Source organism: Lampetra planeri, chromosome 11, assembly GCF_965212315.1.
Source record: "Lampetra planeri chromosome 11, kcLamPlan1.2.h2, whole genome shotgun sequence".
Taxonomy (NCBI): domain Eukaryota; kingdom Metazoa; phylum Chordata; class Hyperoartia; order Petromyzontiformes; family Petromyzontidae; genus Lampetra; species Lampetra planeri.
Window position 1 is genome coordinate 7,989,295 of NC_136117.1, and position 144,179 is coordinate 8,133,473.

The following is a 144,179-nucleotide window of genomic DNA, read 5'->3' on the forward strand; positions in this document are numbered from 1 at the left end:
CGATTGTCCCCCTCCACCACCAATCCAAAAAGTCAATAATCGATTTTTTATTGTTTTCTATTTTTTGTCGTGTGACGTTAAGCCGGCTGATTGAATTTGCATGTAACATTCGAAGAAAAAAAAAACATTCGCAACATAATTCTCATGAATTTAAACACGTGGCTTCTCGCGCGTACTTTTGGACGCACCGTCAGCGTGCCAACCTTACGAATCTATCTCGATTCTCTATTTTTAATCTTGATTCTATACTGAACCTATATTTAACCGACGGCTCGTCGTGAACACCGCTTAGTGGAACCGCAACACACGACCAATCGAGGCTCTGCATATTCGCGATCGACGCTAATTCGTCTCTGGAGGAGCGTTTGATGATCGGATTTGTGGAGGCAGCCGCAGCGTCTTAGGATGCTTCTAGATTTGAAGCTTTCGTGACTGCAAGGATTCATACTGTTAGTTTTTTTCGGTAAAGTCACGTAGGTAAAAATACAATTAAAAGTTAATAAAAGTAATAATGGAAATAAAATAAAAAATCACGACGTTTCGGAGGCAACACAAGTCTCCATCATCAGGTGGGACCGTCACAGCTAAAATGACTGCATCAAGTAGTCACATCGCTAAACTTTTCGGTACTGCGACGGCTAAAATGACTGCATCAATTAGTAATTTTAGCTGTGACGGTCCCACCTGATGACGGAGACTTGTGTTGCCTCCGAAACGTCGTGATTTTTTATTTTATTTCCATTATTACTTTTATTAACTCTTACGATGCTGTTTGAGCAAGGCGAAGCACATCGCGAGGCCGCGAGTCGCGCGTGCCTGTTACGAGGGGGACGCACACACGCGCCACTCGGTTGAAATTGTGGTGGAAATGAATAAACAACGACCGCGTACAAACACCATCAAGCGCGCGCCCCCGCTCGCTCGCTCGCACGTGGCATGAAGCAAACAGCGATTCCACGTTTACCGAGAAGTTGGCGGGCCTTGAGTCACGGCGCTGGCCGCGCGCGTTTACGCATATGTTTACTCACGACAAACGGGAATTAATTGGGGGGCGATGGTGGTAAATACGACACAGATCCGCATGCCTTTTATAGCTTACGCTACTCCTACTGCATGCTTGGCGTATGTGAGAATTGTAATTTTTTTTTAAATATATAAATGCTATTGCCCGATGGTCTTCACAATGGTCAACGCGCCCAAATGCGTAATTGGCGTTCAAACGTTGTCATTAATCACTGCCACGAGCGGGCGGGAGCCTGCAACAGGGGCCCCAACCCCCGGGACCCCAGCCCGCCCGCTGAGCCAGAGGTGTTGGGGACATCGCTGCCTTGTCGTCTCGCCTCGCCGCTCTTACCACCCCCACCCCCATCTCCACGAGAGAAGGAGTCCTCTGAAGGACGCACCTATCTCTCCGTCGTTAGCGCGAAACGAACCGTTCCTGTTTCCTCGGTGCGAGCGAGCAGCCCTTTGCACGTTGCAGCACTCGAGGAGCGGATGAGACGTCGCGAGTGATTCGACGCACGGCTGCGGCCGTGGCGAGCGTCTGCGTTGAGTCGTAACCGTGGCGAGTTGTCCGCTCGTACAGGGATCTGTCATCATTAACGGCGCCATCGTTAATTACGGCGCGATAGGTGCGGGCGAGAAGGTGAAGATGCATTTGTCTTGTGTTGGTAACTTGGATAATGTACGGAGACACATTGCTTTCGGCGTACGCTTTATACACTTGGCAGGGATATTGCAAAACAAAAGGTCTGTAGCTTAGTGTGCTCCTTTTGATTAATTCACATACAGCACTTAAACATTTGTGTATATTCTTACGTGAAGCTTTCTTTACGCAGTACGAATAATGTGCAACGTTCTATACGTCAGTATGGACGTTGTGTACAGGAATATGGGTATCTTTAACAGGAAAATATATAATACGAATCGCAGCATGCTTTGCATGTCAAGATGATATCCGAATGATTTTATATACAGTAACATGAATCAGTACAATACATGGTTATGTGTGGACACCAATGGAGCAATGCAATTAGAAGGCACAATTGCTGTTAACTTAACATACAAGGCCCTCGTGCTCCTGCAGCTGAGAGGCAATTTCATTATTATATCATCCTAAACGCTCCGGTAATTGGGCAGACAACTTCAATAAACAGCTAAGAAAAGCCAAAGAGATTAGGCGGACGAGGCTGGAAATGGGGGACAAGCACAATAAGATAAACGGCATTATTCACACTGCTGTATCACAGAATAAAAGTCCAACGTTTCAAACAATGGCCCGTCAAAGAGGCTTTCTCAGAGTAAGCGGCAGTTATTTTTTGTTTGTTATTGGGCAAGCGTTGGTGGTCGAAAATAAGATTGCGATTGTTTTGTACTTGCAGATAACCGTGACGTTAATTCACAAAGACAAAGATCCCCCCCCCCCCCCCATAATAGAGGTTTTTTTTTTTGGATGAGATCGCGTAAATATATAAATGTGTCGTTAAAACCCGTCACCACCCGACACAGCCAACGATTGTTCGCGCAAGCCGACGTGTTAAACAAACATCTCCCCGCATCGCCTTTAACACGCTGTTAGGACAAGTGCTGTTAGCGAGCACCGATGGGAGGGTCGGCGTGGCACACTCGGGGATGGTTGTGGCTAACACCACATCCGGCTGCCTTTGTCTCCACAATGCCGATGTTTGCACACCGCACTCGGTACTCATTGAAGGCCGAGTCGACCTAGAGTAGGCCAATGAACCGGTTCAAATCCAAACGCTCGCCGCTGTTATCGAACTCGGCTCGTCGGGATCGTAACGCGGTGCGCCAACACTGCGCCACGTTCAATAACACACACACTGCACACGTTTTTCTCATCATCAGCTCGAAGCAGGCACGCTTTCTTCAGTCATAATCGTTTCTGATGTCTCTCTTTACTCTCATGCGTTTAAAGCGATAGCTGTGAGAGCTCCCCCCCCACTCCTTCTCTTTCTTGACGGAGTGGCCCTGGCTACTACAGACAGGGGGGGCGGGGGGGGGCGGACCTTGTGTGCGTCCTATAGGTGCTGTGGCAGGGCGTGGGTTTGGGATGATGGATGGGGGCCGCGGGTCAAAAAGCACGACCCGGGTCGGTAGGGCTCCGCATGGCCGGCCCCAGCGTGGGCGGCGATGGGGGCCGCTCCGTTTTGCTTTGCTCAGCGGATCTGTCAGCGGGGAGGGTGGCGGCAGTGGTGTTTTGCGGCGGCCAGACGTTTGGGAGTAAAGAGGATGGGGACGTGCAGGGGAGAAACGAGGAAGGAGCTCGTGCGAGGTGGGTCAGGGTGAGGGGTTAGGGGGTGGAGAAGTTGTTTCTCCATCAACGACCCAACAGAGCCGCTGTTTGAAGCTCTCCCCCCACCCCCACCCACCCACGTGACATTAGCATGTGAACATGTGTGTCTGCGAACAGATTTTCTAAGACGTACACACGTACGTTTGTATGTTACACCCCTTGGTAAAGCCACAACCCTTGTTGTCTGTTATTGAGGTATGTGACCATACTTCACCACGCTGCCGAGTGCCGGGAATCAACCTACAGTCGTCCGATGTACACGTGTTGCCCTTTGTACTTCAACTGCCAGGAGACAATCTTCTCAGGTTATTGTTGTTGTTATTCATGGGGGTTTGGTTGACCAAATCATTCTCTTAGTTCTTTCGGTAAAGTCACGTAGGTAAAAAATTAAATGAAAATTAATAAAAAAAAATAAAAACAATAAAATCACGACGTTTCGGAGGCAACACAAGCTTCCGTCTTCAGGTGAAACTGTCACAGCAAAAAATCTGTCGTTATTTTTTATTTTTTTATTTTTTTATTAATTTTAATTTCATTTTTTACCTACGTGACTTTACCGAAAGAACTAAGAGTATGAAGCCTTGCAGTCACGAAAGCTTCAAATCTAGAATTGACCAAATCATTGTTTGACCACGACGGTCAGTGTGGCTTGGTGAAAGCGGGGATCACAGACGCGGGAGCATAACAAGTACAGCATAACAATGATGCTCCACTGGTCGCATGAAGACATGTACGTGTGCAGTTTAAGGAGTGCGTGCTAATAAGCCCCAAGTCACTCATCATCTTTCCCTAACTTCTCCCCGGTGAGATGACGGAGGCGCACGTGCACTGGTTGGATTCCGCTCGTACTTTTGTGAGAGTGAGTCGCCCACAATATTTTATTTTTCCCATCAAGAATGTGCTCCGCCATTCGCAGTGAGACATTCTCGGAAGAACCGCAGAGTCCTTCAAACAAAAAACGAAGAAGAAGAGGCACAGCCATAACAAAGATTTCGTAATGTTTAGTCTATTGCCCCCACATCCCTTTAGAAGTCTGTGGCGAATATTAACTTAAATACTCAATTTAAAAAAACTCCACCCCACCCTCCAATACGCGTTATAGGCTTTCGCTAAACGAGTCGCGGCGGATAATAGCCATGTCACGGCACGTATGCCGAAGTTTAATAGAGGTTCTGGTTTGAAGGTAGGATCAGACAAGCAAAATGTGGTTTAGGTTTGCGTTAATGGCTCTCACGTGCAATCAGTTTGGTGGACTCAGGCCAGGATTCAGGATTTTTTTTTAAATATACGTGCGTGGAAAATAAACAGTACCGGAGTTCGTAAGAGTGTCGGCCATATACTCGGGTCTGCATTTTTATTTGGGGGGGGGGGGCGAGGATTGGTGTGACAGGTGCAGGGAGATGTGGGGGCCCGTGTTGGAAAGATGACAAAGCCCGTGGTACTTTGTACATTGGCGGATGTTCTGGATTGTGCTAACCCCACCCACCCCCAGTAGCCGGAGATAAGAGATGCTCTCAGCTCGTTTAATAGGAACACGCGGACTCGGCTGTAATGGCAAACATTTATAACATCGCGTAAGCCCCATTTAAATGAAAACTCCCTCGGGCAATTAAATGTATAAATAGCTCTGCCATTCTGGAGGGATAATTGGTGACATCAGGTGTCAATGATGACGCTGCTTACAGGACGTGGTGACACTATATAGCCGGGGATGGAAAATATAATTCCCGATGCATTATGCCGATGACACCAAAATGAAAGAAGATATAACAAAGGACTCTAAACGTCCGTCAATTACCGCTGCCTAAAAAACAAACATTTATTTATGTATTCCTTCTCAGGAAGTGTTATCGACGAACACGTTGAGTGCTTTGTTATTCGGGCTTTTGCAGCGCTGCCAGAGCAGTAGCACGTGCTAATTTATTTATTTTCTAAAAGCGCTGCGTTGGTGACAGCGTGCCAGATATCGCCAGATCTCGGAAGCTAAGCGGGCTTCTCGAGTGCAGATAGGGCTTGTGCGCGAAAACAAAAAAAGCAACCCGATGCGTACGACTGCTGTTGTATCGACTGATGCGGGGATTTGTTGTCAGTAGAGAGCAGTGCATAAGAAACCCCATTGTAGCACTGTGCAATGCTCCAACGTCTACGTGCCCCCTTCCTTCATCAACCCGTCCTGACGAGCGTGCTGAAGTACGTCAAATAAACTCATCAACTAGTAACAGCGTGGGGGGAGGGGGCTTATTCCAGCAGTGAATTGATCGCGGCTGTCGATGGTACGCATTGCACGCACGACTTTGGCAAAGGCGTCCCACATCATCTAAAATTACCTTCGTACACGAGGAAATTATTTCTGGATTTTCTTCAAGACTGCTTAGCGAATAATCGGGCTCCCTAAGTCCACCTCGTATGAACACGTAGGCACGGCTTACGTACCCCCCCCCTGCAAAGGTCATGTTTCATTCTAGATTTGAAGCTTTCGTGACTGCAAGGATTCATATTCTTAGGTTTTTTTGGTAAAGTCACGTAGGTAAAAAATTGAAATCACCTTACCATATTAATAAAAAGTGTGCCTTTCCGGGCCCTTCCCCCCTCAACCATTATATATACGGAGTGGTAGCTCTTGTAATCTCTCATTTACTTGATACAGCTGTCGTGGCTGTGACGGTTCTACCTGAAGACGGAAGCTTGTGTTGCCTCCGAAACGTCGTTATTTTTTTTTATTTTTTTTATTTTACTTTTATTATTTTTTATTTAAAGTTTTTACCTACGTCACTTTAACGAAAAAACCTAAGAATATGTGATGTTTCATATTGTCACCCTCATCCACTCACTGTTCTACCCTTATTCCGAATGCGCTGCGTTCAGATGGTATCCGGTTGTTCCACCGTGTGCTTTCCCGTGGCTTTTACCGTTGTTATTTGCTTGGCTATGATAGGTGCCCAGCTCAATATTAAACCAATATGTGACACACAAACTGACGCGGGCGGCTTGTCTTAATTCGGTGCGGTCACTGCAATGGTCATCTTGGTTTCGCTTGCACGTATTCAAGATCAGCCGTGGTTGAGGATGCTATGGTTATTATCAACTTTAACACTGTTTATATCCCTTTCTCAAGACACTGCTGATTGAAGCCTTCCTCCCCCCCTCCGCGTCGGGAGTGGGTTTATTTGACTACGCAGGCTGGTGGGAGAGATGAGTGGGGATCGTTGCATGGATCGCTCGCCACTGATGTTATCTTAGCCTTGACCCGGAATTGAACTCTGAGTTCCAGATCTTACAGGGACGTGCGCGCGAACCACAGCGCCACAGCTTCACCCAGCTCAATACATTGCTCTTATTTTACTTTTATTAATTTTAATTTTTACCTACGTGACTTTACCGAAAAAACCTAAGAATATGAATACATTGCTCTTACATGATTCGCTCGTTTTAGAACGTGGACATTGATCACCATCCACGCGAGCCAATGCAAGCATTGTTCACGATGAATGTGCTACCCCTTAGAGGTGCAATCGTAATTAATAATAGACCTTCATTGATAGTTAGATAAAAGCTCATTGAGTCCAGCAGTTATCTTTTTCAATGGAGAACTTGGTTTGAAAAGAGTTCAGCCGTACGGATTAAACATTACGTATACAATGATGTTAGGAATCTGTAATCAATGCACGTTTGTTTTAACAGCTCAATAAATGTCCTTTACCCAGGAGAGTCTCGCGATTTATTTCCAGAAGGGCCCTGCTGCATAGGGATGTTTATAAAGTTCAACGAATGGGAGTTTTGCCGTCAATGTGATAATTAACTTGCGAAAACCTTCGCATTCTTGCGAGCAATACTCAAAGATCGGCCCAGGTAGATTCAATCCATTGCTGTACCAGGCGTAGCTTTCGAGTGTATTCCGGCTGATGCTGTGGTAAGGATATGTTTCGTATATTAGAAATGGAGAATTGGATTGGCGCAATTTCCGAAATCGACTTTTACCATTAGCTTATTGTAATGTACGCAGGTCAATTTCAAATGTGACCTTTGCTCTGTAACATCATCATTCACCAGACGCACACCATTCAGTTCAAGAAACGTATGTCCTCTTACCTAGCATGCCTTCACTAATAAACAACACATGTTATGATACTGCATTGGCAGTGGTGCACAAGCACAACAACAAAAAACAACCTCAATATCTTTCGATTTAAAGCTTTCGTGACTGCAGGGATTCATCTTCTTGGTTCTTTCGGTAAAGTCACGTTGAATGGAAATAATAAAAAAATAAAAATAAAACATAATAAAATAATTCTCACGACGTTTCGGCCACAACGCAAGCAGCCGTCCTCAGGTGGAGAGCAGGTCTTTCGAGTAGACAGAGTCTGAATGTCGAGTAGACAGAGTCATTCAGACTCTGTCTACTCGACAGACCTGCTCTCCACCTGAGGAAGGCTGCTTGCGTTGTGGCCGAAACGTCGTGAGAATTATTTTATTATGTTTTATTTTTATTATTTTATTATTTCCATTCTACGTGACTTTACCGAAAGAACCAAGAAGATGAACCTCAAAATCCTTCAATTACACTTTTATTAAAGGAAAACATATATAGGCGACGTTTCAGGTTATGGCCCTTTTTCACAGCATACAAATAGAGTGGATACGAGTTTAAGTACGGCACTTCACACCATGGGGTCCGATAAGAATGCATCTATAAAACTGCTTGCACGTTCAGTCGCGGTGTTTGTTACACATCGCCGTGGCGTGTTGGGCCTTCGGTGCGGCCGTGCTCGGTGACCGTAAATTAAACAAAAACAAAACAAGAATAGAAGCTCACGCGCTTTGGTAATTCTGCATCGAAATCAGTTAGCGGAGGCAGCAATCGGACCGTGGCGCCAGGTGGCCTGTGAGCTTTGGCCACCGACAGGACCCTGCTACATGCCCCACCGCCCATTCAATAAATAGCTCGACCACTCGGCACGCGCGGAGGCTGCACAGACGCCGGGTTTTTTTCTATCCCCCCCTCCCGCCCCAACAACACACTCGGGGTATAATTGGAGTGGGTCGGTATGCGGGGAGACTGGGGGTGGTGCGTCGGTAAACACACGTGCAGGAGGGAGAAGGTGGGGGGGGGAGCGGGGGTCTTGCCGCTATGCGTTAGTTCACAGCTGGAAGCGCGGCTTCCACACTCGTCCAGAATAAACACGCGACAAAATGTGAGCTGTTGGTTTGCGCACCTTTACACACATGCACAAACACGGCGTTGCCCACTCGATATTTTCCGGAACGCCGCTAAGCTGGCTTGGAGCATGGATTATCGGCGTACGGCACTATCACGGGAGTGCAAGGTACACTTATCCATAACAATCCTATATTATCGTGCCCTACATCCCACTAATCCTATGGACCGGTTTAGGGCAAACTGAGTCGAGATGGATGTGGCGTGCCCAACATAATTCCTGGAGAAGCGTGCCGGACTGTTGTGGCTAAAATTAAAAACACCGTGCACAAACGTGTATATATATACACACACACACAAGGCGATCCACGAATAGATACCTCATCTATAACAATAGCGAGAAAGAAACGCAGTCTATCATAAATATTCTCCGACCAATACAAATACACTTACACGTTGTAACACTCACTGTGATACACCTTCGTCCATCATAGCTATCGATATCACAACATTCAATCGCCTACTGAGAAGAAAGTAAGATGGTAATTGAACATCAGCGGGGTTATCTATAGAGGGATTGCGCATTTGCGCTCCATACAAATAAACACACGTGGTGACGCCCTCCTGTGAATCCAGAAACTTGAAGGTCGGGATTGGTGGATCGAGTTGAGACAAGAAGACACGCCGAGGTGCCAGTATGGGGCAGTACAGCAAGTAGGTTGTCTGGCATGTCTGTTTGTGGGAAAGTGTGCATGTTTTTCGCTGGTGTGCTTTTTTTTATGCAGCCACTGACGTCTCCTCCCATACACAGAACGTAAATAATTAGGAAATTAACCAAACATTTGGGTGACAAGATGACTGTCGTACACACGTGTAGTTGATGCTCCCAGTGCTTGTGTAAAACAAGTTTTAGTCAGACAATAAATACATTGAATAAAAGTTGTACCCACTTGAGGATGTATCGATGTATGCGTGTATTCGAAGTCTGTGGCCGATGCATTAAAATGGTGATGAGTGTGAGTCATGGAATATGCTTCATCACGCTGTCCAAATGTGTTAATTTAATCTACAAACACACCGCAATATTCATAATAGCATAATAGCAAATCTCCCCAGCCAGATATCCTCATGAATAAGTATTTTGGGAGTCAGCGAGATTTAGTTTTTGGCCCTGAGTGCATAAATATTTCATGTACTGTAATGTATACTGTTCTACAAAAGGCCCATTGTCCGAAAAACATTGACTACATTTATTTTCAGCTTCCTCTGTAAGACGATGACAGTTCCAAATTCGTATTCTTCAACACCGCTGCTCACGCATTTAATTACAAGCTCTCGTGGACGAGAACTTGTGTTGATATAGGTGCTTGTGGGTTTTCGCCAACCATTATACCCCGCGAGTCGGATATCCCCCTTTGACAACGCTGCTGCGATTTGTATGTGTGCGTGCGCGCGTGTTTGTATATACGACGTCCCCCTAGGATGCATTGAGCATTGATTTACTACTCGGCACTAACTGAACGCACCACGGCTTCTCGATGTGTGTGTGTGAGAGACTGCACAGCACTGTGGGGAGCGGTGGTGCAGCGGTTAGCGCGACGAACCCGACCACCCGAGCTCGATTCCCGCTCACGGCCAACAGCGGTGGCGATTATCTGAACCGGTCCTGAGCCTCCCCTAGGTCGACTCAGCCCCAAATACGAGCGAGACAAAGGCGGTCGGGCGTGGGGTTGGCCACCCACCCCCTTGTATGCCGTGCCGGCCTTCATAGGTGCTTGCGAACAGCACTGGCCCCAACAGTCTGTTAAGGCCATAATAGAGTTTTTTTGGGTTAGATCGCGTAAATATATAAATGTGTCGTTAAAACCCGCCACCACCCGACACAGCTAACTAGTAAAACTGGTAAGGGTTGTCACGTAAACAGAACGTGACAATTCATCACTAGTACAGCACACCGATGTGTTGGAGAGCCAAGCCACAACATCTACAATCTGAGTACGACGTTTCGCCAGTAGGGTACGGCAGAGGTGGGACAAAGTCATTGTTATGCAAGTCCAAGTCGAGTCGCAAGTCATCAAATTCATGACTCGAGTCTGACTCGAGTCCAAGTCACATGACTCGAGTCCACATCTCATAGGTGGGACAAAGTCATTGTTATGCAAGTCCAAGTCGAGTCGCAAGTCATCAAATTCATGACTCGAGTCTGACTCGAGTCCAAGTCACATGACTCGAGTCCACACCTCTGGGGTACGGGTACGGCCGGGTACGGGTACGGCCGAGTACGGGTACCCGTTTGCGACCCTGGTGCGGCCGGGTACGGGTAAGGAATCAAACCCCGTTTGCGACCTCTGTTACTCGCTCGAAAAGTCCCCTTCTTGGGGCTGGGACCCACTGAGAAACAATACACGGAGACAGCTCATAAACGCGGATCACTTGCCAACGCAGCTTCTGGCACGAAGCTGAACCGTGTCTATCCACTGCTGCGTTGGAGTGTCTGTTGAGTCCCGAACTATGTGACCTGAATGTAAAAGGGAACCAATCAACAACCCACATGCCGGTAACCTGACGTGTTGACGTCAATCGCTATCTATTGGCTTTAGTGTCGCCCTCCGTGGGAGGCGAAATACTTGGTTTGCTAGTTTGTAACTGTTAATCGCGAGACTTAAAACGGTTTAGAACTTATAGGCTGCGCCTGCCTGCAGCTACGTGTCAAACGAGTCAACCTGTGGGCCGTAATTTGTGGAGTCCACGTTGTAAAATGTGTTTTTTTGGATTATTTTAGGTAAAAATGTATGCTCGACCATATTTGTGCCAATGTATGATTTTATAGAACACCATTAGGATGTCTACCTCTCACGCACGGTCGTCTAATAGGCGCCGTACTTCTTAGAGACACTCCCAGTGTTTCAAAGATCCCCCCGTATATAGCCTTAACAGACTGGTGGGCAAGTGCTGTTAGCGAGCACCGATGAAAGCCGGAACTCTACACAATGGGATGTGGGTGGCCAGCACCACGCCCGACCGCCTTTGTCTCCCCAGTATTTCTCACACACACATTAATCACACGCGCGCAACGCATTCTGCTGGAGAATTGCGACTTTAAATGTGCAAATTGCTAAGTCAATAACCATTTACGTTGACAATGTACACGGGCACATACACGGTGCATTATAACAACCCTCCCTACACCCCCCTTGTTATTGAACGACAAGGCTGTTGGTACAAGCGTTGTTAGCACAACACCCATTACGGTTTAAGCTCACGCTAACACTCGCCCAGCCGCCTTTGTCTCTCCGGTTCTATGAGATTGAGACACTTCACCGAGTACTCATTTTGTAACAGATTAATTTATGATATTTTTTTGTTAAATTATAATAATATTAATAGCAACCACCTACCGCTATTTGTCAATTCACCGCGAGATTCAAGACTTCCCACGCGCCGTGGTTGGCCATGGGGATGGTTAACCATACTTCACTCTGCTGGGCAGTGCGGGTTAGTGAATGGGCGGTGGGGGGAGCCAGACCAGTTCGGACGTGAACCGTGGCCCGGAATCGAGCTCAGGTTAATTGGTTCCTAGCGCAGATAATTACATGATATATTGACGTTGAAACCGACCGGATTTGTTCATTCAAGGCCGAATTGACCTAAGCGGCAACACATGCTGTTACTGTGTTGAGATAGCAATTGTCACTGAAGCGTGCACGTTCAGGATTTGAACCCACGGTGGCCTGGATCGTAGCGCAGTGTGCTCGTCCCCCGCTTGCACGTAGTAGCTTCTTGGGTTATGGTTGTTCCCGCGAGCTATTCCGCACGACGTTTCGCTGCGCGCGTTGGAAGTCAACGGCTCTCGGCACGTGCACGCAGCACCACAACTCCAATGCACACAGCAGGGCTGTTCGTCACACAACCGCCGACATCCCACGCTGTAGTGCCAGCCGACATAACACTCCACACGCATTGCTCATAACAATGCTCACTCCCACCAGCATCCAACGAACCGCGAGGCTCTCTACAAAAGTGTCCTTACTTTTCAAAGAGAGGGGGAGTGAGAGAGAGAGAGAGAAAACCCAAGCATTTTTTTTCTAAGAAAGCATAGCTTCCGTCCAGTTGCATGTGACGGGGCTGTGCATTGGCTGCGAGCTGGCAGGCGGCATAATATCCGAGCACTTACACGCGCGCAGCCTGTTTATAATCACAGGAAATTAAAGTGGAAAGGCGTTATTCCCTTGTCGAATAATTAGCCTCATGTAATGTTTACTACTTTTTGTCATTTCTCCCCCCCCCCGCCCGCTCGCCCCCCGCAAGTATTTTATGTTGCTGACCTTTAATAATCCCGGGAGAAGAATTTGCAATTACACTCCAGTGCTTGTTCCTAGAATTCTCGCGCGCGCGCGCACACGCACGCACAGATGGTAATTATATAACCCAGGAATGCCAATATTGAGATCAACAGGTATCGTGAATGTGCGTAGGTTTAGATGTTGTGGATATCAGACACAAACTGAATGGCATTGGGGGGGGGGGGGGGGTTCCTGTTTGATGTTCGCGATGTATGATGAAGACTAAAGTTGATCGCCTCGCTGTTAATGAAACGCATTCCTGAGCGGCTGACGAATATAAAGGGAGCCTCGGATTATTGAGCAGCCTGCGATCCGGGTGATGTTATTAAATAAGCGAGCCTATCAAGCACTCAGACACTGGCACAAGTATCGAACGCCGTCGGCTTGATAGGCTATGGATCCTTTGGTATGATCGACACAGAAAGACGCAGACCCCCCCCCTCCCCCCGTATATTCTTAACAGACGTTTTGGGCAAGTTCTGTTAGCGAGCAGCTATTAAGACCGGCACGGCACACGAGGGTTGCGTCGCCACCACCACAAAGACAAAGATCCCCCGTATAGCCTTGACAGACTGTAGGGGCAAGTGCTGTTAGCGAGTACCTATGAAGGCCAGAACGGTACACGAGGGGGTGGGTGGCCAGCACCACGCCCGACCGCATTTGTCTCCCTAGTGGCAATGTTTACACACCGTACCAGGTACTCATTTGAGGCTGAGTCGACCTAGGGGAGGCCCGGAACCGGTTTAGATAATCGTCACTGGTGTTGGCCGTGAGCGGGAATCGAACTCGGGTCGCCGGGTTCAAAGCGCAGCGCGCTAACCGCTACACTATACACAGATGTACACGTGCAATGTATTGACGTTAAAAAAAAACGTAAAGGTATCTCTCTACCCTCCACGGTGGCCCCTCTGGGGGAGCGTTCTCTCCTTTAGCTGCCATTCAGTCGCCAGCCTCGCCCACCCCTTCCCAGTGATGTGTTCTGGTCAAGCTCACTTCCATTTCATAACAGTTAAGACCGTGTCTCTGATTTGCGATTGGTCCCCTTATCAACGAGCCCATCGCCGCTTGGCTCCCGTTACACAATCGTCCACACACACACAGAAAATCCCCGTACACTTATTTGCAGATCTGCGTGTAGCATCCGAATTGCATGCCAGGGCTAACGCTCCGTTATTTCCCTTCTCCGATCACGTGCAAGGTGCTCGCACGTGTGCACTGCAGTGCAAACACAAGCAGCGAAATGAATAATGTACGCGCGCCTTATACCAGGGCTGGTGCGTGCCCCGTCCTCCACTGAACTCCGTGGGTTCCGGTTCATTTATGGCCCCAATGAGGCGCAGAAGTCGACTCGGTGACAACCGGTGTCAAGGATTACATCTTGGAAAGCTGGTTGGGGAGGGAGAGATACTGATGTGTTTCAAATTCTCCAGCCAAGACACAAAGATACGTTCCACGGTTTCACGACGTACGCTATATAAGTATATAGTGTCCTAAAATAGCATCACCATCTGCTGTGTACGATAAAAAAACACAACACATTGTCAATAGCACTGCCTTAAAAGAAGGGCCATTGGGCGACACGTCTATTATATATATTGCCTTTTAAAGGCAGTGTTTTTGACGAATGTGTTGAGTTTTGTTCCTGCTGCTGCTGTTATTTGTTCTTGTGACCCACTAACAACGCAGACGCATCATCACAACATCATGTGCTCTGTGCTATCGGCACGAGATCGTCGTCGTCGTCATCATCATCATCATCGTGTTGACGACACGGGAAAGCTGCGATACACCGCAGTTAAATTTGTCCCCTGATTTGATGTTTGTATATCCACTGTGCTCCTCCCTTCGTGTGAGTGTTTTATTTCCTCTTAGCTACAATCCTGTCTCTGGCTTTGTCCATCAATCTGCAGCCCTTTGTCAATGCGATGTTGGATGAAGGCATCCCTACCCAGCGTCGATCATGAGCGTTGTCTGAGCATACTTTCACCACGCTGATCAGCTAAGGTCTGTGACTGGGCGGGTCTGGCTCCGTCCAAATATACATTGCCACTGATGTTAACCGTGACAAGGAATCGAACTTAGGTGGCCGGGTTCATTGCGCAGTGGGCTAACCACTGCCCTTTGCCTCTGTCCATCAATCCACACCCATGTCGCTTATCGACGCGCTACGCCCGAGTACACTTTTAGTATAATTGTTCATTTATGAAAGCAAAGTTTCTGCCAGCAGGTTTTATTTTATTTTATAGATTCGATGCAAGATTCCGAGACGCAATTTTCTGAACGTAAACCGCTCGAGCAATCGTAATTTTAAGAGAGGATGACGTTGGTCTGTGGGGAATTTCGCAACGCGTTGGAAATGTTGGACTCTTTGTGATGGATCGTTGCTGAATTTTTATCATAAATCGTATCAATGTCGTATGAATAGAGGTCCTCTCCTGGCCACTGTGAGGCTGTGAGTGACACGGTCCACCAATCAACTGATCTGTTTTCCACAAGCACTGTTCAATCTCCTGTGCGCAGTGGTCGCCGGGATCGCGTTGCAGTTTTAGCATCTGCCCATATATCTTGTGCGCAAGAGAAGACGTCTTAACGATGCGATTCCAAGGGTCATTATTTTCGGATAAACCTGCCATACAGGGGCATGAATGAGTTTCCACACTGCCAACATTTCCACCACCGTCTATCTGACAGAATGCAACCAGGAAGGCACAAATCCAATTAAGGCAATATTAACTCTTTTGTAGGTGCCGCCTTAGAATAAAAGCACCGGTCTCAAGTTTGCTTTGCGTTGGACCACGGCGTGCATATACACATAATAATAAACAACAACATTGAAATGCTATTGAGAATACAATTTAAATTCAGTTTTTTTTATTGCAGCAATCCCCACCACTGATTTATGTTCACAGATGAGTAATGCCACCCACACATCAACCTACAATGGGGGGGGGGAGGCAACACGATGATGTCTTTATCAAGGCCGGGTTTCCCTGTCGCGATTGGCTGAGCGCACGGCCTCCTCCTGCGTCTTCGCCCACGGGTGTAAGCGCCGCCCTTGTCGCTTCTCTGGCAGGAATAACTGGCAGCTCGGAGCGCGTGAAGCACCTCCCCTCCCCCCCCACACTATATTCCCAACCCATCGAGCCGCGCCGCGCCTGATCAGTTGCGCTTCGGAGCAGAGCCCAACACGGCCCAAGCTGGTGCGATGGAGAATTGCTCATCCGCCGCGCTTCTCGTCTCCTGCATGTGGATGTTGCTTTGCGGCTGCTATCTCGTCGGCTGCACGGCCAAAGAAGGTGAATACAGCGCACGCACACATTGAGCAACGCGCACACACACACAGAGCAACGTGTATCTCGCAACGAACAGTTAAACTTGTTTTGTTGCGGCGGCGGCGTCAAAGCAGCGGTGCGCGCTTTGATTCGTGCGTTAAAGGCTGCGCTGGTCTCCGGTGACCCGGGGAATAAGTTCGCGTGTGAACAACAAGCGAAGAAGCCGGTGCTCGCGCTTTGCCGAGCCTGCTCGGCTCACTCATGCGCGCTCGTGGCGCTGTGACTCGAGACGCTGGTCTGGCGCCGTTTAGTTAAATCGCGGGCACGATCATCTTTGACGACCGTGCGCGAGACGGGTTAAAGTGCGCGGGCGCGTGTTCAATGTTGGTGCGTTTGACGATAGCCGTTGCACGTCGCTCTTGTTATTGTTATCATTACGCGTAAACACCCGTCGACGTACGCTGCTCCAGAGTTACACGCCGCGCATCAGCGACGGCACGGGCTACGTGGCGCGTGCTGTCGCTTGGCGGTCGCGACTATCGTGCGCCCCGCACATCCCCTCACTTGATGCAGCAAATCTGGCTGTGACGGTCCCACCTGATGACGGAGGCTTGTGTTGCCTCCGAAACGTCGTGATTTTATTGTTTATTTTTTTTTATTAATTTTTATTTCATTTTTTTAACTACGTGACTTTACCGAAAGAACTAAGAGTATGAATTCCCGCACATCGTTTCGCGTAATCGCATCCAACTTTGGCGGCGTGCGTTTCGCGAGCCTCCCGGCGAGGAGGCTATGGGGGGTGGTGTTCTCGAAGGCATCGGCGCCACTTCGTGAGATCGTTTTTACTTCTCGGGCTCAATCTGAGCCGAGCGCGTTTGAGCACCGTGAAGAAGCGCGTCCGCTCTTCCTAATGGACGTGTAGGCGCAAACAATACGACGACGTGGTCAAGCTACGCGCATTCTCGTTGACGCTCGCGAGAAGAAAGTCAACGACTAATAATCGAAATGCCATTTACCGTTGCACGCGAGATATTGTCCTCGTTTGATCTACACTCAGCATTGTCCTGGAAGAGTACTCTAAGGCTACAATGGACGTGCGCATACGATCAAATGCTTGCAGCTTTGTGCATTGTGAAGCTAAAAATACGGCTCGCCAAATGTAGAATTGGATGTTTTACAGGATTCGCGTTGGCTGTGGTAAGAGTATTCTGCAAATGTCATTTTGGCATGACTATTATTCCTCCGGATACGTGCCTACTAACATTTTTCCGCTTTGTTCTTTGTGTCGAGGGCTGAAATTATAGCGTATACATTTCTCGTGGTATTATCGCGTCAAACGGCCCATTATCTTGTACATATTACGAACAAGACCTTCAGATGTCATACGATTTTGAACCCAAAGCGCACGCGGGTGTGTGTGCGGGCGTGTGGATTTTTTTGCACCCACTTACCTGCCGCTTTCATTCGTTATTTTTTAATTCTTTTTTTGCGCAGATGTTCCTCGTTCGCTTACACATATTGTTAATCACGGCGCGCAGAACGAAAGAGGTTTCGTTCGTATTGAAAGCTTCGCGTGGTGGTTGATCCCGTGTGTTTGCAATTGTAAATGTGGTCATTTTTTTTTTATTAATGTGCACGCCACGCACTCGAGTCACGGCCCCGTAAACAACACATCTGTGCACATTCACGAACACCTCCGAATATGATGAACTGATTTTTTTTTTATTATCTGAAAACGGGTTATGGTACGTTTTTATTCGCTGGTTTTCACTGCGCGTTAAGCCACGAAAGTTGGACGTTTTATTACGTTGTTAAATAACAATGAGTGTACGCAATATAATGCACTATTCAGGAGAAAAAAAAAGCAACAACAAACTCGCAGTTACAAGACTTTTTTTCAGGAAGGCGTTAGCATTGGGATGTTTGGACAATTCCATCCCCGCCTTTTTGGTGCGTGGGACAGAACTGGAGTGCACGGGGAAAATGTCTTTCCCCGAATAAGAAATCATGATTGAGTTCAGTGGTGAATTGATCAAATTACACGATGGGTGAAGAAACCAAGACAAATCGCCATCCTTCCATGTGTTCGTGTGTTCTGCGTGCCAGCTCTCGCTGATGGTGCCTCACAATGCCCCACTCACACTCTCGCCTTCAGAACGCGCACGCCGTGAAAGTAGTCCGAGCCAGACACAACATTCACATCCACGCTTGGTGAAGCTGAATAAACTTGCCCAGCAATTGGAACATTCACCACTGGGTCAGTCTAAAAAATAGATGATGGTTGCATTATAGGCTCGTGGGAACGACAATATTGTGATGTATTATCAAAGTGCTATGCCTACTAGAGTCGTAGAAATTAACTTTATAAGTGTAATTTTATATTATGGTAACAATAATACATATTGACAATTTTCTGCCAAGTGGATATTAAATAGGCCTAACCCATTGACAATTGCTACATTAACCCCTTTGTGTGCCTTTCTAAAAACACGTGCTACTCCGAGGTCTGGCCTCCCTTGTTTATAGTAAAACGAATCTCTTTGTGTTCTCACTTGGCTACATGAAGGACAGGACGTCAGTCAATGCGTCATTACGTGGTTGTGCTTGTCAGGAGAAGCAAACCATGGATCATCTCCTGAGATGTCCTGCAGCACCACAATGCACTCCTCGAATTTTATCAATGCCAACACCACAAGCGTTGGCCTGTGCAGAATATTGGCAAAATACCATAGAGGTTGGACAGGAGATACGACGAAGAAGATTACGTGGTTTAATTTAATCAGCCATTAACATGGTTCAAGATGGCACCTCCAGAAATGTATTGTTGATTAATTGTAAATGTCACGTGTGATATTTGGTAATTTTCTGTATTTTTGTTGGTACAAAAAAGTGCACAGTATCTCACTTGTCCAAATCTCTCCACCCTCTTCTCCTCTCCCATCACCGCAACAACAAACACCGCCCCCCCCCCCTCTCAACCGCCCCCTCCACCGCTCCTGTAACAGTGGATCTGCTCAACACGATGGGCATCCAGGGCGAGATGGGCTGGCGAGCGTTTCCTCCCACAGGGGTGAGTCACTGACCCCCGCCGCACCACGGAGAGCAGTGGGCGTCACTGCGCAGCACCTGCCCGACACACGCGCACGGACACACGGACGCACGCGCACGGGACACAGACAACGATCCCCTGTGTAGCCTAAGCTGGCTGTTAGCGAACACCTATGAAGGCGCGGCCGCCTTTGTCTCCCTTGCGCTGATGTTTAGATACCGTACCGACTCAATTTAAGGCCGCGTCGACCTAGGGGAGACCCAAGGCTGGTTAATCGGATACGAAGATCCCCCTTATAGCCCTAACATTTTTTTTGGGAGCAAGTGCTGCTGCCTATGAAGGCCGAAACGGTGGGTGGCCAACACCACACCAGGCCGCCTTTGTCTCCCTACTGGCGACGTTTACACATTGCGCCGAGTACTAATTTGGGGCTGAGTCGACCGAGGGGAGGCTCAGGACCGCGTCAAATAACCGCCCCCTGTTGTTATTGGTCGTGAGCGGGAATCGAACCTGGGTCGTGGGTAGCGCGGCGCGTTCACCCACTGCGCCACCGCTCCCCCATCCACGCGCACGCGCGCGTCCGTCACGCGCGCGACACGGACGCGCGCGCGTGTCGCACGCATCGGCTACAGCGGACGAAGCCGGTGGTGACGTTCACGCAGAGCGAGCAGCCCAAACGAGGCAGATGGGCACGCCCACACCGCCAGCGTGTGGATGGTAAGACAAAGATCCCTGCTGGAGGCCTAGGGGATTGACAAGGCGAAGTGCTATTAGCGAGCTCATACTAAGCCCCCCAGTGCAGTGCACAATTGTGCCCGGCCGCCTTTGTTTTCCCATTGATACTCATTTCGGGATGAGTAGAGGCCAAGGTTAGGTTCAGATTATTAGCTGCTAATAGTGTTGTGTATTGCCAGGAATCGAACGAACGCTCATTAATGGAATTGGCTGAACAGCCCAATGCAAAACTACTGGAGGGAGACTCGAGGGGCCTTTCCTGGTTAAATAAATGGCAGTGTTATTGTCATGAATATAAACCGGGTTGCCAGGATTCTAGTGTGTGTGTGTAGCACACCACGACTCATTACGGACACCCTGTATATAGTCAGCAACATTTCATCTGATTATGGGGGAAAGATGACAGCACAGCATTTTCTAAAAAGCAATTCTGATGCACAACACACTCGAAGAGGATTTGTCCTCTCAGCCCTCATCAGTCGGCCATAGTTACAAAATAACCAATGCCTAGATTTTGATGGAAATACTCAGAGCATGTTTTTCTCTGTGTGGTATACAAACTGCCTTTGATTTAAGAATCAGAATCTTTATTGAGACTGGAGAAATCCGATGATGTACGAAGCTCCTTCTCACAGATGTACATAATTTCACAGATTGGATTTGTTAAAGCAGAAATGTCTGTTTGGGATTACTGAAAATACATGCTTTTCCTGAGTGTCTAACTGCATTCCCTGGAGGAGTGGGTTAATTAAAAAAATATCGTGCTGGAATTGACTTGAACAAATTAATTTAGCATGCAACAACGTGTGGTCTCCACTCTACAGTACTGCGTGGTTATCCTCTGAATACAGCGCTTAACCAAGTTAGCACAAAATAAGGGTATTAATTAATCAAATTTCACAATGATTTGAGATGATTGCTGGACCGAATGAGATGGATCGCGCTTTCATGGTGGGGTGGTATCAGGGTCTGGAGCCAAACTAAATGACAACAAAGCACATGCCACGAAGGGACGTCTTATTTATTCAGTCATTTAAGGCTTCTCATACAGTATATAATATCCTTGAAACACATTGCCTCTCGCTCAAGACTAACTACCCCGCAGGCATGAAGCATGCACACTGGCACATTCACAAGCAGGAGTATGTGCACAGTGCTCGGCCATCAGCCTCTCACCATTCTAGAGTGACCCTGCCCGAGTAGGAATGCTTAGCTGGTGTAGGGTAACTGGTTTTCCTTTTTGCTATTTTGAATGTTACGCGATTACGGTCGGATAAAACCACAGCTAATTAAAACATGTGCTCTGGGATTTCGTGTTATATTGGACATTGATGGTGGCTATTACGCGCGCTGTACAACACACGCTTGACGTGCATTCGTAATGCATTCCACATCCTACAATCATCTTTTGATAGCACCGATGGCATGTGATTCATATGAAGCTTATCTTAAATTACCGGTTAGTGTGCATAATGTAATCGTTTGGAAGAAAAATTACGAATTTTTTGCGAATTAATGGCCAAATGAGTGAAACCTTAGAGGACTCTCATTTACGACACCAATTTGACTCTTTAATAAGGGTAAGTGAATATTGGTGGCATGGGAATTGACACTCCTATTAAAGCCGCATTAGTAGGTCCTCTGCCTGTCACGAACACCTGCATTGGGGTGGATGCGCAATGCACATGCAATATCGCTCCTTGCTGCAGTCAATCGTGCAGGAGAGAGAACTGATAAGAGTATCTAAGAGTCATCTTGGCTGCATTCGAGATAATTTTTTGTACTCGACGATAACGCTTAAAAGCCAAGCGTAAGCTACTTAAGATCCTAAAACTTGATGCACTCTTCTGCGACTTACCTTCACAGAAGGTCGCATGCCGCTAATGCTACCTGAAACACAATTAAGGCGTTGAAGTCACACATTATTTTATGATGCAGAGTGCACATCATGAGGATTGTGGTCGCTAATCAGCACTTGCCCCAACAGTCTGTTAAAGGTTACACGGGGGGGGGGACATTTGTCTTTGTAAACTAGCGAATTGTCATTGGTGTCCATCATGTTGATTGGGAATTGCCAGTAAATTGCAAACACATCAAATTGATTTATATTCATCACTCAATACTTGTTGGCGTATTTTTATGCATACCGTACATGTAGTAAATCTGGTCAGCGAAAAGTGGGAAAAATACTTTATGTTAAAATAGTTTTTAAGCTCTTTCAAAGGACCACATTTATATATAATTCATGTCATATATTACGATGTCACACATATGGAAGGGGTGGAAATATTGAAAATGACAAGTGTCTAGACAAATTTCATATCTTAGCCACGCAACTTCTTTTTGGCATTTTAAATTGACATTTTTTTCCCCAAAGTGATTCAGGTAGTTAAAATAACTACTCCCTTGATGCAGTAATGATGCACACCCTGAAAAAAAATCGTGTGAAATAATTGCCTGCGTTTGTTTTGCTCAGTGAGATTTTATTTTTAATCCACACCGAACAACGTTGACGCCATTGTACTAAAATCATTGTGTTAAATATGTGTCATTGCATGTGGGAGGTGAGTGCCATAGGTAGCCATAGGTGTTAGGAGAGAGGGGAGTGTAGGGAGATTGAGTCATGAAAAGAAGTTGAATATATATGAATTTCCGGGGCCTGTGACTGTGCAGAATAATGGATCGGTAGCTGTAAAGTGTGCTCCGCTGTGGGACATTACAGCTGACATTTACGGGTTTCTCAGCCCACACACACAACTATCGGGTTATGTAATATACCATAAGTGTGCTCGCACAACAATATTGGCTTGTAAGGTCATTGTGCGCTTGATCTCTGAATTATTCATTTCACGTCAGAAGCTCGGAAACAACAGGGTGTGTGTGCTTCCCAAAATAAGTTAACAACGCACGGCACGGATTCACACGCACGCAGGCCGATTCTAGGGAACCTTAAAGAAAACGTGGAGGTTGCGTGTAGACCGAGTGTCTGCATTAACGTGTCTGACAATGGAAGTACCGTACCATGCGCACTTAGTTTGTATTCGATCGGTAAAGCAGGCCCTTTCCTGTCGGTTCCAAACAACTCTGGAGCAACGTTAAATTATTCACAACTGTTTCGTGCGAAGGCGTTATGCTGGCCCTCTTGCACGAATACACATTGTGATGACGTTCATTTCGATGGTCAAAGCATACGGCAAGCAAACCGACGTTGAACACACGTAATGTTTAGCAAAGCCGATTTGTGGCACACGTGTATGTGCCAAGGAACATTCAATAGTACGATCACCAGAAATCAGAGGGCAGCCTTTTCACACGAGGGAAAACATATATACTGGTGTGAGTATTGAAAAGTACCATTGTTACAGGGAACTTTACTTATTGCTTGCATTTTATAAGCCTCGAGTGGCAATCTCGATATTTTCTCAGTGTTATTCCCCAGCTATTTGCAGAGATGTGTGGTGGGGGGGGGGGGCTCTAACATGTTTTATCTATTTTGTTCATTACCATGTGGAATATTGCAGTGCAGTAGCTGTAAACATAAATAAATGTTCGGATTTGCTTGTTAACTTCAGTGTTGAAGGTTAATGTGTAACATTTGGTCCTATTGCTTTTAGCTATAAACATATTGAACTAAATAACACAATGTGTATTTGCTTAATAGCTAGCAAGCACATGCATTTGTACGTTCATGAGCTTAAGAACTAGTTGCCCAACCTATAAACATACGTATCACATTAACATATTGTGGACACATTTCTGCCAAGTAACTGACGCCATATGACCTTGCTTTGTTGTCAAAAGTCATCGCAATTTCCCCGTCTCCACCTGTCATTCCCTTACTGGCAGAAGCTCAGCTTAGATTAGAACACCATTAAAGTATCGCGTATTGGGCTGAAGAGCATTCAACCATTGCCGGTGTGCTACAGACACTGGGTGATTGAGCGAAATCACATTTGAATTCCTGTAATTTTCACATTCAGCTCTCAGTGTCATTGTCAAGACATGTGCAGCAACGGGAGTTAATTTGTTAAAGGACATTTCGCATACCAAGGGGAGCTCTGTGATAGTAAATACCGTAATAGTTAAACTATCTAATATGTGGCTCTGTTGTAAAGTTTCAGAGTAAAGCATCACTCAATCAGATGAGATGTGGATGTACTTTTTTTGCATACAAATTAATTAGTTTAGGATAAATTGAGTGATTTATACTTTGGCCATGAAACTTAAGATCGAATATTTAAGCTTCTTTACAGACCGAGGCCAAAAAGGTCAAATTATTTTCAATAATATTACTGTTCACACCTTATGCACAAACACAATTTTAGCAGACAGAATTCCAAAATGAACCATTAACACGAGTAAAAGAAGCACCCACAGCGATTTAGTGTTTGAGTCGCTGCAATAAAGCAACAAAATGTGATCACTGGGAACCACAATTTCGCAGTAGCCATCACTTCCCAACACATCCCGTGTGCAACTCAGACATGTACACAACACACGCTGCTCTGAGCCCACCGTCAAACGCGCGGTAATAGGAGGGGCATCAGTTGCTCAGCGAGACGGGGAAAAATATGGAAATTGTCCCGTGTTCATTTGCGAAACAGCCATGACGCGGCTTTCATCATCGCCTGTACTTTGCGTTTGAAGCTATTGGTGGTAAACCTTTTGTCAAATGATCGCAAATCACTTATCACTGAGAGATCTTTATGCTTAATGTTTCATTTGTGTGTGTGTTTTTAAAGAATACTTTTCATGGCGCCGCACTGCACGAGAGACCACTAGGCGGGATACATTCAATCCTGTCGTCCTTCAAAAGGGCATTCCCTTTGAGTTTTCAACGCGGCACTTTGTCGTCCTATTAAAGCAAATTGAACATTTTTATGAACATAATGGGCATTATATAACATTACATGCCAAACGCATAATATGTATTTAAAACCATCTTCATCATATCTGATATATGCACTGCTGTATCAATGCCTCATCGTGTTTCCACAGATGATATTTACATTCTACAATGTATTCCCTTGTTACATACATGATTCAGGATTATTTATATCCACATTGCTCGCCTCGGTTTAGTATGAATATACACGATAAAAATAACACACCGGGTACAGCCAATTGTCATTCCACTGCTCGATGACAGCCTCCCTCCCCCACACAGTGTGATTTGACCATACTTCACCCAGCTAGTCGATGCAGGTTAGGGAAAAGGTGTGCGGGGTACTGGGCCGGTTCAGATGTCATTCGCCGAAAAATAACGTTAGCCATGATGAGCAATTTAATTCATCCAGCAACGGATAGTTCACGATGATATACGCGATGAAATGTATTAACCGTGGTATGTAATGGAATCCGAGAACGTCCTGAGCGCGTCAAACTTTTTGAAGGTCGAACACGTCTTCTCATTGTTGTGACTGCGACTCGGATCTTTGTTTGAGTGACCTCTTTCAATGCATTTGGAATCTAATTTTCTTTTGTCAGACATGTGTTCTGCGTTAACAGTCTGCTCACTTACCTGCTAACAAATGTGCAGGAGAGATTTCCAATTAAGTCCTACCTTGGGGTTTCCTTTCAAACGCTCTGCCCCTATCGCGGCTTGACTACAATGGGCCCAACGGTATCATACGCACCATGTTAAATTAGCAATTTTAGAGCTGCTTAACTACATGTCCGCCCTTTTGTGCTCAAAATTACACGATCCAATCGTCATTCGGAAATACGTCGAGATTAAAACGGCGTAATTGGAAGCCAGGCGAACACCGAGGCAAGTCGTACGATGCGCTGACCAATTGCGGCCAGATATTAATTCAGGTTAGTATTGGTCAGTGAGGAGCGTGCAGATTAGAGAACGGTACAGAGGTTATCGTTTTCCACTGGTAAGGAGAGAAAGTGAGCTTGGGCGTAAGACGTCGTTAGAAGGGATTATGGCTGGCGTGAATAACAACAATGTGAGTTGCAGCCAAATGAGAGAATGTGTCCAAGAGGGCGTCAATGCACCCAGCACGGGCATGTGCTGGGTGCATTGTTGCATTAGAGGACGATGAGAGGCTATCATCCAGTGGATAGATGACAACTGATGTGGCTGTTGATGATGATAGACACAGTAAACTGTATACTGTTTCCGCATACAAAACTAAAAAAAGTTGGCTTCCTAGCATCAATGGTGAGTGGTGGGACAGTGGTTAGCGCCAGGCGCTATGAACCCGGCGACCCGAGTGCAAACCCTGGCCACGGCTAACATCAGTGGCAAGTGAACATGGCTGATGATAACGATGTATGTGTGTGTGTATGTACGTTGAACTTCTTTCGCACCGTACATCGTCATCCGTGCTAATCGCAGGTGCGGGGGAAGAACAAACGAAATACACAAAGCAGTTGTAAAGAAATGAATTTGAAATACAGTGATGACAATCACTCATTCTGCGCCGTTTTCCCTTTCCACTCCGCGGGCGCCTTCTCACTTCCAGTGGGAAGAGATTAGCGGCATCGGAGACCAGAATATGCCGGACCGCTTCTACCAGGTGTGCAACGTCATGAAGCAGAATCAGAACAACTGGCTGCGCACTCACTGGATCCGTCGCGACGGGGCGCAGCGCGCCTACGTGGAGCTCAAGTTCACGCTGCGCGACTGCAACAGCATCCCAGGCGTGTCGCGCACCTGCAAGGAGACGTTCAACCTGTTGGTGCGCGAGACCGACTCGGACGAGGAGCCCGAGCTCCAGGAGGGGCTCTACTCCAAGATCGACACCATCGCGGCCGACGAGAGCTTCACGCACGTCGACGTGGGCGACCGCGTGCTCAAGCTCAACACGGAGGTGCGCGAGATCGGCCTCCTTAGCCGCAAGGGCTTCTTCATGGCCTTCCAGGATGTGGGCGCGTGCGTGGCGCTCGTGTCCGTGCGTGTCTACTACAAGAAGTGCCCGGCGGTGGTGCGGGAATTCGCCTCCTTCCCCGACACGGTGACGGGCACCGACTCGTCCTCGCTTGTCGAGGTGCGCGGCTCGTGCGTGCGCAACGCGGTGGCCAGCGGCGACCCCAGGATGCACTGCAGCACGGACGGCGAGTGGCTCGTGCCCATCGGGCAGTGCGTGTGCCGCCCGGGCTACGAGGCCATCGGCAGCATCTGCAAAGGTGAGGCGTCGGTGTCACGTCGTCGCCGCTGCGGCCCCGCTCCGCGTGCCGGACGGTTCTTCATTGGGGCGCCGTGCCGATTGGCACCGCGTTGCGACTGCGGTGCCTATTGGCACAATGTGAGACAGCGATTGGCAGATTATAGGTTTAACACGTAGCAGGCTTTCGCGACCAGTATAATCCATAATAGAGGTTTTTTGGGTTAGATCGCTTAAATATATAAATGTGTCGTTAAACCCGCCACCACCCGACACAGCCAATTAGTAAGGTTTGTCACGTAAAACAGAACGTGTCACTAGTACAGCAACACCGGTGTGTTGGAGAGCAAAGCCACAACATTTACAATCTGAGTACGACGTTTCGCCAGTAATTACAACAATAATGTACGGCCGGCATTGTCAATCCATGGCTGCTGGCTGGGTGAGGGCCTCCCATCGCCTTGCGGGCTGCGACACATTTGGACATTTGTCATCGTGCTCGGCAGTGGTACCTGTGATGTTGGTGAAGGTGAGGCGGGATGCGGGGCAATTGGTTTTGTCGCACTGCCCTCTGGTGTACATGCAGGACTTCCGATCTGTCGAGCGTATGTTCAGTTCGGTGGCTGCACATTCAATTGTTTAAAAGTAAAGAAAATCAGGGGAATTCAGATGTCAACGGGCGCACAGCAATGAACGTGGAGACTTCTTTGCAGGTGAGTTTTTTTTTAATCGACTTTTACTTGAGCCCGTTTCTCACTGCCTCACCGGCTTGACAATATCGCTGCTGTCAATCTGAGGATGGTTCTTCTATCCACGTACGGTTTCACGTAAATATCAACAATATAATTACGGGCATTCAACAGTAATTAACGCATTTAAAAATATTGAACAGTATAACACTAACTTCACATCAAATAAACTCTTTGGCAAAAACTACAGCACTGGATTATTTGATGCAACAGCTAACAAACAGTACCACAATTTTTTTTCTAGCAAGGTTCCTTAAAAACTATTTTTACCGGTACTCTCATGGACTCATTAATAATGTGAATGAATACAGCAGTCACTTTTAATAAAATAAACATTTAACAAATTCGTTTCTGGTCTGATCTAATTTATTCAACTTAAATGGTTTATTATACTATTATCATATAATTGGTAAAGGATTATTATGCTTTATGCTCGTTTGCCTCCTTAAGATAATTAATTGTTTCCTTCAAAACGCTAATTACAGCATATTTCCCTGTCATATTTGCTTGTAACCATATGCAAACTTGCAAACGAATTTTTTCAAAATCATGTAAGCTACTTAAGAATGTTATTCTGAATGCTTAAATATACAGTTAAAATATGTCGTGTGCTTTTATAGACTTTCACAGCTTTAAATGCTGTATTTATTTATGTCATTAATAATGTCAAAACAGCATTTTTACCTATCACATCTACTTTTGATTCTAGTCACACTTACAAACGAATTTTGAAAATAACTTAAACTATGTAACTATGAATGTTGACATTTGCGACTTAAATCCGTATTTTTTTTTCAAGATTTACCTCAGAATGCTACAGAGTTGTGTTCAATTCTTAATCGCATAACTCTATCCGTAGAAGTTGTAACCTTACCCTGCTATTCCCTACCTTATAGCAAAGTACCTTTACACCAGAAGTAACACTTTTACTTTAGCCCATTTCTCACTTGCCTCACTGCTTGGCAACATGGCTTCTGTCAAACTGAGATTAGTTTCCCGCCAAAATCAGTGGGTGAGACATCACTGTTAACCCATACGGTTTAGCCGTATTCTTGTGCAGGGAAATTGAGTTTTCAGCTCCATAGGGCGTACAGCCGTTTCAACATTGTTTTTGTCTATTTGTTTGTGTTTCTCCCTTGTAATGGGACTTTGTAGGATGAACGTTGAGGTTTATAGGGGAACGGGGTGACCAATGAGGTCTGAATTGGTCTGTAATAAGTTGGGCACTGATAAGGCGTTGACAGATATGGTGAGAGGATAGGAGGGCGAGGCCTGAATGTTACTCCGCTTGGGAAAGCATCGAGCCTCTGATGAGCTGTCTTGGCTGGGGATGCAGTTAATAGCATCCTGATGAGTCCAAGGATTCCTCTACTTACGAACGAGTTAGGTTCCAGAGGTCTGTTCGTAAGTCGATTTGTTCGTAAGTCCAACTTTAGTCCTGTCGATTCTAAACATGCTGTACGCCATGTACACGAAGTACGGGGAATGCCTTTAAAAGTTGTATAATCTCCTGTAGATGTAGATGCCACCACCGCCATCTATTGCGTCGCGGTTGAACTTACGACTTATGGCCCGAATAGGCAACTGGACATACGAACAGGTTTGTTCGTATTCTCTGAAAGTTTGTAAGTCGAACAGTCGTAAGTAGAGAAGTCCCTCCATTCATAATAAACGTTTTGGGGTTAGATCGCGTTATTTATAAATGTGTCGTAACCCTCCACCACCCGACACGGCCAATCAGCAAAAAAGTGTCACGTTGACAAAAGACAAATAGTTCACTGCTTTAGCCCACCGGTGTGTTGAAGCGAATTGCCCGATGATGCTGGATGTAATTACCAGCGAAACGTCGTACTCAAAAACTGTAAATGTTGTGGATTCACGCTTCAACACACTGGTGGGCTAAAGTAGTGAACTATTTGTCTTTTGTCAACGTGACACTTTTTTGCTGATTGGCCGTGTCGGGTGGTGGAGGGTTACGACACATTTATAAATAACGCGATCTAAACCCAAAAACGTTTATTATAAATAATATTGGTCGCGAAAGCCTACGTGTTAAAGAGGAGTCCCTATACAGTATTTGGATAGTTGGGGGAGCTTCCGACTCGAACTGACACCATGTGCCCCACACACACACACTGCCCATTGCACCTGCCTGTCACGCATGGTGGTCACCCACCATGCGCGATTCAGTCTCAACCTTGCCCAGCCTTTGAGATCTATATAGACTAAGAATCCAGACTCGTAGAGCTATTCTTTCGGTGTTAAAGTTCTGTTTCTATGTTATAGTTATGAGTTAGGAGTTAGAGAAAGTTAATATTATTCAGGATATGGTTTATAGCTAGGGGTTAGAGTTATGGATGAGGCCAGGGTTAAGAGTTAAAGCTGAGACTAAGGGATAGTGGCATGTGTTGGAGTCAAATTGCTTAACCTTTGGATAGCAACCAAAGTCTAGCTGTGACACTGTTTTTCATTGAAACACCATATCACAAGGTGACACGGCTTGTTTGACGCTTCTTATTCGATGTAATACATTTTATATTTTTATATTCAAAGCCCCTGGGGGGTGGGTTCCTTTTCCCCTTTTGCAATTAAGGCTTTCAAATCATCAGCTAAATAAGGGGACACGACCAGAAGTCGACACGTGGATCATGACTTGTGTACGTGCGGCGGGGTAAAATGTGGGTGAGCCCTGATGTAGTGTGGCTGTGTAGGCCAAACGGCCCTCGGAAACAAAGGTCCATGAGCTTGTAGTGGTGTGGGCACTGTGCTAGAGGTTGAACTTCAGCATTTTTTTTGCAATGGATAATTGAGGTCACACAACAAAAGGGTAGGCCCAATTCAATACCGAAAGTTGGAATATTATAATTTATTTAATAATTAACTCAAATGTCAAGTCATTAGATGATGACATTTAGGGATTATTGTTTCCTGGCTAGTTCATGGTATTTCACTTGGCAACCTATCAAAGAATATAAAAATATAGTGTTTAAAACACGATTGTCATGATTCAGGTAATTTTACACGACTGTTAGTTCATGCCTAATTTGTTCTCAACCTTGTTAAAGAAGCGTTTTTTCTCTAAATATGCCCTGTGGTTGTGAACAAGTAATGCAGACAAATTACACTTGAGACTGTAATCATTTAAAATATGATTTGAATTTCCGTGACCTTTGAAGTGACGAGCACCCAAACAACAGTGACACTGCCCTACTTTATCCACAAAAAGCCACGTATATTAATTATGCTTATCACTCAGTTTCTGCAGTATCTCATAAAAATATCTGAGAGATGTTTTCCAATTCACGATCGTTACTGAGGAGGCTTCTGAGAGTTGATGCCACAAAGGTGACTGGGCTAAAAACTGTAAACGCCAGATTTGTCAAGAGCTACTACACAGCATGAGTATCAATACACGTTTCTTTGTCTGGGATCTAACTGATGATGACATGTAACCATCTATACATACAAATTCACTACATGTATTGAAATTGTGCATGAACTAATTTAACATGTAACACTTCTAGAAATTGTAGTATGAGGCTATGTTTGGCCAAACAGAGTGAACAAAACAAAAAGAGACTCACAAACCGTTGAAAAACTCTACGAACAGAAATGGTAAACAGTGGACAAAAATAATAATTGAACCACGACCCTGAATCATACCAGTTCATTGAACGGCTTTAAGGGTAGGAGGTGGGTTTGGTGGGGAAGAATAATTATCCAGTACACATCCAAAAAACTAATAACACCAAAAGCGTTAAGCACAGTGCTGTCATTATACATATTGAAACGAACGGGCACCCATTTTGTTAAGTTATGCACAATTATATTTAGAATACGAATAATATGCAAAGTCTTCAACAAGTTTGAGATTGTAAGTTTTTCAAAAACAACGCCAACAAAGTTAAAAGCAAATAAACTATTAGCTGTACGTCACTAAAATGCATTATTCCATTTTCAAAACTTTTACTGCTCCTCATGTGTATGATTACACTTAAAATATACTTGTTTTACTATTACAATTAGAACAAACATCAGTTACAAGCAGGTGAGGAAAGCTCTATAGTTGATCGATTTAACAAGTCTGTGTAGATGATGATACAAACATGGAAACTACCCTTTTATTATCGCCATTCACGCACATTACCAAATCAATTCAATTTATAATGCGAAAGCCAATTAAAAGTATCTGTAGTATTTTACCCACTGTTTTATTCATTTCCAGTTTCATTACACCCCACTAACCACTTATCTCCAAGGAAGGCCTGTTTGTTTTGTGGAATATGACTTAGAGCGAGCCATTAATGTGATTTATGTTGTCATCACAGTGGCACACGGGAGTCATATTCTTGCCAAGAGTGCCACGTGAAGTTTCATGTCTGAGAATGAATGGGACAGCTTGAAGTCCCCCCTGCCTTTCAAGCTAACTTGTCACCAACTCTTTCACCAGGGAGCAATTGGACTTCAAACCACCAATTGCCAGACTTTGTCATGCCTGCGTTGCTGACGAGTCACACAGGGCAATTATCAAAGAAGCCACCTGCACACACCTGCATGCTCACTTGCACACGTGTGCTCTAATGCCCCTGATAATAATATAAAAAAAAATTCAGCCTTTCTCAATCCACCTTTGGATGAAGGCCTCCCCACGGTATGTAAATCATGATTTTGATTGCATACTTTGCCAGGCTGGTCATAGCAGGTTGGTGAACGTTGCACCCAGGATTAGTTTGACCACTCATGTTAACATTGGCTGGAAATTTAACCCAGGTGATCGGGTTCATAGCACAATCACTGCACTACCGCTCTACTCCTGAAATAATTTATTGCATTAAAATGAATGCTATATATTGATAAAACTTGATAACTGGTTGCAATACCAGTTCTGATTTCACTTGACAATGCTGTTAGTCGTGACTGGGAAAACTGGGGTTCCAGGTTCAGTTAGCGCTGCATGCTAACCACTGTGCCACCACTCCATTCTATGTGCCGTAACACACCTGCACGGTTGTGCGTAAACATGCGGCTGGTTATTGCGATGTATTAAGAACTTTGTAGCATACATTTCCGGCACAATCGTGAACTAGAACATTCTTTAAAATTGGCTCCAGGGAGTTTCATTCCAATGTTCCACTCCAAATTTCTGCATTCAACTCTCGTACCCTTGCCCACAGCACGACAAAGAAGGCCCAATTATGAAAAGCACATTGTGCATTTCGCACACGTCGATACAGTGTACGGGCTACTCTTACTTCACAGGACAAAGATTCCCTTTAAAGTGCTGTCGAATTTGGTCCACAGAATCCGAGCACCTGAGTGTGCCCAGGACAAAACTGTGATAATGGAGCCTTCAGCAGCAGCCAAACGCCTAGGGCATCTGTGGAACAGCGCCGTTTCCCAGAGTATGAGGGACCCTCAATCAGTGGAGTCTCTTAGGTTCCATCTTAAAAAACATTTATCTTCACTTTCATACTTGTCCATGTAGGTTATGTGCTTTTAAGGTTGTTTTAATTCTTATTCATTTTATATGTATTAAACATGTAAATTTGTGAAGGGTTGGGTTAGTTTATGTCAGGCACCATGGGGCCTCGTATAAATGGCGCTGTTAAAATCTAGTTTTGGTTCGTTATTTTAGTTATATGTCTGTCCAGTATAGACTGTTGAGGAGAGTATGGTTAGTGACGACTTATGAAGGGTGGCACATTGATAACCATCGCATGTGTATAATAGCTACGCGCAAATTGTAAAGCAATACTTACATTTTCTCCGGTGAGATTAAATAAAACTATTTGCATGAAAACAGCGGGAATATATTTTTTGTAAAATCATAAAATATATCCAGGATTTTATTTTTCAGTTAAGAAAACTTTTTTTTTAACATAATTTGCGTAAAATATTTTAAACCCAATTTCGCTTTCCACACATAAACGTACATACTAAGATCCATACCAATAAATGTAGTATTATTATTCTTATGGGATTTATTTCATACTATAAAACAGCTAAAAACAGCCCCAATTATAGCTTCGCAGGGCACAAACCTAAGCAAATATATTTCTTGAATTAAAGCTTTCGTGACCGCAGGAATTCATATTATTTGGGTCTTTCGGTAAAGTTACGTAGATAGGTTCAAATAAAATAACAAAAAATAATTTTAAAAAACGACGTTTCAATCTCAAGCGTTCGTCATCAGGAAGAAAAATATATTTATTTATACATTACCCATAAATTAGTGGCACTTTCTCAACTTTCAAATAACTGCCACTGCTATTCAGAAGCTAATTGATGGTACTCAGATGCAAAAATTGCCTCTTCAGCCAGGGCTGGGGGATTTTACAAGGAAACGTTAGGCACTGGATCAGCTGCGGTCTAATTGCCCGGCGATTCCAAACAATTGCACAAGTGATATCTTAATCATGGGTTTGGGCTGACGAATACAAAGGAGGCTGTGTTAAACCTCTTCTAGGTTTCCCGTGAACCCCCTACTCCTCTGTCCCAAACAAATTGTGGCCTCCCCCCCCCACCTAACGCCATGCCCCCCTCCTTCCCCCTCCTTGTCCATGCCTTCCATGAACCTCCCGACCCAGTGGCATCGCGTTTGTGAAGTTTATTTTAGAGGGCGAATTATGTTGCCGTAGCGACGAGATCAAATGCGGAGCACGATTTCGTTAAGGTGGAGGGAGGTCTTTTTGTTGTTGCGGGGAGACACGGTGGGCTGCACGGAGCTGTAACCCCGGAGATTAATCTTCCTGGCTCGGTCCAGGACTTGCACCGTCGGCGAGGAATGAAGGGACATACCATCCCTCAAAACCGCTTCATTTCAACTTCCTCTCCTTGGGAAAATGTGTGCGTTGACAGAACGCAGTCACTCATGAGAGGCCCTCAATATAATCGTGGGGAATTTAGTTTTGCTTATTTATTTAGGTAGTTGTATCCTCCCCCTCCCCCTCCCACCCCTTCTCTTTGAAACTGCCAGCGTACACACATTCGATTGCTCAAGTCATTTGGCGGTGTCCTAGCAGAGGTCAGTGATGGTGGGAATGTGGGGCGTAAGATCTTGATACAATCCGTGGCATTAAATTCTAATTATTGGCTACGGGGTCAATTGCATTTGCATAGAGCACCCATTGCCAGAGCATGATCTCACCTATTCGAATTAATGACATTGCACATTTGCACATACGTATATGTATCAACAACAACGACAAATACCCCCCTATAGCCTTAATAGATAGTGAGGACAAGTGCTGTTAGTGAGCACCTATGCTGGCCGACATGGCACGCAAGGGTGGCCAGTAATTGTACACATTGCACCAGGTCGTTATTTAAGGTTGAGTCAATTTAGGGGAGGCCCAGCAACAGTTGAGACATTATACACTATTATTGGTCGTGAGCGGGAATCGAACTGGGTCACCGGGTTTTTTAACACAGTGCGCTAACCACCGCACAACCTTTCCTACCCAAACATATGCTTCGTTTATTGTCCTTCCCCCCGCACCTCCGGTTATCACGGTTGGCTACGTATGGAGCCAAAGAAGTTGAACATATATACATACATACATCCAGTCGATGAAAGAGAAAATCCGGAGGAGAAAACAAGGGCGGCGAGAAATGTTTCTGCTGTGAGAAATAGGAAAAGTGAAAATGAGAGATGCCGATACACAGAGTGAGTTTGGTGGGGAAAAGGTGAATCGGAGAAGATGGAACAATGAAAAAAAACCAAAGCCTGTTGTGTTGTTCGCGTAGAACACGTGCACACAGCCACTCTGAGCGATCAACAACTCTGTCTCTCCTTGAGCTCCTTAGATCAGCAGGGTATTGAAATCGCCCTCTGTTGGCATAAACGCGTTCCAGGGGTACCCACGGGCAAAGGCACAACACTCCACTTACACGGCCACGGTGAAAATAAACAGTGCTATCGCTGGGCAGGGCTGCCCAATGTTCCGCCACATTAAGCTCAGGCGACAGATGCATATCTGGGGTCTTCATCTGCCATTGTGACGGACTGACGAGACGGCCCGCACTTGTTCCGCGGACTGTAGTACTATTGTTTAAGTTTTAGGCCGTTTAAATGCAATATACCCAAATGGCTGTCCCTGCCATAGCAACTCTGTTTAAACAGTGAGACAAAAGAAAGCTTTTAACAAGGAAAAAAAGAAGACCGGGCCGAGAGAGAGAGAGAAAAAACCCAAACAGAAACTGGCCCACCCGGCATGCTGAGTAACTCAATCCCGTGGCGTGTTTTTTTTTTGTTGCCAATCTCTTTCATCCCATCCTGGAATTTGGATTCCAAGGCTGGAACCTGCGTTGTGCAGGTGAGATAATGGTGAGTAATGAGAAGGCAACGTCCCAAGAAAACATGGGTAAACAAAGGAACAGAGAGTGGATGATCGTCCCTCGTGAGACATTCCAGTTTGGGGGATTTTAACGTCAGTGTGGAGGCCACCTGTAGGAAATATGTAAACACGGCAGCAAATAAAGACGTGGAATTGTATATGCGTCGGTTAAAAGAATCGCGAAGCAATCTCTCGTTTGAAACCAATTGCTGTAATCTGCGCTTATTTTATATAAAAGATGAACGATGGAGATTGTGTTATTCTTTTATTTTACCGACACTCTCGAAATGGTTATTCCCTCGCACCCTCAATAGCTTTGGCTGAAGTTTAAAATGCCCCATGTCATTGCCATCAGTTGTAGGTTAAGTACATAAACTATCCAATTTATTTCGCAAAAGGCTTGATTTTTTGTCTGGTTATTGCTTTGCAAATACTATATTTTAAATATAAATTATCCTGTAAGTAGCATCGATTTACCAATTTTACAGCAACAAGAAATGAAAATGAAATCAAAATTGCATTTGTAAATTGATGCGTGAAAAAAAAAACAGTCTTAGTGTTCTTCAATTTGTAAGATCACTCGGGTCTAAATTTTTACCACCTGATGACACACAAGCTTGCAAAACAGCAGGAAAACCGAGCCTCTGTTTGCATGTCCGAACTCAGCGATCGTAGCTTAATCAGACGAAGCAGCGATACTAAACAGCGCTTGTGTTACACGTCCAATAACCCGAGACCACGGCCGCTGTCACGACCCCTTCCCGCTGTTGTCGAAGCCGTAACTTAACGCTGACATTTTACCCCGCCGCCCAAAGTCTGTCCTCTCACTGAACTTTCTGAGCACGTACCTTCTTTCTTCCTCGCGCTGTTTACCGGGTGAGGGATCATCTCCATTGAAGGGGCTGATTGTATGTTTGCAGGTTTTCATTTCTGCTTTAATCATGCCCTGTGTCTGGTGTCGCCAGTTAAAGTGAACTTTGGCTCGGCAACATTTCCTCCAAAAACATTCTTCAGATGGCTGGGGCACAGGTGCGCACAAGTTCTTTGTGGGTATATAGACGTGTACCGTCGTCACTTTAAGTTGGAGCAGCACATCAAAGGAGGTCTATATTATTGATAAGAGCATTGCCTGCACTTGCAACAGGGCCACAGTGACACACGGGCTCCCTTTAATAGTGGATGCACACAGTTAAAGGGTACACGTCTTATTATGGACATAAAACATTATCCATGTCATGATGTCACCCGTGAGAATGTGTCACAGCCTGACATAAAATTTAGACGTGTGAAATCTGAATTATGACTTTTGTGTAAGTGGCCAAAAATATATATATCGCGGCTGTGAAACGACACGTGCAGGGAAATCATTCCATTTGTAAATTACATTGAAACCGGTTTTTTTTATTGGCAGAAGAGTAAAAATTATATATTTTTACTTAATATATTGCTGTATCAATGAGATAAGTAATAGGTAAACATTTCATTTATACCGTACAATATGCCTACGTACAGCCAATTGCTATGATATATTTCTAAAATGCATGTGTATATTGCATTGAGGTTACAAAGGGCAAACATTGACATTTATTTAATTTGTGATTTAATTTAGTTGTTTTCATTTTTATAATTTTTTACCTACGTGACTTTACTGAAAAAACCAAAGATTATGGATCCTTGCAGTCACGAAAACTTCAAATCTATAATTAAAATTGCAGCATAATTAAAACATCATTACACGTGATCATCGACACTGAAGGTGGCAACACAATGTGCCATGCAATCAAAGTTACGTATTCAATTTTGGATTTATAAAGTGCCTGTCGCCAACAATGACAAAAAAACCCGTTAGAAAATGGTGACTAGAAAATGAAACGCAAGGTTCGTTACATTTATGTGAGGGTAATGTGGGGGGTCCCATCTGGTGGATCCTGTTATCCACAAATATTCTCCACTTATTCGGATGAAAGGATTGTGGATAATACAAAGAAGAGTGGGGCTACTGATGAGGATAATAATCAGAAAAACAAGAGTTTTGTGTGGACCGTACAACTCGCGTGGATTAAGTGAGTTGTGATAGATTAGTTGACAGTTGACAGGAGGTCTGCATCATGTTTTGTTTTAATGCAATCTCCTTTTGCTTAATATTTAGTCTTATTCGAAATGTTTGAATGCAAAATTATATTCTCTCACATCTTATAGCATGACAATAACGTAGAAATTAAATAAATGGCTCTAAGGAAATGAAAAAATATATATTTTTAATCCATCACTGCCTTTGATGCAGACAAATTGCATGTTTTGCTGAAGTAATGTTTTTTTTTCTCAGCATAACTCGGAGGCTTCCCTGACATTGTTAGTTTAGCAGAAGTAATTGCCAATGCAAATGTGCCAACTGTGCAAGATTAAAAGCACTTTCCTGCAAGGAGTCACAAAATAAGTAGGCCTTCACATCATAAATAATGTGAACGGACTTAACTCTGTATCTGCGCATGTGAAGAGATTATTTTCAAAATCAATGTTCGCAGTAAGGCATATTAAGTTTGATTCACTTTCCCCATGCTCTTGGAAGACAATAGACTGTTTTGTTATTACCAGATTTTCTTGCAATATAAATGATGATTGCTAGGAAGTGAAATAATGATAGAGTGTTGAATATGTCCAAATTGATCAATTAATCAAGACCACAGGACTCTGTGATGTCTATTGATTTTTGAAGGGTTCAATATTTTGGTTAACCTGCTATATATATTAAACCAGCTTGCCAAACTGGCAAACTTATAGCATATCTAAAATGTATAGGGAAAATAAGTGTAGATAGGAATGGCTGAGCAAAATAATGTATTACAGGGAAGCAATACACCTACAATCTAAATTGAAAACTAGTTTCATGACACCTGTTTTTATGTTTAGTTCGTCGTCCTTCTCCCACACCTCTGATTAGCACGGTTGGTGCGACAGAAGCTACACATACATACATGAACGTGAATCTATCATATATCATCACCGTCATTGTAAAATATCGTCACGTTGATGAAAAAAAAAACACGTACATATGACAATGCCAGACCATAAGAATGGAAATCACAACGCATCTTTCGATGAGCTTATTGGTTATATGTATTTTATGTTGGAATAACATTATCGTTTTATTTGTACATATAACAAATGAGAACAAATTGACCCTGGCTAAAATAGCACATCTATTAGCCAAAGATGAGCACATCTATATAAATAATATTTCGTTCAGAAACCTAAGTTCAAACTGATAGGATATAGTTGATGTCATTTTCAAGTTCCCAGATCACACGTCGGATTGCTGCCAGATGATTTACATTGCCAAGTTGAGTTTCATTACAATCAAAATTTAGAGCTCAGACTGTAGACGTGAATACAGAATAACGATAATAATACAATAGCATGACCAACAGAAATTCTGCAATCACACGTTTTAAATCATGGTGTTTTTTATCTATAAAAAAAAGTAAAAAAATAAATGCTAGCATTGAGCAATGCTGCATGCCTCCCTAATTAAAATGTAAATTGAAATATCAAGGCTCAATTAACCCCTTTCCCCACAGAACGTGTAAATGAAATTAAACTATAATAAGCCAAGTTTTGGCAATCTGTGAGGTCCCATATACACAGCACGTATTCCAAAAAAAGTTGAATTGTTTTTTCAAGACAGTTAAATGACTTGAATATATTATTAAACGTAGATTGAACTAAAGTATTGTGCTACTGAGGAAGAAAAAAAACCATGTTACATGCTCATAAATTGCTATGTTTGTGAACAGAGTGATGGCCAATTCATGTTGATGCAGCGTGCACAATGAGTACAATATAGAATAGTATTCTGATTCAACTCGTACATAACAGCCAAACTATCTGTGTGTCGCTGTGTGTGAGGGGGATAGTGGCGGCGCAGTTAGCGTGCTGCGCTTTGAACCCGGTGACCTCAGTTCTATTCCCGCACGTGGCCATCGCCAGTGACGATTATTCGAACCCGTCCTGGTCCTCCCCTAGGTCGACTCAGCCTGAGTACTTGACAAAGGCAGCCAGGCGTGGTGCTGGCCACCCACCCGACTTTTGTGTCGCTCACTGGCCTTCATAGGTGCTGGCTGGCAGCACTTGGTCCAGGCTATACGAGGGATCTTTGTCTTGTGTGTGTGTGTGCATTGACGTGGGCTAGTGAAAGAGCATTCTCTTGAATACAGCAATAAAAAAGAGAATTAGACATTGTTTGTGTGAGTCCTATAACATAATCCTATGGACCAGCCCCTTTCAACCTGGGCAAAATAACAACGTAAAAAAACATCACCAATTACATTGATTTTGTGCAGAGGCATTCAGGTAAAACATTTTAATTTACATAGCTCTACGCTGCATTTAAAGGTTCACGGACCGATCGTCCGAATGTGTCCGTTGCGTTGTGTTCACGGCGTGTGTCCGATCTGCTCTGCTCTGCAGCCTGCCCTCTCGGCTACTACAAGGAATCTGCGGGGGACGAGCGCTGCTCCCTGTGCCCTGCGCACAGCTACTCGACACGGGAGACACCGGCACGCTGCTTCTGCGAGGCCGGCTATTACAAGGCCGAGAGCGACGCCGTCAACATGGCTTGCACACGTGAGAGAATACCACCGCGACCAGCGCCGACCATGCCAGCAAAGGCAAAGATGCCCCGTGTAGCCTGAACAGACTGTTGGGGCAAGTGCTATTCGCAAAGCGCCTATGAAGGCCGGTCATGGCACACGAGGGGTGGGTGGCCAACACCACACCCGACCACCTTCGTCTCCCTAGTACCGATGTTTACACAGCGTGTCAGGTACTTATTTTAGACTGAGTCAACCTAGGGGAGGCCCAGGACCGGTTCAGATTGTCGTCACTGGTGTTGGCGATGAGTGGTAATCGAACTCGGGTTTCCGGCTTCATAGCGCAGCGTGCGTTACTGCTCCCCACACTGATGCCAGCACCACCATCATCATAAACTTTATATCACTTATCCATTACCACCATCAACCCTTCGCCAAAACAATCATCATAATCATGTGCCGAGATGGAAAACATCATGTTCCAGCCATTAATTTATGTTTTTGCTCTTAATGGCACATCGTGTGCATAAATTGAAGAATCAAAGTCTGAAAAGACCATAATTTATAATAATTGCTCTTGACAGCATACGTTCAACAGATCATAGGCCCACAAATATAGCAGCGACTTTGTTACGATATTTATTCTCGTTTTGTTAAACAATTTGGAGACAACGCATTGTTAACATCTCGCAAAAATTGTCGATTGAAATCCGCTATACATTTGAAATCAGTGTTCATCTATGTAGCTTCCCTGACAGCCACAGACGAATGCACATTGCTTAGCCTCTTTCACATCTGCCGCTTTTGTTCATATTTACTTAGCGCCACCACTTGCCTTTTAACATGCCGCTTCATCAAACTGTTCACAAGCCTGGAAATGATACTTACTCCGTCTCACACATATCAGAGAGTTTTAAATTACCCTGGAGGAGAAATATACATAGAGGCAATGTCTTGGGACGTGTGCCCTTAATCAGGATTGATGAAGGTATGTTGTACCAACAGTGCTTATATTTCTTTTTTATCTTGTCTTTCAAATGTTCCTTGGGTACCGTGCTGCATGCAGACTCAAAAGTCCATACGTATTTTTAAAAACAAAAAATCTCAGTGACAAAAATACGCAAACAGCAAGCGTGCATTATTTATATTTGCAAAACGTAAATGAGTTTGTGCGTTCATTAACATTGACATAAAAGGCAACTTTTTGTTGTTGTCGCCTCGAGGCACGACTGCTCCTCTCAGCGAGTTCACAAACAGCAGCCACGCATCTTCTTGGTTCATTCGGTAAAGTCACGTAGAAGGAAAATAATAAAATAATAAAAATAAAACATAATAAAAATAATAAAATAATTATTTAATTTAAATAACACATAATAAAATAATTACTTTATTATGTTTTCTTTTTATTATTTTATTATTTTCTTTCTACGTGACTTTACCGAAAGAACCAAGAAGATGAATCCCTGCAGTCACGAAAGCTTTAAATTGAAAGCAGCCACGCAATAAAACAAAAACGTCCAAAACACCAAAACACCAACTCCCGCTTCTCCCCTCCTCCGGCTCCTCTCGCCAAAGTCACCGTATTTTCCGGGAAGGCGCACGCACGCACACACACGTGCGCACACACACACGCACACACACACACACGCGCGTGGTCTAGTGCCGGCTCTACAGCCGGCACTAGACCACAACACAACGGAGCACTTCGCGGCCTAACACGTGCCAATTAACGCCTCGGGATTGACAAAGTTCTCACAAACTCCGCAAGCACTCAGCCTCCGTGATTAATGCGCAATCGGCCCTTCCTTCGCCCTTCCAACGTCCCTTACGTCAGCCCGGTTGGCTTTTGTGGCCGGCCGGCGTTGGGGGAAGGGAGGATGAACATGGGCGCTGTGATTAACCGAGCGAATTTCTGGGCGGCTGGTGGCTGGTGGCTCTCGGGCCCCACGTGCGAATCTGCGCACTGCGCCAATTGTTCATTCACGGTCCAGAGGATCCATTTGCTTGGGAACCCTGCTGAGTTCATCAGTCCTCATCCAGCAGCCTTCTCTTTCGCTGCTACAGTTCCACTGCCCCGATGGGTACAACAACGCGGGGACCTTTCAGGGGAAATATTCTCGCACAGAAAGCAGGCCGTGTGGGGAGGGGGTGAATGAGAGTGTCTCCAATGCATGCGTGGAATTTTTCTTTGATTTAGTAGCCGATAAGGATGACTGCATCAATTGAACAACTTTTTCAAGACAGAAGTGTACGATTTAAACAAAAGGCACAAAACCTCGATTGGTTAAAGTGTACAGCTGCAACTTGCTAGACTATTTTACTATTCATTTGTTCGACCGTTTAATGATGGGGCTTTACATGCCATGTGGCACATAGGGAACGCTGGAAAGGATTTCGATTTCTACTCGAAAAAAGACATGTTAAAAAAATTACTATTTCTCGAAGAGTGCTTACCATGTCAGAAGAAGAGACTATCCTATTAAATATGCACTGTCACCAATCCAATTCCTTTTGCGGAGACATTTTAATTCCAGTGGCATCACTCTGCGTGCAAGCTGTGTGGCGAGCTAAACCCGAGCTCAGCATGAATTTCACTGAGACATCTCGCCTACGTTGGCCGAGGCTATAAAAAAACCCCATAAAACCACAGTCCCGGTCTGCCATTTGTCCAGGTCTCAGGAACAGCCCTTTCGGATCATTCATGACACGGAGCAATTAAAGCAACCGATGCGTTGGCCAGTGGTTGTAAAGCCGACAATAAGGCGACAGGAAGAAAGCTCCATGGGGGAAGAAAGTGCCAACGAACAGGGAGCGCTGGAGTATGGGGTGGAAGTTAGGGGAAGGCTGTTTGCAAGTTTTTTGGGTGCGCTGTGTAAAGGCTTAATGCGGGACAAGTGTTCCAGCAAGCCATAAACATGCTTGACTGCACAATCTGTTAAACTGAACAAGGTTGCACGAGCGCCTGTAGTTACGGCTTGTAAAATAAACAAATTTAAAACTTTGCATACATCAGGCCAACCCGTGCTGATTGCCACCGTCACAGTGGAAAGAAAAGTTTTATTGCTGCTGTCAAGGTCTTTTGTTTTTTTATGCTGGTAATTTGTTACTATGCTGGAACCACTACAGGCTCATACACACAGACAAAGGCACACGTATACTAGACACATGTAGAGGACATTAGCCAGATGCTGAATATTGCCTTGCGGCAATTTTACTCAGTGTTCCATGGGCCAAACGTTCAAACATCCAGGATAACATCCTTGCCTCACAGTATTTCAACCACCAAGTAATCGTCTCGGTTACATATTCTGTATACATACAACAATCCTGCATATGCAGGTGGTTGTCCTACAAATTATTTTCCAGTGTCAGGGTAATTAACCAACCTCTTTTAGGAACTAAGTTTTTTTTGTTTGCAGTGTCCGATCATTGAGATGCAGTGCTCTTTCCAATAACAATTGGCAACCCAGCAGCATTTGTTTAATGAGCCTGACTCTTCTGATGAGACCCAGAATCTAGAAACCAGCCCAGACTTTGCTTAAGCAAGGAAAGTCTGGGCTGGTTTCCACATTCTGCTGGGGAAACATTGGTTTGAAAAGCCGCTTTGCCGATCGACTAAACATTGATTATATTTACATGCAGAGACGGAGAACGGAGGTAGTCAGATATTAACCACCTCACCTGGTATGCAGGAGGTCGTGGGTTCGATCCTGACCCTGACGCTTGCATATTTGGAGTTTGCATGTCTCTCTCCCCGTGGCCGCGTGGATTTTTCTTGGGGTCCTGCGGTTCTTCCCTCCACATTTAGAATCAACACGCGTTTAGAAAGTGTGGCTGTGACAAATGTCCACACGATGACGAGCCACCTCGTTGAGCTGTCATTTGGGGCGAGGTCGCTTCTGAAAAAGAGCTACATAGTTCAGTGGGCCTTACCTTGTAAAATATATATATATATACTTTTATATCGTTCATATGTTCATGACACCTTCGATTATTCACCACGCTACCAGCAGGGCACATTGTGGCCACCATGCTCGGCACACTCGCCATCTCACAGGAGGTCGGAAAATCAAAAGGCGTCATTCGCTAACCACGTGGCATCCTCCAGGCCCCCCGTCGGCGGCGCGCAACGTGATCTCGAGCGTGAACGAGACGTCGGTGATCCTGGAGTGGAGCCCTCCCCAGGACAGCGGGGGCCGCGGCGACGTGAGCTACCGCCTCGTGTGCCAGACGTGCGGCGGGGGCAGGGACGCCGCCGTGGCGGCCGCGACAGCGGCGACGACGACAGGTGCGGCTGCTGCGTCGCCGTGCGCTCCGTGCGGGGACAGCGTGCGCTTCCTGCCGCGGCGCGAGGGCCTCGCGGTGCCCGGCGTCACCATCGCGCACCTGCTGGCGCACACCAACTACACCTTCCGCATCGAGGCGCTCAATGGGGTCTCGCGGCTCAGCCCCGCGCCGCCCAAGGCCGTGTCCGTGTCGCTCACCACCAACCAGGCCGGTGAGGATCACCGCGTCCGTGCCGTGATAGGTGTACGACGCCGTGCATATGTCACTGGTATTCGTTGCTCAGTGTCACAATGTGATAGGCTATATACGTACATGGTGGCCAAACAGGCTGCCGAGGATTGCCGTTCAATTCGACCCTGTAGGTTTTCGTGATTGTACTGTACAGCTTTCCAATGTGTTCGTCTTGATGTCCAATGTTTCGCTCCGTGCTCCAAGAGCTGGGAGCTTGTTAAAGAACTGAATATTGAAATCCGATGTCTGCCACTCAATAGATGGGATTTATATTTCCGTGTGATTTTACCATTGATTGTGCCTCCAAATGCAGGCAATGCAAAATAAAATGGGGGGTCCATTCTACTTTGGAATATTTCAGCTCTGAGGACTAAGGATGAGTATGCTGAAAAAAATGTGATAACCCAAGAAGCTCAGTGTCCAGAAAACGTAATCTTTTTTGAGCAGACTACTAAAGAGGATGAATGACAGTGAATTATTTAATTCATTGTGACCTCATCTGTGGAAAGATGACATAGGTAAAAGCTATCAAAGACAACTGTGAATTGGTTTATACATAATCAGTGTGGGTTATATTAAAATTCTAAACGTGGGATGTACATTTTTGTACAGGGCATCCTTGACATATACAGCAAGGACGTCCTGGACATAAATGGTTTGCAAGTGACTGGCATTCTCTATTGAGTGAGAAGGAGCGTTGTGTGGTGTTGGTTAAGAGAGGCCTAATGAAGGGATGTAAAACGTAGTTCTGATTTATCATCTTTCTGAGGTAATTCCTTGATGACATTTCACCATCTTCCACTAATTATGGAATGATACTTCTTATTACTATCATGTAAATCTGGTAGCAAAGTTGGGATCTTTGTTAAGTGTGATTTAATATAAATCAAAAACAATTTAAAACACTGAAATACAAATGCATGTACCTCTGTAATATACTAATGAACTTAATTATATATTTATAAAGTGCTTCTGTATTAAGCCATGTTTATCATATTCCAAATGTAAATTTATAGTTAATGCATTTCAAGTGTCTGTTGAAGTGTAAGAGGACACATTATTTCATTATTTTGTACTGTTGCATGGTTACATTTTATATTTCTTTTGTTGTGTATCATTTTATACCAATTTCCTTTGCAATGTTCTCTCTGGCTAACATGATGTTAGTTAAAGAAAAAAATTGTGATTAAATAATACACCCACATCCTTGCAGCAATATTCATTACGTCTAAATGCGCACACATATACACACACACTCGTGAGAAGGCCAGGCAGCACGAGGTCTTGGTGAATGTTTGTAAATTACAAAATAAAACCGTGGGCAGTTTTGGCCCATGGCACTTTTAGACAATACCCTACATTAGGGAGCCACCACGGGGTCTATGACATTAATTTTACAACATGGAGTGTATATCGGTAATGTGCTGCGGAAATTGCTAGGCAGCTATAAAAACTTGAACCGGCGGACCCAGGCAGACTTGCGTATGTTTGTAAATGGGCTGAATGAGCTGTGATTGTGAGCACAGGTAGTCACCCATGAATTTGGATCAGTCTCAATTCAGTATACATAATAAATGCTTATTCTCTTTGCTATAAAAGCTCCACATATGATAGCACATGCATGAGGCCCAAAAATTTAATTTTTTACTCTTTCAGCTTGCGTACATCATAAGCAGGGCAACATGCCGCCATACTGCCGTATTTATATATATATGTGTATAACGCGAATTGTTTTCCAGCACCTTCTGAGATCCTGGTGATTCAGAAAGAAGGGGAGACACGGGACAGCCTCACGCTGTCGTGGAGTGAACCCCAGCAGCCAAATGGAATCATTTTGGAATACGAACTCAGCTGCTGCCACAAGGTCAGTACTTAATGGATCGGTCTCCAATAATTAAAGCAAAAGTTTGAGAGAGCTGAAAATCACGCTACGCGATGGATAATCAAAGAGTGTTGTGTATAAAATATTTGTTAATATGGATTTGGAGTCACGTTATTATTAATTTAATGTTCTATTATTTGATCCAGTATGTCTGCAATTCTAATTGTATACTAAGCAGCAATATAATTCAAATCGAATTGATAGTGTTAACAAAGTATTAAACCAGTCATTTAAAATAAGCACGCATATATCTGAAACCTCACATGCATTTTTAAACACTCTGCACAACTGCACAGATTTTGAATTTGCACCAGAGCCCGTGGGATACATTTTAAACGCGAATTTGGAATCTTTTCGAAGAGTTTCCACATTACCGCAAAAATTGGAGTGCGACTCATCCCAGGGGATTTTCTGACAACAATTCTGAGCGAGCTGCCACATCAGTTGAGCAAATCGGCCGCAGTAATTGCAAACGCAAATGGGGTGTGGAGAGCAGGCATCTTCTGGCCCAAACTGGTGTCCCACAATGCACAGATGCCTCTCGTCTTAGTTTTAGTCCAAATGACAAAGCCCGCTTGCTGATATTTCACAGTGTGTCAGCTTATGGTCGGAATATTTTTTACATTTATGATGTGATTATGAAATACAAGTAAAAAATGTTTCATATTGCTCATTACCATTGGCATGTGCCCATTTCATTGTTTTTATGTGTTGGTCATATGAAGTTAATGCATGATTTTAATGACGACGTTATCAAATGATCACGGCCCTTACTGTGTTATTTTAATCAATCTGACCATCTGGCATGAAGCATTTTTTAAGAAGTAGCATACCGCGAACTAACTGGCTTGACAGGTCATCAAACCCACAGCAGTGTGGGAGGGCATTAATGCTAATGAAAACATTGTTTTTTGTTTGTACTTATTTGGGAATACAGAGACAGATGCTCTTAGTGAACAGTTGCTCCAGGGCATACTACTCGCACACAAGTCGATGGGCAGCAATGTACAATACCAGGCTGCCGCGATGCAAAGTTCATTGCCAAAACAACGCTAGTCCCTCATCGTAACTATGATACCTGCGCGGGTAGACATCTTCCGAAGGGTAGCACTAGCTGTACACAAGTTGACACATCAGGCATAATTTGCTTGGTTTTAAAACCGCCATAACACTGTTCGAGAAATTACCGTATAATGCGTCTCACCTTTACCGACAGTCTCAATTCCATGCAAGCCCTCAAATACGAGACACACCATTCGGCCAGGGAACTAACCTTTACCTCAGTTGTCTGCATATAACAACCATCGTGGTGGGGGGATGTGGGTTTGAGGGGGTGGGGTGGGGGGGCGAGGAGAAGTAGGGCAGAATGTATAGGGTTAAGAGGGTTTGTCAGAGATGTTATATGATCGCGTGCACATTTTAAATTCCAATTGGAGCCCAGCAGGTTACTGCTGTGAAGACTTGTTTCAATTTCACATGGCAGTGGCCCTCAAACCCACGGTCCTTAGGGACATCCACAGAAGAGGAGTCCCCCACATGGGCCAATGTTCCAGAGCGTGTACAATATTAGTGGCGTTTGTCGCACCATATTTGCAACCATGGAGGGTCTGCAAAGGGGAGGTCCTCAAGGAAGCATCACTGTCATTTACGATTCGGCACAATTTCGGCGATAATTTATGAGCAGACCTACACCTCACAATTCTCAATTGTCATTGGAATGCCATTGGACTGGTTGTAAAATAAATCACGTGACTGGTTTCATTTCTAGCAAGTTGTTCCAGTAATTTTAAAAGTGTGTTTATATATACATGTGCAAAATTAATGTGCTTTATGTATTTTATACTTGGCATAGTTGCATTATGTATTGTGCAAATATTGTCGGTAATAATTCACGTGTAGAAATCCACGAGCAAATTGTCACGGCGCGATACTTTTTGTTGCACAACTCGGCATCAAAACGTTTTCACGTCAATCTCCACAAAGCGCACGATGCACAAACCGGCAAACACAGAACTTCAATTCAATACCGGGATAACGTCTCATTCATGTGCGAACGCACAAATGGGTTGCACACACACACACACGACCAGAATGCCGACCACGCGGCGATGTCCACACAACGAATAAACACAGACCCGAGAGGCACCAGGCCGGCTGTCACGTCGCCACTGCACAGGGAGTTGCAAGCGCAACAGACCGCTTCGGCGCAAGCTGTGGCGTGGGCTCGAGCCCCGCGATCCGACGTTGCGCATCACTGCGATTCAGGACTCGAAGGAGCAGAACTGCACGCTGGTGAAGGCCAGCGCTCGTGGTGCCACCATGTCAGGGCTGCGGGCGGGTGCTGTCTACACGTTCCGCGTGCGCGCACGCACAGCCGCAGGCTTCGGAGCCTACAGCGCCCGGGTTTTCTACTCCACCAGCCAAGGTGCCTCTTTCTCACGGAATGTGATCTTTCAATTTAAAGCTTTCGTGACTGCAGGGATTCATCTTCTTGGTTCTTTCGGTAAAGTCACGTAGATAGGGAAATAATAAAATAATAAAAAATAAAACAAACGTCGTGAGAATTATTTTATTATGTTTTATTTATTATTATTTGATTATTTCCCTTCTACGTGACTTTACCGAAAGAACCAAGAAGAAGAATATGATCTGCTTGTCTGCCTGACGGGACTGTGTGCTTGTCTGTCTGTCTGTCTCCCTGTCTCCGGGTCCCTCTTCACCTCTCATCACCTTCTTTCCCATACTGTCTCTGTGCGTGTCTTTTTTTATACCAAGTCTGTCCATCTCAGTATCTATTTATCGCTCTTCATCTATCGTTTATTTTTCCTTTCTTCTCTGTGTTTTTACTGAGTTTGTGTATTTTTGTTTATTCCCTAAGATTATTTGCAAACTAACCTTCATGCACGAATTATTAACAGGAAAGGCAAACTCTTTTGGAGGTTGAATATAATTTTCGTAGACAAATCAGCCCCTCCAAATTTGTATTTTTAATGCAGAGAATTGTATGGCAGTTATGTAAACAATAGCAGTCCATCACAGTGGACATGATGCATCAAGGGCTGAACATTACTGTGTGCGTTCATGCAGCGCGTGGAGCAGTGGTGTAATTATAACGCACCTGGCTATCATCCTGGTGGCTGGGTTTTATTGCTGGCCATACACATCAGAGGCAGTGGGCAAAAAGAATACACGGTTGACCTCACCTTGGTGAACTAAAGCCTGAAATTTGTATGGTATTTTGAAGATCCGAAGTGCGGTGGCTGGGTATTTGCGGTGCTGGCTAAATCACTTTCTGATGTGGCACTTTGACCTTAATGGGCGCCCGCTAACAACGCTTGCCTTGACAGCCTGCGGCCTATAGTTCAATCAAATTTGTCACAGTGGAAAACACAGTTCGTAGTTTGAGGGTGGTGGATGACCTGAGAACAACAGCCTCTAGGTCAAGTCTAAAAAAAATGGTGTTTGAAAATTGTGTTTTTGGAATGAGCAGGCCTTCTAAAGTGGCTTTAAATATCCACCAACAAATTCACCTCTCTCTCCCACACCTCAAAAATACAAAAGTGCAGTCGAATAAACATAATAATAATGAATGAAAGTGCTACATAAAAATGGAAGAATTTTAATTTTGCTAGTTTTAAAATGGGTTTAAGCTCTCCTCTTTCTTGTAGACATTGATCACATGTTGCTGATCTCATTTAAGATAAATCTCTCGACTTTCAAAAGGAGTTGCTAACCTTTCTCCCGCCGCGTGTCTCCTGCAGCGAGCCCCCTGACAGGAGAAATGAAGGAGATCACCATCTTGGGGGCTTGTGTCTCCATGGTGATTTTGCTGCTCATATTCTTCATCGCCTGTTTCATCAGCGGAGGGTATGTGCCACATACCCACCGCCCGAACACTCCTTTACTTGAACCGCTGCCTTCATCCCCTTATCCCTCCAGCACTTTCCCCCATCTCTCTGTGTGTCTATGTGTGTATGTGGGGAGCGGCAGTGTAGTGGTTAGCGCGCTCCGCTGCGAACCTGGCGACCCGGGTTCGATTTGCGCTCACGGCCAACGCCGGTGACGATTATCTGAACCTGTCCTGGGCCTCCCCTAGGTCGACTCAGCCTCAAATGAGTACCTGGTGTGGTGTGTAAACATCGTCACTAGGGATACAAAGTCGGCCGGGCGTGGTGTTGGCCACCCACCCCCTCGTGTGCCGTGCTGGCCTTTATAGGTGCTCGCTAACACCACTTGCCCCAAAAGTCTCTTAAGGCTACACCGGGGATCTTTTTTAATCTTTGTGATTCAGCCATAAATGAATAGTTGCCAAGGTGTGCGAATATCAGCACTGGGGAGGCAAAGACAGCAGAGTGTATGTCATTCTGGCTTTGATATGTGCTCACTAACAGCACTTAGTCATGTGGTGGTGTGTAACGCTAAACAGCAGACCTTTGTCTTTGTGTGTGTGCGTGAGAAAACTAGCCGCACCACTCGATGCTCTTGAAACAGTCACGGACAGAGCTTGTTTGTTGCGGTTTTGTGGAACGTTCGCGAACGCCGCTTTCCGTGCGAAGCACATCGCGTAAAAAAAAAAAACACATAACCCACTGCATCATCGCGAGCTAAAACGTTTTTCCTCGAGCATTACCCTCCTTTGCACGGACTCGCAGAGGACCGCCATCGAAAGCGCTGCACCATCGGTCACAAACTCGGCAGACGCATCCTCGCCGCGCGTCAACTCTGTGGGAACTGCGGAGGCAATTTTGTGCCAGACAAATGAGGCCGCGGCTTTCACAATAGTGGGGCACTTCCATGCTTGTGTAAACAAGCAGTGAATGGCCCACTGCAGGCGAGGAGCTACATCTCTATTTGCTTATCTATTTATTCACTTGTTTGCGAAGTAACACATGTGGGAGGTCTTTTTTTTTCTTCCTGGGGATATGTTCCCAAGGAAATGTAGTGAAGTTTAAACAAGAGCAAGATTATCCGGGCTTCCTCTTCTAATCACACAGTGTGTGTGTGTAACCCAAAAAAGGCTCGCATATTTCAAACAGCACATTTACCACAAAGAGATAGGTTCATAATAACGGTGGTGTGTTTACTGAAACGTGGATTTGTTTTACATTTATATTTCATGTTAGCACGGTATTATATTCGTAGGATTGTTATATTTTCATGGTCCTTGTTTAAGAAGCCCAAACTTCTGAAGTTGGGGGAAGTCTTATTTCCATCAACTTTGTGACAAGGCATTAACTAGAAAAACGAATGCCCTTAAACATAAAGCGCTGCCCGAACATGATAGATTATATTAACAGCTGGATATTCACGTGAGACAGCTGAACCGATAGTGGCATTATTAATGTTCCTTGTATCAGTTGAAAAAAATGTGCCCCCGACCCCCTTCCTTCCATATAAACTAAATTGGCAATAATTTTCATCATGTCATCTCCAAAGATAAGAGCTACAGAGAACCGCAATGCAGTAAAACGTCCTGCAATTTACATTGCTGCTTGACTGGGATTAAACTGCGCTTTTAATATTATTATTTACTGCAAGTATCAGCCAAGAAGACATTTAGTGCCAATTCATAGTCAACCTTTAGCATTAAAGGCTTACGAATTGCAAAATCCATTGGATTGTCGTCTGCGAGAGTTCATTGGATTGAGAGTGTGAGCGCAAAAGGTTAAGATAGCTATTAAGCCATGCCATGCCGGCTTCATGCTTTTTCTGCATGCTTGCAGTACGACCCTGCTTCCACAGCTACTGCATTGTAGCTGCTTCCATTACGATGAAAGGAACTCGCTCCAAGCTGGAGTTTCCTGCCAGCATGGCAAAGCGGAAATAAATGAAGTAAGCGAGTGATGAATTATTTAATTGCTGGGGTGGTGACATGACCGAGCGAAAGACCATTCACTGCTTGTTGTGCAGAGGTTCAAGGTTCGAGCCCAGAGGCGCGAACCTGGACGTTAAACACCCCGTGATGTTATTCGAAATCGAGCAGGCTGTTGTGTGCCCAAGGATTGTTCCAAAATATTGCAAATCCGCAAGATTACTTGCACATTAGTCCATTGGGAAACGCATAGCAACAGCAACCCCATCTAGTGCGAACCTTGGAATGACTCACCTGGAAAAGAGTCTTGAGACTCAACGAGGCTTCACAGGGAAAATAAATGTAGGAGCATTAGTCGTAATAATATAATTGGCAATTGTGAAAAATGTTTTAGGAACAACGTTGCATTGGGCATTTTGGGTGAGAGGTTAAGAGCTGCAACTTTCCTCCTTCCCTTTAGACGTTGCCGACACACAAAAGGAGGCCACGTGCCAGACGAAGAGAAACTCAACTTCTGGAGTGGCCACAGTAAGTCCTTCGTACGCACAGGGTCCTGTCTAATACACGTGAACAGTTGGTGGAAACTCTGAACTAAAAACGTTGAGCACACGTGCACAAAAATGTAACTGGCACTGTACCGGTGTAAAGTATACCAAGATAATTGACAGTTTCATCATTGTGTTGATATAGCCTAAACATTGTGCTATGATTACAAAGATCACTTTTTTTGTTTGTTTCCTGAGCATGTTCGATGCAGCAGCAATTGACATCTCTGGCGGGTTTTCATCTAGCCAAGGAAACGTCATCGATTGGTTCAGACTTTTTTGTGGTCAAAGTTGCTTGTGTTAATATCATATAGGGTACAGTCTCTACGATAACCGCGGCTAATCTAGGATATGTTTGTATGTCTGGAGAAGTCCTCCTAGACTGCTCCACCAGTTTAAATTATAGATGAGTCATTTGAAAACATATACAATTTAGTTCATACGGAGGAGGTTGAAATTACCAAAAAAACACATTTCACCAAATTATTTGGCTGATTGGCATCTGCTGCTTTTCCATACTATGATTTGCAATGTCTCTGAACATGTTTTAAATTCATGCAATGAATAGGCATAAATTTACAACTTTGGTTTTCAACAGCATTTCCACATATAATATATGTAAATCAACACACTAGCCAACAACACTGCCTTAAAATAAAAAAAAAACATATAATCAGCAAAATTTATGGCAAAGCCATTCTTCATGTTTTATGTGCTATGAAGTAGAACAATCGCCCGGAACATTGTCAATTATATGTTTCACTTTTAAGACAGTGTAGTTGACGAGTGTGTGGAGTTTTAGTTTTTATTTGTGCACCACTGCCAATGCAGCATCACCAAAGAACGCATTTAAACTCCCCCATAAAAGTATAAACAGCTCAGCCGGACTTGAACGAAGCCAGCCATTCTCGTCGTGTGCCAACGCTCTGGCACTGTGACAGCCGAGTTGACGAGGACCCCCCTCTGTCTGCGCGAACAGTAAAACTGCGGAGGATAAAGACCTACGTGGACCCACACACGTATGAGGATCCCGCACAAGCCGTGCACGAGTTTGCCAAGGAGATCACCGTCTCGTGCATTTCCATCCAGAGGGTGGTGGGAGCTGGTAAGGCAACCAGGACTACATTCAAAAACAAATTCAGACCTTCATCAATCGACCGCTGGTTGAAGGTTTTTGTTTATTTATTGCTGTATCAGTCGTGGGGTTCTTTTGCCATACTTCACCACATTGGTCAGTGTAGGTTGGTGAAAAGGGGGTGGGTGGGTAGGGGGGGGGGGAGCCAGACCAGTTTGGACGTCAGTCGTCACCGATGTGAACAGTGGCCGGGAATCGAGCTCAGGGCTCTAGGTTCAGAGCGCAGCGCTTGCCACGACTGCGGACGCTTTACTGTCAGAGTTTTGGGGGTCCCCTCTTTGTGCATTGGCCTCCTTCCCTTCACTGATTTACCAGCACTCGTGCCCGAGATGCCCTATTGCTCCTCACTTTGGATGTTTAGTTAATGAGTTTTTCAAAAAATGGCAAGTCCTAATTATAAATCTAAATTCAAGTTAATACGAACAAAACTTTTAATGCCGGTACGCAACTGGCAGTAATGCACGCAGTTATGCCACGGCTTCAATGACCAATTTGCACGATAGGATGTATGGCAGTGCTGCAGTCTTGTACTCCAAGCAGTGTGTATACATTTTTTGGGGCCTCAAAAAATTCCGAGGCTTTGTACTGCACCCCCCACACCCGTCCCCGTATAAGGCCCCTGTGTCAATCCAACCCTGGACACAACACCTGCAGCCGTGACTCCTTCCACCTGGAGATCGCTGACACTGCTGGGACGTGTGTTTCTTACGAGTGTGGTGTACGTGTGCGTGCGTGTGCATAGAGTGCTAGTGTAGCGGTGAGCGCGCTGCGCTACGAACCCGGCGACCCGGGTTTGATTCCCGCTCATGGTAAACACTAGTGACGATAATTATCTGAACCCGTCCTGGCCCGCCCCTAGATCGACTCAACCTGAAATAAGTCCCCGGTATGGTGTGTAAACATCGTCACTGGGGAGACAAAGGCGGCCGGGCGTGGTGCTGACCACCCACCCCCTCGTGTGCTGTGCTGGCTTTCATAGGTGCTCTATAACAGCACTTGCCCAAACAGTCTGTTAAGGCTATACAGGAGATCTTTGCCTTCTGTTTGCAAAGGTATGTAAGATATAGGAAGTGGTGGGCTACTGATTAGCGCATTGTATTACAATCCTAGCAGCCTGGGTTTGATTTCAGAACACGGAAACAGAACAGGGGGCAATCGGTAACCAAACCAAGCCTAGCTCTATGCTAGGATTGACTTGGTTTAAATGTTTAGGTGCATAAATTACAAAACCAATAAAAATCCTCATCATGCACTGTTGTTGAGCATTGTCGGTAATTCAATAATTAGGCAGATTTAAAATATCAAATATTGTTTTCAAGTTTCTCAGTATTCAGGTCCAGGTGTATACATTAATAAACAAACATAAAATAGTGTAACATGCAAAACATGCTCTTGAAAAAGTTCCTTCATCTGCTTTTTGTTCATCTCACACAGTTTTTTTGGAAAAGAAAAATGCACATAATGTAATATTGGTCAAAATATGCTGATGCAGATCCCGAAACACGCAAAATATGTGCACACATCATCACTTGTGTGCACCGGAATTAATTATACTCAGCACACTTTATAAATGCCAAATAAAATACACGCATGACATCTCACGCTTAGATTTTATTAACACCACGAAGGATGGTCGCAATCACAGTCCTGTTGAGATGCTGATGTGTCACGGGGGGTCAGGGCTACCATGGTGAACTTGATTGTTACTGGACAGCTGCTGAAATGGGTGGATCATTACCTCACTCTCCTGCCTCCGTGTCACTCTAAGCGCTTGCGAAGAGAGGTGCTCGTTTTAGAATGAGTCAACCTCTGTAAAAAAAAAAATCTTGACCTAAAAAAAAGATGGATTTAATGCCAGTTCACTGAGCCAAGAGGGTATTTTGTAGCCGTAAAACATAAAAAATTAGGTTTAGACCACAAAATCCTTTCTTAAGATCATTGTTTAAAAAATTGCTCAATGAAAGTCAATGAGCCTTCCACTGGCTCTGGTACAGGGGTTTGAATTCTTTGTGAGTTCAGGGCTATGGCTTTTTTTATGAGAGTATCCTGGGGTGAAACCGGGGCATTAATCTGCCTCTGCGCAAGCCTTTGGGGCACTCTCTTTGCTGCCTTAACTGTTAACTTGTGCGACTAAAGGGATTATTGTGGGTTAACTTACCCGAGGTGGCCCATACCTAACCTTAACATTTACACTAGTGTGACACATCTCTTTGCAGTACCATTCACAAACAAATATCTCAACATACAGTCTATAAGTATTAATTCTAGATTTGAAGCTTTCGTGACTGCAAGGATTCATACTCTTAGGTCTTTTCGGTAAAGTCCCGTAGGTAAAAAAAAATAATATTATTTATTTTTAATACATATTTATTTGTATTAATGATCAATAAATAATATATAAATAAATATTGATATATATTTTTTAAAATAAATATTTATGTTTATTCATTTTTTATAAATAATAATAATATTTATTTTTTACCTACGTGACTTTACCCAAAATACCTAAGAGGAATATGAGTCTATAAAGTAGGCAGCAGCACTGGGTGCTCTGCACTATGAACTCGGTCATCTGAATATGATTCCCGACCATGTCTTACATCACTGGCCAGCGTGTTGTGTGGCCAAACAACCTTCCATGACCAACATGCCATGCGGAAGCCCTCATCCAGCAGCGAATTGACAAAGCGCTTTCAATCAAATCATCGCTGACGTGTATATATACTATTTCCCTGTTGGATAAAAACCCTTTTGTTTTTTCTTCGTCGCAACATGATATTGGTTGTGTTACCGTTAATTCACTTCTCATCCATCTCCCTCTTGGTCATCCGTTCAACAGTGTCCCCTTTCTTTGCTACCAGTCTGCTGCTAGTTTTTGGCCCATTGTTGTCCTCTGTGCCCAAGGCTATTTGCTTTGTGTAGCAGCCTGAGTGATGTCTTCGACACACACACATATGTTTGGGGGGTTACCAGAAAATGTAGTATGTGCTGCATGTATTTGCCTAATTAGTTATTTACTTAATGAGGCTGCATTCACGTCCAAAAATTAACTCATTGTTAGCTGGCCTCTCACCGTGTGCCCACTCAATACAACATATATATCACCTACTTTGCATACGAATTGTCCCTTTTATGCACGAAGCGCTCTTTAATCTCCATATGAATGCGTTCCTAAGTTATGTGTGAAAGGAGAAGATTGGGCAATGTATAGAGGCCTGCCCAGGCATGAGACTTGAGGCCTGCCGTCGAGAAACACGGGCGGCGAGGGGGGATTAACACTTACGCTTGATAATGCTCAGTTTAATTAACCATTTGCTGCTGTTAATTGAACCCCCCCCACCCCTGCATCGCTACCAGGAGAGTTTGGGGAGGTGTACAGCGGGGTCCTGCGCGTGCCGGGCCAGGCCGAGGCGCCGGTGGCCATCAAGACTCTGAAGGCCGGGTACAGCGAGAAGCAGCGCAGGGACTTCCTGAGCGAGGCCAGCATCATGGGCCAGTTTGAGCACCCGAGCATCATCCGCCTGGAAGGGGTCGTCACCAAGAGTGAGTCCACTAACAACAACAGCAGCAGCAGCAGCAAACGGCGCCTGTCGTCGCCAAAAATTACAATGACATCACTGCGGCGCTTGTGCCAGGCTAGTTGCACCTTGATGCCACGTGAAGTGTCGAAGAATTGCTGGTAGGAGGTCATGGGACAGACGCAGGTGTTATCGGTTAACTGACTGAGATGATTGGCTCATGCATCACCTGTGCTTCACACTGTCACCTGTGTTTTAGCCACCCGGCGATCTGCTCGGTATTGTGAGCATCGCTCCTCCACCCGACGTTGTTTTTGGAAGGCGATTGCCTCCATCTGCGCACTAGCATCCTTCACGAGCCTGCTTCACTGACAGATGAGCACATGCACACACGCGCAAATACCTGGCAAGTAACTACATACATGTGAATTGATTAAAATCAATAGGTGTGCTCGCGATATATTACGTGCACATATCTCACGCATGAGAAATTAATGATTTGAAAAAAATAATATTCAAGACTTCTTTGCGGTAACTCGAGATGCTACATTCATTGTTATATCAAAACAATAATTGATTCTTGAATCAAATCATGACCTAAGATTACAGAAATTCATCGAATCACAAGAGGGGTTCCGAATATACCGACACAAACGAATTATCTGTGATGTCATAGCACACATTCGAACAAGATCGCCAATGTACTGAGCCTTGAAAGTGGCTGGCATGTCACAAGAGAGGGTCAGGTGGCCAGGATTATGATACTTGGGGTTGCCCAGGACAGATTCAGATGCCGCTCTCCCCAGGGGGTGTGCTTGATGGCCTGGAACCTAGCCTGGTAGAAGCGCGGGAGATATCACCCCGCCACTTAGTGGCAACACAGGCGGTTGCTGTACGACTGGGAATTTTAATGAAGTGTGCAACCCGATGTGCCACTACTCCCCACCACAAATACAGTGTGCACGTGTACGCATGTGTACACAACACTGGTGGTGATGTTGTTGATGATGGTGGTGATGTTGTTGATGATGTTGATATTTTCGTTTCACGTACATTTTTCACGAAAACAATGCAAGTGATGGTACATTTCAACAAAGTTGCTTTAGTTCTCTGAGGAATTTGTTGCGCAAATTCATTACCGTGCGCTAGATGGGCAGAGTATGAATATCTTGTGAGTTTTAACGAAAGCAAAAAAACCCCAACAAATTGCCAATGCACTTCTAAGAATAGTGCCTCCTGCCCGTCTTCTGCTTGTTACACCGAGCGAAGAAAATTAAGCGTTGTTGTTCACTAACGGGGCGCTTGCATGCTAACAATGTCAATTAGCAAAGAAATGGTATTTGTTGTGCATAATTGGTCCCAAAAGAGTGCTGTTGAAGTTGTGTGGCTCCTCAACCAGTATATCGTGTCCAGGGTAGCTAAGGTCATTTTACTTATTACGAGGCACAAATTAGCTTTGGGAATGCACTTTGTGCAATATAGACATATTTTCACAGTCTATTATTTATTTGATTTACTCCATTAACATCTCTTGGGCTTCAAAGGAACATTTCGTTATTTCGTACGGCGTAAAATGAGTCGTGGTTCATGAAGTGCACCTTTTGTTCGCAATTATTGCGCTCAACCAGAGATTAGGCTTATTTATTGTTTCATCATCAGGCCAAGGAGGTCTGGCAAGAGCTATTACATTAAATTATCTCACAGTTGTCTTATTAGCAGGGATTGGCTGTCACAGTTGGCAACACTTATCTCTCTGTTCTGGAAGATGGATGCCGCACTTTACGCTGGGGATAAACTTTCAACAATGCTCAACGGGAGTTTGGGAGAATTCTGTTTGGGAGAACCCTCCCCCTCTCCCCCACCAATAGCTCGTTAAAATAGCATTTCCATTTGAGCAAATAGAACACTCCCGTTGGCCTTGATTACGCAAAAATTGTGACTCATTTCACACTCGCGGCTGTAGCAGCACACACTGTTTTTAAGCGTTCTCATGGAGAGAAAGATAAAAGGGTTCCCCATCATGATATCTTTTACATATACACAGTTACACACAAATATACACGCGTCTGTATCCAAATCCCCTTCATCCACACATTATCTTCACAAATATAAGATGTGCATCAAATGAAAGCTGCTGGTTTGCATCATGTGAAGACAAAAATCTATTGTGAGCGTCGTTTTTTGTTGTTGACAAAATCACCACTTCCTTGGACCTTTTAGGCATTACACAAAATATTAATATTTTTTTTGCCGCGATAGCAAAATCTTGCGATAATCCCTGGCGAGTGATAACGGCGAGTGGCGGGAAGTGACTGGCACGTGTCCTACGGAGCACAAAGTCAGTGCGTACATGTGCTAAGACACAAGCACGGAAATGCTCACACGACTTATACCACGACTGCGAGCAATAATTAGTTGAATGAATTGAAAAACAAATACATTCACAAGCAGTGTATTTAATAAGTGTGTGTGTTGCTGAAAGTGGTCTAAGCCACACCGGACCACGTTTAGGCTTTCTTACAATTCATCGAAGAAGCTCAGAGCAGTGGGAAACGTCCCTAGCCATTCTGCGCAGCTCCATTAAGTTCCGATTGGTCTAGCCTTTTCGAGTGTTCACCAAAAGATGAGTACAATGTACGTCTTGGCAAATTCAGTTATCGGTTGTGGTTTGAGCATTAAGTGAGTATGTTGGTTGAATAAAACAGAAAGATGGCTACGCTATGGATGGGAAAATGGTTTTGCGACTATAACTAAGAGCTGAATGGACCTGTGTGCATTACACACGACATACAATACACTCAACACGAACCTGGAATGTGGCTCCCAGTCACATATTGACGTCAGAACATCGACATTGAGTTTCTTCGCCTAAACCAAGGTCTTCCCTCTCCACGGTCTCAATTGCATCACCCTGAGAGGAATATGAATTACATGCAGCAGTTACAAAAATCCCCATTGGATATTCTTAAGGCCAAGTGGCTACCAATTTAAATGTAATGATACACTAATAACACGTTCAAGTGAGTTTTGTTGCTGGCGTACTCATTGTGCTGGTTCAGCACGCCTGCTCATTGATTCACAATGGACGCAGAAAGAATGCACGCTCTCGGTGCCCCAGTTAATATCGATGTGCATATTATTTATTTATTTACATTATTGGATACGATACAATTGAAACACAATATAGCGTCTCGATGAGACCATACATCGAGACTCTGTCCAGAAACACGAGGGCATATTTCGTTTTGTGAAAGAGGCAGCGAGAGGAAAAAGAGAGCTCATGATCCTAGACTTAAAGACGTGTAGGGAGTCAACACCACGAATGGGTGGGGGATGAGAGCTCGAGACAATGGTGGTAACAGAGGAATGAACGACCTCTCCCACTGAGTGAAGGTTGACAGAAACCCTCGGTTTCTGGAGCAGAAACTGTGTGGAGTGGAGCTCGAGTGAGATGAAAGGAGAGAGGTAGGGGGAGGGGCCAGTCCATAGATGATCTTGAAGATGGTGATTGTGATCTTGAAATTGATCCAATAATTAATTGGCAGCCAGTGGTGGGATTGGTGGGATTGGCACGGTGCTAGTGATAAGTCTGGCGTCGTTATTTTGGAGATGTGTGATTTGAGGAGGACATTGGGAAGAGCTTCAATGGTGAAGTCAGGGTGTGACGATGAGATGGAAGAGATTATCAGTGGCAGCTGGGATCAGGACTTGGTGAATGTGGGAGATATTGCATGAATGGAGGTATGAGGTCCTGCAGACTTGAGATGGTCACCGCATCACGCCCTTTGAGATGCGCTTCTGCGGCCGTGTGGAATGCTCTTACTTCTGCTATTAGCAAGCCACTGGAGCTATGCACTTTTAAATCTAGATTGAAAAATAACTTTTTTTCGATTTAAAGCTTTCGTGACTGCAGGGATTCATCTTCTTGGTTCTTTTGGTAAAGTCACGTAGAAGGGAAGTAATACAATAATAAGAATAAAACATAATAAAATAATTCTCACGACGCTTCGTCGTTGTGGCCCGAAACGTCGTGAGATTATTTTGATATGTTTTATCTTTATTATTTGATTACTTCCCTTCTACGTGACTTTACCGAAAGAACCAAGAAGATGAAAAATAACTGCTTTAGAACATCTTCTTGGTTCTTTCTGTTGATATGTAAACTCCTTTGTCAAGGCGCTCTTCTCCTCCCACCCAGCTTAAATATGCTGCCAAGCTTAGCAGTGTTCATTGGAGCGCTGTCTTTCTGACAGCTGTTTCTTCACCTGAGGATGGCTGCTTGTATTGTGGCCGAAACGTCGTGAGAATTTTATTATGTTCTATTTTATTATTTTATTATTTCCCTTCTACGTGACTTTTCCGAAAGAACCAAGAAGATGAATTCCTCCAGCCACGAAAGCTTTAAATCGTGTTTTAGAACAATTTAATGTGTTTAGTTTGCTGTCCTTCCCCCGCACCTCTGATTAGCACGGTTTGCCACGTGCAGTGAAAAAGAAGTTCAACATGTGCGTACATAAGTATGTATCAAAGAAGTTCAACATGTGCGTACATAAGTATGTATCAACATACATACTTATGTACGCACATGTTGAACTTCTTTTTCACTGCACGTGGCAAACCATGCTAATCGAAGGTGTGAGATGTGGGGACAGAACGAGAGCGTAGGATCAATGACACCTGCCAAGATTTTCCACACTATCGGCCAGTGTAACATCAGAGTTCAGTAGGAGCACACTCGAACCGGAGTCTCTCCCGAGAGTGAACTTTTTTGCTGATGAGTATAAGTTTTTGAAATGTTTAGCTGGAGGACGTTGAAACCCAATCCGAAATGAGAGTAATTCAAGGAAGAATGTGAGAGTGCATATTGTGGTCGGGGTCATGGGGTCGTTGGCGATGTAGAGCCGGTTGTCATCAGCGTGCAAACGCCGCTCTACATTACAACACGAGATGGTCTTGCAAAGAGGGAGGAGACGTAATGAGAAGAGCCGTGGGCTGAGAACGGAGCCTTGTGAGACATTGCAGGATGGGGGTTTGTGAATGTAGCATGCGCTTCTATTTTTAACAGCCCTCTTCCTGATTACGCTCCACCAGTTATTCTGCATAATCAAAGAGAATAGTGGCAGGTCTTGTGGAGAGAATAATGAAACTGTGAAATTAATCACGACTATTTTTAGCAGCTCTAAAGCACACCTGTGCTTAATTTATTAAACTTCTCTCTTTAAGGCAAGTATAGATCTTTGCTAAGAATATCTGATCACATATATGAACACAGCACACGAACCACCTGGCAGTAGCCACACTGCGATTTCTGGGCAAATTTACACCAGTAGTAGTTGGTATCTATTTACAATCATAATGCCAATTATTTACCAGAAGATACAATTTTTTTTAGTTTTGGTCCTGCATTGGGATGTTTGGAGAATACCACCCATGAGTGTTTGGCACGTTAGGACGAAACCAGAGGAACTGGTGAAAATCCACACAAGCCGAGGAACAATTTCTCAACACTGCCATCTCCTAGCCACCTCACACACGACCTGGCAAGCCTTGACGGTCACCCATCCAACGGTCATCCAGGCTCAACACTGCCTCGGCTTTCAGATCCCAGGTGCATTGCATATTTATGTGATTTTAGGTTTAAGCGTCGCCTTTGGTACACGAGAGATGATGTGGCCAACATCAGCAGTTTGGAGTGAATGACAGCCAGGAATGGTGCCTTTCCAGCCTTTATAGGCACTTACCAAAACAGTGCACTCAGCAGCAGTGTCTCCAGGATAAGCAGGGTATTTTTTATTTGCATGTGAGTCAGTGGCTGTACGTGTCATGGTGGGGAGCGGTAATGTCGCGGTTAGCTAGCTGCGAACCCGGTGACCCGAGTTCGATTCCTGCTCACGGCCAACACCAGTGACGATTATCTGAACCGGTCCTGGGCCTCCCCTAGGCCGACTCAGCCTCAAATGGGTACCAGGTGCGATGTGTAAACATCGCCACGAGGGAGACAAAGGCGGCCGGGCGTGGTGTTGGCCACCCACCCCCTCGTGTGCCGTGCCGGCCTTTATAGGTGCTCGCTAACAGCACTTGCCCCTACAGTCTGTTACAGGCTATACGGGGGATCTTTTTCTTTGTTGTGCGTGTCATGGGTTAGGGCACTGCACAACAAACCTGGTGACCTGAGTTTGAATCACGTTCATGGAAAATATCAGTGATGAATATCTGAGTAGGTCCGAGGGCTCAGTAGGTCGACTCAGCCTTAAATTAATACTTGGCAAGGTGCGTAAACATTGGCACAGGGGCGACAAAGCTGGGCGGGCATGGTGCTGATCACAATGCTCCTTCGTGCGCCATGCTGGCCTTTATAGGTGCCTGATTATTTATATATATATTATATTCACATATGTCAATTCTATTCACACTGAAGTGAAATTTAAAGTGAATGGAGACGATGAGAAATTAGGGGTTTCAAATAAGTGTGTATTTGGAATAGTCACGTGGGGATGATTTTAAAAGAATACTCAGATTGATTATCTCTGAATTAATACATTGAAAGAAAGTTTGAGGAAGTTATATCTAAAATACTGAATGTAATATATGTTTTGTCACGATTGAAACACAGCCCAAATACCTGCTTGGGTAAAGCCCCACAGTCACCAAGCCGTGTTCAATTTAGACACAAAAGCGTTGCTTTGCACAACTGCGGACACTTTGTTTCCGACGGTGCAAAGCGGTGACTGAACTCGTTGATTTTTTTCCTTCTCCAAATTGGTATTTTGTAAAAAAAAAAAAAGACACGTGGACAGGGGTGGCCACATCACACCGGCAACAAAGACGACAAAAAAATATATTCAACACTATAACCCCTTAATGTCCACGCCATCCCCCGCACCCCCCCCCCCGTGTTTGTGGCAATCGAGGTGAAACGGAAGGGCTAACGTCTCGTTAATGTGCAGGAATTGACCGGGTTCTTGTGCTTTGCCTGCAGCGACGCCTGTAATGATCATCACGGAGTACATGGAGAATGGATCCCTGGACTCCTTCCTCCGGGTAAAGCGCCGCGCCGCGTTCACGTGAATTACAGGGGGTGTCCGAAAAGTGTATCTCACCGGAATTGAGATGAAATTCCGTGAACCTGCTGTGAAGTTGAGACCTAATTCTCTTATTTTCAGCCTCTTGCCTAATCTCAAATCGAAGTTGAAACACTTACGCAGCCTATCTGGCATTGTTACCGGGTAATTTATCGTCTCGCTTTGAAGGAAGGCAGCATGCATTTCAAATTGAAAAGACACAAGCAAAAGCAGCTGGATAATGCAGAACAGGTGGCGAGCATAACCAATGTTGGAGCTTCATTACACTCAGCTGGTGAAATGTAGCTTCTGTATTCAATGTGGGCTCAACTTGCTGGAGTCGAATGCATTAGGAGCCCAATGGTCCTGTTTTAATGGGCACACAGTACGCACATATTCCAGGCCAGCTTTCCTAGAGACTAATTATGAATGACGACCACGGGACGTGGCGATAATTGCCAATAATTAGCGTCATAACGATGACCCGAATGCTTGTAAATGATGGTGATAATTCAAATTGTCACGGAAGGGGGCTTGTATTTGGCGATTTCCATGAGTGATACATGTGTTCATGTATGGCCGTGCACGTGTGTTTTCACATGACAGCTGATGATGAAAGTATTGTAATTAATTAATAGATCCATGACAAAGGAGGAAAATATTGATTGACAATCAATGTTATCGAGTGCAGTCAAATTTAATAGTGGGATCATAGTAGTCAGACGTATAATTTTACGTGGAAGGTTATATCTATGGAATAATTATTTACAATCCTCATCCCTTCTTCAAATCCATTGATAGATGAAGACCTCCCCATGCCATGCCTCTTATCATACTTCACCACACTGGCCAGTGTGGGTTGGTGACAAGGGCCCCCCAGTACCGATTCAGATATCACCCACCACTGATATGAGCCATGGCCAGGAATTGAACTTAGGCCATGGTGCACTAACTGCGCTATAACCTACACCACAGCTTCCTTCACTATGTATCATGTATGTATTTATAATATAACGACATCAGATGACGCAATATTCAACAAGGTGTCTTGATCATGTAATATCCAAAATCAGATTGAACCCTGCATGTTCAATTAATATTATCTTTTGAATCCATTTTGAATGGCTATGATTGTATTACATGCAGTACTATAAAGGCAAGCCTGGAGGCCTAGGACCCTTGGCAATACAGGCAAGTATTTGAACTGCTTTCTAAATTCGAGCAGATTGTAAGTGTCTGAATGGCTGTGCACAGGGACGAAACATCACAGATGTTATAAATCGTTTGAACAGAAACAGGACGGGCAGTTCAACGTGGGTCAGCTGGTGGGCATGCTGAGGGGCATTGCAGCCGGCATGAAGTACCTGTCCGACATGAACTACATCCACCGCGACCTGGCCGCTCGCAACGTCCTGGTGGACAGCAAGCTGGTGTGCAAGGTGTCCGACTTCGGGCTGTCACGGGGGCTGGAGGACGATCCGCAGGCCGTCTACACCACCCACGTGAGCAGCTCCCCCCCCCGCCCCCCGCACGCTCCTCGCACAGTCTGAGAACCAGAGTGGGGATGCACACTCACTCACTGAGACGCATCACCACCCAGCCTAGAGACTCACAGTGGAGATTCATAATCAATCACTGAGACTCATCACTACCCAGTTTAGAGACTCACAGTGGAGATTCACACTCACTCACTGAGACGCATCACCACCCAGCCTAGAGACTCACAGTGGGGATTCACACTCACTCACTGAGACTCATCACCACCCAGCCTAGAGACTCACAGTGGAGATTCACACACACTCACTGAGACGCATCACCACTCAGCCTAGAGACTCACAGTGGGGATTCACACTCACTCACTGAGACTCATCACCACCCAGCCTAGAGACTCACAGTGGAGATTCACACTCACTCACTGAGACTCATCACCACCCAGCCTAGAGACTCACAGTGGAGATTCACACTCACTCACTGAGACTCATCACCACCCAGCCTAGAGACTCACAGTGGAGATTCACACTCACTCACTGAGACTCATCACCACCCAGCCCAGAGACTCACAGTGGAGATTCACACCCACTCACTGAGACTCATCACCACCCAGCCTAGAAACTCACAGTGGGGATTCACACTCACTGAGACTCATCAACACCCAGCCTAGAGACTCACAGTGAAGATTCACACTCACTCACTGAGACTCATCACCACCCAGCCTAGAGACTCACAGTGGGGATTCACACTCACTCACTGAGACTCATCACCACCCAGCCTAGAGACTCACAGTGGAGATTCACACTCACTCACTGAGACTCATCACCACCCAGCCTAGAGACTCACAGTGGAGATTCACACTCACTCACTGAGACTCATCACCACCCAGCCCAGAGACTCACAGTGGAGATTCACACCCACTCACTGAGACTCATCACCACCCAGCCTAGAAACTCACAGTGGGGATTCACACTCACTGAGACTCATCAACACCCAGCCTAGAGACTCACAGTGAAGATTCACACTCACTCACTGAGACTCATCACCACCCAGCCTAGAGACTCACAGTGGGGATTCACACTCACTCACTGAGACTCATCACCACCCAGCCTAGAGACTCACAGTGGAGATTCACACTCACTCACTGAGACTCATCACCACCCAGCCTAGAGACTCACAGTGGAGATTCACACTCACTCACTGAGACTCATCACCACCCAGCCTAGAGACTCACAGTGGAGATTCACACTCACTCACTGAGACTCATCACCACCCAGCCTAGAGACTCACAGTGGAGATTCACACTCACTCACTGAGACTCATCACCACCCAGCCCAGAGACTCACAGTGGAGATTCACACCCACTCACTGAGACTCATCACCACCCAGCCTAGAAACTCACAGTGGGGATTCACACTCACTCACTGAGACTCATCAACACCCAGCCTAGAGACTCACAGTGAAGATTCACACTCACTCACTGAGACTCATCACCACCCAGCCTAGAAACTCACAGTGGGGATTCACACTCACTGAGACTCATCAACACCCAGCCCAGAGACTCACAGTGGAGATTCACACCCACTCACTGAGACTCATCACCACCCAGCCTAGAAACTCACAGTGGGGATTCACACTCACTGAGACTCATCACCACCCAGCCTAGAGACTCACAGTGAAGATTCACACTCACTCACTGAGACTCATCACCACCCAGCCTAGAGACTCACAGTGGGGATTCACACTCACTCACTGAGACTCATCACCACCCAGCCTAGAGACTCACAGTGGAGATTCACACTCACTCACTGAGACTCATCACCACCCAGCCTAGAAACTCACAGTGAAGATTCACACTCACTCACTGAGACTCATCACCACCCAGCCTAGAGACTCACAGTGGAGATTCACACTCACTCACTGAGACTCATCACCACCCAGCCTAGAAACTCACAGTGGGGATTCATCACTCACTGAGACTCCGTAAATTCAGCCATGAGACACATGACACGGAAATTCAGATTCAGAATTAAATATTAATCTTTAAAATGAAACCTATTTTACTGGGAATCCTGTGTCGAGAATTTATTTGCTGACAGTTCAATGAACTCCAAAACATATCTCAAGAATTAATTTTCATTTTGAGCGTCATTTATCCTGAATTTTTATGTTCAACTGCAACAGTTTTCATGTTAATGCCACTTAATTTATACTCACCACCCCCATCAGCAATGAGGCTCCAAGTGGGAATTGAGACCCACTCTGACTTAGACTCATTACCTCAAACCTTGTGATACACTGGGTATGAATTCACACTCGCAGATGCTGAGAATCAAAACTCAAAGCCTGAATATACTTGCAGTGGTAATTCAAACTTCAGTCTCACTTCGCCGTCACGAGACTGGCAGAAAACTGGACTCATATAAATTGAGTTGATGTAAAACTATAGTCGATTCCATTTAACCATCCATGCTGAATTTAATATACATTTATTGATAGTGGTCACCGATACATTCCCGACATACATATTAGAAGACCATTCCAGTGCCCAGCACTCAGAAAAGTCAGCTACCGCGTTACATTTGCAATTACGTAATTTGTAAAACCATAGACGATGCCGTTTAACCGTCCATGTTGAATGAAATGTACATGTACGGAGTATATAAGACTTAAAAAAAGAAAATTCGTACACTCATATATATGAACAAAATTGCATATAATTACATGCAACTGTTAGATATGTGCACATTTGATATTAATACTCTACAAAACACAACCCCATAATTTATGTATGGCTGAGTCGAAAACACGTATTTATTATTTAACTTATATATTAAACATCTACAAGTACAGGATAACACAGAACCAGGGTACACAATGTCCGGATGGCCAGCAAATACAATTATAACAACACAAGCCCCAAGTTGTAATTTGAACACGGCAGAGAAACAAGAGAAGGGGAAGAGCACACAGGGAAGGTTATAAAGCCGAGAAATGCCTTTAATGATATCAACCAGGCTTATGTCTGGATTTCGAAGAAGTTAATTGCTCGAAATTGCAGTGCTGAATTGCTGTTACTATGCAACCACCGTGTGCTTGTCGAAGCGTGGGATGGAGAGCGGGTGGCACTGCTGCGACATCCACCTACTTTAAATTCCCCATCACAGCTGTGATGATAACCGGGGAATATGCCGCATCACAGGAATATTTGCCCACGTGTGTAACATTCATCGTGCACGCGAATACGGCGAGCTGATGCAACGTCGTTGGAAACGTGTTGCCGACGCGCAGGGCAGCAAGATCCCGATCCGCTGGACAGCCCCGGAAGCCATCGCGTTCCACAAGTTCACGACGGCCAGTGACGTGTGGAGCTTCGGCATCCTCATGTGGGAGGTCATGTCCTACGGAGAGAGACCCTACTGGAACATGACGAACCAGGATGTAAGTTGCCCCAGTGTGTGTGTGTGTGTGTTTTTTTTAAGTGTCGCTGCCGACTGACAACGGAAAGGTGCATAGAAGTGACTGTCAGTGAAGGCAGCAGTTACATTGTCTGTAAGTGGCTGATACACAATTACCAACCTTTTTCGCTGTCAGTCAGCTTATACATTTGTCCATGTGTTTATTTTGTACGTATGTGTTTCTTCTCCATCTATCTGTCTGCAGGTTTGTTAGATGACTGCGTATTTGTGCATCTATTTGTCCATCTGCTCATCCATTCCGTCTGTCCATTTATGCACTATGTATTTATAATAGTAGCTAAGCACAGAGCTAAATTACAGTATGAATAATTGTGGTGGTAGAGCATGATAAGCCTGCATTTAGAAAAAAAATCCAACACATTCCCTTCATTTTAATATGTAGAGTATATGAATATATATATATCAGAATATTAATGAGTGAGGTTTGTAAGCTTTGACAGCATGTCATCACTTAGGTGTCATTCCACCCTACAGCCCAATATTGGAAAATAAAAAATGCTTAGAAGATGTCCTTTCGCATGCAAATAAATTATTTGATTGCAGACAGCAAGGAAAAAAAAATGTATTCAGAGCAAAGGTTGATAATCGGGCGGCCTTCTGCTACGAACAGAGGGTCTTTTTACATGGCAGCAAAATTATTTCCAGAAGATTAGGGTTGCGGTCAGGCAAGTGAAGGGTTCACAGTACAACTCCCGCTTCATGGCGCAGGTGATCCAGTCGATCGAGGAGGGCTACCGATTGCCGTCGCCCATGGACTGCCCGCCGGCGCTGCACCAGCTCATGCTCGACTGCTGGCAGAAGGAGCGCACAGAGAGGCCTAACTCTGGCCAGATCCTCGTCTACCTGGACAAGCTCCTGCAGAACCCCGCCAGCCTCAATGTCCCCTCGCAGAGCAATGCACAGTAAGTGTGCGCGTGTGTATTTGTCTGTCATCGTCATCACCGCCGTCGGCCGTGATTAATCCGCTCTCGAATGAAGACCTCCCCAAAGCCATTAGCCATTGCCATCTCTCACGATCCCTGCAATGCAACGCCCCACCCAGCACCTGCGCGTGAGCTGATTTCATCGCTCCATCTCCGTGATGCATGTCATCGAGGGTGCATTCTCTCTCTTGGCTGCCACTATCATTATTTCCAACCACCTGCCATCATCCACTCTGATGACACGTCCTGCCCAAGCCCACTACTTGTTGCAACGTAAATGTACTTCTGGCTGCAAAGCCTGAAATTTGCTCCGTTTGCCGGGACTGCTTGCCCGAATCATTCCTGACTTCTTTTACCAGCTGCAGAGAAGTCTACGTGTTAAACTGAAATATTGTCCGGGGTGAATTATTGTATAGTTGTTTATGTATTAATGTGGTTAATTATTTAGTTACATTAATTATAACAATGTATTTAGCACGTGGTAGTCTAACGTGATGCACTCTCTTAAAGGCTAACTTAAGAAAGACTAATTAAGTATACATTCATAGTATTGCATTCTTTGTTTCTTAACAAACAGGTTTAATAACCTCAGCACATGGCATGCCCCTGTAAATGAAGTAACAGAGTATTTAATGCCCACATCACAATATTCAACATGCTTTGTTAATGCCATGGTAGTGACCTTAGTCCAACCTCGAACGCATGTTAAACAGCTCAGTGGTCAATGCACTGACTGCTAGACCTTCTGTTCGCACTGTGCTCATCAACAGATTATGCAGGATCTCACTACCCTGCTGTAGCTTCCTTTGGCCTCTCATCTGCCTTCAGGCCATAGTTTGTCCTATACTGAGGGTCCCACACCACTAAACTGGAGGCCCCTCCAGCCATCAGTTTCAGAGAGATCAACTCATGATGTTGTCCCTCTCCCACGACGAGGACGGCACATGCTGCAATGTTGGAGATTGCATGAGTCTTCAATCAATTATTCAATCTTTATTTCACGTGCCAAAATCACCCAAGGAGCATAAACCACCACGCAAACTTTGGTCATCCTCACAGCAGCTTTTGGCTAGCCATCCAAAAAAGACGGTCACTGTATCGCTTGCTTTCAGATATGCTTCTGCAGCCGTCTGGAACGCTCTTCCTATCAACATTCGGAAGCCACTGGAGCTATGCACGTTTAAATCCAGAATGAAAACGAACTCCTTCATGCTTTTTTGTGTTTAGTTTGTTGTCCTCCCCCCACCCCTCCAATTCACGCAGTTGGCTATGTACGTTGCGAAAGAAGTTCAGCATACGTACCCCACTCACCCACTCACCCAATATCACTCATCCACCCACACGTAGAGCAGGGTGCGTGTCTGTCCATGACACCACGGTTCACTGCCGTCCACAGGGTTTCGGATCCGCTGCTCGGCCAGGCCGTGCCGGGTTACACCACCGTCCGCACCGTGTCCGAGTGGCTGGATGCCATCCACATGGCACGATACCGTGACAACTTCTTGGCTGCCGGCTATACGTCCCTGGAGGCAGTCCGGCACATGACGCTCAGGTGGGTTCCCCTCCCCCCGCCCCCAAGCAGATTGGGTACCTTGATGCCATTGGCCACACAATACTTGGCTGCGCACGCGACCGCTAGCGCTGAGCGGTGTGTTGAGACCAGGTTGAGTTCTACGTTGAAATGCGCAGACTACCGGCATGCCCTCATTGCAGGGGAAACAAATACGAATGGGCATTGTCAGTTGACGATTATTATATTTTAGTCAATATGACTCTTATGTGTGAAGCGTGTGCTAAAACAATGCTTAATACCCAAAGATTAATACAACGAGCATGTAAAAAAACGAAGATCCTGGGTTTGAATCTTGGCTGCCATCTTTGATAAAAACCTGGTTTTCAATTAAGGCGAGTTGTTGGCCCCAGACTGGTCACCAATGACTGCATGAAAACAAGTTAAATTACGTGATTTTATTAATTCGGCATCTTTCAGTTCTGAAACATAAAAGGTTAAGTTTGATTGACATGAAGAGCAATCTTTGCTGCCCAATAAAAGCATGCACTCCTAATATAAGTAAAGAGACCTATTGAAAATACCTTGAGCAATCCTCTGACACATGGTGATACACTGTTAGCTGCAACATTCGAAATCGACTTTTTTCGTCTTATCTCATGACACGCCGCCGATAGCGCAGCTCGAATAGAGCTGGATAAAAGTGAACGGGGAGAAATCTAATGCTGAACCTCTCTGATTACAGTGACATTCACAGAATAGGAGTCACGCTGGTCGGCCACCAGAAGAAGATTCTTAACAGCATTCAAGTGATGAGGGCCCAGACCCTGCCAGCGCACAGCACAGGCGTATGAGGGAGTCACGCGGTTTCTCCAACAACACGGCAAATGAGCGACACCCTCTACTGACCCACTTCTCTCGTTCGCGCTCCACTCGCTTGCCCAGCGCATCATGGACTCTTCACTCACTCACTCACTCCTCACTCACTCCTCACTCACTCACTCACTCACTCACTCCTCACTCACTCCTCACTCACTCACTCACTCACTCCTCACTTACTCACTCACTCCTCACTCACTCCTCACTCACTCACTCACTCCTCACTCACTCACTCCTCACTCACGACGCCACGACGAAGAGAGAGGCAGCACTCTTTGTGGCCCATCGGTGGTGTGTCTTCGGAAATTTGAAACGTATTTATGGGGATGGTGATGCGTTTGCGATGGGAATGAAGCGTCTGCAAGGGTTGGCATTGGATGTTCCATCTTGGCGGGTGCTTCTCTGAAGGCACGGAGCTGGGAATCCATGTCTCTGCCGCATAAAGAGACACACCACTATGGTTGACAGAGTGCCGTGGCTGAGCTGGCGGGTCATCGGACGTTGAGAAGGAACGAAAGGGGATTTGCTCTGTTACCAGACGGCATGCCAGATTCATATTGAATCCGGCTAAGCAAGTGGACTTGTTGGTGTTTTGTTGGAAAGCACATGCTTTGTTCCCTGATCCAGGGATGTGCAAAATGTCTGAAGGACGCTTAGTCTGTGAGATTTTTTTTTAAGCAAAACGCTCTGGGTCAAGGACACTTTATACTGCTTCTGTAAACTTTGGTGTCAATTCTGAAGAAAAAAAACTGCTCTTGGTTGTGGTGATATGAAAGTGTGGCTATTTGTGTATGCTCAGCTATTTTGTTATGATGTGTCTGTTATGCACAACACGCAGCTCGTTAACACATCCGCAATAGATTAGGCCGTCATCTTTGCCATAGCCACTCGGACAACATTCATGTCATGTTCTGCCTCGGCGAGTGCCATTTGAATGGATGCGCCGTGAGCTATTTCAGCACAAGCTGTCTGCAGGGTTCATAGGCAAAGCTCTACATTCCTTCCACTGCATTACATGTCTATAAATTCACAGATGAGACCAAGGTAGGATAACCTGGATGAAGACTTCAGTGTGGATAAGGCCAAAGTGACCTGCCTTGGCTTTAAAATCCCCACACGATGGTCAGCCCAAGGCGTTAATGTACATGCATAGATACGGCAGCCTTTCTCGAATGACCTATTTTGCCCACACCTGCCATGAGGAATGTGGAAGCCCTCTGATAAATCACTGAAGCAAATGGAATTGGGAATTTAGATCTAGGTTCCGACAATATCTGGCCACATACATTTATCAGTACTTCTTTACTGCAGAGGAAGCTTTGTAACCTTCGCCTGCTATAGCTGAGCGCAGAGTGCACATCAAATATCGTAGAATTGCTTTACAAACCTTCCCATATGATAAACCTGGTTCATATATATATTTTTTTATAGAACGTTATAAATAGGACACACCTTAAGTGAAGTAATTAATCTGAAAACCGTAACAATGAGCGATGGTTAATGACCAAACTCATTTGTATCACCAAGTCACCACTTTAAATACGACAATTGTCAGTGCATGACAATTTGGAAAGCACTTTTATTTAGGGAACACTAAATACATTTTAAAGAAATTATTCGCACTACTAATAGCTACAGCTACAGGGACCAGTTACTTAATTAACAGTGGGAAATAAAACCTGTTTCTGCCCGATGCAGTAACAAATGCTTAAGCTCTTTGCAGCCCAAATGTGTAAAGTGTGATGTGTGGAGAGCGTTCGACTAATTCTCCCGATGTAATTTGGCTGCCTTGGCTCTTTGTTCCTCTGAGCCTCTGGCACATTAACTGAAATACAAGTAACACATGATATGCAATACCTTGTAACCTGACGAGAACAATGGCACCACTGAATGGAATATCAACACTCTAGGGAAGCTCTATTTTAAAGGCTTATCGGACAGAGAATATTTAAATTGGTTTTATCACCACCCAGGATAACACATGGTCTGCAACATGCGCATACGGGAGCTTTAATCCGATTCAGGATTATGAAAAATGGCATCACGAGAGAAGAGATTAATATCAACAAGCTACTGCAAAGCGACAGCGTTACATGATCAGTAACATGACTTTTGTTTAAAACGATAAGCATATTATTATTGTTGCTTATGAATGAAATGTATATTAGTGTAAAAACATAGCTTAAATTAATGCACACACAGACAATACAAACATTTACACAAAGCCAGCAAGTGCGAGTCTCAATTAAAAATGTTTAAAAAGTGTCAACTCCAACAAATGCTTTGCGTGTAACTGACTTACTGTAGATAATAATTGTGCTGAAAAGTGTGCATAACTTATGATATTGTACATAAAACAAAAACTTTGATCAAGATGTAAATGTTATGGGGGTAGATATAGGATTTATTTCGAGCCTCGATGTTTGTGTTTAGTGTTTGGAATCTATCACTTTTTTTGTTGAGAGCAATTAGCACACACTTTGTGTCGTGATATTTCCGTTCATAGAAATCGCAGGCACAATATTTCTCCATGTGCTACTATAGCCTGAACAAAGCCCTCGTGCCTACCAGTGACATCGGTCATCAATGGATGTTGAAAACCACCCAATGCGTCAGTTTGTAGTTGGTCAAGGCATGTCGTTTTTAAGATTAGACTTGAATGTGACGGAGGTCCTTTGTATACATTATTTTGTATTTCATTTTGTATTGTTTCCTGCTCCCACTACCCCATATCTTCCGCTACGTCTATATTATCTTCATCTGGTTAGAATGCTAACACTATAGATTTGAATAACGATGATAATGTTAAATAAAGCAGCAACAGTAATGATGACTAAATGAAATCTTTATTTATTATAAGGCTGGATTCTGTATAAGGCCTGGTACTGCTCAAGTTTTGTAAAATATTTTTGTATAATAAATGGTTGAATGGACCTGGTGTCAATGTGTGCCTCACTTGTTACATTCTTCAACGTATAATTAAAATAAACAAAAGTCTACTCCGACTTTAGCCCTGAAGCACCCTGCCACAGTCAAGATGTCCGCATCTTCAGATCCAATACACGTGCAATGTCTGTAATCCGGCTGATGAAATCTGTATGAGAATGGAACAAAACTGGTGGCGTTGGAATGCTTGAGGAAAGGCGTGAAGCTTCGAATCGGGCAATTTCTCGCGAAAACCAAGACTTCTTAACTAAATTCTACCCACATCAACCAAACCAGATTCTGTGCACCATGCTATCTGTTCCTACGCAGGCCAATTGAAATGGTGCATCAGTCGGATGTGGAGCGTGGGCAGCAGCAATTGTATGACAAGTCCACAAAAGAACAGCAGCAACAATACAAAAATAATATCTGTGGTAATGAGTACGCATACATTATGCAGATACGTGTATAATTTAATTGGTTTAGGTTATTAAATATATGATTTTAATATGCATTCAACACAGCCATGTCAGAGGTAGCTGAGTGGCTCAGAAGTCAGAGCACTGAGCCGTTGTGGCTTAGATCTGAGGTCGGAATCCAGGCAACCACCCCTCACTAATCTGGGTTCTCAAGTGTAACGGTACATAATTGGTTTCTTTTGGGTCAGATCGTGTAGGTTTAATGTTAATAAGCGCTATAGCCCTCCACCACCTGACACGGTCAACCAAATCAAGTTGTCGCATGGGCAAATGTGGCTAACTGTTTTGTTGAAAATCAAGGAACAATTTTGACCATTGGCACTTATTCCGACCTAACCTAAAAGTAACTATGAATCATAATATCGGTCGTGAATGCCTACATGTGAAATTAAGTATAACAAGTTGATGGTCTCAGCTTAGTCACCAACTTTATCACCAAAAAATATTGCATAAAATTCGGTTTGTATCATAGTTTTACTTTAAAATATTTGACTGATATCCAATGGACATTCTTTGGAAAGCATATCAATGATATATTGAAGTGCTCAGAAGATGTAATTTCTCCACAACTCTGGCTGTTGCCTGATGATGCTCGTTGTAATTTCTAGTGAAACGTCGTACTCGAATTGTAAATGTTGTGGGTTTCTCTCCACACCGGTGTGCCATACGAGTAACGAATGGGCATGTTTTGTTAACGTGACAGAGATTACCAATTGGCTTTGTCGGGTGGTGGCGGGTTTAACAACGCATTTATATTTACGCGATCTAAACCAAAAACCTATATTATGCTCAGAAGTATTTCTGCAACATTATCTTCCAGGGCCATTTTCTAACAAATCATGATACATTGCTAGCTGCAGAGTTTAGACTAGAAATAGCCTCATGTCATGAATGCATGCTGATAGCAAACTTGAAATACAATTGTGAACAATACGAAAAAGTGCACTTGATGTGTAAAACTTTTTTCAGACTGGTTGAAATCTCTAGATTAACTCCTAACCAAACCATACTTGGTTCAGTCCACTTCGAATATAAATAGCAAATTGATGCAAAGTGAAAAACCAAAGTTTTGTTTGAATTTAATAAAAGTTTCCATGGAGAGAGTCTCCCAAGCCCTGAGCTGTTAGTTAATGCTACAATAATGAGACAATTTCCCACCGGGCATGCCCAGAATATTTACGTTTTCAAAATGCTCTCTGTGCAATCACAATTTGTAACACATACAGTAAAGCAAAACGATTGTAAAAACATGTATTTTGTTTGAATAAAATAATTATAATCAGTAAATACAATTTTCTGAAATCAATTATGTGTGCTCGGAAAGCCTTAAAACCAACCAGCTTGGATAGGCAGGAAACTAAGCAGCTGTCTAGATTTTTTTCAAATGCATGAAATGGACAATAACTTTGCAATCAATTTACAAAAGAACTCCAGAATATTCAGAGGATGGCTTGTCACTTGTGTTTTCATTTTTGGTGTATTGTTTTTCATAAAACATGCGTGTGTATATATATTTAACATTATTACCAATCTACCAAATAATAGTTCATTCCCCTGTAGTCGTGGTAGTGCATGGCTAATTTTGACTTGTATGACATTGACATTCTCGTTGTACGTAGTTATTTACTTTCTTGCTTATGAAAAAGTATTTTTTTTACCAGGAATGACCATGCAAGAATTGAACCCAGCTGCTAAATTGTACTTAGCACATTCTTCCAAGATGGACATTGGTCCCACTGAGCCATCACGGCTATCTCTGAGTATGTTTTTATTTTTGGTATGTGAACACACAACGGTTTATTTACTTATATATGTATATTAAAAAAAAACATTTGTAATATTTGACAACATTTTCCAGGAGGCACACAAACACTGGCTGCTTCGTTATCTCTGGTAAGTTTATACGACACGACATCTTTTGATCTCACGGGGAATCTGGGAGACTTGACCTACTGAAAGACAATCATTTATCCGTACGTACATATATGCCAATGGCAGAAATTTGTGCGAACGCGCGCGCGCGCACACACACGCGCGCGCATATGCACACGTGCACGAACCGCATATTCACACCCAGAGATTACACATCCATCTGCAGGCGATTATGGCGGTTGGGAGGACATTGCGGCAGACGTTAGAAAAGAAAATGCTGTTCTCCTGAGGATCAATTTTCTTGCATTTAGCACCCATACAAATCACGGGGGAAGAAGCTTGCTGCGTGAGAAAGGAGCGGTCAGAACAATGCATCCGGCGGGAATGTTTCCCCCTAAATTATTCATCCCCGGTGAGAGCGCCTGCCCGTGAATAGGCTGTCTGCGATCCCCCAAAGTCTGCCCATCCAAAAAAACCTAAACACTGCGAAAACATTCAGTCATGTACGATATCCGAAAATGCATACGCAATAATAATAGTAGTAATTTACAAACCTTTGCCAAATAAATCCTGAATGAAGACCCCCCCCAGATGTCATGTTAGTCATGGTGTTTGTTTGACCAATACTTTACCATGCTGGTCAGTGCAGATTGGTGAACGTGGTGGGGAAGGGTGGTCTTGGCCAGTTCGTATACCATTCACCGATGATCTTAAGCAGAGCTGGGAGTTGGACACAAAAATCTGTATTTGTAGCACAACTCACCAATGTGTCACTGTTCACTTAGCTATATATACACACACTGAAAACTGGAAGAAAAAATCCTTAAGGAGCTCGAATGAAAAAAAAATCAGAGTAGAATTCGTATTATCTAAGTGAATATATGTAGAAGTGCTAAAAAATGTACTTGTTAATATCAAACAGTTACATTGAGACAGCAAGCGGAGAGCAGACGCATCCGAAGAAGAGTCAGGCAAGTATATACACTCTCACCAAAGCGATTTACAGCCTCATTTGAATATATTTTCTGAACATTCTATAGAACAAATGAAGGCATATGCATACAGTACATAAAGGAAGTAATCGCCATCGCATATTTGGTGATAACAGTGCATGATAACAACAAATGGAAATTAATTACAGAACATTTTTTAAGCGCTAAACAAATAACGCCACAACAATTGGGCTCAAGACACAGATGAGAAAAACAAAAGTGGCGTATAAGTTAGCTGACCTGTAGAAAATATTTGTTGGGGTAACATAACTGACATACGCAACAGCGCACGTGTTGAACGTGGAGCAGAATCGACATTATGATACAATAATTTGCTTTGAGTGCAAGTTAAAGTACGTTTGGCTATGTTAAATCTGATCATAAAAGACAACATATTGATGTTAATTCTGATAATGAAAGACAACATATTAACGTGCCCAACGAAGCGAGGTATTAATTCGTGAATAGTATCCGCTGTGGCATAAAGAGTGAAAACGTGGACACTGAGAAAAAAAAAACCCGGCACAACAAGTGAAGAGTACACAAATCTGCATGAAGCGATAATGCTGGGAAGGACGCATGGACACAGCGAGAGGGACTTGGGTAACACGACTAGAAGGGCTGATGGCTGATGAATGAGGTTGATGACGGAATAGCAGCCGAAGGAGGCAACACGCTCCAGATTATGACCACCGCAGAGATAGAGAGACGAGATGTGTAGGAACGAGATGTATCATGGTATTGCAGGACCATACAAGAGGGCAATGGTGAGCGTAGGTCTTTACCCAACAGTGGATAAAACACAGCTTATGATGAATGTTTTTTACTACAATGTATTTGATAGTCACTTAGGAGCTAGCAACATGTAGGACAGATGGGGATAAACAACAACGCATTGAAGTTGTGCACACGCAAATCGTGGAAGGGCAAGGTGAACATCAGTTGTGTTGTTTTCAGGCACATTTCAAAGTCTGGATTATAATACGAATGAATTTACAGCCTTTGTCAATACACTCTTGGATGAAAGTCGCCCCACACCATGCCATTTATGGGGTCTCTTTGACCATATCCCCCTAAGCTGGTTAGTGCAATATTCATATTCTTACATTTTTTCGGTAAAGTCACGTAGGTAAATTTTTTTAATTTAAATTAATAAAATAAAAATAAAAATCACGACGTTTCGGAGGCAACACAAGCTTCCATCTTCAGGTGGAACCGTCACGGCACGATAGCTGTATCAAGTACGATAGCTGTATCAAGTACAGCTATCGTATCAAGTGCAGCTATCGTGCTGTGGCGGTTCCACCTGAAGACGGAAGCTTGTGTTGCCTCCGAAACGTCGTGATTTTTATTTTATTTTTATTTTACTTTTATTAATTTTAATTTTAATTTTTTACCTACGTGACTTTACCGAAAAAACCTAAGAGCATGAATCCTTGCAGTCACGAAAGCTTCAAATCTGGTTAGTGCAAGTTGGTGAAGGGGTTCAGATGTTACTCACTATCAATGTTAGTCACGACCGGGAATTTAATTCATGCTGTCGGGTTCATAATGCAGCTTGATACCCGCCGCACCGCTGCCAGAGTTTCCACCGTTTTCACAGATTAAACCTGGACATATTTCTCAGTCGTCCGAGGTCTATGAAAACTATGCAGGCTACTGCCACAAAGTTCGACACAATACCACCACATCTCGGTACAAGTCGTTTCCTGCCGCCCGAACACAATTGCTGACTCCCAGACTCTCTCGGTCAGACCTGGACAGGTGGCAACCCTAGACACCAGAGGTCGCAAACGGGGTTTGATTCCTTACCCGTATCCGTACCCGGCCGCACCAGGGTCGCAAACAGGTACCCGTACCCGGCCGTACCTGTACCCGTACCCGGCCGTACCCGTACCCTACCCGTACCCGGCCGGGTTCAGGTAGGGTACGGGTATCGGGTACCTGATTGCGACCTCTGGGATGAAGCCATGTTGCAGGCGCGGGTGGGTTCATTCTAGGAACTTGAATTGTGAGAAGAGACAAGACGTTGGGAAATGAGTGACAAACAGTTACTCACCAGTGACTCACGGTCTACCCGTACCCGTACCCGGCCGCACCAGGGTCGCAAACGGGTACCCGTACCCGGCCGGGTACGGGTAGCCAGGTATCGGGTAGGGTACGGGTATCGGGTACCCGGTTGCGACCTCTGCTAGACACTGCCACATCCCCCGTGGCTTTTAAAAGATGGATAAAAGTTATCATTGGGCTCCAGTGAAAAAATTGAAAAGGTCTCTCTCTATTATTACTGACATGACAACTGGGAGTGCTATTGGGCAGGTGTGGCACGTAAAATACATTATGGGTAAGAAGATAGCGTTCATTTTGGTAGGAGGGAGAAATGGATGGAAATTTTGAAGGCCCATATCTCACTAGGCCCTCTGTCTCATGTACACAAATGCCCAGTATGTTCCAGCCTGTAACCTTTATCATAACGACACGCACACAAGCACACACAGCTGCCAAGGGTGGCAAGACAGATGGGTAATCTTGTTCTAAGCCCCCACGCTGTAGAGAATGCCTACGAGACTACAATAGCGGCTTCTATGCACCCAGAATATATATATTTCGTTGCAAAAGCATGAGATACAGAACATATTCTGTGGTACAATGTGACTGGGAAGCAATTCCTTTACCTATCAAATTGCCTCCGTTTGTAACTACTTCACAAAATTGGAGTATTTTGAGAACATAGCGCCACCTGAGCAATTAAAGTACTTTTTGTGACACGTTAACTGCTTCAACATTGCTCTGAAATTCAACGATGGCTTTCTTATCGTCCATCTCATCAGTCATCTCTCCCAAGTGGTGTCCTGTCATAAAAAAAAGTCCCAGCTCAAATGCACACTCCACTGATGTGCCTTTATCGTATGAAATATATATGTACAGAGGGATCATGGATATTGAAATTATATTTCAATTGTGTGACCATCAATACACTTAATGTATTATACAAGTATATTGTACGAAGGAAATTTGAGTTATTATGCCATGATATTAATAAATTAGGTAAAGTTGTACTTTAAAAATACATGTAGGGAAGTTTCATATTTAGAATTTGTGATTTTAAATTTATATAATGTGGATGTGATCGAATGTCCCTTGTATTTAACAATGCTAATGCATGTCCTCTAAGCACAAACGGATACAATTTAAAAGATTCAAGCGTTAAGTAAACTGTAATTCTATATTTTGAATAAAAATGCTAAATGACTTCGCCTTTTCGTCACACGACAGCAAGATTTGCATGGGCTTGGCGCAAGTGTCTCAGACCGTTAGCAAGATTTCCATGGACAACCGCTAATGTACAAACCGGTGATTTATTAAACCGTGAAAGAATGAAGAAAAAAAATCTCCCTCGCTTTCAACAAGTTCAGCAGTTCTGCGTAGCCAATTTCTGTCAGCTCGTTCGAAACATCGTAGATAATTAGAGGGTGCTGCATAGACCCTTGTTTTTAAACACAGCTGGCACAGTCTGGCAGGAGCATGGGCTATTCTCCAACAAAAAATGACACACGCTCCAGTTATTTATTTTACGATTGGCACAACCGTTCGGAATATCAATATTCTTTGTGGCCACTTTCATCGCATGGTCAAAAAGACCATTTACATACAGCGGTTTTGTGTTGAACAGGATCCTGTCGTCTGGACAAAGTGCTCTTGCCAATAACATCTGCCAACCCTGGCAGCGGCATTTGTTTAAGAAGCCTGTGAGTCTGCTGATGTAACCCAGAATGTCAAAGCCGGGCAAAGGTTTTCTTGCTTGAAAAACAAATTCTGGTGGATAATATTGGTCTGGAATGCCCAATAGGCCAGTCGACTAAAACACATTTCATTTGTAAGTGGAGATACAGAAAGGAGGTATGCTTATTATATGATATTTACAAAATAATCCGTTATGCGCTGTTGTGGAGCGTTGTAGGTAACACATCGATAGAGAAAACTTCCGTCTGTCCAAAATAAAGGAAAAAAATACGTAAAATGTGTATTTTTTTCACCATCCTAGCCAATAGGGATTCTAGGGTAAGTCTGCTTAAATAAATGATGTTATAAAGCATTAGTCTGAAAGTCCCCTCGGCTGATGGAGTATATTTCTGTTGTTGTAGAGAGACGGATGTTGGTGTATTTATTTATTGCATAAGAATCATTTTATGCACAGGGTCAATGGTATATGTGAACACAGGATGGGATTATTTACTCAAAAGAGGTTTTTAAAAAAAAACATTTATTCTATTGAAGCCACCCATTACACGCAGAATTGAAACGTGTAGGGCTGGGGCAAAACGACTGGGTGGTGAATGGTTGTTGTGGTTGGGTGATGGGAAATGTAGGATTGGTTAGGTGGGGGTGAGGGTGAAGACGATTAAAAGAAAGGTGAAAATTGGATGTGTTTGGTGGAGTGGTCTTGGCCTGGCTTTATACAGCCCTGTGACTTTAAACGCCATCAATAAATATAGCCTACTTTTGAGATAATGAAAGTCATGCATTGTATATTAATTTGTCCATTATCACCATCTGTGTGGTCATCATCACTTTCATCATTTGAAATCGTCACGAATAAGAGTTATCTATTACATTATGCCAAGAACGCTGCTGGGCAAAGCATACATTCACCATGATAGTTGCACGCGTATTTCAACATATTATCAGAATAAGAAACTATATTTATTTAATTCGACAATTGTGTGTCATAGTACTGCAAACGGAAAACTGGAAAAACAAACTCAAATGCTCGCTGGGTCCTATAAATCAATGTAAGCACGAGTGTCAGTGAGTGAGTGAGTGGTGGTGCAGTGGTTTCCTCATTACGCTGTGAACCTCTCGACCTGAGCTCAAATCCCAGACGCAGATAAAATCAGTGGGAAATGGTCTCAGAGGGTTTCGACCTCCCCTAGGTCAACTCTGGCCTTACATTAGTAGCTGATACCTGTTGCGGTGTGTGCAAGGTGAGACAAAGGCTGACAGGTGTGGTGCTGGCCACACCACCTGGTGCTCACTAGCAGGTCTTGCTCAAACAGTCAATATGACCATCGTGGGAATTGACGTCTCTTCGTGTCTGTGTTGGGAAGCAGCTAAAAACCCGGTGACCCCAGGTCGAGTCCCACTTAGGCACAACACCAGTGATGATTATCTGAACCGGTTCTGCGCATCCCCCTGGTCGACCCAGCCTCAAAAGAGTACCTTTTGCATTGTGTGAACATTGCCGCCACCTCGTGTATCGTGATGGCCTTCAACGGCGCTGCTCGCTAACAGCACTTGCCCTAACGGTCTGTTAGGGCTGTAAGGGGGGTATTTGTCTGTGTTGAGAGAGTTGTAAGCGCACTGTTATATTTCTGATGATCCAGACTTGATACTCAGTCATGTGGATCAATGGGGTAACCATTTCTGAACATGGCCTAGGCATCTTGTAGGTCTACTCAGTCCAAACATGGGTAGCTGATGTTCAAGTATGGGCATTAGCACGAGGGAGAAAGCGTACCAGCATGGTGTTGACCTGGCAATACCACCTGGTGTGTTCCATGCTGGTATTAATGGCTGCTCAATAACAGCAACTTTCCAGACAGTCTCCATAGCCGAAATCTTTCTTTTCTGGATACGGGAGTGTGAGCGCTCAAAGGTACGTTTGTGTGTGTCTTCATGTGTCTATGTGTGTGTGTCCGTTTGTGTGTGTGGAGCAGTGGTGCAAATGTTAGCACGATACAAACGGCCTTTTTGATACACAGCACTGACACACAATACCAGTGCCAAGTGGTATCGGAACCTACCCTGGGTCTCCGATGGGTCAAATCAGCCTCGAATAAATACCTGGTGCAGCGTGTTAACACCAGCACTGGCTGAGACAAAGGCTGGCTGAGTGTCTTGGCAGCCAAACCACCCCATCATGTGCCTTTCTAACTTCAACAGCGACGCTAATAGCACTTGCCATGACGGTCTGTGCAGGTTAAATGGAGAATCTTTTGCTGTGTGTATGTCTGTGCATGTGTGTTTCAGAAGTGCGTTGTGACCGAACGTCAGAGATGAACCCAAGCCACTGAGGTTTGATTCCCAGCCCCATATATCACTGACAAATGGTGTCTATGTTCACAACGAGGGCCTCCCCAAGGTCCACTCAGCCTACATGAGTAATTTGAGAAGGATGTGTTTCGCCAATACCGGGGGAGACAAAGGCGGCTAGGCGTGGTGCCGACCGCCCTCCCCTTGTGCGCTGAAGCAGCCAGAATAGGTGCTCAGGAGCAGCACTTGACCCTACGGTCCAGTGAGACTGAAAGAGGGACCTTTGTTACAGCCACGGGGCTTTATTCTCGAGTTAGAGAGAGCCCAAGCTCACCTCTGAGCAAAAGCCTGCGGCGACGGAGGATCCCCGTGGCTGTGCGGGACAGGGCCTTCGAGTGTTGCGGAGGGCAGATTAAGTAACAGGCAGTTCTTTTGTAAAAAAATTGTGAACCTCCTTAGGCCTGTGATTTCTGAAAGGGATAAAATGTAGTCAACCTTGACGAGGCACTGATACGGGCAGTCCAGAAAGGTTAGGTAAGCCAATGGGCGCATTTTTGTTGAGACCCTAAGTTTCGACGAGTACTATTAATAATTGAAGTAAAAAAAAAAATATCTGCATTAATAAATAAATGCCATTGTAAATGTATGATTTGCCCTCAACCATTGATCACTGAAAATGAATGACTGTCGACATCGCAATATTTGTTTTTGTCATCATATTTCCAATATATATATATTTTTATATAAATATTTGTTTCTCACCATGCATACGTACATCTGTTATTACCACTCACCTCCAGTCATTGCCACCCACCTCCAGTTAGTGTCTTTCTCCTCCATTCCACGATTTAGCATTTGAGGACTTTCCCGAGTTCTCGTCAATCGGCTGTCTCAAGGTCTTCATTTTCTCGCACGAAGTATTGTCTACGCAGGTTCCCTCATTTGGCCACGGCTGACCGTCCCAGTAAGTGCTGGGGATGGGAACATCCGAGATAACCACGAGTGCAAAATAGATATATGCACTGGGGCACTTGGGTGCTTAGAGAGGGAATGGGCTCTGGGAAGTGTAATTTGAATGCAAAATTTTCTGCAAAGCTGTCTTCAAGCTTGTTGTAAAATGGGCGCAACAGCTTCCAAATTGCCTCAATCGATCGTGCACGCTGGATTTGGGAGACTTCAAGGACCCTATCAGGAATGTCACATGAAGTAAGTCATCATGTCAGAAGGGGGGAGTATATAATCATTGTTACAAGAGACTGCATTGGCAAAATGGGAAAATGTAGAGGAAATGAGATAGGACTTCAATTTGATGGGTCACTGGACACTGACCACGCAGAGAGAGAGAGATGCAAGTAGGGCTATATAAGGCAGCATGGCTCTATAATAGGGTAGTCAATCGCTTATTCCATTTTTTCACATTTTATACTTTACTCCGCATGATAAGCGCGTCAGTGTAAATGTAACATATTGGAAGAACGAGCACAGAAGCACGTGTAAAACCAACAGGCTCAATGTTGTTCTAAATATACCTTCCCACATGTTCCCGTAATGAACCTCGATCATATCTTCATGCACATAAAAAAAAAAACATACATAAATGTACGAAGTAAAATCTGTAGCTAAATTATTCATTAAATCTTTCGCCATGTATACGGTGTTTTATTTATAAACTAGAATTTCCTTTACCTTGTTGAGTGGATCTGAGGTCATTGTATTTATTTAACGAACACCCAACTGAGTTCACGAACCAAATAACGGGAGAAATCGTTGTCCGATCTGGTGTCACCCTAACCTCGAATCCGTGGCCTTGCACGCCGTGTTCACACCGACCAGTTGTGATCAAGGAACAAAAGAGAAAGTCTCTGCGCTGAAATGAACATCTTTGGCTGTCCAGCGGACATCCGCTAGACAGCCGCTGGACATCCAAACAGGAGGAGCTTGTGTGTGAAATGATTTTGTTCTCAAGCATCATTAGGTCTTATAAGGAGCTTATGAAATTATTGTCTTGTATATATTATTCAGCGAGCTGCCAAAAAAGATTATTTTTTAATCGCTATTCGCGATGAGCATTCGGCGGAGAAAAAAAAAGGATTAAACTTTTGTAAAGAAGCACAGGACCGTTAATTAAATGAAAGCAATGCTGTTGTGACATCTTAAAAAACCCTCTTTCATCCATTGTGAGGCTCAAAGTTGTTGATACCAACAGACTTCTCAAACGTTGTGCCACACCTGCTTTTAACAACGTGAGATGAATTTTTGCAACCAGTCTGGTCACGTGCTATGGAATTCCGAAGCATTTTCTCTGCAATTCCTGGAGACAAAAGAATCATCACTCAGACATAGCTCCATTTTGTGCTACAGTGACTAGGATAAGTGATTTTTTTTTAATACGCGTTTCAACGCTTACCCTCTAAATATCTGCATTTAGCACATTGAGCAAAACTTGAGCATGTGTCTGCATGTGAGGAATTTTGCTTTGTATATTTTTTTATGAATACATATGTGCAGAACTATGTTATTTCCACACTGGAGCAATTCACCTACTCAATTGTTGAGTTTATTTCAGCTACAAATCCTGTGTCGAACAGGTGCATTTTAATATCGGAGCTGCACGACTATACTGTAATGTTTAATTCGAGCATGTGCAAAGTGCCACGTGCCGTGATTGTATCTCAAAGTATTCAGAATAATTCTAGATTTGAAGCTTTCGTGACTGCAATGACTCATATTCTTAGGTTTGTTCGGTAAAGTCACGTAGGTAAAAACATTAAAAAGTAAAATAAAATAAAATAAAAATAAAAATCACGACGTTTCGGAGGCAACACAAGCTTCCGTCTTCAGGTGGTACCGTCACAGCCACGACAGCTGTATAACTCCTGCAATCTCTCATTTACTTGATACAGCTGTCGTGGCTGTGACGGTACCACCTGAAGACGGAAGCTTGTGTTGCCTCCGAAACGTCGTGATTTTTATTTTTATTTTATTTTACTTTTTAATGTTTTTACCTACGTGACTTTACCGAAAAAACCTAAGAATATTCAGAATAACTTTCCATTGCTCCACGCGGTGTGCGCTCACAGCGCCGACTTTGCGAAGCCACACACACACACCTGCAATTCCGGCAAATCTTTTCTCAGCACTAAATGAGGCAAACCTGTTGCTGAAACGTAATTTTCGAATCCTTTGAAATTTGCAACCCACCGCCACCCAACCACCCAAGCGTTTTGACTTCCCACAGCCTCCTGAAATCCCACATCACCTCTTTCCCCTGCCTAACAACACAGGGGGCAGCTCTACTCCCAGCCACACCCCAGAGCTTTCCCAAGCACCCGAGCAAATTGAGATAGGCAAGCTGTAACAGACAGGATAGGTAATTGATGCTGCACATTCGGCAACCTGAATTTGTGTGATGGAAATTGGGTTGAAAGGCGGTGTGACCTCAATTTGAAGGGTTAGTGAAATTATTAACCCTATTGGCTTGTATAGGGCTGTTTGGGTCCATTTAGAGGCCCTGTACTTAGCCGTGGATTTTTTTTTATAAAAACCTTTAATATGTAAAATTCACTTTCCCCATTCCAAAATGCCTCCAACCACCTCCCTCCCCCTCCATTAAATCTACCACACAATGATTTACAGCTGTTATACTGTGGTAAATCAATTATACATTTTAAACATTCATGTTTTATGTTTTTTTTTAATGGCAGTAAACCATTACAGCAACAAAAAAATAAAGAATTGTGTTCAAATGAAAAAAAAACTTTTACAAAAAAATACATGACCAAGTCAATTAGTAGGATTTCTGTAGATACAAACGTCATGAAATTAAATATTTATCAAACACAGAATAATTTAAGTTTCAAGAGCAGCTGTGACCTTCATTTGATTTATTAAACTAATTACTCAAGGTGGTTTCCCACACAGATGAAAAGAAACCCCATTTTACTCGTGTTAAAGAGTATTGTGCTCTGCCCACTAAATACATATCCCCTTGCGTCTAGACCTCCAACTTAAAGTACTTGGGAATCTCCACATCCGTTGCAAGTTACTCTTGAGACGAAGATCTTCTAAGAAGAGCTCTTTTTAAAAAATAAAAAACCCTTTGCCTCCAAACTACAGAGCCAGCTATTAATCACCAACATGGTACTTGCTCAGGCTAAGAACTCCTCCACGTAATGTGTTGCAAACATTCTGCCTCTCCTGAAAGAAAAAATTCAAGTGCGGTGCTCATCGAGTATGATGCTTCCCAATTAATGTATGGATCACCGCATTTTGTTATGTTTGCCTGAGTGGTGCTCCCATTAGGCTATAATCATCTATAATGTGGCAATACTACATTAGTCATCCTACAGACTGGCTCCTGCCATGGGATTTGTGGAATTTTTACCATGGATGCTGCCACAATTTGTTTAACACAATGAGACTCTTGCTTCGATATTTTTATAGAAATATTTCATTGTCCGTCACACTTCTGGACAATGGATGTTTCAGTGTTTTGATTTGAAGCTTTCGTGACTGCAGGAATCCATACTCTCTGGTTCTTTCGGTAAAGTCACGTGGGTAGAAAAAAATAATAATAATATATCACGACGTTTCGAGCGCAACACAGCTGCTTGCCCATCGCCATATATATAACCTTGTTGTAACAGCTCTCTCGCTGGTTTAGCAGTTCCACTGCTGGATAATTTTTTCCGCTTGTGTTGCGATCGAAACGTCGTGATATATTATTTTTTATTTTGTTTTATTTTTCTACCTACGTGACTTTACCGAAAGAACCAAATAGTATGGTGTCAGTGTTTGTTAAGAATGAAGTGGCAATGCATTTGCGTGTGTGTGCTTTAATGCTACTCTGCCGACAGCCCATACCATTGATACACCCATATAGTGGATTAAGTTTGTCACGTAAACAGAACGTGCCAATTCGTCACTAGTACAACACACCGGTGTGTTGAAGAGCAAATCCACAACATTAACAATCTGAGTTCGAAGTTTCGCCAGTAATTACAACTAGCTTCATCAGGCGACAGACAGATTTGTGGAAAAATCCTCCTGTTTCGTTCCTTAAATAGAGGGATGGATGTGATGACGTCACTTGTGAGCCCTTCTTGTGCGAAGGGGGAGGGATTAATGAATGCATATAAATTACAATGGGTATCCATACTTATTATTGGTTCTTTCGGTAAAGTCACGTAGAAGGGAAACAATAAAATAATAAAAATATAAAACAATAAAATTCTCACGACGTTTTGATTGCAACACAAGCAATCATCATCAGGTGTGATAACCACATCAATTTTTTTTTAAAGTGCCATTTTTTAAAAATACATACTTGTTTGAAAATTTCATAAAATCTGGAATCAAGCCGTGGAGAAGTTTAAAAATGACTCAGTCAATGCAGCATTGATGTGAACGCACTGCAGAAAGCCCAAGGGTTGGGAACATTATGCTGTGGTAAAGAGTAGGGAGTCAGACCTCTGGCTAGTGTGATAGATTGGACTAAAAGTGAGGTTACTGTTTCAGTCACGGGCACATTTTTACTCTTAGCATTATAATTTGTTTTCTGTTGTAATGGTTTTTATCATGTCATCAACACTACATGCTTAATGTCTACACAACAATGATGTTCTGATGCATACTCTTTATTTTTTTTGGTAAAGTCACTTAGGTTAAATTACTGTATCACTTGATACAGTAATTTTTGCTGTGACGGTTCCACCTGAAGACGGAAGCTTGTGTTGCCTCCGAAACGTCGTGATTTAATTCATTTGTTTTCTTTTCTAACCTACGTGACTTTACCGAAAAAAACAAAGAGTATGGATCCTTGCAGTCACGAAAACTTCAAATCTAGAATGTTTTGATGCGTCATATAAAATAGTTTAATAATAACAAATCATGCATTTTCTGAGTAAGACATACTTGGCTTGGTAAAGGACTTTAAATATCTACGAGATTGTAGTTGCAGATCCTCTTATTTCTGAATGAGAAAAAAAATCCCATTTCCTCATGCACATTTTCATCTGACTTTACTGCGTTTAAAATTTGAAGAAAAAATACTGCCCAAAGGCTATTTCATTTAGAAGAAAGTACAAAAGTGATTGTAAATTTTCCATTTGTAGTCACGGGACATCATGTTATTTCAAAATATAAGGGTGGCCACCAACTGCCCTTTTGAAGGCTACATGTTGTCATTAAAATTACCCTCCTGCCCCCTGTTTAATCAATTCTGGGACACGCTCATACATTCATCATTTTAAACATCTTTGGACTACGCATTAAAATGAATTTGTTTCGCATCATCCGCATCTCCACCACCAACCACCACGACCACAATCAATTAATGTAAAAATCCCAGTTGTAAAATTGTAAAACCTTCCATTATGCTCACTGTTGGCGATTTCAACCAAAATGTCGAGATTTTGAAGACATGCATACTGTAGTTTGATCTCTTTCAATCTTATTTATGTTTAATACATCTCATGCACAGCATACGAACAAATTGTGACACTCAGCATTTGGGCACAAGTCAGTTTCGACCAGAATGGCTGCATAATTTAAAAACGTGGATTCAGTAAGTAAATACTGGCACGCAAAAGCTCCCAGTAAGGGTGGATGCAGCCGTGTTTTTAACTTGGCACAACATTGTTTGCAATCAGAGATCCACCAAAAACATTAATTCCCAAGAGGAACCCCCACGAGAAATTGGAAAGAGCAGTTGGCATGCACAGCCGTGCACTTCTAAAGACACAGACACATGTACAGTAAGCGGTATTCAAAGAATTTGGTTCTGAATATGCAGCTTTCCAATGTACCAGCTTATCTGCCAATGGACAGAATGTACGTTAATATACCCTGCAAAAAATTGGAAAAAAGGAAATGCTAGAGCAGGTCCATTGCATTATAATTTGAATAAATCAGAGACTGCAGACTTGTATAAAAGCTCATTATGCATTGTTACAAAGCGTAATGAGTAAATGCATGCATAAGTAGAACTCCATTCTGGGTCTCCATATACTGTGCATTATAAATAAACAATATTTTATAGAATTGGCTGAATTTTTTAGTTCATTGGCAAGAGCACTTCATCTAAACTATGGGGACCGTATGGGAACCTCATTTGCCAGTAACAATATGATAATTGGTTCTTTACCCTTCTATCTGGCAACAAAACTGACACCTTTTTACAAGGAGTCATGTTTGCATAGACCGCAATACCTGCAGTCATAATACAAACAAAAGAACATAACTCTGATAATGTGCACTGTCCTTGAAGTTGATTGGTCCACACCCGAGACAGCTTTCCTTTGAGCCTAGTCTCATATGGGTTGGACCAAATGACGCCAAAAGGCGCACAACTCAAGGACAATGCACCATCAGAGTATGAGAGCTCGGGGCAAGCAGATAGAAGGGTAAAGAACCAATTATCATATTGTTACTGGCAAATGAGGTTCCCATAGTGTAGATGCTTGCCCCGAGCTCTCATACTCTGATGGTGCATTGTCCTTGAGTTGTGTGCCTTTTGGCGTCATTTGGTCCAACCCATATGAGACTAGGCTCTAAGGAAAGCTGTCTCGGGTGTGGACCAATCAACTTCAAGGACAGTGCACATTATCAGAGTTATGTTCTTTTGTTTGTATTATGACTGCAGGTATTGCGGTCTATGCAAACATGACTCCTTGTAAAAAGGTGTCAGTTTTGTTGCCAGATAGAAGGGTAAAGAACCAATTATCATATGGGGACCGTGTTCAACACATTGACTTGTGCTAACCCAGCAGGTGCATTTGTTCAACAAGGCCACTATTGATAAGACCAAGAAAGTCAAACCCAGTCGAGGGTTTTGCTTGCTCAAACAAATTATTGCGAGGATAATATTTGTCTGGAAAGCCAATATGCCGATGAACTAAAATTCCTTATTTGTACAGGTTTCCCTCGCTTTATGCGGGGTTCAGTTTGTGCGCTTACGCATTGCATATGCGGACAAACTATTTCTACCCAAAATTCGCTATATTCGGTTTGACCTCACTCATATCAGGCAATGCGGATAACATGCTTTGTTTGAACTGTATACACTGCTCGGCAGGCAGTTGTCTCGTGCTGTTTCGCTTTCTGCAGCCCTTATTTTGGAATGCATCTACCGCATAAACAAGGGAAACCTGAATGTGGAGATGCATAACAGAGTCCCCGCTGAGAGAATGCAGAATATCTATATTGGGTACACAGTCAGAGCTGAAAGCTTGTTGAAGGAAGCTCTGAATGTAATGCTGCTGGTGAACGTCCATGAAGGGGAAAATGTAAATTGCCACTTTACAAGTTTTAAAAGGGAAGTGGAAGGGTGAGGAGGTGGGTGGGTGGGGGGGGGTCTATATGATTGAATGAAAAGAAAAGCACAATGTCGCACAGTATGTAAGAAACTTGAATCAGGAACCTGCCTTTAAGCAGAAAACTTGAGAGACACGATCGTAATGATAGGGTGGCACACCTTGGTTTTAAAGGAAAGTGACGATTAAACAATGATTGCATGCTCTCAAACATTGTCTGAGTGTTTCTAGGTTCAATGAGCATTTCTGTTAAGTAGAAATGCTAAAATATTACAAGTGATGTTGCTTTAAACGTTTAATGATGCTTCAATATTATAACGTGGAAACTTAAAACGACACGTTGATTTTAATACAAACGAGATATAAACCTCCGCTTGGCTTTCTGCAAGTGAAATTGAAATGGTTTATTCTCATTTTCACTTTTATCTGGGTATTCGTGTGTTCAATATTGCAACTCACAACAATAGGTCGTGAGATATATGTTTAATGTATTTTAAATAAGAGATATAACTCGAGTTATACCATATTCTTCAGATTATAAAACACACTTGATTCCACTCTAGTTTAGAGAAAAAGTTAGGAATTTGTCTTAAAATTTGCAGGTGTGTGAGAGCGACAAGTTTGTATACTTTTATGTACACTGGACACAAGTTTTGGGTGTGTCTTACTTTCCAGAACCATCGTTTATTCAGCAAAATACCAACAGTCCATTTTTTTTTGCAGATAACATTTGAAAATAATTCATGTTTGTAATTGCATTCTTATTACTAAATTAATTCATTTCGGAGAAAGTTTGAATTGTTTTAAAGGGAAACCTGTATTAGTCCATTGGTATTCATGAACCAACGTTTTAACGTAAAATTTACTTTACTTAAAACTTCACAAATGAGGCGTATCCCACACAATTGTCTGCCTGCTCTGCGCAAAATCCTTTGCAACCACACTTGGTGCACAGCTGCATGGTGCACGTTGACGAAGCATAAACAAATATTGTCGTAAGTACAAGTGGCACAGGCCAATCAGGAGTGCCATTGTGGATCACTCTAGCACATCGCTAAAGGAAACACAATCCTAACGGGAAGCTTATGAACAAAAGCATGGACAGTCACGCATGATACATGGGCAGGCTGAACATTGCTCAAAGGGTTAATGTGTAACCTTGGTTAAGCGGTTAACAACCTCCAGGGGCAATTTGTTGTTTTGACCAATGGCCTGTTGAGAGCCTTCCTGCGACCACCCAAGGGAGCCAGCCAACTCGTGGGAGCCTCCGAGAGACATCGTGGGTCCAAGGTCGTCAATGAAAAGGTATCGTCGATCTAGCAACTGTGGAGACGAAGTTTTCAAGCTTGTAGAGACAAGCAGCAACAAACCGGATTTCCATCATCATGAACATCCACGGTCAATCCACTGCCGGACCGAAGGCTTCCCGAAGCTGCCACCACCTATCACAATCCCGTGATATAATAATCCACGTAGCACCTGCAATGAAAACGATTTCACAGATTCATTTCCTCAGTGGACTTCTGCTCGGCATGCGATCTGTTTGAGTGGCTGCCACTCCATTATGATTCTCGATAGTTCCTTCTCGTGGCATGTTCTCTCACTTTGTGACATGTCCTTTCACTTTTCTTAACGCCATAGTTTTAATTATGTAATTAACCCGGAGTATGATCTCTAAAACACGTGTTCCGCTTTCTGTCTCTCAATTCAGTATAAGCATGCAAACACAATATTTCCAGCAGTTTGTTTTAAAATTATCATCCATTCTTATACTAAAACGTCAAACTATCAGCATGGTTCAACGTGTGTTTTTAAAATATATTGTCCAGAAATAAAATAATTCTTATAAACCTTTGGAAAATCTATGTTTAGAGACTTGTGTATACATGCTTTGTATTTGTTAGAAAAATATGATCCAAACTCATGATATACTGGCTGCTTCAAAATGTTTTTAACACAGATATGCGACTATCGTTTTTAATGGAAAAGGAACGGATAATACACTAACATTATAACAAATGAATGTTAATAGCTTCAAAAAGTCTCTACTTGTTCGCCATCATTGTCAACGCATGCCTGCAATCTTTTCCAGGTGGTCTCCACATATATATGACAGTTAATGATACAAGAGCATTTGTTTTGTACAACACAGAAGGGTTTCTTGAATTACACACACATTTGCTACTGCTCACGTGCACTTCCATTACATACGGCTGTCTTTAACAGTTAAGTTGACTGCTACAATGAATGTCATTTGTGTTAATATATTATTTTCTTCAATATTCCTCAATATGTACAAGCTGACCACTGATTACGACAAAAACTCAAGTACATGGGGCAGCATTCATGGACTGTCAAGCGTAAACGGCAGAACCTATTAATGTAATGTAAAGGTACTTTTTTTAACCGCAAAAAAAATCCCGTACACAAAGAAGCAATTATTCATTTTAAGAGCTCATATTCACAAATAATTAAACGTCGCGAGAGAAGACAGATTAATTGAAGCGCATGTGTGTGTGTTTGGCCGAGTCTATGAGGCTGGGTCACCATGACCAACTGGCCGAGGTATAATAGCATCAGTCAGCATCGTACAAACGTTACAAGAAGCATTAGCCGACGCTCAAATACCGCGCCGCACATTGCAACGCTGCCGCGAATACTTACGTAAGCGCGACGCAGTGTTCTTAAGTTTTAAAATGTATTTTCGACGATAAATGTTAAGAAAAAGCCCACCTTGCAATTTTTTTCGAATTCCTGTGACAGTGCACTGGTGTGGAAAAGTCTCGTCTTTTACATTTTTTATAAGCAACATCTCACCTGCCATATATCTGAGCGTAACGTTTTGTTTTTATGCCTTCAAGGACAAACAAACACGTGGCTTCACAAATTCATTTAAACGTTGAAAATAAAAAATATTACATGTTGTGTGAGCGGCGCCGTACAAATTCAGTGTCTAATTTGCAGTAAAAAAAACTGAATGCCACTGAAAAGTGAGAAGTATTCTATTGCAGATGACGTAGGCATTGCATTTTCACTAAAAAAAAAATTCCCCTCATGTAAAAATGACATTGCCTGGAAAATAACATTGCATTGGGATGTATGACTCATACAGGACACGTAAGGTGGACGGTGAAGTGCTAAATCCCACTATTTGTGTTGCAGTTTAACAGCTGCACTGTGCAAGGATTGTTTCATGGAGGGGTAATTTTCCAGGGGGGGAAAAAATCTGTATAATGTTTTCTATCCGCCCATGCATACTGAGTCACACAGGGTTGAACGGTGTCAATAATGATTTATGCCAATTCCCTCTGTATTTAAGAGTCATATCTCAAATTCCTGATATGGCACACATATACATGTCTAGAGCTATGTGATAGATATATGTTTTAATAAAAAAAATCCACCAAAGCATACCATCTCGTGTAAACTGAGCATTTAAGATCCTGCATCGTAATTCCCAAATCACACAGAATGCTGCTGGTGTCAGAAGCTAAGCAGGTTTGGGCCGAGATAGTGCTTAGATGGGTGACCACGATGTGCAAAAGAGACACGTAATCGGCCTTGTGGGCAGTACAGAGTCGTGAAGAAGATTCATTGCGCTTTTGCGCTCGTCCCACCACCATCACCAAGCCACACTGACCAGCGTGGTGAAGTATGGTCAAAATATCCCTCATGAGCCGCAAGGCATGGGGAGGCCCTCATTCAGTAGTGGATTGGCAGAAAGGGGCTGCAGATTCACATGCCGTTATTTCTCAAGTGAAGGCAATTGCACGCGCCTGTTGCATCCAGAATCTACAACTTTGCTCAGCGGGAGGTCACTCATTCCCGTTGCTGCTCCTAATGTCTGAATCTCCCTTTCTCAACTATCCATGCTGCCAACTCTTTGGCTCTATTCAAGTGTCAGCTCAAGACCTTCCTCTTTACCTCTGCCCATGACTGCCTCTCTCGATAGATTACTTAGTCCCACTGTTTAATGTATGGTAACTTGAGATGAATTTCAACACTATATACGTTCAAATTGTATTCTAATATTATTCTTGTGTTAAGGTGTTTTACACTGCCGTTTTTTTACGCTGTTGTTATTGCCATATATTGCATTCATTTGTTTTTGCCAGGTCTCTCTTAGGAAACGGTTGGTACTTCTCAATGGGATCTCCCTCGGCTATAAACACAATCAATTCACGAATGAATCGCATGAAGTGTAATGACACGGCCTGGCAGTCGAAAATATAACTTACATACAAAACAAATCACAAAAACAAAGTTGACATAATAGTCAGTTAACTGGCCATCATGTTAACATTGAATCATGGCTCAAGGTCATTTATAAAGCCATGAAATTACAACCAGTGGCTATCATAATGTCACAACGCTGACACTAATATACAAAAATATGTATGCTGACATTTACCATGTAGCCTTTACGTGTGCCTCGTTAATTCTTGTCAGCACTTAACCACGATGCTACACACTCATTTGTGGAAACAGAATTCGTCAGATTGTGCTATTAAGACTGCAAGATCTGCTACACTCCTAGCTGTATTAATGCATTGACGTCATGAAATTTTATTTTTATTGTCAGCAAACCTTTTGCCCGTCCAAGGACGAGTGTATTGCAGTAAATCTGAAACTTGCAAGCAAAAAGCAGACCGCGACGCGATATCCTCTGCATTAATGCGTGTGCAGTTTGTAAGGGCGGGATGACACAGACCCATTTCATTTAAAGGTTATAATCCCTTGTTCATCATGACGTCCTTTTTACTTCGATGTCTCAACAGCGTGACGGAGATCACGTGACGTGAGGGTTCTGCCTTTGTAGTGAGGGTTGTGAGTTGACGTCGAGGAAGGTGGAGGAGGCGCCTCGCCCCTCCATGTGGAGTGATGTCAGCCGCTAATTATTATTAATGGAGGGTGCTCCATGTGGAGTGACGTCACCTGTTCATGATTATTAATGAGGGGGGCTGTTCGATGTGGAGTGACGTCACCTGTTCATGAGTATTAATGGGGGGGGGGGGGGGGCTGTTCGATGTGGAGTGACGTCACCTGTTCATGAGTATTAATGTGGGGGGGGGCTGTTCGATGTGGAGTGACGTCACGAGTGATGCACACAGATATTATTTGCTCATTATACTGTAGTTGGTAATAATAATGGCGGGGGGGGGGGGGTCCATTTGGAGGACGTCACTTGCTCATGATTATTAATGAGGGGGGCTTTTTGATGTGAAGTAACGTCACTTGCACATGAGTATTAGTGAGAGGGGTGGGGGGGCGTGTCCATTTGGAAGACGTCACCTGCTCATGAATATTAATGAGGGTGGCTGGTCGATGTGGAGTGACGTCACAAGCATTAAGGACAGACATTCCTGGGTGATTATATTAGGTATAAGTGGGGATGCCATTTTAGCATTACACGCATGACATGGTTATGCACACACAGGTCAAGTTGTGGATATTTTTTTTATGTTTTGAGAACTTTCATTCCCGACTGATGCTGTTGTATATCAAAATGGGATAGCGCAATCAACGTGTGTCGATACGTTAATTCGTTATTTACTTGCAACTCTTTCTGGGAGCAACTTTCCAAGTTAAAGTTCGCACCAAAGTTCGTGAAAAGTGAACAACCAAGCAACCCTGAGCGTAGTTGGACTTCAAATGCCAATCAAAAGGTGGGCACAGTTGGCAGGAATATAAATACATGTCACACCATTGAAGCCATCACTTCGGGTGCAATGAAGCAAGAAGGCAGAGGATTATGGAATATTCAAGAACACTGTACCCTGACTCATTTGTGTGCAGGCTCACCACTGTCTGCTTAAACATTCCCAGCGAGAGAAAGACACACGCGCAGAGGGCTTGAATTGGCAGGCGGCGGACTGCACACACACTTCTAGAATTTTCCAAATAGCGGAGTGAAATAAGCGAATACATGGGGGCTTTGGAGACATTTCACAAAGGAACGAGCACGTTTTGGACCACGTCAACGGAACATGAAGCGGGCGTCGTGCTTTGGTCCCGTGCCATTGACTTTGGCTGAGCTGTAACCTCCCCCCACTGGTGCAAGGAGCGAAAGTCTCACGTGGAATGTCCCCCGGGGAGAGTGCGTTTGACACGAGCAGCAGATGGTTGGCGTGGGGTGCTAGCAGGAAGTACTGGGTGTTAATCAATGCGTAACGTGCATTCACCCCAATTACGGACGCAGCACTGATTAAACAGCAGCATCTTTAATCAAAAACGTACCTGAAAGGAGGGAGTGTGTGTGTGTGTGTGCGTGTGTGTCTGGGTCATGTAGTCCGCATGCCCATCCACCGCATGACTAAACAGCTTTTATTCGGCCGGATCGAGGGAGCTAAACGGGCGTGGCACGGGCTAGAGAAGAGATGGAGGGATGTGGTAGAGGAGGACGTGGAGCTGAGTGGACTTGCCGATGACTGGTACCAGCGGTGTCAAGATCGGCCTCTGTGGAGGAGGCTCGTGAAGGACGCTACTGGGCAGTTGGAGACAGTCGCCCTCCAACAACAACGGAGGGCGGAGAAGCGACGCTCACAACAACGAGCGGAGCGCCGGGTGGCTAAAGCACAGCAAGTTGGCACAGTAGGGGGCACAGGTGGTGCATCAGCCAGTCATCTCAGTCATCTCAGTCAGTCGACCCGTGGCACCTGGGTCTGCCCCGTGACCTCCTGCCAGCGGGGCGTTCGACACTTCACGTGGCCTCAAGGTGCACATGGCCTGGCACAAGCGTCGTGGTGACGTCACCGCCACTTAGTGGCGAATGGCGGTTGTTGTTGTTGTGTGGCAAATACTTTGTTAGGAGTGGTAGTGTAGTGGTTAATGCGCTGCGCTACGAACCTGGCGACCCAAGTTCGATTTAAGCTCACAGCCACCACCAGTGACGATTATCTGAACCGGTCCTGGGTCTCCCCGAGATAGACTCAGCCTCAAATGAGTACCTAGTGCAGTGTGTAATCATCACCACTAGGGAGACAAAGGCGGCATGGTGTTGGCCATCCACCCCCTCGTGTACCGTGCCGGCTTTCATAGGTGCTCAGTAACAGCACTTGCCCCAACAGTATGTTAAGGCTATACAGGGGATCTGTGTCTTTGTCTTTAGCAAATACTTTAGAACAACTCACATTGATGCTTTGTAATAAACATCACAGATATCCAAATAGTTTTGGGTTGAACATTTTTAAAGACACTTTAAAAACTAATCATTGAGTTTTCTTAATCAGCATTTTTTCCCCCATGAATTATCGTTTGGGAATTCCGCAAGAACAGTCAATGACTGCAGAGTGACTGAATCTTACACAAGAGTTTTAAAATGTGCCTATAGTGAGCAATATTCTCTGAACAAACTAACGACGAGTACATATCTTCTTGGTTATTTCGGTAAAGTCACGTAGAAGGGAAATAATAAAAAAACATAATAAAACAATTCTCACGACGTTTCGGCCACAACGCAAGCAGCCGTCCTCAGGTGAAAACCAGGTCTGTCGAGGCGACAGCGTCTGAAATTTTAAATTATTTTATTACTTCCCTTCTACGTGACTTTACCGAAAGAACCAAGAAGATGAATCCCTGCAGTCACGAAAGCTTTAAGACGAGTACATAGTTGTTCCAAGTCAATGACGGACTGAATTTGTCCATCCACTTCACGCAATGTATCAGCAATTATGCATTACACGGACTCTAGAGCTGGGTGATTCTCACACGTCCCAATCCTGGTGAGCACTCTGCACAATGCACTTGGCGACCTGAGATTGATTCCTGGTCTTGGCTAACATACGTGGTGAATGACACCTGGACCGGACTGCTCTCTTTGATTCTCCAGTGTAATTCCATAGCCTATCAAATCCATGGGGCAACTTCCTATGTGTATCCACTGCTTATGGCCTATAAATCCTCAGTCTCCTCTTCCTCAAACTACCACTGACCAGCATGATAAAGAATGATCAAATAACCACGTGACTGCCACAGCCTGGGGAGGACTTCATCTAGCAGTGGATTGACAAAGGGCTTTTGAATGTTAATGATACATAATTAATGCACTTGTGTGAAACAGAGCAGGTAGAAGCGTCAAGATTGTCGCCGCTGTTGCAAAACTGTGGCTAATGCTGCCGACAGCAGCAGCACTGGATGGTTTCATGATCACCTGGGGAAAAATTCTGCCCACCAAATTGGCACAAGACATTGGTTTGCAAATTGAGAAGTGATATTATTAATAATGTTAGCTCATGATGAACATCCTGCTATGAAAAATGTCATTTACACACCTCATAAGTAAGGCACATTTTATGATATATGTATTTTTAAATCTTTAAAGTTCATCTCATGTTGATATATTACAATCAAATTATAAAAAAATATCTTTAGGTTTATTGTATTTGTTTCTGTCCATCACCATTTTAGAGTTTGATGAAGCGTCGAGTTTTAGGACAACGTCCATAAATTGCCAATGCAATGCATTTCATAGCTGTGCTGAAAGCTACATCCTATTCTGAATTAATCTTGATGCTTTTGATGTTTTCATAGTACTGACTCATTGAGTTGTGATCGTGTTGCCAATGATATCTTAATCGTTGGATCCGACACAGCACAAAGCGATGCCCATTGGAAATTCCGTTTTCTTATTTTTTTGTCAAAGTCGCACGGGTCGATTTTTTTTCTTTGCCAAGGAATTGAGTTGCCATGGAAACCCTGCCAAATGTGCCCTGTGTTGCCATCGCGTGGGGCTTGAGGACACATTTATCCGTTGCCTCGGTGATTAGTCTGCCCTTTTGTTTGCCGGGGAGACATGCCGCACAGAACATGTCACACGACGGGCTTCGGCCTGTTGCAAGAGCTCACAGCCCGTCTGTGTAAAAAAAAAAAAACCCACCCCCCCACTGTTATCACGTACAGCTTCATTTTCAATGCTGTTGGGGGGGCATTCGCCAGGGCCGTTATCTGGAGCCGAGAGGTCTTAACTTCATTTCGCTTGCCTTATATTGGCGAGCAGGAGCAAGCGGATCTCTTTAACGTGGGTCTATACGTGCAACCCCCCCCCCCCCCCCCATGTGCAAGTGCGTTATGAACGTGTCTCCAAAATGTGAACGTGTTGCCTTGAGTTGGCCTGTGGGAGTAATACGTGAGGTGGTGTCATGGTCTTTGGCAAAAATGGACGCCAGTTATAACTACGCTCTGCCAGGAATGCTCTTCGAATCAGTTCCTTTTAGTCGCAAGATTTCTCAATCTCCAGTGAGTTCAAGCCATTTGTTGAGCAGTTGTAAAATACTTGTCGTCTCCCAAGGCTCGAGCAGCTGCACAATCACTCGCGTTTAGTAGAGTCTGTGGGGAGATGCCTGCCAATATGGCCTTTAATGAGGGTTCACTGCGATTGTATCTACTGTAAAAAAAAACCTAAAATTTTGACTACACGTGAATACACACATCACTCTGCCGGTTCCTTTATTTTAATCAAGTGAGAGCACTTTGAGATTTACAAGTGGTATTTTTTTTTATAGTGCTTGAGTACAAAGGCAAATGCAAGAATATCAAAGCAATTGCACAAAAAGCAAATTAAGTGTCAGCTTTGAAATGAAGAACTCTTTAAAAAATTATTGCAAATTAAAATAACATGAAACCGTCTAGAGACTAGATGGGGTGGAGCAGTGGTGCAATGGTTATCACACTGTGATATGAACCGATGAACTGAGTTTGAACCCTGGTCATGGCTCACATTAGTCGCAAGTAAAAAACTAAACCGATACTAGAGCCACCCATTCATCAACCCGCACTGATAAGCTGGTGAAGTATGGTCAGACAACCCCTATGATGGACGCAGAGTGGGAAGGTTTTCATCCAGAAGCAGATGTACAAAGGGTTGACATATTTTTTCATTATTACAGTGGTTATGCAAACCATAGCCATGATATTTCTCGCTCATCTTCCAAACCAAATAATGAATACAGTGTATCACAGAAGGCTAATTAAGAAGAAACAGCATTTATTGGTAAAATGCACGCCAAATAAATCAGCAAAGCAACACATGAATGAAAGAATGTTCTCATAGATTATTATCATGTATTAAAAACAAACCTTCATTTTTTTCCATTGTCTTTTTTACCATTGAAAAAATCCCACATCATCTCCAGACAATAAAATTATTATTACATATAAATCATCGGACGAATAAAAAAAACCACATTGAATGTTTAGCAATGCTCAATATTTCAATACGACTCGTGCCAACTAAATATAACCGTTACACTGGGTATGTTGCAACTTACTCAATGAATCACACATCCACTGGAAATACATTCTTCTTCTAATTCAAATATATATGTTATGCTGTTCAAAACAGAATTACGTCTTAATTTCTCTGAACTTAATTTGCCAGTGAAAGAGATTTAAGTAGAGTCGTGGTGCATCGGATTTACCCATCAGGTTGGGGCAGGCAAACAGTGTCACTGCTCATCATTGGCTCAATCCAAGTAATCTTTACTCATCTTCCTCTACACACTCGATTAAAGTGAACGCTTACCATATGAAACATCATCAAATAATAAATGCAATAATATTCAGATTATTTCCACAATTTGTTATGGAGAAATCTCAAGACCTTGATCAAACTATAAGGGAGCAGGGAGATTGAGGAGGACAGGAATTGCATTTGAATACAAGCTCAATGGTAAGGGAAGTTACTGTATGAAATTCTGTAATGGCATTAGTATGCCACAACATTGCACAGTTGCTTCCCATTACATAACCTGGACAATGCACAACATATCATGCAATTGGTGTGGTATTCACTCACAGGCCGTTGTAAAGAAAGGTCAGAATATTTGTAACCCATATTTCCAAGGATCAGTAAGAATCAACCAATTATATTTTAATGGCAACATTTATGTGATTCTGTGAGTTAATTTATTCATTGTGAATTACAGGTTCTGAAAACCACTGGCATTAAAGGCTAGTTAGAAAATTATTCAAGTTTGCACCCTATTGAATATTCATACATTTTTACATCCATTAGCAAATAACATTATAACGTTAGGAACACTTCCAAAAGGACTGTAAGTATTTTTTTCCCCCAGCAGACAATGGACTTGACATCGTCAATTACACATTATCAATAAATTACAGGCAAAGTAAACGCATCCGTCGTTGCTCCGTGAAATTAACACACTTATCAAATGCGTGTGATACTTCCATGCTGTTTTGTAAATACCACTACTAAAATGTCAAATTCTAAAAATGTCATTAGCAGTGAGCAAACACCAGCAGAATCAAAAGTATGCAGGCAAGGAATGTAATTTATTTTATTTAAACTTAAAAAAAAAATCTGCTTCTTTTTCTCCTCATTCTTCACAAGATGCCTTTGTAAAAATTCACAATGGCAAGTTGTGTAGTCTACCGGAATGGAATGCCGATTGCAACAGACTTGAGAAGCACATTGCACGGGTCTAAAATGCGTGCAGTGTATCCAACACGGACCGCCAACGGTAAAGAAAAAAAAAACACAGTTTCTTCTCTGAATGGGAGATCCTAGTGGGACAGGGTTAGGGGGTTAGTGGCGCAGTAGGCTAGGGAATGCAAGGGGTGCGGTTGACCTTTCCTCACGGCCACCTACACCCCGATTACAAAGAGAAGTTTATAAGTTTGGGAATAAATGGCACAGTAGTGACGGAACGTGTTATATTGACATGCTCATCAGTGGGTTTCATGAATATCAATAATAACAACCCTTTGTTTGATCAGGAAAGCCCGGAGCACTTTTTGCCAATTTCGTTTCCGTTTCAGGACATGTGAGTGCAGGACAAGCAAAACATCCACATTAAAAGAGAACACTTTACACTCTGCACACGTGCTGTAGTTAAAATAACCAACTTGCTGTACTGCCTCATCTATGAACCCTCTTTTTCGGCATGTCAGTCTCTAATGCACTTGATAGCTCCATCCTTTCATGATCCCCCAACACCACCTCTGAGTCGCTGGATTTGGAGGCGGTGTTGGAATGTTTGGCCTTGTGTCAGACACGTGAGTGTGTGTGCGTGTGACAATATGTTATGAGGAGTCAATTGAGAGGACGGTGATTAATGACATAGCTCTTGGCACCCGTAGACCTCGCAGGGTGTGTGTGAGGCTCACAAGCTGCAGCAGATGCAAAGGGATTGATCCTTATTGAGGAGCCATCATTCTCCATTAACAATAGCGAAGGACCCTGCAATGCAACAAAGCCACAACACGGACATGACACTGGAAACTGCGCGTATTGTGCGACCTTCGTTTTTGACGGTGGGGGAGGTCAAAGTGAAAACTGTAGCAAAGCATAAATGAGCCACTTCAGCTGCGTCATCGAGGCCGATTCCTTTCTATAACGGCAACGCTTTCGAGGTAATCTCGAACACGTTTAACACCTCGTATGGTTCCGAAATTAGACCACGACAACCGATACTCTTTCGTCGCGTACTTTTGAAGCATTTTGTTTCATGACGGATTTTATTCATTCCAGATCCACGGTCACGATGTGGGGATGAAGGCAAATTCATAGCACTCTCACTCCATCAAATGATCACATCTGTGTGATGCACTGCTTTCAGTCACGAGCTGTTGGTAAACGGAGGAAGAAAGTCACACACATGACTTAATTCCTCTGCAGGGAATTTTGGTTTTGGCCTTACGGACCTTCAATTAACTTTGCTGCGGATAGTCAAGTGTCACAGGGTAGTGCACAGCTCACTATGAAAGTTCGTGTTGTAATAATGATTTTGTCTCATGACACGATGTCAATATGACAGACATACGCATGGGGGGACATAGCAAGAAAAGACAACTTAGAAGGCACCATGTGGCGATATTGGATTCCATGGAAGGAATCCAGTGAGGGGGTGAGGGGGTGAGAGCTCAAACGTCAAGTGGCAATGTCATCTATATGACAACACCGAGTCTGGTTCGGAGAATTGAAGTTGTCTGTGATAAAATGGAATGCTTTTAAGTCGGAAAGCTAAACAGCTCCTCTTATCAAAGAAAAAACTCACCAAGTTCATCAATAACACTGCCTTATAACAGACATGTATAGAGTCATTGGCTGGAGTTGCAGATACAAGCCCTTCTTCAAATAAGCAGAGAGAGAGTAGATTTGGAGATTGCGCTTTGCGCGGTGATGGCTTGAAAACTTTGAAGTTGATCAAATAAGTTTTTTAATAAAGTACAGATTTTGCTATTTGCAGACATGGATTGTACGTCAACCTAGATGGTTGCATGTATTTGAACGAATAGGTCCATTATGTATTAACATCTAACTAATAAAATAGGTAGGATAAAGTAATGGTTGTATGTAATATCTTATCTTAACGTAATTTATATAGCGCCTTCACCAAGGCGCTTTACAGAGAATTAAGAACGGTACGTAGAAATGTAATGGTGTATTTGATTAAATATATGTCATATGCCTGATTGCAGTTTACATTCAAATCATGTATTTTAGTATAGACAGTTGATTTAATGTAAACTGTGTATTTTTAATAACATAAGTAAAATGCAACTTCACATTCCAAAACACAATACATTGCCATTATATTACACGTACGACTGCAATACGTGGAAGTCTTAAATATATATGAATTCATAAATACGCATAAATATCTGGTTCTTTCGGTAAAGTCACGTAGGTGGAAAAATAATAGATCATGACGTTTCGATCGCAACACAAGCAATCGTCATCAGGTGGGACAACCACAGCAAGAAACACATTCCTGCGGAGGGAGCTGGTAGGAACGTTGGGTTGCTCAGTCAATGGCCGGGGTCAACGGCGGCGTGGTGTATTCCGCAAATATGCCCGACGGTGAGGGCGGGCACAAGCCGGCGTGTGTAGGTTAAACATTGAGTTTTATAAGGGCACCACGGGGTGACCAACCCCTCCCCACCCAGCCCCACCCCTCCCATCCCCCACCCAGCCTCACCCTCCCCACCCAGCCCCTCCCCACCCTCCCCACCCAGCCCCTCCCTCCCCACCCAGCCCCTCCCTGCACGACGGACGGACGCAATAATCCCCTGTGGGCTGGTGTAACCAGGAGGTTCCTACCAGTAAAACTGATAACGATTGCTTGTGTTACGATCGAAACGTTGTGATCTATTCTTTTTCTACCCACGTGACTTTACCGAAAGAACCAAAGAGTATGGATTCCTGCAGTCACGAAAGCTTCAAATTCGGTATGTATCAATTGATGCATTCATTTGTTTGCCTTAAGTCTTCATGCAGTGACAAGGTGTGTGAATAACATTTCTTTGGGAAAAAAATGAATCAGGCCACAAAAACAATAAAGAAGAAGTTATTAATATTTATAAGCACGTTCCTTCTGTTGATTCCTTTTCCTCCACTTCAATATATATGCATGTTTATTATGTATTATCATAACTATTTTGTTGAGAATACAAAACACACACACACACATATATATATTAATCACATATCTCCTCAGTGCAACGTGTGAGAGATTGGCTACAAAATAAAGTTCACAGCTTCCACGAATGTTATAGGAAGCTTTGAGCGTCATTAATGCTGTAAGAGACTGCCATGGCTGCAGGAAAGAGCACCCCAAACACGGAAGCCACGGGGCTTCTGGGAAGTGTTCGTGGCTTTCATGCTGTGTGATCATAAAGTCACCAACTCCTTGAGAAAAGTCTGCCGTTCAGTTAATGGTCAGAACCACAGGGGAGTCCGTTCTTGTAGATAAACATCCAGTCTTCAATCAAGAGACACCAAAAGGCATCTGAATGGAAAGGAGAGTTCTCCCAACAGAGCGGTTATACGCATGAGCTGTGCACATGGGTTGTGGAGATCATCACGATAAATATAAGGGTTTTTTTTTCCACACAAATCATCTCAGCGCTATAGGTGGGAAGTTGGCTTCAACATAAGATTCACAACTAGCTAGGAATCTTTCAGTGTCCCAACATGGAAGCCACGAATTTAGGATTGACTTGAAGGTCCTCCTTCTCACTGACAACGCACTACATGCGATTTGCTCCTGACGACATCCGTCCACTCTTTCACTGCTACACACCGGCCCGCGACCAACGATCCTCTGACACCCAACATCTGACCAACACATTCCATGAGAATCACAATAATTCTGCGCTTTCAAACATTCTCAGTTTTTCAGTTTCAGTTTCATTTATTTGGTATAGCCATGTGAGCCATTCGGCTCTTGAATCGGGTGCAACCGCAAAAAAAAAAAACCAAAAACATGAACAAGAAAACATTTTCAAATGACTATGCGCAAACAGAAAAATCCAGGAAAAAACTACAAAGTTTCGATTTAAAGCTTTCGTGACTACGGATTCAAATTCTTGCTCAGTGGTGGACAGGTGACTCGGTGAGTCAGAGCTCTGAGCCATCACTGCTGAGAATCTGACTGTGAATCTGGGCCACTCACTCATGATTAAACTGGGTTCACGAGTGTAGCCGGGTGATGGTCTCAGTCCGGTCACTAACATACGTACAATCACAATCATTAGTTTAGTTTGTTTCACTTTATGTTGCTAAGTAGTTCTGCCACGTCATCTTCTGGGACAGTGCTCTGATGCAGGGTGATACACTGTTCTCTAAAACTAAAACTAAATCCAAATGGAAGCTTCTTTATCTCACGACATGACATGATGCTGACAGTGTCATGCGGAAACATAACGTAACAAATTATTCCACTGAATGGATTAGAAAGCGATTCTTCTGCACAAATTGAGTATTTTTGTTTGTTTCCACCAACATCACAAAGCTCGTTCAAAGGTCAATAACCGGGGTCATGGAAGTCACGGCATAATTGAAAGGTACTCTCGATGCACATCCACGTGCTTATCCGTACCCGAGGACAGGTTGGCTACCGTCCCATAATTTACCCGTGGGAGGCAGGTAAAAGGCTTAACCTTGCAAAGATGAAAGGTGCAGGATCACTTCTGACTGTGATCGAAGAGACACGACGGTGACAGGGACTTAACCTGGTCAACCTTTGAAAATGACCCTAACACTGCCTGCACTTGCTCCACGAATGGCTTTCTCAAAATGGCATCATTATATGAAGCGTACAATAGGTCTTCATTTGCTATAACCCTAATACAAGGTGGAGATAACTTATATAAACCCTTTTTGCATAGTTATAATAGTGGTCAAAGAGCATTGAGAAGATTAAACAAATATTTATAATGATAGGTTTAGGCATATGTGGAAGCTTCCTGTTAAATACCAATGGTATGAAAATTCTATATGTTACAGAGAGTGGATATATAAAAATTGAAATTAATGTGTCAGACTAATGTATTATTAATTTCACCAATCTTAATGCATGTACCATGCGTATACAATGCTCGGAGCTATGAAATAATTAAATTTTATAATAGTTCAGCAAAATACCACTCAAACGCGGAATTACCAATCTTTGTGATATTTTTTTTCCTTTCATTTATCATTAGCGTGGAAAGTGAATGTGTTTTTTTTTTATTATCAGGGGATGGAAAGCCGACATCACATTAGATTCAGGAGCAGAGAGACACTCGCTGACTCAAAGAGGCTTTCAGCTAGGCAGCTAATAGCATGACAAAATCAAGGGGTCAGTGATATCTGGCTATTTTACAATTGCACCTATTGTGTAAAAAGGTCCAGGGTAAGTGTGTGACATACCAGGCTGAGAGCAGACTGATCCAAAGGGTGTGTAAAGGAAAACTGTTGCTTCAGTTAGGCGGCACTAAAAGCATTTAGCTCCATTTAAAGATTATAGTTAGACCTTCAACAGGATTTCAACACCCAATGCAAAACCACCTTTTTCATTTCCACTGATTACAAAATAAACAAAAGCAGACTTAACTAAACTCTTCCAGTGGACATTGGAAGCTACTGGTATCGTACGAATTCACCAAATTCTCACTGTGGGTGTATAAACAAGACCGACATGCTGCACAAAAGAAAGGAGACACATTAGCCAATATCACATCTTCAGAAGCATTGCATTTTACTCCTAGGTATAGTGGACGTCTGTGCATAAGATAACAGTTGCAGATATGGATAGACATTTTTGGCAATACGTGTGAACAGTCTATCCATCATCTCTTATTCAAGCTATATGTGCAATGAGCCATTCAGCCATCTGTTGCCAATACCACATTAGCAACATGCAGTTGATTTTGTGAGAAAAAGTCATTGTCATTATCGTGGCTTTAGTATGTGGGTGAATGATGTCACAAAATCAACAGGAATTTTGCCATCAATTAGAGGGAGTGCTTGAAGGTATATTCTACCAGCCCAGCCCCACAGTGATGTTTATCATCAGCACATGTTTGTTCAACAATAATTGGTTAGTTCAGCAAATAATCCCTATGTTATTGATAGACTTATAGACATGTTTAACTGTGTTTTTTGTCCACAAACCTTTGACTGAGCAAGCATACTTGGGTACATCGCAATTAGCAAATCTGTAGGTCACGTGTGGTGGGGGGGAAGTGTGGGTACTCTCACCTCTGCCAAGATGTCTGGCCAGTGTGAAAGAGTAGGCCAAAGTACCATGTAGGCAGACCTATCTGGCGCTCTCTCCAATGGATGGCCTGCCAGCAGTAGGCATGAACAGGAGATTGCATGGTTGCACCTTTACCTTTATAGATTAATTATATATCCTGTACAATAACTCATATAAAATGCTCGAGAAGGTAGCTGACTGATAACAATGAGATATAAACGGTGCGTTATGATTAGTAAGTACATTGATAAACGCTCAACTCTTACAGAAATGTGTTATCACCACGGTATGAATACATGTATGTACAGTTTTCTACATCGAGCACTTCATATAAACCTGTACGATTCAAACTAAAAATTACATTCGGCTTGTGCAAAATATTGTGTTTTGTCTGCGTCACGGTTTGTGTGCCCAACCAAGTACATTTTTAAACAACTTTTCTATTGTTACCTCTCTATTTTCTTGCACGCCATCTGTGACTAAAGACGTATGAATCAGTCCATTCATTAATTTTTCAAATGTCAAAACCGATTGGTTACATCTGCGGCACGTAGAATATCAGAGCTACATGTTAATGTCTTTGCGGATTATTAGCATATGGTGCACAGCACACAACCGCCGTTTTAATTAACATCCGACAATTTGGCAGTTGTTTTCGTTGAAATATTATACAAATCACGAGCTTGGAAAGATTTCAGGAGTCATATTGTTTCGACAAAAGCCAAGCGAAAAAGTGGTTTCCTGCTCAAATGAGTATTGAGGCAGTGGTGCTCACCTCCTGTTTACAGCCCTGGGCCAGCGGTGGAAATTCCACATTCCTATGGTGGGAGTGTAAACATGCAATTTCACCCTTTTTGAGACACAAAAAAACACAATTTGTATTATCTTGAAGTCTGTGCTGCCAGAGCAGCAGTGGGGTGCACTCAGACCAGCTTGGCTAATCCTCAGAAAATGCTCAAGAGAAGTAAAATAGGCCAGTGTTCATTTACTGGTATTTCTCCTTTTTCCCACATTCGTGAGCCATGTAAAATATTGGCAGCCAATGACCGACCCTTGCAAGTGCCGCATGTATTGCGCGAGCAATGTCTTGCATGGAAGTATTATGAATGCATTGGTTTTCAAACCGCGTTTCCAGGTAGAAGAAGGTAGAAATCCACGTATGCAATTAGTAAATAAGCACCCAGTTTTAGCTCGAGGCCAAACAATGTGGCCCAGTGAGTGGGTGGTTACATTCAATTTGTACGGGCTTGGAAAAAAAAAAGATTAATCATGGCCGTTGATGGACAATGAGAGATTTTGTGACCTTTAAATGCAGGTGTGAATTTAAATGCAAGTGCGTAAACTGAAACGTGGGGTTACATAGAAAAAAAACAGATTGGTGTAAAAATTATCTCTGGCCTTGATAAATGAGGAAAGACGAACGATTTGAAGGAGAGACATAGATGGCTGAAATACAATTCTTTGCTTAAAAAAAATGTGTTTAGCATTATTGTTATATAATAGAGTTTTTTTGGGTTAGATCGCGTAAATATATATTTTTCATGAAAACAAAACATGCCAATTCGTTTGTTTAAGTGGCAAACCTTACTAGTTGTCCGTGTCTGGTGGTGGCAGGTTTAACGACACATTTACATTTACGCGATTTAACTAAAAAACAACCTCTACTGTGGTTAATATTGGTCGCAATAGCTTACACGTTAAACGTTATTGTTACATATAGCCCAGATTTGTTAAATGCTTCTAGATTTGTTTTTTTCGGTGAAGTCACGTAGGTAAAAAATAAAATAAAATAAATGAAAACATATAAATTAAATCACGACGTTTCCGAGGTAACACAAGCATTGTAATTGAATTTAGGTGTTTTCATTTATTTAATTTTTTACCTACGTGACTTCACCGAAAAAAAATATTATGGTTGTTAAATGCTATTTAAAAAATATATGTATTTTCTGATCTAAGAATGATGTTGCCCAGGTGGTCCATTGCTCAAGATGCAATGTTTTCCGCGTGTGTCAGGTGATTATTTTAACCTCCAGTTAAATAAAGGATTCCCATCGAGAAGGATGTTTTGTGCTCATCCAGGAAAACCGCAATGAGCCTTAAAACGTCTAACACGTAGGTCGTAGTGGACAGTAACGTGTCGCGCACGCGTGGCAAACAAGTTTGGACATCATGCCGGATAAACACGCGGCGCAAACCACGAACTCAACGGTGGACACTTAAAAGCGTCTTTCTTAGGAGGAGTCTATTATTGGGATGTTTGTCCAAGGGTCCGTCCATAAATCACGTCACGCGATTTTGGACGATTTTTGACCCCCCCCTCGTCACACGGCGTCACAAAAAGTCAGACCCCCCCTCAAATATGACTTCACAAAGTTCTGCCCGCCCCCCCTCCAAAAAAATAAAACATGCTTCAAATCGCTTTAAACTATTGTCATTGTAGTGCGTATTTAATGTGGCGCTGCACTCTGATGTTGTAGGAGAAAACATGTATTAAAACGTCTATTTAATTAAGTAGAACGTGTTGTCTATATTTATTTAAAGTTGCGCATTTTGATGTGACGTCTCATTTCTCACCCCCCCTCCTCGTCACACATCGTCACAAATGTCTGACCCCACCCCTCCCCTCCCCTAGGTGCGTGACGTCATTTATGGACGGCCCCCAATTGCATTCAACGTTGTTTTGGCATGTGGGAGGAAAAAGCAGAGTTGCCTAAGGAAGCCCACGCAATACGAGAGATAGGACTTCGAGCTCAGCGCAGATGGCTTCTATTCACTTGTTGTACAACCATCTCCTGGATACCTCGTAGCTCGTATGGAGCTTGTCGAATTTGTGCGATCCGCCCATCCCATCACTGGCACGTTGTCACCACGTGACGGCATGGAAACTTTGCAATGATGAAACGTTGCAATGCAGATTCAGTCAAATTATTACTCTTTGGTTTTTTCGGTAAAGTCACGTGACTTTACCCAAAGAACCAAATAGTATGGATCGCTGCAGTCACGAAAACTTCAAATCGAGAGTAAAATTATCGTTCAATATTATGTTTTACCAGTAGTGTGTTTATATATATTTAGAAATAACAACAAAAAACCCAGTTATTCTCTATCCACCAATAGGCAAAGGCCTCTCCATGCCACATTGGTTATGGGATAACGTTTTAACGAAGCTTCATCACAATTAAACGGAATATTTAAGTGATACTATTGATTTTGCAGTGGTTCACAGGCAGAAATAACAAATATCAATAATAGTTAAACATATGTGAATGGTAACATACATGATGCTAGGTAATGTTTTGGGCAATGGCTCATATTCAAGGTAAATGTCACCGGGTAGCACGTGATGTTCACCACGCCGGTCATCACGTGATGTTCACCACACCGGTAATCACGTGATGTTCACCACACCAGTCACCACGTGATGTTCACCACACAAGTCATCACGTGATGTTTACAACACAGGTCATCACGTGATGTTCACCACACCAGTCATCACGTGATGTTCACCACACAGGTCATCACGTGATGTTTACAACACAGGTCATCACGTGATGTTCACCACACCAGTCATCACGTGATGTTCACCACACAGGTCATCACGTGATGTTTACAACACTGGTCATCACGTGATGTTCACCACACCGGTAATCACGTGATGTTCACCACACCAGTCACCACGTGATGTTCACCACACAGGTCATCACGTGATGTTTACAACACTGGTCATCACGTGATGTTCACCACACCAGTCATCACGTGATGTTCACCACACAGGTCATCACGTGATGTTCACCACACCGGCCATCACGTGATGTTCACCACACCGGTCAGTGTGGGCTCGTGAAGGCAGGGACGGGCAGAAGTTTTTATTCCAATCGGCACTGGTGTTAGACGTCGCCCGGAATCAAACTGAGGTTGTTGAGTTGTTATTTTGATTAACCAATAAATTACTGTTCACTATTATTCACGTAAAAAAAGTATCTCTCGATAAAGGGCAATGGCCGTGGTAACAGCAATGAACTGGAATGAATGAAGGACATTTAAAAATGAAGCGAAACACATAAGTGTCGATCACGGACACATATTTTCGGCAGGTCATATCTTTTTCACCTGAAGATCAATTATATTAATATGACATCGTGTGATATATTGTGAGCAATAAGGGCTTAAGAATATTATCTCGCCTAAATTATGCAGTTAAGAATTTCATTTCTCAACACCTTTGTACCCTAAAGCGTAAAGCATGTAACGGAAGATTGATTTTAAAATCAGCCAAGCTGTTAAACATTAAGCTATGTATTGTCTATGTTTCATGTACTCTATAAGTTGAAGGGCATGATCTGAGAAGTCTTACCAGAACTCGATTCACACATTTACACCCGGACAACGTTAGGCTAAAATCGTGGCTCTCTTGGTGTTCATTAGCATGATGTCCTGAACATATGTGCAACAGGAAAATCATGTAACAACGTAGCAAAACAAATTAGTGGACAATACGTCTCCTTCACATATCTATCTCTCCATGGACAAAACTAAAAAAAGTATTTCTTACATAACCGAATAGCCACACGGTTATTCTGGGAGTGTAGAATTTCACCAGCATTGTTCCAAGACCAGTCAATCATGGACTTGTTTTGTCACGCTGTCTCATCAGCAGTCAGACTTTCTCGAACCAATGCTAGTGAAGTGGCGATCTTACAGACAAGGGCAACATTAAATTTCGATTTAAAGCTTTCGTGACTGCAGGGATTCATCTTCTTGGTTCTTTCGGTAAAGTCACGTAGAAGGGAAGTAAAAAAAGAATAAAAATAAAACATAATAAAATGAAATAATTCTCACGACGTTTCGGCTACAACGCAAGCAGCCGTCTTCTGAAGACGGCTGCTTGCGTTGGGCAACATTATATAATGTATGGACATTAACAAAAAATGGGCTGCGAAAATGTATTTGGCAATCAAAAGGTCTGAAAGTGACATATCAAACACATTTATTGGGTCGTGCCACCTGTTAAACTCATTTATCTTCTCTCAATATAAATTAAAATTGGCAACATGTAATTGTACCGTTTTTTATGCGTAGTATTGGCACTATGCACTGCTTGGCTTAATTCTACACTAAATTTGACGAATGTCTCACGCTGTCTTTGGCCTCACATTTCAATGGCTTTTCCCAAGTCGTGAGAATTATTTTATTATGTTTTATTTTTTATTATTTTATCATTTCCTTTCTACGTGACTTTACCGAAAGAACCAAGAATAAGTATGGATACCTATTGTAATTTATATGCATTCATTAATTCCTCCCCCTTCGCGCAAGAAGGACTCTCAAGTGACGTCATCACATCCATCCCTCTATTTAAGGAACGAAACAGGAGGATTTTTCCACAAATCTGTCTGTTGCCTGATGAAGCAAGTTGTAATTACTGGCGAAACGTCGTACTCAGATTGTAAATGTTGTGGATTTGCTCTCCAACACACCGGTGTGTTGTAAGAACCAAGAGGATTAATCCCTGCAGTCACGAAAGCTTTAAATCGAAATTTTCCCAAGTTCTCCCTCACTCAATCTGGCCTCATTTGATTGGTATAAAACAGATGAATTAAACTATCATGAAATATGTAATATGCATAATTCAACTCCATTTATTTACTCGTTAACATACGACAATACAACCTCGATATAACCAACAATTATTTTAAAACAAATATTATCTTGCTTGATTGATACATACAAATGTGGCTTAAATATAAAGTCAACACAAGGTTGGTGTTACTTTCTTGATTTGAAGCTTTCGTGACTGCAGGAATCCATACTCTTTGGTTTTTTAGGTAAAGTCACGTAGGTAGAAAAATCAAAATAAAACAAAAAATAATAAATCACGACGTTTCGATCGCATCACAAGCGGTCGTCCTCAGGCGGAAAAAAATAATCCAGCAGTTCTACGTCGTGATATAATATTTTTTTTTCTAGATTTGAAGCTTTCATGGCTGCAAGGATTCATATTCTTGAGTTTTTTCGGTAAAGTCACGTAGGTAAAAACATTTTCTTGGGTTTTTTCGGTAAAGTCACGTAGTTAAAAAACAAAAATTATTGGTTTTTTTTGGTAAAGTCACGTAGGTAATTATTTTTTTACCTATGTGACTTTACCGAAAAAACCCAAGATTTTTTTTTTTCGGTAAAGTCACGTAGGTCAAATCTTTTTTTACCTATGTGACTTTACCGAAAAAAACCAAGATTTTTTTTTACCTTCGTGACTTTACCGAAAAAACCCAATAATTTTTTTTTTACCTACGTGACTTTACCGAAAAAAACAAGAATATGAATATATATTATTTTTTGTTTGAGTTTTATACCTACGTGACTTTACCGAAAGAATCAAAGAGTTTGGTGGCACTTCTTTTAGCACTCGGATGAGTTACCACTGATGCATACCTGGTGTTATAGGCGTAGGGATGTGAGGGATGCAAAGTGCCAGCAGATGGTAGTGCATGGGTGCGGTTCACTGATGCATTTGATTCACTCACTATACAGCATTGAGTATTTTTGAGCATTGAATATATGTTTGAAGCTCTGAGTGTTACTCTAGTTTCCTCCTACAAGGCAGACACTCATGAATGATATTGGCCAAATATCCAATGCAGGACTCTCCTGAAAATATCTTTAGACTCAGTGAGGCTTTCCTGTGTAAATTATTTGCCTTGAAATGTATAGCATTGTGTCTGAATTGAGTTTGATTAAACTTTACATATTTGTCAATAACACTGCCTTAAAATGCGGTTTGGACATCATAGCACGTTAAACATGACTGAATTGCAACTTGCACACATCCAAGTTCAATTTCGTTTGAGTAATGGGCAATACAATAATGAGAGAAAATGATTTCCTTCATGCTAGCCCTGGAAAATTCAGATGTAATTTATCTTGATGGATAGACCATGTGATATATTAGAATTGTATTTAACATGACTTTGTGCACGTTCTAACATTACTAAAACCTCTAAGACGAACCCATTAACATTTTAAGTTAGGTTAATGTAAGTTGTCCAGTCATTGGTGGAGCGATGGTGCAGTTGTTTCTCCACTGTGCTATGAACTCGGTGACCCAAGTTTGATCCCCAGCCGTGGCTAAATTCAGTGGCGAGTGATATGCCATTGCCTCCCTTACCTACCTGCAATGACCAGCAGAGCGAAAGTGTGGTAAAAATAACACCCTCATGGCCAGGATGGCTTCGGGAGGTCTTCATCCATTTGTGGACTGACAAGGACGAGAAATGATTTATAAATTCACCAATCACAATGTACTGTCCAGTCCTTTGTCAATGCACTGCTTGTTGAAGACCTGCCCACACACACTCAACCACGTAGAGTGGTTGACCACACTACCGCCACGTGGCGAGATGTTAACTCCCTCGCCTGGTATGCAGGAGGACGCGGATTTGATCCCGACCCTGACGCCTGTATATTTGGAGTTGGCATGTTCTCTCCCATGGTCGCGTGGATTTTTGTCTGGGTGCTTCGGTTTTTCCCTCCACATTTAGAATGAATGTGCGCTTAGAGTATTTGGCTACTATGTAAATATCCACATGATAAGCCACTTCGTTGAGCTATCATTTGTGGCCAGGTCGCTTCTGAAAAAGAGCTCAGTGAGCCTTACCTGGTAAGATAAAAGAAACGGTTTCATTTTTGTTTCAAGACTTCACGAGGCTGGTCACTGCGAATTGGTAAAGAGGGTGCTCAGGATTGGTTCAGACATTTCTCGCCACTGATATTAGCTGTTACCGGGAATCAAACCCAGGTTACTGGGTTCATAACACAGCGTAATAATTGCTGTCCCACCAATCCACCTACCAATTTGACTAAAATAAGTATGTATATATTAATATAAACTATTTATAAATTCTTCTTCTCTTCTTCCATGCGTTTATCCAACTCATTTGGGGTCCGCTGCCTAAATTTGACATAGCCACTTAATCTAAATTCCTAAGTTTAATATGTTGCATTCATTAGTATGAAATTGAAATAATTCAATATCAATTAATTTCCAAATCCAAAACTTAGCTTTAGATTTACATAGTTATCAGCACAGATCAAACTTCATATGAGTCAAACATCAGCTGTCTAGCCGAAACAGAACATAGCATCTATATCAGTCACTTACTCAATCACAGTCCTGTGTATAAAAGATATGCACAATTACTGTTAAGCAGACTCAGGAAGAATACCTTGGTAGAAGGAATAATGGCCAAATGGATGTGACTTGTGACAGAATGGCAGACAAACGAACAAAAATATGCCCGAGAGGACAACCATCACAGATACGGACTTGCGAGATGAACTTGTGCAAAAGAGAGGTGGATTGTGTAATCACAGGACCATGAGGGATGGTTCTGGCATGGAGAGGGCTTCTTCCAGTGGCTATATGATGGTAAAGACACAAACAGGACCCTGCGGGGTGGGCTGGTAGGAATAATACTTAGTACCGGTACAGGGATATCCACCGGGTATAGAGGAGTTAAAGAAAAAAATACTGTATTCTAGTGTAACGTTAATTAAAAGTGTTTGTTTTGACAAGAAACGCTGTGAGATTTGAAGACCCCCCAACACCACCCTCAACACCACCCCTCCCACCAGCCCTCCCACCCCCCACCACCACCCCCCACCACCACCCCACTACCCCCCACCACCACCTTCTGCACTAGGCCTCGCGAAGCCTGCCGCACTAGGCCTCGCGAAGCCTGCCGCACTAGGCCTCGCGCCGTGCTTTTCGTGCACAAATAAGGCGATTAAATGTATCTCGTCTCTGTTTTAATAAATGTTTCTTGTATCTGTGTTAAAAAAAACGTGCTGCGTTTCAGTAAAGTAATTTTTTTTAAATAAACGTGCTGCGTTTCATCTCTGTGTTAATAAGCCTGCCGCACTAGGCCTCGAGAAGCCTGCCGCACTAGGCCTCGCGCCGTGCTTTTCGTGCACAAATAAGGCGATTAAATGTATCTCGTCTCTGTGTTAATACATGTTTCTTGTCTCTGTGTTAAAAAAACGTGCTGCGTTTCAGTAAAGTAATTTTTTTAATAAACGTGCTGCGTTTCAGTAAAGTAATTTTGAAGCGAAGTTTAAAGTTTTGCCGTGATGCGCCGGAAGCGACGGCCATCTTGTTTAATTCACAGATCGCAGGGGGAGCGGGCGGCCATCTTGTCGGACAGGGTCATGCCAAGTGTTTGCAGTAGGGGGCGATGTTGATACACGGACGGACGGACGGACGGACGGACGCGGACGGACGGACGGACGGACACATTAATCTATTGGTGGTCTGGTCCACTTCGTTCCTACCAGTATAAAGCGCACACATCTATATGCACAAAACACACACACACACAAAACGTGGCTTTATTTCGCATCAAGATTGAGTGGTGACACAAGAGCTTTAAAATGTACCTAGAGTAAGCAATGTTCTTGGGACAAAATAACACCAACTACGCAGTTTTCTTGGTTCTTTCGGTAAAGTCACGTAGAATGGAAATAATAAAATAATACAAATAAAACATAATAAAATAATTTTCACGACGCTTCGGCCACAACGCAAGCAGCCGTCCTCAGGTGAAGAACAGGTCTGTCGATAAGACAGAGTCTTTTAGTGCTCAGGTGAAGAACAGGTCTGTCGATAAGACAGAGTGAAGAACAGGTCGCATTCCTTAAGGTGGCAGTCACGTGAAATAATAACAACGAAACCTCAGCTGGCATCTCAATCAACGCATTCTAGAAAATAGTGGTGAGAGCGGTAGTGCAGTGTAGTGGTTATCACATCGACGGACCTGTTCTTCACCTGAGGACGGCTGCTTGCGTTGTGGCCGAAACGTCGTGGGAATTATTTTGTTATGTTTTATTTTTATTATTTTATTATTTCCATTCTACGTGACTTTACCCAAAGAACCAAGAAGATGAATCCCTGCAGTCACGAAAGCTTTAAATCGAAATTTAACTACGCAGTTGTTACAAGTCAGCAAAACGTCTGAATGTGTTCGTCTCTCCCGCTCAATGTATCGGCAAATTACGCACCACACCAAGCCTAGAGCTGACCGACTAACGCAATTCCTATGCTGCACCGTGAAGCGGTGTGATCTTCGGCCTTCCCTAGCGTCAGTGGAGAGTGATATTGGAATCAGTCCTCGGGTTCCATTCGCCAAACCCACACCAGCCAGTGTGGCAAGCGATGGTTAAACAACCCCCACAACTGACATGACGTGGAAAAGTCATCATCCATTAGTGGGTGGACAAAAGGCTGGCTATTATTATGATTGTTACTTTTCCATAATAAACTAGACCTTCGTGAAGTAAACATCGACCCACTCATATTAATTTGAATGAAAAAAAAAACCCCTTGCAAACAGGCACTTGATTTTTTTATTCAACGGAATTGAACACGCTCTTATACTCACAGAGCATTCGAAACATGCTGATTGAAGCATCCGTTCAGGTTTCGCTATTGTCACACACGACGATAGTAGCTTTGTATCACGCACAGAGCTCAGTCTGTCCTGAACGCAATGTACAAGTGCCTTCATCACAGTCGTGCCAGTGGACACGTGGCTACCTAAAGCCAAGGTGATTGTTCGACGTATTGGAACGCTGGAGGAACAGAGCTGGTTATGAAAAAAGAGTTATGGCTGTGTTTGTGAAAGAGGTGCATATTTAATTGTGCGCTACTATTGCAATCAAGTGATTCAGTAATGTGCTCATATACACATTTTTACACAATCCAAAGCACAGTGTAAATTAATTCATTGTGAGTCCATTCAGTGTACCTGGTTGAAGCAATACAAAAACATATATTCAGTCACGATAGGTTGTTTAAATGTTGATACATTTGTATTTGTTATTTGTACATGTAAAACAAAATCTAGCACATTTTACCTTTGCTCCACAATTATGTATTCATGAAAACATCATTCAAATACTAATTTCAGCTGTACAATATTACAAATACAATGTATAATGATATATAGACGGTGATGTAAAACATTTCTCTCATACGTTTTCTTAATTGGAAGTGTAGTAGTTCATGAAGGTACATGCAGCAGTCAACACGCAAAGATTGACTCTGCTAGCTAATCTTTTTTTTCCCCAGGGAATGCACAGTTGGGGTCCACGTAATTAGTTTGTTGATTCATAAGAGAATTCGAACGCCTAATTTGTCAGTGCAGGTGGCCTCCCTAAACCACGATTAAAAATCTGTCTCGCCGGCCTGCAGACCTGAGCACTCACTGCCAACTTCCCAAATGGACATTCAACATCACTCCTACTTGTACTGTCAATCGTGAGATTGCAGGAACCACATTTTCGTCATCTCTAAAGCAAGGCATTGTGCTCAGACAGATTCAAGCAAAACGCGGCTGTACGGTGGCTCCCAAAAGCCCACTCCCTGAGATTGACTTTGGTTCAAATTTCCATGACAGCAAGCCTCTTGCATTGATGTGCAGATTAGGTGTTTATTCATATGCAAATAATATACTGTACTACACACATTTACCAGACAGCAGATGTAAAAGGCTGGACCAAGTTGAGCTGCATATACTTGGATTTTGTAAACCAAAGTTCGAGGCGAATGTACGAAATGTACTCACCAATGAATGCAACATTTGTCATTCAGTCCCAGTTAACAATGGCAGAAAATTACACGATGATATGAGTTGTTCTACTGCGTATGGGTTTTTGGGATTGTACTATAGTCTCTCTGATGTGTTTTCGGGTTGTACCATGTGTTGTTCAGCATATCAGTTGTATGGCTCTGTGTGCTTGGAGCTCCTGCAAAGAACTGGATATTCAATACTGAATATTCAATATTCAATTGTGAATATTCAGCAATACTCACCCGTAGCAGCTCCCATCAATTGCAGTGAAATGTCAGACACCATGCAGCATAATAAAAATCCATATCAGAGAACAATGTTTACACTGGTTTATTGACTTATCTGCTGCATTTTCCTTGCCTGGATTAATGCTCAGGCAACATGGCTCACAATCACTGGATTGCAGATTTATATTCTTGGGTTTTTTTGGTAAAGTCACCCAGGTAAAAAATTAAAATTAAAATTAATAAAAGTAAAATAAAAATAAAATTAAAATCACGACGTTTCGGAGGCAACACACGCCTCCGTCTTCAGGTGGAACCGTCACAGCACGCTCGCTGTATCAAGTAGATTTAGTTCTATATGAAACATAGCCTCGCCAGTTGGTTTAGATGCCTGACTCACATGTGTCATTAAATTGCACAAGTACCAGTGGACTGTGCAAAATAAAATCCTGAGTCGCATTCCTTTAGGTGGCAGTCACGTGAAATAATAACAACGAAACCTCAGCTGGCATCTCAATCAACGCATTCTAGAAAATAGTGGTGAGAGCGGTAGTGCAGTGTAGTGGTTATCACATGCACTATGGACCCAGGGAAATTAATTTGATTCCTAGCTATGGCTAACGTAAGTGACAAGCAATGCATGAACTGGTCCTGAGTCCTTGCTACACCAAACTGCATTGACCAGTGTGGTGAAGTATGGTTTAAATAATTTCCATGACAGTTGTAGGGAGAGCTGCATTTATCAGTGGAATAAAAAACGGGCCGTCACTAATATTCTTTATTATTCTAGAAAACACGTCTGGAGGCAAACATGGTCGAATGACTTTTTCCAAACTGTTGTGAATACGTAAGTTGTGCAAAAGCAAAGTCAGTTTGTTGGTATTTTCCCCTCCTGTAGCACAAAGTTGTTATACTTTTCATTAATTGATATGATTCAAATGTTGTTAATCAACTAAGTGAAAGTGACGTAACTCATATAATTCCTCCCTTTGAGTTTGTACTTTTATTAATTTTAATTAAAATTAATAAAAGTAATAATATAAATAAAATAATTAGAATTTTATTTATGTTATTACTTTTATTATTTTTAATTTTATTTTTTACCTACGTAACTTTACCGAAATAACCTAAGAGTATTGATAAATCATCTCGCGTACCACTGGGACATTGCCACGTGACCCTGGGGGTTCGCGTACCCCTGGTTGAGAAGTTGAGAACCACTGCGCTCGGTTATGCGGGAGCTTGTTCCAGAAATAGGCTGTACAATACATGAAGGAGTATTATCCTGAATGTACTGCACCTATTTAGTTCAGTAAAGTCACTCTTTGTCGTGTTGATGCAATACACAGATTGAATTTTGGCCTTCTTCTCACTGAGGTTTATATAAAGTAACACTAACTTATTCTTTATGTCTTTCGGTAAAGTAACGTAGAAAGGTTCAAAGCAAATAACAAAAAAGTACGACGTTTCGATCGCAACACAAGCGATCGAAACGTCGTAGTTTTTTGTTATTTTCTTTGAACCTATCTCCGTGACTTTACCGAAAAACCCAAAGAATATGAATTCCTGCAGTCACGAAAGCTTTAAGTCAAGATTCAACACCAACTTCTCGTGAGTAATTTACAATGACATACTTTGGCGCTAGTCTCTGCACGTTATCTACTTTTTTGATAAGCACCTTCAATCCCATGATTCAGCCATTCAGTCATCCAGACACCCTATCAGTCAACCACGCAGACGCCCCCATGCCTTCGGATAATTTAAATCTTAAGTTCAATACACACCGAGAAGCCACCCAGACACCCACATAGCTCTCCCACCACACATTCATTCCAATATCCAAGCAACCAATGATCTCTGTGCACAACCTGCATCACATTTATGCCATAATTCGTTAGTTTTAATGAAACCCAATTATAAAATCACAGTCGTAATGGAGACAGGGGTGGCTCAGCAATCTAGTGAGCAGCTCGCAGTTGGAAGGTTGCGAGTTCAAATCCTGCTTGGGGGTTGACTCAATTAATCATCACTCTCGGGTCGGTAAAATTGGTACCACTTCATGGGGAAGTCAAGAGTGGTTGTCCTATCGATATACGTGCCCCTGCCATAGGAACGTGGGATTGCCAGGACTGCTATGAGAGAAGAGCACCGCCCGATTGCTCATTTGAGCAATAAATGACTTAGATTTATGCACGTGATAACATGAATATCCATTAGAATTAAAAAAGATGGGATTATTTTACTCACTACGCAACCCAGAATGAAATACATGGCTTAATGAAGGTTTGATATTGTTGGGTCTATCGGTAAAGTCACGTAGATAGGTTCAAAGAAAATAATAAAAATTAACAGAGAACTACGACGTTTCGATCGCAACGCAAGTGGTCGTCTTCAGGAAAATGGAGGTTAGATTCTAGTTTTGATTTTAAGTAGCGTCTAATTTAGTCAACATTGACTATTTCTAGATTTGAAGCTTTCGTGACTGCAAGGATTCATACTCTCAGATTTTTTCGGTAAAGTCGCGTAGGTAAAAATAAATAATAATAATAATAATAATAAAAATAATAGAAATAAGATTTCTATTATAATAAAAATAATAGAAATAAGATTTATATTATAATACAAATAATTGAAATAAGATTTCTATTATGTTTATTATTATAATTTTTTACCTACGTGACTTTACCGAAAAAACTATTACAATTGATGTATCTCAATAGCGTTTGTTTATTTAAGATACAGAGTCTCCTGCTCCGCCAAGCCGATGCTACGGGGCAATCGAATGTCATAGGCAAAAGTTATCCGCAAATCAATCTCGGCCCAATTTACTTTGCAATGCAAGTTCCGTTCGAAATGAAAGAACGTACTGAAATAATACGAGGAAATACATTTGTATTAGCTCGTATGACCATAAACCTGTACCGTCATTACTTGTACCGCACAAATGTGAAAACTCGCACCGCGCGTCACATTCTCGAATAAAAAAGAAAAGACCCCTACGAATGGGCCCATTTCGCTCTCGTTTTGAGAAAATCAAGCACCATGTGAGTCACGCCGTTTCAAACCGCCCGTAGAGCGCCGACAGAGTTGGCATCAGGGCAGCGTGGGGGGCATTACTCCCTGCTGCCCCCCCACCCCCTCCACCGCCCCCCCACCCCCCCACCGCCCCCCCCACCGCCCCCCCCCCACCTGCCCCCCCCCACCCCCACCACCGCCCCCCCGCCGCCCCCCCCCCCCCGCCGCCCCCTCCCCCGCCGCCCCCCCCCCCCGCCGCCCCCCCCCCCCCCCGCCGCCCCCCCGAGTACGATAGCAGCACCGACGAGGAAGCAGCCTAAGCCTATCAGAGTTTCGTATTCATAAAACCAGGTTTTAATTCCCCGAAATCGGGTTTAATTGTATTAAAGAAAAAAACCCGATGTCTGCCGCTGGAAAAATCGGGTTTTTTTTCACCCATGACGCAGCGCGCTCTCTCTTCGCATTGTCGTGTTTTGTCTTTTCTACTTCTTCCGTTCTTCGCCTCCCAGCCGGCATTTTCCGCAGCACCTGCCGCAGAGCTTCCCAGCGTCTCTGTTGTCGCCTCTGGCTAAAGGGGGTGGCCTCCAACAGCGACGAGGCCGTCGTTGATTTCCCGACCACGAGGGTTTTGGCTTATTTTTTTGGTGGAGTGGCTTCCAAAGTCTATAATTGGTCAACAATTAATTTCATGCGCAATCCCCCGCCCCCCCCAGAAGACTGAAATCCCCTCCTTAGCAGTCGCGGCTGGTCTGCTGTCACTAGAATTGTACCACCACTTTGAATAACCCCATTCTTCATCTCAAACCACGATCCTCTTATATACAATTTTATAATCGCTGCAAAAGCACATTGGAAAAGGCGCCGTGTAAATGTCGATAGCATGAGATAAGATGTATTTCCATGTACTGTATCGAGATAGTAAAGCCAAAAAGATTCCAGTTGTCGTTTCACATTTTACAGATTGACTTGCCTTCGTTCCCCTAAACCGACAGTAACAGCTGTGCAATTGTCATGTTGTGTACTTTAGATGTATTGTACTGATTGACCATTTTTAATTTAAAAGGTGAAAAGGCAGTCATGTTACATTCGATTAGGTTGTTACGCGTTTGTGGGATGACCACTGTTAAATTCTGGGGATGATTATTTTTGGTGGATAATGCTCATCATTACCCATGGGACAGAGAAACTGACTTTTACCCCCACTAATTTACCCCTTAATGGATATTGCCTACATTAACACACTCACACGTAAACACTTTATCAATTGTTAAGGACCACTGACGTGATGTATTATTTTTACTTGATAACCCTGGCCACGTAATACAACATACAGCACATTCTTTATAACAAATCCAGCACGAATGCTAGCGTGCAGCGGATAAAAAAAGCCTTTGTCAAAACCAAACGCCTACATACACAAACTATTTTAACGCTGAAAAAGCAAGCATAACCATTTCCGAGGAAGCCCATTAATCATCAGTCGGGCATGGGACGCGTGATTTCATCCACAGAGTGATAATTCGAGGGGGTGGTGGTGGGGCTGGTTGAAGGGACTGGCAGGGAGCAAATGGCGGAGAGCGAGGAGGGAGGGAGGGCATATACACGGAGTCAGACGAATTTCTTTAGGTGGACTGATCTGGGAAGAGCAGGAGAGAAGATGATGGATGGTGGGTGGGGTCAGTATGTGACCTCAGCTCACTGGACTTCGGGGACCAGTGAGCTCAGCTGCCGAGGACCAGGGATCGCTTTCATTTGGACAACGTGAGAATGAGGGCAAAGGTCACGTGCATGCTAATGAGATGAGAGCGAGGATACGTGCATTATTATGAGCGCGAGCTATTTATTGTTTAACATTGGAATGTAGTTTCTTGGGAAACATCCGCAAAGTTTGTGCTCTGGGTCTGTACTGCACGACAAAATCATTGTCGTCTTGGATGTGATGTTTTTGCTGACATACTCGCCCGTGACGTTATCATAGACACCTGCAATGAGTTACCACCAGAGAGTAATATGGTTGGGGACATGCTTCCCAATTACAATAGAATTCCACTGGCAAAAGGGGTTGTCTTCTTGTCAATAGTTCCACGTGGTGTGCCAGCTACGTTTCAGCGAGAATGCTCTCTGGACCGCAGTGGCAAAACGCACTGTCACACCCCAATGGAATGGTGTTAATGATAGATCAATTTTTTGCTGTAATGTCGTCAACCAATATGTCACATACGCTTTCGGCAATTTCTACACATTTACACCTCTACCAGTGAAAGACCAGGGGAGGGATTAATGCAGGGTGCGTTTGGGGCTATAGCCTTGGGCATCGGATATTGAGGGGCCCCTCTAAAATATAGATATAACTTTATAATAATTGAAACGCAATACTGCAGCACTATGATAAATCCTATATTGTAATTTGGTCATTAAAGCAATAGCATCACTGTGTGTATATCTACCAGTTATGTGCCGACTTTAAATAGTTTTGTTCATATTAACTTTGATTTAACGATGCAATTCGTACATCGCATAAAAAAAACTGAAATTTAAATAACCAAGGGTGGATAACAATGAATCGTTTGACATAGGGCATGGGTGGTGGTGGTGGTAAAGACAATAAACAGAATTAATAAATAAAATGGTACAAAATAGGGCACCCCAACAAACGAAAACAACCTCCTGGGACTCCTTAACAATTGAATCCAGCCCTGTGCCTTTGACTGATTTTACCATGTTTGTGTCACCCGATTGTTTTAATTGGTTTCTTGTGTTTTGTGTTTGAGATGTATTTAATGACATGAAACATAAAAAAACATATCAGGTGCATTTACTTTGAATTAATCATTCACAGCCCGATAAGCACATGGTGGTTTTTTGGTATATTGGAAGTAATTCGATACGTACACATTTCCTTGAAACGTTTCTAATGAACATTTATGTGAATTAGAAAACTCAAATCTGCAAATGACAATAAACCCCATAAAACCAGACAGCCATTATTGTTGTTAACACAACCATAGACAATGTACATGGGTTACTGCATTCATGAAGGAATATTACTATTCATAATGAATTCATGGCACACACTTCTGTTTATTGGAAAACCTGGAATGGTATACGACTCAATACGAATCATAAACATTGTAAATGGTCACTTTTGTACATTTCAGCTACAATGATTCACTTTTAATTATTAGGAATTCCCCTTCACTTCAGCTTTAATAGATCTACCTATATACATATATCCACTCTAGACTCTCATTCACTTCACAAAAGAAGATACCTTAATTATGCATTATCGTCATCAATCGTGCATGATTTAGAGAGAGAGAAAAACGTGCAGGTTCGAGACATGAAGGGACACTTTGAAAACAGTAAGAGGGCTTGGGTAGGACACGTTGGTAGAAGGGATGGTGACCCATGGCCAAGAATAGTGACCAAGTGGCACGCAAGGAATGGCACGCGTCCCAGAGAACGGTCACTGTAGAGACGGAGCGACGAACTCATCTTGCGTGCTGAGTGGATCATTCCATCATGGGATCACAGGAGACAGCGGCGGCTTGCAGAGGACTACGTCCTGCATTGGATTGACCATGGCTGCTGCTGATGATAATGAAAGCATGAAAAAAAACAATAGATCACGACGTTTCGATCGCAACACAAGCAATCGTCATCAGGTGGGACAACCACAGCAAGAACAAACTACTGAAGTAGGGGCCTACTATTATTTTTCTTCCTACGTGACTTTATCGAAAGAACCGAAGAGTATGAAAAAAATAACCAGACAGTCATCTCAAGGCACATTAAATATATTAATATGATTGCACCGAATGTGTCGTAATAGACCAATTTAAGTATTCTACGACATTACATTCATTGTTGAAGTGATATTCTGTGAACCACACAACAGATTAAATATCTGTTGGTTTAACACAGAAGCAATAACAAATACGGAGACCATATCAACTTAATTATAGTCCTATCTCATTCGGCTAATCGTTAAATGGTGCATAGCTCAATAAAAATAACATTCTAAATTATTTATTGAAATGAAGAGGTAATATTCTCAGCACATTGTATTCTCAAAGAAGGCTGTTCAAAAGTTTGTGGCTGCAGTCCATAATTGCTACGAACTTCCTTAAGAGTAAATGTATGCAGAGAACACAGGGACCTCGCCAGATATTGATAATGAAGTTGGTCGCGAAAATATCTAGGTGTTTAATGATTCATGAGTTTGCAGAGCAATTTAAAATGTACTTCCTAAATTAACTGGTAGCCAATTAATACTTTTGTTCGGTGTTGTGAAATGTTCCCTTTTTAAAACAGATCATAAAGTGCCCGAATATAATGGAGAATACATTGACTCACACTGGAATACAAACTTTGATGGTTCCATAAGACTGGACTGTGACGCCTGTATCAGGTAATTATCTCTCTCTGTGTATATCTTAAACTCTGCGTACATGTAGAGCCCTTTGTCACTGCTGGTTAAGGGCCTCCTCATGTCATGTGGGTCGCGGAGGTAACTTGACCATATTGCATCACTCCGATCAGTGCAGGGTTGGTGAAAGTGGGAATGCAGAGGCTTGGCTGCAGGGTAGAGTACAAAAACAAAATCTGATGCAATGCCCTCTGCTGCACACGAACTATATTCTTGAAATGAAGAGGTAATATGTGTTATTATATGTGTCGTACAATGAATGAGGCTCTCATTTGCACCTTTACCTTACAAACAATGTAAAATGCCATTCTTGCGCATGGCAATGTGTTCAGGGGCTAAATGCCAATGTTGAGGTCTGATAGCCATGACAGGGTTTCTGGAGAGAGTTTGTGAAACTTTTTCATACAGAGTGCCAACACAAAGCGGTTTCACGTAGCCCAATTATGCAGATCAATAGTCGATCGTTACGTTTAGGTAATTTGCATTCTAGTATGGTTAGTGTTCACAAGGTGTGTATAATTGCTGCACAAGACTGACACACAAACTATACGCTCACCTTGGCAGCAATGCTGGAGGGAGCATTAAGAGGTCTCTGCGCAAAACAGACGAATACTTTATTCTCACTCCAACAATAGCAAAATAATCTCGGTTTTTTGTTCGCAAATTATTACCATTGGAACGTGTGTGATATGCCCATCCACATCATCAAGCGCATTCTATATAATTTATTATTGACCTTGGGAGGCCTGAACGGTCATGCATCTGCCAATATGTCAAATTCTGTTACAACAATTGAAAACACATTTTACAAAAAGCCTGCCAATTGAAAAGTAACAAACTGTCAAACGCTGTTCATAATAGAAGACGGAAAGCAATTTATGGCGGCGATATTGCATTGTTCGCTCCTCTGTAAGAAAAAAAAAGAAGCGACGATAATTATTGTTTAAAAGGCCCCATTTGAATGTCAGGCAAGCTGATTAGCTTAGCGGGGAGTGGACAAACTATAGCCCGACAGGGAGGGCTCGCCGTCGGGGAGATGCGGGGTTGTTGGGTGGGTGGGTTGGGAGGGCTGGCTGGCTGGCCGGGGTGCAGGCGGAGGGGGGGTTGTGGGCTCGACGGGGATGGGAGGTTGAAAGGGCGGGTGGGGACACGCGAACAAAAGCGCGTGGCGCTCACTGCTCCTTTGTCGCGCTGGCGTGTAGGGAGGGGGTAGGAGTGTGTGGGTGCGCATTCCTGTCTGTCACCTACTCGCCACACGCGACCACCCCCTTCCTCTCGTCTCTCCCACACGCAGGGGTGTGCGTTCGCTCCCTCTGCGTCTCCTCCGCTGACAGCAGTGGCTATCGTTATAGGACTCCAACCTCGCGGCTCCCAATCGATTCTATCATCATAATCGGCCGATAGGAAGCACGCGGGCCACCCCCCCCTCTCCCCACCCTGATGACGGACGAAGATGATTGTTCATCAACGTGCGCGGTGATTGCCGTCTGTGGACCACAACACAGACAAGTGCGTGGCCTCTGTCAATACACGAGATGTTCACTATCTGTAGCTCCATCTCTACTCTGCTTGGATTTATTGTCGCTGCATTTTGGCTGCACTTCGCGTGTGTTTTTGGGTTCGTCGATTGATTGCCGTCGTTTGAGTTAATGTTGTTGATTTATTGATCTACAATGAGTGGGTGGCAGGCTAGGCTAGTGTCTGCTCTACATATTCAAGACACGCTGATTTGAAGTTCCATCTCCGCGCAATGTTTGGTGAATTCTCATCGTTTCGTCTCACCAACTTGTTCTCTGATTTACAACGTCTCTCGACACTGAACATAAGAATATATACGACTGTGTGTCACTTCCCTCAGCCTAATTCCACTTTCGTGCATTTGCATAGAAATGTCTACCTTTCGCTGAACAGAAGTGCACCGCTGAAATGTTAAATGCAATTTCGAAAAACGCAGTGGGCTAATGGAGGCAATTTATCAGGGAGAGCTGGCAGCGCTTCACTCAGAATGCCCATTTGCTCAAAGAGGCAAAAAATGCATCACAGTGGAAAGACAAATTCATTTCCTTTAGATGTGTTCTCCTACATACTTGCATTTAACGTACATAAATAGTGGCTGGCATTTACCCTGCAACCCTCTCCCCTTGACTTGGAACATTCAGCATTGAAACATTATTAAAAGTTTCACGACAATGTAATATGCAGAGTTATCGCTCACAGTGTAATGTTCCTTGCTGCCTGTAAATTTTTGAACTTAACTTTTTTTTTATTTTACCAGGTAAGGCCCACTGAGTTATGTCTCTCTTTTGTTAGAAACGACATGACTATCACAAGTGATAGCACAACGAAGTGCCTTATCATGTGGACATTTATTAGAGCCAAATACTCCAAACTCGTGTTTCTAAATGTGGAGGGAAAAACCGTAGGACTCGGAGAAAAATCCACGCAACAGCGGGGAGAGAGAGACACGCAAACTCCTAATATACAAGCGTGAGGGTCCGGATCGAACCCACAACCTCCTGCATACCAGGCGAGCTAGTTAACATCCCACCACCTTGTCGCCACATAGTTCAATGCCACATAGACTTCTGCCCCCCCTCCCCCACCGTCCTTAAGTGAACTGCAATTATGAATTCCACATCAATTATGAATGATGCGCAATGTAAAATGTTGAAATATAACTAGGAAGGTGTGTGACACTTTGGATTTAAATTTTTCTGTTGTCAAGAGGTAACATGTCAAATTCAACCACGTGTTCAGTCACAAACAAGAGTGGCGTATCTGACAATGCTGTTGTGAGGTTTCAAATAACGGTAAGGCCTCTGTGTAAAGCCACCTTTAATTAAGCAAATAAAGTATGGGGTACGCCATGGCAAGTTGCTTAATGAAGACAAATCATATTCGAAATGGACACGTCATGCTCAAATTGGCAATATAACTAAGCAAAATCATACCCGATATTAACAAGAGGGTATGGAGAATGCACAGACTGATACTTATTACTTCAATCTGATACAAAATATCGTCACACTTGGAGACATGTATCGTATTACTTGAAAAAAGTAGATTGAATAGGCCAATGGCCAACATCATTGCCATTGGGCCCATTATGTATGATTTATAGGTTACATTCCTCATGAAGGCATCATCTTATCCCGCACCTCCGATTAGCACGGTTGGCTACGTACGGCGCGAAAGAAGTTCAACATACACACAAATATTATGCGTCGCGTGTGCCAATTAAAGTCTCAGCTCAATTCAAGGATATGGAAATTACTCATTAAATATTACACAATTCCGAATAACAATGTAAACACAACTATCAACAACTGTAATTTGCATCCCAAAGATACCTGTGGTTCATGATAAACAACAAATATGATATTTCATTAAAGCCTAACCTTGCTCTGGGTGGCTTTTTAAGAGATGTCCTAAAGTAAAAAAAGGAAAGAATTATTTTATTATGTTTTATTTTTATTATTTTATTATTTCAATTCTACGTGACTTTACCGAAAGAACCAAGAAGATGAATCCGTGCAGTCACGAAAGCTTGACATCGAAATTTATTTGATCAAAGATTATGTTGCACACTATTTGTTGAATCTTAGCATACAGAAACGGTCGAATACACTAAACTACATGCGTTAACACACATAAAATGTGTTTACAAACGCATCAGTGTACCCCTCTATATAAAGAACGAAACAGGTGGACTTCTCCAGAAATCTGGCTGATGAAGCTAGTTGTAATTGCAGGCGAAACGTCGTACTCAGATTGTAAATGTTGTGGCTTGGCTCTCCAACACACCGGTGTGCTGTACTAGTGACGAATTGGCCACGTTCTGTTTACGTGACAACCCTTACTAGTTGGCTGTATCGGGTGGTGGCGGGTTTAACGACACATTTATATATTTACGCGATCTAACCCCCCCCAAAAAAACCTGTATTAGAAGTGCGCTTGTATTCATGCGGCGTGACACAACTAATATGGTACAGCGCTTAACACGGTGGTTGCTGACCTCAGCGGTTAGCAAACAGAAATGCACACGAAGGGACCTGACTTTGATTACCACCCTAACGCCAGTGGCAAGGTGTGATTTCAACCACTCCTGGTTCAAAATCCCCCCCATCCCACTTGACCAACAACGGCACTGCCCAGCTTGGTGAAGTATGGTCAAACAACGACATGCCGTGTGGAGGCTTTCACGCATCGATTGACAATTGCGCTGTGCATCCATCAAATCAATGAATGAAATTAAGAGTAGTAAGGCACGCAGAGGTGTGCATACATAATTTAAGTACCATGTAGAACAAAAAAAAGAAAAGCATCGCCATCTGGGACGTGATATAGACTCGTCGAGATGTCCTATTGCTCTTTGTTGTACACTTACTCTCCATGGACACTGAATGTCCATGCTGCGCACTGAGGTTTCAGCATCGAAATGGCATAACAACATTTGCAACTCCAGTGTGAAGACACGTGTAAGATTCAATGTCCCAGATTTTAAGCTTTCGTGACTGCAAGGATTCATACTCTTAGTTTTTTCGGTAAAGTCACGTAGGTAAAAAAATGAAATTAAAATTAATAAAACAAAATAATAAAAATCACGACGTTTCGGAGGCAACACAAGTCTCCGTCATTGGATGGGACCGTCACAGCCAGATTCGCTGCATCACTTGAAGCTTTCGTCACTTGATGCAGCAAATCTGGTTGTGACGGTCCCACCTGATGACGGAGACTTGTGTTGCCTCCGAAACGTCGTGATTTTTATTATTTTATTACTTTTAATTTCATTTTTTTACCTACGTGACTTTACCGGTAATACGTACGCTGAGGGCCGCCTTCAAACAAACTGCTCCGTAAGCAGACATGTTGATTAACCGTGTGCAGGATTACTGTAAACAGTCGAGCCCCAAGAAGCATTAAACAATTTAGGAACCACTTATAAATAAACTGAGATCGTGCGAGATAACAGCACCCTTGTTGTGCAAACACGAATATCACCAACTGCTCCCGCACAATTCATGGAAAAATGGCACGTTATTCACTGGCGCGTGTCACATTCAGCCAACATGCATGCAATATACAAACTGCTGTAAGTTGCGGCTCATGAGTGAGGTCAATGCACCATCGTTGTGAAGCTTTTGAAAGCTATTTTTGATCATTGCAAGTGGCTCTGATGTGGGTAATTTACCAGCTGACACCCGTGTCTGTGTGCCGGGACAATAGAGAATTGCATCTCGCTGCTTTGATGCCCGCTTGACCTTCCCTGCGAGGCTAAACGTTTATCTCCCTACCTGCAACGGTGCTCAGTGCTCAACGAGGAGCAGGGAAGGGTGAAGAGGGATAGATTACGAATCCGTTATGTATTATTTATTGCTGCTTCAACAACTGCGAATACGCTAATGGTAGGATCGAAACACAATTCATAGGCTTACAAATATAAAAGGATTTGATTATACGTTTTACCGGTTACATGTATCGGCTGCCGTTGTGTGAAAGAGTAGGCCAAATGACCTCCAGAGGGCCTCTCCAGAGCTCTCTCTGTCTAGCGGAGGCCCGTCTGACAGCAGTGGCGTGAGCAAGCAATGCAGGGCTGCACCTTTAACCTTTAACCTTTCCTAGTGCCTGGTGGCAGCCTTCACTCACTTTATATTAACATTAGCGTCACGATTTTTTTCAAATTTGCACCAAAAATGTAGTTGTTGAGAGTGTGATGTCGTATTCGGCTTCAGCACCCTTCGAACCCGTGAGATACAAACATTACTCGTGCAAGGTTTCAAGCTTAACATTCATGTTATGGTTTTAAACATGTTTCTAGTTCTAAGTGTAGACGTTATATATTTATACCAATTGTCAGGTCCATAGCTTTTCCTGACTCATTACTCACATCAGTCACTAACTTTGAATCACCACTGTTTAAACCTGTTAGATATGCATAACTATTTATAATACTTTTCATATGTTTATCAGTATTCACATTTTGGTAGGAATCCATATGAGTTGAGTGGTGGCGTGCACAATGCAAACCTTGTGACCTGAGTTAAATTTTCGATTTCCGGCCATGGCTAACATCAGGGGCAAGTGATATTTGAACCGATAATGGGTGACTCTCTCACCCATGAACTTCACCTTCCTGCACTGACCAAGGCAGTGATGTATGCTCAAAACAGCCCTCATGACGTTGTGAGGCCTTCATCCAGCAGTAGATAGACAAATGGTCGTAAAGTATAACTAGTATCGTCAAATAACCCATAGATGTATGCACTATGGGTGTATGCATGTGGATGCATTGATGTATTTATTTATTAAAATCTGCTTTGACCAGATTCAAAGTAAATTATCTCCAGTTTTACTGCAATACAACATTTTTGTGGTTTAACAGCAAGACAAAAGTGTACAAAATGAGTAAAATAGATGCTAGATCTAAATAACATATCCTGTACTACATAACTCTGGTAGCGTCAGTCTGAATGTCACACAACAGCGTAAGAATATTTCACAGATGTCTTCTCTCCATTGGTGGAGCGTTGCACATTTGAAAGGCCGTTTCCATGGGGTTTGCCACTAAGTATATCTGATCCATGGCAACGTTGAAAGTCTGCTTTCCTGTCTGGCAGGTGAAGTGCTTGACATGACTATTACGCAACTTGCTTGACCCAGGCAACATTCTTTCATCTGATGATGCCATTTTGAAGTCAATCAACAAAGTTGAGGACAGTTTTAACAAAAAAACAAATTGTTGTGATACTGCAATGACAGCGGTGCACACGTATAAAACAAAACAATCTTCTTGGTTCTTTCGGCAAAGTCACGTAGAAGGGAAATAATAAAATAATAAAAATAAAACATAATAAAATACAATTCTCACGACGTTTCGGCCACAACGCCACAACGCCTTGCCTTGCGTTGTGGCCGAAACGTCGTGAGAATTGTATTTTATTATGTTGAATTTTTATTATTTTATTATTTCCCTTCTACGTGACTTTACCGAAAGAACCAAGAAGATGAATCCCTGCAGTCACGAAAGCTTTAAATCGAAAAACAAAACAATTTAAGACGTTCGTTGCCCTATAGGAGAGGGAGGCCCATGACCAGTTCAGACAACTGCCACTGGTGTTAGTCGTGGCTGGTAATCAAACTCGGGACATCAGGTTCATCACGCCGTGCGCCAACCACGACAGCTCCACCCACACTTGCACACTTGCACAAATTACAAACCTGCACACCAAGAGGCACAAGCAAGCACACGCACGCGGACCCAGACAGGCTAAAGCAGTAATTGGGCTATGAGGAATTATCGCATTTCTTTGCTTGGAAGGCAGTGGCCAGAAAGAGCAGAGGGGCATATCCCCCTACTCTGGACACAAGGAGGCTATTCACTGTCCAGCGCTGCCCGCACTCTCAATTCCACGCTTTAATTAACGCTGCGCTCTCATCTTTTGTTCCAGCCGCCTACTCCATTCCGCTCCCCACTCCACCTTGCCCTTCAGGCTTGCTCTTTGGTTGAACACAAGAGCCCAAGAGAGATTGATACCATGAGAGTGTGTGGCAGGGGGTAGTGAAGGGAGAAGACTAGAAGACGAGAAGGAGGATGTGGGAAAATTAAGTGAAAAAACTCCACAACGGGGGAGAGAGATGGATGGAGGGAAACACGCAAAGGAACTTTTAGTTACTATTTAATAAATACCAAAGACGACGAATGGGGAAACCATATTGTCATTGGATGGTTAGTGAAAATAGACTGCTGTGTAAATGCGTATTTATGGGCATGTACATTGCAATGTCACCAGAAGCAATAAACAAACACTGCAATTGTGATTGTATCGCTCTCATCCATAAATATATTGTAACACACACACATTCATATGTATAGAGCATAACTACTGACCATGCAATGAATCATGCGTCTTGCTGTGCATGCGTGGTAATTGAGTTTTTTTTTGCTCAACACAAATTATAAAAACGCAGCACAGGATATTTAAAATGAAACAGAAAATGCTATCGAAAGTCACGTCGCATGACACAACAAAGTGTAAACACTCTTACAGTTCCGATTTAAAGCTTTCGTGACTGCAGGGATTCATCTTCTTGGTTTTTTCTGTAAAGTCACGTAGAAGGGAAATAATAAAATAATAAAAATAAAACATAAAATAATATAATAAATTAATATTTTTTGTGTGTTATATTTTTATTACTTTATTATTTCCATTCTACGTGACTTTACCGAAAGAACCAAGAAGACTCTTACAGTTGTCACGCATTATGGACCTAAATGGAATTAGATTGTGTGCATTTTCTGTGTATTATATTACATGCGCTCCATTTACCATCCACGAACGTGTGTTCAGTGATCTGGTTCATCATTTTTGATTCAAGTGACACTAAGTGTGAATACTGTAGTGCAGGGATGCACATACAACAGGGAGTGTGATTATCCGCCATCATGATTACCAGAACATTTTGAGTAATTAAGCTCAAAGAACACTCGTTAATTCATTATCCAATTGCCTCGAAAACAATAGCCTGAAAATGAGCCGCTATCCTGGCATTGTTCAGGTGATGCACATTAATTGCGCACCTTTTGTCCGCGAAGAACAGTGGCGCTGAAAACAAGAGAGTAAATGGTAAGGGGCTTTTACAATGCACGCAATGAAAATTGGAATGCATGTAAAAAGTTGCAGCATGCCGGCCTGGATGAAAGACAAAGGGGCATAGAGTGATGTGCTTGTGGGAAGTGACAGACAGGCAGACTGACAGCCACTGGGGGTTTGACAGCTTTATTAAGACTGCCAGAGCAGGGGGTGAGAGCTTCACTCGCGAGACGCCACACAAAGCCCCGATCGCGTGATCAACAAAAGTGCATGGCATTCGATGCAAGCAGTTTTTTTATTCAGTCATATCCTGAACATGTCTCCCGAGGCCACACACTCATCGTTCCATACCGTATAGTTTAAATCAAGCAGGGAAAGTGTTTTTCCTTCTGTTTTTTTGTTTACTTGATGTACATTGTGTTATGTTTACAACGACATCTCCAAAGTAAGAGTAATCTGGTGGAATACATTGGTATTCGTTTTTGTTTTGTGCTGAGGTTAAAGTAAAAGGCGACATTTAAAAACACGTAGCCGCAAGCCAACCTACATGCAAATTGCGCTTTCAAATGTGTCCCAAAAATGGTTTCGACTCGGGAGAATTGATTTGCCATCAGAATAAAATCAATGAGCTCTACTGGAACGTGTATAATTGGTAATCTATACTTAACACAATTCACTCACACTAAAAGTTCCATTAAATGGAGATAAATAACGATTATTCAACAATTCATGTCCACTAAATAACAAACTGTGTTCGTGCAATGGTATCGTTTTGATTTCAATTTCCCAGCTATGCAGTGCAGTCTACGTTCAATACATTTACACGAACGAACAAGTGCGTTAAATCCAGGACAGATGTATTGTAAATTCTGATTTAGTAAATTAATCATCATCATCGTCGTCGTCAAGCATGATTTATCTATGCGGGAGAAGCCTCCCAATGCTCACCTAATACTACATGGTCCTGTGACGCCACAATCCATTTCACTTCGGCACACAGGCTGATGCTCTCTCCCTGTGGTCGTCATGCTACTCACATTCTCTCCTTTATCTGCCATTCCGTCATCAACCTCGTGCATCGGCCATCACCCCCTTCATAGTGAAGTGTTCTACCCAAGCCCATTTACTACTTCATTGATATTTCGATTTAAAGCTTTCGTGACTGCAGGGATTCATCTTCTTGGTTCTTTCGGTAAAGTCACGTAGAAGGGAAGTAATAAAAATAAAACATAATAAAATATTATTTTATATTATTTTATTTTATTATGTTTTATTTATATTATTTCATTACTTCCCTTCTACGTGACTTTACCGAAAGAACCAAGAAGATACTTCATTGATAGTCATATGACATTCCTGATTTGCTTTTGTTACGCGATTCATGTTTTTCTCCCATGTTTCTCAGTGTAATTACAAACTTGCATCTCTCCGTGCTTCTTTGTGAACGTGTCATCCTCTCTTCCATTTATGTTGTTTCCCAGTCGTGTCCCTTTAACAATTATTTCCGTGTGTTTTCAGTGTTTTTGTACACAGCCTTTGCTTTGCTCAGATTTATCCTGAGTATAACTTTGCAGCCCTCTTTTTTCAGTTCTTCAATATATTCCCGTAGTTATTTTACATTGCTTGCTGGAATGACTATGTCATCAGTACAAATGCGGTGGTTAATATTCTCTGCGTTTACTTTTAAGCATGTAAATGGAAGTTAAATGAAGTAATTTAGCAATAGTGTAATTATCCTATAGTATTTATTTGTTCTTCCCCAGTTCTTGTATAGGTTTCCGCACAAAACAGCCCAATGCTGAAAAATGACCTCCAATTTTCTCAATTGAGATTTCACACACAGTAACACTGCCCTCTACTGCAAAACAATTGGCCGAATTTTCCCTTTTCACAGAGAGACTCTTCCCTCAATTAGCGTGACTTTAAGATGTTTTACTCAGCGCAGTAAGCATAGAAAGATATATATATATCAAATAGTGACACTGTTTTCCATCCCAGATGGAGATATGACGGTATTTATGTTAGAGTGTTAGTCTTAGTCTACCTGGGAATCAGTTCAATGGTTCAGGAACACTTAAAGTAGAGTTGCTTCGCTAACATTCAAGCTGTAGAACCATTGCAAGCAAAAGATCATTAAAATGTCTTCCCCAACAAGAAACGATATTTATTGTTTAGGTCGTTATGACTCGATAGTAGATATATTATGTTTCACAACTTTACGATGAAATAGCATTCTTCTTAATTCGTTTTTTTTCACGCAATCACGATTTACATACATTGCAAGTTTAAAAAAGGTATCCTGTATGCGGAAAGTAAATTCAATAATTTTATAATAAAACAGAACGCTTTTTAAAAACACCACTTTATGTAAAGCCCACACAATCCCATGAACCATCTTGCACCATCGTAATCATGTTCAGAGCAATTGCACACTATCTATTCTAATTCTAAGTACCACCACAAGCCTTTGCATGTCGTCATGAATTTAAACAAAATGTGATTGCGATACAAAAATTAAATTAGAAAAATCAGATCAAAGAAGGGGACAATGCTGCTACATGATGGCCAATGTAGCAAATTGTCCTATAACCACTTCCATTGTATCTTGAGATGTGGAGGACCGTCTGACGCACATGAAAGCACACGTGTATACATACATGTGCATACATATATGAATGAGGCATTCACTAGTTATGGGAAGGGACAAACAGCCTGTGTGGCTCGCTGGGATCTCCTGGGTTTCATGATTTATATTGCGTGTATGTTCGTATGTAGGTTGAACTTCTTTCGCACCGTACGTAGCCAACCGTCCTAATCGGAGGTGCGGGGGAAGGACGACAAAATAAACACAAAAATAAATTTTACAGAAATTCGTTTTCAATCTAGACGATTTACAAGTGCATAGCTCCAGTGGCTTCTTAATATCGGCAGAGCGTTCCAGACGGCCGCAGAAGCGCATCTGAAAGCGCGCGATGCAGTGACTGTCTTTGTTCGAGTGGCTCGCCAAAAGCCGCTGCTGCCAGGATGACCAGAGTTCACGTGATGGTTTATGCTCCTTAACGAGATCAGCAAGGTAGTGTGCTTCATTTATTGCAAGCACTCTGTGTGTAATAAGTGCGCCTCGTAATGTATTCGTTAGTCAACCGGAAGCCAAATGCAGCTCGGCGATTAAATGCATGCTCTTATCACGCCGTGTGTCCACACCTTCGATATGTGTACGCCAGCAAGCGTTAGTGCTGCCAAATGTAAGCATGGTTTTGGCATAATAATAATAATAGCGCTGTAAATGCTTGGCATTGTAGAGAGACACCCAGGCCGTGCAAGGGAGTTGGGCAGTACGTGGGGTATTTTGTCCCTGAATCCCCGATGACTGGAATGTGAGTCTCTCCAGCCTAGCGCATCATCGCCACGCCGTGTACTTACGTTCGGAGGCCAATTTCCCCCCAGACGCATTGCTCCATATCACTTTGCAGCTGCATGCATCCATAAGCCCCGTGTACTGCTTATTACGCCTGCGCGAGATGAAAACAATGAATGCCGATAACAGTCAGGCTGTGGTGTTGGCCACGCACCAAAACCATTTGCGTTTCCAGCCACCCTGGATTCAGTTGCCCCTTGTGTTCTCCAGGTGGCTTCACACACTGGGTCTTTTGTCCCTTAAACTGGGTTTAATGAATCACATTATTCAATTGGACGTCATGTAATTATTTTATATGTCACATAATTAAACCTGGAAGCACATTTGTAAATTTTTTCTTGTCACACAAATATTAAGAAAAATATTAGAATGTCACAATTCTGTGAAATAATTGCCACTTTTACGTTATATATATTTTTTTTGCTAAGAATAATCATGAAATGCAAGATGATGTGCTTAGAGTCTGTTCTCGAAATTAAATTTCATACGTGTTCTTTAGTGCAGATGTTAATACATTGCATATGTGATGCCTTTTCTTTCATTGGCTTCTTTGCAACTGAATATTTAATGATGGCCTCACGATGACCTGCTGTAACACCTGTGGGCATTTCGGTGATTTTACATGCTCGTGAAAATGCAACCCGTACGTCTCAATTATATTTCTGTTGCATAAAATACAATGTACATGGCATGCATATTTCTGAGGCAATCTGACCGACACGAGATGCCTTAACCACTCTGCACAATCACCTCAATGAAATTGAGAGCTGGCATTCCTAGGGGACGTGCTACAGGCACGACGCGATGTTTTGAAAGTGACAGAAAATAATGAAAGCGACCATACGCAAGTTCACAGCACATTTGATAATTATATGCATCTAATTAAGTACCTTTTTTCTTCCTTCCGCTAATGATAGTGACTCGCGGCGAGGCTAATCAGTCACATTAATGAGATGTGGCTGTGCTGATAACGTGCCGGTAATTTGAAATGCTCGCCACAGAATTTATCTGCAGCAAAACAGGCGACACTAATGTAAGTGTGGTTCTGTTTCCCATTAAAAGCACGTAATTGCTGAAATAAATGTATGCGACTGCTTTGGTTCTTACTTTAAGCGGATTTTGCCCATTAACACAAATCCCACTGTCTGGTGCTGTATGGACCCAAGTTAATTGAGTGCAAAATGTTGCTGAATAGGAATCCTGCAAGGAAACTCTAAATAAACAAATTCCCTGCCATATGCGGTGATTATGGCTTAATGACATAAAACAAATGTGTAGATGGCATTCTAATGTGCCATATGCACTAAGAATGATAATTTTATTTGCTATGTTCATTTTAATTCTATACAACACGTAAAATGTTATCTATACGC

General features: G+C 43.2%; 1 protein-coding gene across 1 annotated transcript; it reads left to right on the forward strand.

Annotated features, from left to right (window-relative positions):
• The first annotated feature begins 15,974 nt into the window (after positions 1-15,974).
• Positions 15,975-76,336, forward strand: LOC144721261 (ephrin type-A receptor 4-like). The gene is made up of 17 exons (XM_078598753.1): positions 15,975-16,107; positions 19,089-19,153; positions 26,341-27,004; positions 40,535-40,690; positions 44,765-45,154; positions 46,914-47,038; positions 49,322-49,481; positions 50,818-50,923; positions 53,329-53,396; positions 54,393-54,518; positions 57,906-58,091; positions 65,046-65,107; positions 66,420-66,629; positions 69,910-70,059; positions 70,806-70,999; positions 72,417-72,572; positions 73,276-76,336. Exons 1-17 carry the CDS (start codon positions 16,017-16,019, stop codon positions 73,382-73,384), a joined length of 3,018 nt encoding a protein of 1,005 aa, XP_078454879.1. The 5' UTR covers positions 15,975-16,016; the 3' UTR covers positions 73,385-76,336.
• Positions 76,337-144,179: the final 67,843 nt, after the last annotated feature.

Excerpts from the sequence above, each read along its gene's own strand:
- LOC144721261 (XM_078598753.1), top strand. The coding sequence starts at position 16,017 with ATGGAGAATTGCTCATCCGCCGCGCTTCTCGTCTCCTGCATGTGGATG. Across the intron at positions 16,108-19,088 it reads CGGCTGCACGGCCAAAGAAG|TGGATCTGCTCAACACGATG; the intron begins GTGAATACAGCG and ends CTCCTGTAACAG. Across the intron at positions 65,108-66,419 it reads CCCTGGACTCCTTCCTCCGG|AAACAGGACGGGCAGTTCAA; the intron begins GTAAAGCGCCGC and ends TCGTTTGAACAG.